This window comes from Schistocerca piceifrons, chromosome 7, assembly GCF_021461385.2.
Source record: "Schistocerca piceifrons isolate TAMUIC-IGC-003096 chromosome 7, iqSchPice1.1, whole genome shotgun sequence".
NCBI classification, from domain to species: Eukaryota; Metazoa; Arthropoda; class Insecta; order Orthoptera; family Acrididae; genus Schistocerca; species Schistocerca piceifrons.
Window position 1 is genome coordinate 352,919,819 of NC_060144.1, and position 144,179 is coordinate 353,063,997.

General features: G+C 42.8%; 1 protein-coding gene across 1 annotated transcript; it reads right to left on the minus strand.

Annotated features, from left to right (window-relative positions):
• Window positions 1–15,404: 15,404 nt before the first annotated feature.
• Window positions 15,405–109,964, minus strand: LOC124805144 (glutathione S-transferase D7-like). Its single transcript, XM_047265611.1, has 6 exons — window positions 109,858–109,964; window positions 67,205–67,360; window positions 57,259–57,317; window positions 24,609–24,750; window positions 17,878–18,045; window positions 15,405–15,653 (listed from the first exon to the last, which is right to left on the minus strand). Exons 2-6 carry the CDS (start codon window positions 67,343–67,345, stop codon window positions 15,495–15,497), a joined length of 669 nt encoding a protein of 222 aa, XP_047121567.1. The 5' UTR covers window positions 67,346–67,360; window positions 109,858–109,964; the 3' UTR covers window positions 15,405–15,494.
• Window positions 109,965–144,179: the final 34,215 nt, after the last annotated feature.

Here is a 144,179-nt window from a genome sequence, read left to right on the forward strand (position 1 = left end):
AAATATAGTTTGCATTAATAATTCGTTATTTACTATGTAAAGATGCGTAGACGTTATTTATTCTGTTCTGTGTTAATGCTCATGTGTGAAGTTAATGTTTCGAAAGCTTTTCTCTTTTTTTATTTATTTACTTATGTCATAATTCCTGTAGCACTGATGTATATCTTTCTTTCAATTCTCTTGTAAGACCCATATTACTACCAATGTTATCTGTGTTATTATGTTCTTTAATGATGTTTTCTGTACCTTTGTAATTGTAGGCTCATGTTGTAAATTTCTGATTGTATAGACACCAGTTCTTCAAATTAAGTTTCATTTCACTGCATACGTTTCTGTTAGTCATAGTATATGCACAATATGTAATATGTGAGAAGTTATAAAAAAAAGGGGGGGGACTGTTAGTGCTCACACTAACAAGGGACTGGTTAACAGCACTGCTGGTTCTAAGGACAATCCAAAAAGTTTGTGAGTGCACAAGTGGTGGTTCACGGACTTGCTATATTATCCACAAGACTCTTTGATGGCGATTGTGCACCCACACAGTCGTAACAGATGACTGCTGGCCATCTCTACAAGAACTACTGTTGCCCTGCACCTTTGGTGGGCCACCAATACCATTATCCCTATAAGCACTACAGTGGGTCTGAACCTTTGTTGGCCCACCAATACCATTATTTCTACAAGGACTGCAGTGGGTCTGCACCTCTGGTGGCGCACCAATACCATAATCTCTACAAGAAATACTGTGGGTCTGCTCTGTGATGACCTACCTACCAAATTCCTCAAAACTTCGACTGACTCTGCTGTGGGTTTGCTCTGTTGTGGCCCATTACCTGTCTGCATGTCAAGAGTCAGCTTTGTCTTTCCAGTGGAAGAAGAACACTACTTCTTCAAGACTGCTTGGAAATCCACTACTTCTGTGTGCATTCTCTTTTACTGCTCAGACTTTGAAAAAAAAACTGCAATTACTACGGTGATGAATGATCAGGACAATTTTTGCTTTTGACCAACATTGTATCAATAAGTGTGTGCATTTGATATCTTTGTTATTGTAATTATGAAAAATTTATTCGAATCAGTATTGGGCACTGTCCAAAATAATTTGCAAAATTTTTTATGGGGAGCGTGGGGGCTATCTAAGTAGGCTGTTTAGGTTTTTGTGTTGGTAACGGCATGTGGCGCTCTGTATGAAAATCACTGACTGTGCTGTGTGCAGTCTGTGGCTAGTTTGACTCATTGTTGGTATATTCGCTTGTGCAGTGTTGGTCAGTTGGATGTGAACAGCACGTAGTGTTGTGCAGTTGGAGGTGAGCTGCCAGCAGTGGTGGATGTGGAGAGAGAGATGCCAGAGTTTTAAGAGGTTGGTATAAGCAAACGACCTGGAATTGTGTCCGCCAGAAAAAGGAAAATTGTAAAGCTGGATGTCATGATTTCATAGATGTTTATACACACACACACACACACACACACACACATATATATATATATATATATATATATATATATATATATATATATATATATATATATATACACATTGTGAATGACTGTGCTGAGCAAAACTGAACATACTCAGACATTTCTCTCTTTACTTATTCTGATCATCACTAAACAGACACACAATATTTTTTTAGTGCAATGCAATCTGACTTTCAACAATCCCTACAAAAGAATGGCCCTGACTAACAATAACCTATACCTTTCATGAATCACTTACCTCACAAAAATCTTCGTTACTCGAACTGCTCCAATTCAGCAAGCGCCAATACTGCTAGCTAAATAAAAGATTCTAACTACTGAAGACACTACTACTGATACTCATAGTTAGCAAATGAAAGATTTTGATAGAGAACAAATAATCTGTTGAACATTATTAAGCTAAACAGATTATTTGTTCTCTATCAAAATCTTTCATTTGCTAACTATGGGTATCAGTAGTAGTGTCTTCAGTAGTTAGAATCTTTTATTTAGCTAGCAGTATTGGCGCTCGCTGAATTGCAGCAGTTCGAGTAATGAAGATTTTTGTGAGGTAAGTGATTCATGAAAGGTATAGGTTATTGTTAGTCAGGGCCATTCTTTTGTAGGGATTGTTGAAAGTCAGATTGAGTTGCACTAAAAAAATATTGTGTGTCTGTTTAGTGATGATCAGAATAAGTAAAGAGAGAAATGTCTGAGTACGTTCAGTTTTCAGTTTTGCTCAGCACAGTCATTCACAATTTTTCTAAGGGGACGTTTCACAGCTTTCTCAAGAGCAACTTTCATATTTTCCTGTCCTAAGCCTTCAACAGCAAAGCATATTGCAATGATGTATTTGTCAAATTTTAGGGGCAGAGCAAGGAGGTTAATCACATCATATAAAATAGCACCTGCATCCCTGCCCTGTCTAAAATTTACAGACGCGCGAAATTTGGCACGGACTTCAATGCGAGATGCCTTTAATAGGTTCCACAACGAAACATTGTCTCGAAATAACGCAGTTTTCCGAAATTCCTTCACCAGGGAAGACGAATGGAATATTCCAGAATTTGAAACACGAACAGCTGCTAGCATGAGTTTCTTAAAAGTAGATACATTAGGGTTTGCGAAGCAACTCAAATCGCTTGATACGGGCAAGTCTTCAGGTCCAGATTGTATACCGATTAGGTTCCTTTCAGATTACACTGATATAATAGCTCCCTACTTAGGAATCATATACAACCGCTCGCTCACCGATAGATCTGTACCAACAGATTGGAAAATTGCGCAGGTCGCACTAGTGTTTAATAAGGGTAGTAGGAGTAATCCATCGAACTACAGACCTATATCATTGACGTCGGTTTGCAGTAGGGTTTTGGAGCATATACTGTATTCAAATATTATGAATCACCTCGAAGGGAACGATCTGTTGATACGTAATCAGCATGGTTTCAGAAAACATCGTTCTTGTGCAACACAGCTAGCTCTTTATTCGCAAGAATTAATGGCCGCTATCGACAGAGGATCTCAAGTTCATTCCGTATTTCTAGATTTCCGGAAAGCTTTTGACACCGTTCCTCACAAGCGACTTCTAATCACGCTGCAGGCCTATGGGGTATCGTCTCAGTTGTGCGACTGGATTCGTGATTTCCTGTCAGGAAGGTCGCAGTTCGTAGTAATAGATGGCAAATCATCGAGTAAAACTGAAGTGATATCAGGTGTTCCCCAGGGAAGCGTTCTGGGACCTCTGCTGTTCCTGATCTATAAGTAACCTGGGTGACAATCTGAGCTGTTCTCTTAGGTAGTTCGCAAATGATGCTGTAATTTACCGTCTAGTAAGGTCATCCGAAGACCAGTATCAGTTGCAAACTGATTTAGAAAAGATTTCTGTATGGTGTGGCAGATGGCAGTTGACGCTAAATAACGAAAAGTGTGAGGTGATCCACATGAGTTCCAAAAGAAATCCGTTGGAATTCGATTACTCGATAAATAGTACAATTCTCAAGGCTGTCAATTCAACTAAGTACCTGGGTGTTAAAGTTACGAACATATTCAGTTGGAAAGACCACATAGATAATACTGTGGGAAAGTCGAGCCAAAGGTTGCGTTTCATTTGCAGAACACTTAGAAGACGCAAAAAGTCCACTAAAGAGACAGCTTACACTACACTCGTTCGTCCTCTGTTAGAATATTGCTGCACGGTGTGGGATCCTTACCAGGTGGGATTGACGGAGGACATCGAAAGGGTGCAGAAAAAGTGCAGCTCGTTTCGTATTATCACGTAATAGAGGAGAGAGTGTGGCAGATATGATATTCGAGTTGGGATGGAAGTCATTAAAGCAAAGACGTTTTTCGTCGCGGCGAGATCTATTTACGAAATGCCGGCCGAAGTGGCCGTGCGGTTAAGGGCGCTGCAGCCTGGAACCGCAAGACCGCTACGGTCGCAGGTTCGAATCCTGCCTCGGGCATGGATGTGTGTGATGTCCTTAGGTTAGTTAGGTTTAACTAGTTCTAAGTTCTAGGGGACTAATGACCTCAGCAGTTGAGTCCCATAGTGCTCAGAGCCATTTGAACCATTTTATTTACGAAATTTCAGTCACCAACTTTCTCTTCCGAATGCGAAAATATTTTGTTGAGCCCAACCTACATAGGTAGGAATGATCATCAAAATAAAATAAGAGAAATCAGAGCTCGAACAGAAAGGTTTAGGTGTTCGTTTTTCCGGCGCACTGTTCGGGAGTGGAATGGTAGAGAGATAGTATGATTGTGGTTCGATGAACCCTCTGCTAAGCACTTAAATGTGAATTGCAGAGTAATCATGTAGATGTAGATGTAGACATATAGACAATAATCCATATATTAGACTAATGTCTACCTTATTGTTTACCTGTAAACTGCAGTAACATATGAGGAATTGAGTAAAAAATAACACTGTGTTTGTAATAATTGCAGACCAACTGTAGTTCATGATCAAGTCCTACATGTAAGCTTGTTTTCAGTGAAACACAACATTTTCCACATTGTTTGCGACAGTAATTTTATGTATCTGTTACTTTAATAATGCGCTATGTTATTTGGATATCTTATTGTGTAGTATGATTGAGAGAGAGGATGTATGTGTTGTGTATGTGCCAGTTGCACTTAACAATTGTATACAATATTTTGATAAAAAATCTAGTTAGTAGGAGACAACAGTGTTTCGTACAATCACTAGCATACTGTTCTATGCGATTCACTTTTTTACAAGGGTGGACTAGTTGCAGTGGGATTTACTTCAATTGGCAAAATTGGATTGTATAGTGATACTGCAAAGCAGTTCACAAGGCGCACATTGCATGTGCAGTGAGGCCAATGTACCAACAGACGTGGTGTGCACCGTGAGTACACTTGGCCATCAGACTGGGAGGAAGGGCAAGCTCAGTAAGGTAGTGTATGGTTGCGAGCAGTTCAGCAGGAGCCGGCCGCGGTGGCCGTGCGGTTCTGGCGCTGCAGTCCGGAACCGCGAGGCTGCTACGGTCGCAGGTTCGAATCCTGCCTCGAGCACGGGTGTGTGTGATGTCCTTAGGTTAGTTAGGTTTAAGTAGTTCTAAGTTCTAGGGGACTTATGACCTAACATGTTGAGTCCCATAGTTCTCAGAGCCATTTGAACCATTTAGTTCAGCAGGAAGTTTGTAACGGAGGCACAACTAAGCGAGCCTCGGTGTGCCTATGTAACGTTAAGCATGAAACACGATTTGCTTTGAAACTTCATTAACTGTGGATTTGTCAAGAGGGCTAATGTAACAGCACTAACTCTAAGCAAATGTAGCAGTGGAAGAGATTGCTGACGACTAGGGAGATTTGGTCATTATGAATGACTAGTAATAGCGAAACCGCTTCCCCAACTGAAAAAAATACGCCAGCTGACAGGCCAGTACACACTCAATGAGAAGGATCAATGGTGTTCACCTCATTCACACTTGACACTCTGATTGCTGTTAGATAACAGTTTGCGTAGGATTGTTCCAGTTCTCTGGTATATCCCCATTGGGGCATCTCATTCACACTTGACACTCTGATTGCTGTTAGATAACAGTTTGTGTAGGATTGTTCCAGTTCTCTGGTACATCCCCATTGGGGCATGAGGTGCTCTAACATTGCAGCCTCCAACCCAGCATTGCCTTTCTGAAGGGTGTGTCAGATCAGCAAACAGTACAACATCACTAAAATGCAGTCACCTAATGGGCAGCAGTGACAGCCACCATGATAAGCGACAACATGGCAACATGCAGTGCCTGGTAGGGCACTTGCGTCAGGCATCACGGCACCTGATAACTCCACAATGCGGTAGGGGAAGGGGAGAGGAGTCCTGGGAAGGGCCAAGCAGTCCCAATCCTCTCGTAGGCCTGGTGAGAGGACCACAGCAGTAGATAGACGTGACGACCTATCCCCATGGCCTAGCAGAGAGCAGAAGACACCGTCTGTATTGTAACATTATTGAATAGTGGTGCCTTATAATTGATTCTTCTGTTACTGAGTGTGCAGATGTGTCTGTGGACCTACCACGAGAATCCTGAACACAATAGGGGCACCAGCGAGGCATGCTGGCCCCTATAGTTTGTGAAGTGCTGACATCAGCTGTTTCCAACGTTCGAAAACCTAGCCTGGAACAGCGCACCAGCAGCAAACGCCTGCAGCAGTTGCTAGGTGAGTGAGCGACAATCACTAGTGCTTATTGGGAGGCGTGTTTGTATATCATGTCTAGGACAAGGCTTAGAGGTTGGAAAGTTTCATTAGAGAGAACAAATGAGGCAGTAGACCTATCTCAGTTTAGGGAAAACGGATATCGAGATTATTTGTTACCAAATAGATGCGTGGTTTGTAATTTGACAGGTCACACTGCTCCCTATGATAAGTTCATTTCTCCTACGTGTATCGTCTGTAGGGTATATGGCCTTGTAGCATAAGACTATTCAGATTGTCGGTGGGCTATGATTAGATGGCATAATTCAATTAGATCCTATTTGTGATTCGCTGTTAATGGATAGCTGCATGGGAAAGATGCCGGAAACACGCTCATCCAGAACTAGCCAAGAAATTAGCGTCTTGACAGCAGAAAATGAGCATCAGAAAGCATTTATTTCACATGTCTAGCAGCAACTGAAGTCGTTACAGCAACTGGGGTCAAGAGATGACGAAGGGAAATCTGAGGTAACTATCCATCTGGATCCCTCTGCCACAAATCTGATTTCTCCTTTCTCTTGTAAAACACCAATGGACGTGAATGCTTTTACATTTGTTGTCCAGGCCATTGTAAAGTTTTGTAATCGGTCAGAGGAGGTGTGTTTGCGGATGGCCAAGCTATGTCTCATGAGTGATGCGAAAACTTAAGATTTGTATTATGAGTGTTTAAGCAAAGTGTTCACATTTTCGGAACTACCTTAGGGGCTACAGCAGAGATCAAGAAGACAGAATGGTTCCTGATTCCTTAACGAGAAGAGGAACAGGTTGATGCAGAAAGCAAATGAAATAGTAAGGGCGTTTTCTGACAGAATTCGGAAGATATACATACAGACTTACGAATTACCTCGAAATCCAGCGGCGGAGAGGAGATAGAGAGCAGAGCTTTGTATGTGTTCCTGCGTGGAGCCCCGTCTGATATTTCGTGACAGGTGCGAACTGAAAACCGTGAGGATCTAGTCCCAGCACTTCAGGCTGTGACACACTTACAAGAAATAGACAGTGTGATTAGGACACGAAGGGATGGGAAAGTATTCGCATCAGGTAAGAAGTGCTACCGATGTGTGAAACAGGGGCATCTAAAGGTACAGTGTCGCCAACCACAGTATTTTAATTGCCAGCACTTAAAGGTCATAAGGTTCAGGAGCATAGGGTTAAAATACAGGAGAAATGAGTAGATAGGAAGAAAACGTTAAACGGTAAAGGGGATATTACTGTCATCGGGAGGCATTCCCAGAAAATAATGTTGCTGAAGTAGTGCATGTAGAGGTGTGTTGTAGCTTGATGGTTTGGACAAAAAATAAGAAATTCAGACTATTTGTAAACACTGAAGGACATGTATTGATTGAAACTTCCTGGCAGATTAAAACTGTGTGCCGGACCGAGACTCGAACTCGGGACCTATGCCTTTCGCGGGCAAGTGCTAAGCCATGTCTCCACAATATCCATTCTTTCAGGAGTGCTAGTTCTGCAAGGTTTGTAGGAGAGCTTTTGTAAAGTTTGGAAGGTAGGAGACGAGGTACTGGTGGAAGTAAAGCTGTGAGGACGGGGCGTGAGTCGTGCCTGAGTAGCTCGGTTGGTAGAGTACTTGCCCGCGAAAGACATAGGTCCCGAGTTCGAGTCTCGGTCCGACACAGAGTTTTAATCTGCCAGGAAGTTTCATATCAGCACACACGCAACTGCAGAGTGAAAATCTCATTCTGGATGTACTGGTTGTCAGTCGGAGCTTCGTTCAAAAGAAGGGACTGCTAACTGTGATGTATAGCTTGCATTCAATAAGGAATAACAAGTTAGGTTTAGTAAGGACAATATAGCTCAAGTTTAATATAGATTGTATGATTCTGCAAGTAGCTGGAAGTGCTGCAGATTGTGGGGCAAAGATTTTATGCAGTACTTGGGTTAGGCTTTCACGTTAGGCACGAGTGACACTTTGCAACACTCGCTTGAGCTCAATGGGAACTATTTCATGACGGCTGCAGCATTTGCAAAGGTACACCAATTGCTAAGGTAGTGACAGTTAAAAGCATACAAATACGTTAAAGACGGTTTTGCATGACAGAGCACCGGCAGGTACACGAAAGTTGATCAAAATACAGGTGAGTACTGACTTCCCACAACAGCCTTTATCGTTGGTAGAGCCATTGCTAAGTAACAATGTATTAGATAAAACAAATAAATGCTGTGTGACTAGTGCCTTCCGTCGGGAATACCGTTCGCTAGATGCAAGTCTTTCGATTTGACTCCATTTTGGCGACTTAAGCGTCGATGGGGATGAAATGATGATGATTAAGACAACACAACACCCAGTCCCTGAGCGGGGAAAATCTCCGACCTAGCCGGGAATCGGATCTGGGCTATTAGGTGTGACATTCCATCGCGCTGACCACTCAGCTACCAGGGGCGGACACTACTGCAGTGAAGTTGGTGATGACACTGGTTTGGGATATGAAAGGTCCACTGCTGGTTCATTAGACTCCAGGGTCAAACAGCGAATAGTGACTGCTACTATGAGCTATTGCAAGATATGAAACTGGGAATCGAACTCAGGCCTTTAGGATTGACGTTCTGTCGCACTGACCACTCAGCTACCAGGGGCGGACAATGTATTAGATGAGAAACATTGCTTTATTCGGGTAGTATAGTAAATGTGACGAATATAAATGGGCAAGCAATGGTACAGATAAGCTTGAACACCTTTGGGCAGGAGAAAGTGGCTCTTCCAAGGGGAGTCGTAGTCTCCATAGCAGAGGTTACAGATGAGGAAGAAATCACTGGAAGAATCAGGAAGTACCGTTTTTGTTGTGATTACAGGTATTTGAATGTATGGACAGTGGCAGATGCATTATTCATTTCCGAATATAACAGAAACGTTGGAGAACTTGGGGCAGTGTAGGTTTTTCTCAATGGTGGATTTGAAGAGTGGGTACCATCAGATTGAGATACATCCAGAAGATAAACCAAAGAATGCATTTACGACCAATTCGGATCACTATCAGTAGTATATGGGCATTTGAGTGCACTAGGAGGGTTTTCCGTGAACAAGCATTTGACGACTTAATTTAATATTATGTACTCACTTATTGTTTTGTTTAGCATTTTTTCTCATCACACTGAATGCAGTTGAACTAATTTAAAAAATCTGTATTTTTCCAGGAATGGTCTTCATGTAAATATAGGTAGGTAAAAACTTACCCATCTGACAATCTAGGCAATTTGCGACCAATCAAATTAATTCCAAGCTAAGATAAATCAATTAAACTCGAAATGGAGAAGACTAGATGAAATTTTAAATAGAGGTCATTCACATTAGGAGTTCCAAATCATGAAATTCATTATCGTTACTTTTAAGTCTCTTCATACCCTCATATCTTAGTTTAATGTTACCTTTTTCCAAAATAATGAAAATCCCATTTGCTAATTACTTTGGAGTTTCTGTGTGGAAAAATAATCTTAATCTCATTGTTAACATCCATACAAACTTTTTCACTACATCTTGTATGTAAATATTCACAATCAGTAATAATATATTAGGCAGATACTTTTAACTCACTAATCTTCTTAAATGAATTAGATTATTAATGTTGTTGAGACTCTTCAAAAATCCCTCGATTTATATAGAATTAAAGTTTATTAATGATTTTAAAAATGTTATGGTATTGTATCATAATTTCCTAAATCAATTTTTTTATCATATTGAAATCATAATTATTTCTTAGCTTCCTCACTGACTAAATTTTTAGTATTCACAGATCTAACTATTTGACTGTATTCTAATTTTATTTTTGCCTTTACCTCATCTTTAGTTAATTTCATCAACGAGTTACCATTCAGCTTTCGAATTTTGTAATAATTTAACATGATTCCCTTTACCTCCATTTCTGTTTTTTATCATTTTTCTCACAATAATAACTTTTTAGTGCAGACAAAGTCCAATTTTTAATCCATTTATTATCTTCTAATATCTCAGTTGATTCACCTCACATACAACCAGTTTCTATGGTATTTTGCCATTATCAGTATGCACTACTTTATCTATAATATCACATAAACTGAGTCTCCTATTTGATGTAATAAATGAGGCAGTAAAAATATTAGTGCATGTATCATTTTCAATATAATAATCCTTCGAATTGTACTTCATTTTAACCATTGGTTCACTAATAAAGTCTATGTCAATATTATTTAATCGATCATCCAACAGTATTTCATAAAATCTTTGTAAATTTGTTACATACTCAGTTTTACTCATATTTTCACATTGTCCAAATTTCGCTCATAATGAATTCTGACATATCTTTGCAACAGCTCGTTTTCCCGGACTTACTTTGCTTTGGTCACCATCCAAGTCAATACCTACTTTTTCTTTGATATATTTTTTTATCTTGCTCATAATTTTTAAACAACATTTCATTTTTTCCTCAAAATTCCTCTCTATTTAGGTATTCCTATAGTTCTTTCTATAGCTTTCAAGATGTCATAAGTTGGCCAAATTTCAATAAAACTTCTTTTTTCAATGCTATGAAACATTTTTATTTTTTTCTTCTCCACACTTCAGACACATTGGAAACAACAGTTTTTCATTTTTATCCATCTTTATTTACACTGCTAAAACTTCGATGATACAAGCACTTAGGTGCTAATACTTCAATGTTATTAAACTATACCATTCACTGTTATAACAATCTAGTTTATGTATTTTATTGGTGCATGTATAGGCTACACATTATAACATTGTATACTAGGATAAAGACTTCATACATTGATATATTTTATTTTTGGGTTAACACGATCTGCTTTAGCTCTGAATTTTATTGTATTTGCATGACCACTGCAAAAAGCATCTCTTGGATCCAATGGTCCAACAGTTTCAGGTAACTGGTTTAGTTCCTTAAGTTTTTATACATAGGTAAGTTAATCCAACCACAATCCCACATTTCAGTCAAATCATATCCAGCATTTCGTATTTCTGCACTTCTTCTTAATGTCTTTACACATAAATCATCCACTGTTTCTTTAATTTTGTTGTTAATCATTTCAGTTTTAAAACATCTTTCACAACCATGTCAGAAACATACCATAGTATTGATAAACAGTATTTGTTTCTTTATCAAACCCATTTACTTTTGTTCTATTTATTTTTATTTCTCCACCATTAAGTGCACATTGAAGGTTTTTATTGTTTCAACTATTTAACCAATGTATAGATTCTTTACAGGAATTTTCATTTTGTTCTTTGTCCAATACAATAGTTGTGTTTCCAAGTAAATATTTAGATCAGTAAATAGCCATACAAACTCCAGAAATTGTTAAATAACAGAATGGATCGATATTACCTATTTCTAGAAATTATTTTCTCAGTTCTAAACGACCTCTTCTCAAAATATCTACCTCAGAATTACAATATTCACCAATTTCTTTTTTCATATTGAATATATAATTTTCTTTAACTTTTTCACTATGCCATATGAGAAATTCTTCTCTTGCTTTTGGTATCATACTGTCAACACACTAACATTTGATATCAGGAGTTGGTCATACGTAATTTTCATTTCCACATTTTTTGAATAAACGTGCAGAATATTCTTTCTCCAAAATATCTTTCAAGACAAGTGGTGCTTGTACAAAACTGATAGTGTCTATCATTTTGAGACCAATCTGTTTTCTATCTCCAGTAACATTAATTTAGTTCCTGAGTAGGTAATATACAGTTTTATTGCATATTCAGCACAATACTTAAGAACAAATTTTGAATCAGAACCATGACCTATGAATGTATAATTTTTGTTTTCTTTAGATATCGCCAGTGAAGAATTCCTCTTAAATCTGTAAACAGTACCTCCACTAAAATAGCAAACAATTATAAGATTTGGAATATGTATTCCTGTTCCTGTTGAGTTTCATAATCAAAAAACATGTATTTTTCAGTATATGTACATTAAATTTTCTTTGGCTTTCCATCTTTACAACACATAGTTTTGTTTCGCCCAGTTATATTACTGCTTTCAGAACATTCAAGAACATAGTGAATTTTAAATCCTTCATTGACATGACAAGCATTTTTACTCCATTTTGGACAACCTTTGACCTTACATTCTTCAATTTTTTTCACAAACTCCACCTGTTTGTAACTTGTATTGCATGTACCATTGATTATTAATAATTTCTGCTTCTTGTTTACAGTTTCTGCATAGCTTGAAGCCACATTTATGTTCTTCTGACCTCAAACAAATCATTCTTAACATTCGTAAGCTGAATCACAAACTTCTTGATGATTCTTTAAACATTCTTCATTATAACAGTATCTATCACACTTTTTGCAATGTGTTTTATTTACTGCAGTTTTGTGCTGAGGTCATTTGCATAATATCCATATGTCTCTTCTATTTTACATTTATGTTTGTTTTTGTTGTTACATGGTTTGTTACATATATTACAGAAATATGATGAGCCTAAAATGCTTTCATACAGTTAATTACATCGAAATGGTTGTGATTTTTATACAGGATCATTATAGTAACCGATTTAAAATTTTCAACACTTACGACATTTATTTGAATATCCAATAATTTTGCAACATTTTTAATATCGTCTAGAGTAAACCCTTCATCGTTCTATTCACCTAACTGGTTACATAAAAGCGTTGTTAGGCCTTTTTGTAATTTGTATTTTTCACCTTCTCTGGTTTTCTTAACTTCAGCATCCGTTAGTTCTCTGATTAAGACAATATTTGTGTGAAATGTTAATTCAACTATAACAGCACAGATTATCATGATTATTAAATCTTGTAGTAAACCTTTTGATGTCTTTATCCACAGTTAAATTTATAAATTTATTTTTTGGGCCACCTCGCCAAATTGCCAGCATTTGAATATTAAATGAATTGTTTCCTAAATCAATAGATTCAACAGGTGTTAATAGATCTCTAAGTTTAGTACACAAAACTTGAACATATTGTTTAGTATTATTTGTTGCTTTATAGCCTGTTGTAATCGGATAATTTGAAATTGTTGTATTTATCATAGCTCTTTTTCTGAAGTTAGTTCTTTGTTTAGTTACTTATACCATAGAGTTAAGTGCTTTCGTTATATAATCTATTTCTCAGTAGCTGTATCGAGTGTACTAATACTGTCATCGAAAAAAACAATTTTATAGTCAACAAATCAAGCTTGAAACTTCTTCATTAAATCTAGCTCTCATTTCCTTAATATCAAATAAATCATTCTTCAGTGGTTTCTTCTCTTCTTCATCTTCAAATAATTGATTATTCAATAGATAAGTTTGATCTATTCTCACTATATTGTATTCTCTTGGTAGTCGATTTTTTCAAAGATGTCAATGTCAAATCCATAAAAATAATTTATATTTGGCGCATGCTTACAGCCTTGATCTAGTCTTTTTGAATAATTCTTGATAAAAAGGAAAATCTTGAGAAATAATTAAAGTAATTAATTCTGTGTTCTTTAATTTTCTGTATTCTTGAATACCAAGATTTCTTAACTCATTTAATTTCTGATACATTCAAATTATCGATATTTCTTGTAGTAATAGGTAAATTACATGAAGTTATTAAATTAATTCAATCAAATCTTTTCAGTCTCTTGCAGTTTAACTAATTCTTCTACAAATAACATACCGTTAGGCAGCTGTAAAATTTCTCAATATCTTCTACATTTTGATCTTGTATTCAAACAGATATTAAAATCAGGGTTTTGAAAAATGAGAAAAATTTAACTTTTGACAAATGAGATACATAATACTTTTTAATCCATCTGTGTTTATGAAAGTCCTTAAGACAACTCCTGCATCTGCTTGAGTGCTTGTCTCTAGATTTCAGTAAATCCTATCAAAAGCTTTAACTTCTTGACACTCAATACATTTTTTGAGGAAGCTTCAGTCTGTTGGTCTTCAAAATTTCTATTGACAATAATATTTTCGAATAATCTTCACTCGAAATTCGTTTCAAATGATTCATATAATTGGATACAGAATATTCAAAACGAGGTTATTTTATTGTTTTTTTTTGCAATTTCCATTATCATCTCTTCGAATATACAAATGTACATTCTTTGTATGTTTAAGTTAGTTAAAGTTGTCAATCCACTACTCTACTTCATATTCTGTACACTTCTTGACTTCAATTTACAAAGACAATTTTTGCTGTACCTTAATAAAATTATTTTGACCCCTAAGGTGACATTGATTGTTTTCTATAGATTTCATAGACAATAAAAATTTCATTTCCATTGAGCCTGAATAAAACTTCACGTTTTAGTTGTTGTTGTTGTTGTTGTGGTCTTCAGTCCCGAGACTCGTTTGATGCAGCTCTCCATGCTACTCTATCTTGTGCAAGCTTCTTCATCTCCCAGTACCTACTTCAACCTACATCCTTTTGAAACTGCTTAGTGTATTCATCTCTTACCCTCCACACTGCCCTCCAATACTAAATTGGTGATCCCTTGATGCCTCAGAACATGTCCTACGAACCTATCCCTTCTTCTATTCAAGTTGTGCCGCAAAGTTCTCTTCTCCGCAATCCTACTCGATATAGAGTCTAAAACCCAAAAAGTACATAGTCTGTTTCCAAGATACAGTATTTTCTAAAGACTGGATTAAGGATGCAGAATCGCTAGAAAAAGCGTTTGACAGGTTAAAAGCTGCATGCCTCACACTTAGCATCAACAGGTGTCATTTTGCTCACACACAGTTGAATTGCATGGAGCATATTATCTGCCAGGAGAGATTGAGGACCAATCACCATCTCACTTCTGCTGTACATGACTTTGCAGCTCCACAGACAGTTAAACAATTGCACTCATTAATTGGGTTGGTTAATTATTACCAAAAATTTGTCCAGGGGTTTGTGGATAGTGAAAACCCACTGACTGCATAATTAAAGAAAGGTGTAACTTAGAGAAATTATTCAGCGACTGAGAAGGAATTACTATCAGAAAATACCCCATTAAATGAGCTTATACATCCAATGATTACTAATAACAATAATAAATTCAGCATTATCAGCTTCATATGTCATCACAGCCTTTTTTGTATAGTATGGTAAGAATGATAAATCTACTTTTTATTCATCATACATAGATTTTAGTGTCACAGAGTTTCATTAAAAATATGTTGATGCTAATCATTTAGGTCCCAGTGATTTGTTTTCTTTTAATAAGCATGATAAGATGGAACAATGAAAACAAAACTTGGAAGCAAGAAAATATACTCTAGAAAAAGGCAGTAAGCAATTTATAATCAAAGAAATACACCAGTTATACAGTTAAGTAATTGATTTTCAAATTCTGATATTTGAAGCCTCATGGTTATGGGGCATATATGTTATGAGTCACTTTGCTTTTAATGGCTTCAGCGATTTCCTTCAATCCTTCCTTATTTGCCTCTTCAAAGTGGGGTATGTTACTGTTACATCGTTGCAACCACTCCCTTATCTTTGGGTATGCATCAAGTACTACTCCCATTGCCTGAAAAACAGAAAGTAGCTATGTCACTATGCCTTAACAACCAACATATTGTTATAATATTTGTAAAATTGAAACAAAAATGTTACAGTGGTTTTTTGTTGCAGAAAATCTTTACAATATATTTCCAAGCTGTTGCAATGGTTTATTAATTCCGATGCACTGACTGATAATTCATTTGGAGAAGAAACTAAAATTTCATTTTCTTCCTAACTGAATTAGATTTACTAAATGAAATCAATGGAGATGAAATCAGTGAATTGTGAGTACATGAGACGATAGCAGTGAAATAGATTCAGAAATCTTTCAGTAATTAATAGTAAATTGCTTTCCTTTTTCCAAATTTTGCTTTATGTTACACTGAGGTTGCTGAAAGTCATTTCTTAAATAACCAAGTTTCATTTACAGCCAGTCATTTGTTTAACTAGCAACTTAATTTAAATTTAATTTCGAAATTTTGTATTTCAGATTTTCTTGTCATGAACTGTAGTGTTGTGGAAAATCATGAATACCTTTGGCTGCCACATGAGTGATTATTTGCTTGAAGGACATTTTTGTAAAACATTTGGTTGACAGGTTGTCCTGGAGGAACGAATTATGTATGCACGATACCCCTACAGTCAAAACAGTAAATGAATATTTGCTTTGATCTTTGATTTGCTCATTCGAGCAAATCCTCAATTCACCACTTTGTCTCAGGATCGTGTTCAAAAATCCAGGTTTCATCACTTCTGATCACACGACTGAAGCATTCATGGCCATTGGTAATCCTCTCAAGAAGATCAACGTACACATTTCTTCAACTGTCCATCTGCTCAGTGAGGTTTTACGGCAGCTTTTTGGCATAAACCTTTCGTATGTGCGAAACTTCCATCAAAATTTGATGTACGGCGAAAGTGTTAAACTGGTCACCCATCATCCTTTTTCTTAAACGTCGGTCTGATCCCACAAGAGCTCGCATACATTCGACGTTTTCGTCGCTTTTTGAAGTTGAAGGTCTCCCTGAGAGAGGTTCATCTTCATCGTGTTCTCGGCCTTCCAAATTGATTTCAAAGGTCGCACTCGCGGATTCCCCAAGTTTAACACAAAACTTGATAGCATAACGTTGCTCTAAATTCCGCTGTCCCTTTTTCGTAACACACAACAAAAACACAGCTTCCCTGATGGCGCTCTCAAAAATCACGTGATGGCTATACAGAGCTGAAACGCGGACTGAACATTTAGAAGGGATGAACACACAGATGTAAGCAAGTTGATCAACATAGTGTTGCCAGATCGCTGGCAGTGGTTCTGAATCTCATTACGTCTCTCACACACCTCTTATTTTGTATCATTATACGAGGGTTGCCCTGAAAGTAAGGCATTGCATTTTTTTCTCAGCTGAAAACAATGCTACGAATGCGAAACATCACGTAGGTATCATTTGAAGTCTCCTGAGAGAGCGCGCCAAGTTTCCGTCACTTCCGACAGATAAGGTAGCTGCAGGACAGTTTCAAAATGGTGTCTGTAGGTGATGTACGTTACAAGCAACGTGCCATCATTGAATCTCTCACTGCAGAGAAAGAAACTGTGGGGAATATTCACAAACGCTGGTGCAAAGTCTATGGAGCGTCTGCTGTCGACAGAAGTACAGTTAGTCGCTGGTCACGGCGGGTGAGATCATCAGAAGGCGGTTCGGCGGACCTCCACGGTTTGCAGCACTCGGGGAGACCATCCGGGGCTCTTGCACCTGATATGTTGCAGCGAGATGATGTTGTCATTCGCCATTAAGGGACGCCATTCCTTGAAGACATCTTGAGGACGATGAGGAGGTGATTCACTCAGTGAAGCACTGGCTCCGCCACTAGGACAAGGGTTGGCACCGTCAGGGCATACACGCCCTTGTTTCGCGCTGGAGGAAGGCCATAGGGTGTGTAGACAAAGCATAATTTTTTCGTGTGTATAATTCCCATTATGTTCAATAAAGATTGTTGAAGGAAAAACATGCGGTGCATTACTTACTGGGCGACCCTCGTACTTGCAAAAGAAATAAATGCAAGCTCACTGATAATGCTACTACAGTGGTGAAACATATTTGGGTTCCAACAAACAAAATTGTGTTCTTTCAAAAGAACGGTCCCTCCAAATCATTAGTTATCTTTCTCCGCTAGTGTGTCGACTCTCCAGGCGCACCGCCATGGTTTTATCACCACGGATCAACGCCCGTAGGAAACCAGAATCAGCTCACCTGCAGAGTGGCCGTAGTCACAGCGCAGGCGATGTCGGCCACCGTGACGTGATCTCCAGCCACCCATCCAGTGGGCTCCAGGTACTTCTCCAGGATACCCAGTGCCTCGTATATTGCAGCTTTCTTGTCCGGTTCCACGTCAGTTTTTCCCAGGAACATCAAAGGGGCCTGCAAAACACGACATGATGACATTTGAGGAAATCTTGTTAACTGCAAGATGCGTTAAGAAATACAGAATACTGCGTTTGGCAAAACGGGGGAACAGTTAGTAAGTTCTTTGCCGTAACATCAAAAATCTACCGACAGGTTATTGTGAATCCGTTTCTGACAACTGAACTACTGACTTGATAACTATGATGTCTGGTGATACGTTTGCACGGTAAATCATTTTGAATTAACGTGTCTTAAAAACTTCGCGCATCAAACGACTAGTTATGTCATTCCACTTGAAGTTATCTTATTTATGTAACAGCTATATGTGTAAACTAAAACTGAGTGCTCGAATGCTACGCTGTTTACAGCGTAACACTGTGCTTTTACGTCATCGTGCAATTTCTCTAATTGCGTGTGTAACTTTTCTGTGTACGTCTATTATGACGAAGGTTCCCAACAATATATTTAAACTGGTTCAGTTCGTATTGTATCAGTTTCTTCTTCTCCTGTTTTCGCAGTTCTTGCGTTGTAGTGGAACACACTCCTGTTCCCAAAAGTTACAGTTCCAAACATTTCCTCCAAAATTCTGGAGAAATTTTTGTCATCAGTGGATTTTTTTAGTTAAAAAATTCATGAGGGTGTCTCTATACCCGTACACGTCCATCCGCCCGATACAATTTAAAAAGACTCGTCCGACCAGGCAAGATGGTTCCAGTCATCAACAGTCCAATATCGGTGTTGACGGGTCCAGGCGGGGCGTAAAGCTTTGTGTCGCGCAGTCATCAAGAGTACACGAGTGGGCCTCCGGCTCCAAAAGACTATATCGATGATGTTTCGTTGAATGGCTCGCACGCTGACAAAAAAAAAAGGGTTCAAATGGTTCTGAGCACTATGTGACTTAACATCTGAGGTCATCAGTCCCCTAGAACTTAGAACTACGTAAACCTAACTAACCTAAGGACATCACACACATCATGCCCGAGGCAGGATTCGAACCTGCGACAGTAGCGGTCGCGCGGTTCCAGACTGAAGCGCCTAGAACCGCTCAGCCACCACGGCAGGCCGCACTTTGACACTTGTTGATGGCCCAGCATTGAAATCTGCAGCAATTTGCGGAAGGGTTGCACTTCTCTCACGTTGAATGACTCTCTTCAGTCGTCGTTGGTCCCGTTCTTGCAAAATCTTTTTCTGGCAGCAGCGACGTCGGAGATTGGACATTTTACCGGATTCCTGATATTAACAGTACACTCGTGAAATGGTCGCACAGGAAAATCTCCACTTCATCACTACCTCGGAGATGGTGTAACCTGTCGCTCGTGCGCCGACTATAACACCACGTTCAAACTCACTTAAATCTTGAAAACCTGCCATTGTAGCAGCAGTAACCGATCTAACAACCGAGCCAAACACTTTTTGTCTCATATAGGCGCTGCCAATCTCAGGGCCGTGTTCTGCTTGTTTACATAGCGCTGTATTTGAATACCCATGCCTATTCCAGTTTCTTTGGCGCTTCAGTGTATACTGGACCAAAGTTATTTGACATAAATGGTGAGGAATTTCGCCTTGGCAGTTATTTACCGTAAGGGTAGAGTGATATAATATACGTTTTTTCTTGTCACACTGATCTTCGCTCTCTCCAGTACTTAGAGGCTACGGTTGCATATTTTCTGGAGCAATTTCTTTGTGAATGAGTCATATACATTCTCTTCCTGCTTTTTATTATCCCTGATACCTTTCGGAGTCGAGTAATGCTCTTTTCACAACAATTACCGCAAACTTTATGTCACTTTGGCGTCACGTACAATACTGACGACCGCATGATCAGCTGTTGACTTTGTTACAAGGACGAATATGAATATTATTGCTCCTGCATTCATTCGCAGCAATTCAATCTGTCCTCTTAGGTTCTTGCCTAACCGCACACTCGGAAGACGGCACATATTCCGAAATGTCCGCAGCTCGTTGTCTAGTGGCTAGCGTTGCTGCCTCTGCATCACGAGGTCCCGGGTTCGGGATTTTCTCTGCCCGGGGAATGGGTGTTTGTGTTGTCCTCATCATTTCATCATCATTTGAAACGTGGCGAGATTGGACTGTGTAGAGATTGGGAGTTTGTACGGGCGCTGATAACCGCGCAGTTGAGCGCCCCACAAATCAAACGTCATCATCATAGTCGGAAATATATAGCCAAATATTTCTGGAAGGAAGAACATGAATTACGTTGTTGCTCTATTCAGTCGCAGCAATTTAAGCTGTCCTCTTAGGTTCCCGCCTAACCAAATGCTCGGAAATCGCTAAATATTTATTTCATCCTTCGTTCTCAGACCAGACTGAATGTAAATAACATCCAACATTGCAGAACATACTTGTATTACATTCATAAGAAAGTAGCAGAGCATGTTGAGAACGCTAACATGAAAAAAAAAGAAATGAATGCATGCAATGGGATGCGAACCAACAACTTTCGATTCCAGCAACCACAACGGTATTCGTTCCCCTTGCACTTAACCACGCGATGTTTATCCCCGTCTTGGTCATCATATTTTATCTTGAAGGCTTGTATCGTTGATACGTTATAAAGTGACATTTAATGATGTTGTGTTTCCGATAAATTTTCACTGCTCCGTTACATTGAAACGGCATACTGCAAATTATAAAACAGGTGTGTTTCATTATTAATTTGTGAATTATTGATGACAATAACTCACTCCTAAGAGAGCACTCTTATATGAAGGCGTTAATCGTCGGTAAATCATTACGTGACATTTTATTGTAGCAATAATTGTATGATATCGTTCCAAGGATGACGTGTTTTTATAAATCTCCGGTACGCGCGCAAGAGACCTTGAGAAAGGTGGGTATCGAATGATAAGGAAAGCAGATAGTCGATCATGCCGTCGTCGATATTGTGTGTGCCGTCAAAATGACGTCACATTTGCGGGAATTGTTGCGAAAGGAGTGTTACCCTTCAGAGTCGTTAATGGTGCTCATTATTTTGTTACCTAGAATCGTGAACGGCTGAAACATGGAGGTAAAATAGGAAGGATGTCCGTACGTCACGAGCTTGAAGCTGATGTCCAGTATCTTAACTAGCCCAAAACATCAGGTTCACCGCGGTGAACCTTCTCCGTGACGTCACTGAGACGTGCCCATGCGAAGTTTCGACAGTGTTGGGTGCATTGATTGTGTGGGGACGTGGCTGTTTCATCAAAAATGCCAGCTTGCGTTGTTTACGCGTGTACCAATCGATTCTATCGTAATCTAAAGCTTAAAGGAATCACATTTCACTCTTAAGTGGAGCAATTCAAGCAATGTTTTCTTTTGTGTACATGAATTATTGTTTAACTATTTACTTTTATTGTAGTGGTTTTATTTCTGACATCTGACTTTAGATTTGCCTTACTTTACACAGTGTCCATTCTTTTCTTTCCTGAGTTTTTATTTGCCTTCCAAATCACAAATGCTCCTACATCCGAGCCACACAGTATCAACCGCCCCGTCCCCGCAAAACACAGGGCTACGTAACCCCGGATTGTTGGGGCACCATCTGCTGCCCTAAATCCCTGTCGCCTATAATTATTCAAATTGTTCACATTTCCTCTCCTTTCAAAAAGGATTCTGACTAGAACAGCCGGAAACAGCTGTCATGTGTGCGTGAGTTTTTTCACAGGTTATTTATTTACTCATGAAGGTTGCTGTAAATCTACTGCACTTCAACAGGAACAATGATGTAAATAATTACAATACTAGAAGAAAAAATGACATTCATTACGCCACATTAAGGTAGTGTGTAGCACGAACAGGGATTCACAATGATTCAACCAAAAGTTTTGATTACTGACCCACTGATATAACACGCCTGATACATAGCAGAGTAGCATGAGACATACTTACAAAAAAATTTATGTCAATATAATTATAATGACTCGTTCCATATAATTATGATTTATCGTGAAAATGATACATGGAACATAAAACAAAGTAACTAACGATTTGTATATCACAAAGCATGTATAGACACATATTCTTTGAAAACCACAAAATGAAATTCAAAAGTAAAATCGAGCAGTTGATCAAAGTAGATGTACATTCAAATTGTGCTATGTCTGGTTAGTCCTGAAAACCTGACAGTTACTGGCGAGAAATATTCTGGGAGAAGCAAATAGGCTACTGTTGGAAAGGTAGGCCTACGTCTTATACAGGTTAGGCTATCATTACTAATGATGTCACATACATGTTAAAGCAATATATCTATTTTAAGAGGTCTTAAGCATTTATGGTCTTTATACGACCCATCGTCCACAAAATGGAAACCACTGAAAATCAAAAATGTTTTATTTGCAACAGTTAGCTACAACTTCCAGCTCTTATCTACATAGTCGCCGCTCCGAGTTAGATATCTGTCGTTGCGTTGTAGGAACTTTCCAATACCATCATCATACAAGGCAACAGCTAGTGCTGTCCACCAATTCTCTACACTGGTCTGCAGCTCGTTGTCTGTGCCTAAATGTTGTCTTCACAGCCAGCGGTTTATGTGAGCAGTGATGAAACTCAGAGAGAGCCAATTAAAGGATGTATTGTGGTGATCAAACACTTCCCATCAGAAACGCTGCAAGAGCATCTTCAATGCCCCTGCAGTATGCGGCTGAAAACTGTCTTGAAGAAGAAAATGCAAGACAGTTATGTTACGTGGGCTGCATAGCTTCAGGCAAAAATTCTCTCTGGGCCCTCGTATGACACAATTTTCTAGGCACCTTTATGTGCTCAGAAATGAAAAGAGCGACGCAACGCGATCGGCGGGCGTACTAGAGACACTGTCCAACACATCTGTGAAAAGCATTGTGTTTTCACAGTGGTTTCCATTTCACGACCGATCGGAAATTACTTTCCTAATAGCCCTCTTCAAAAAAACATGCAGCATGCAAAAGGCGTTTTTCTTTTGAACTACTGTAATTTACTTTACTGTGTTTCTTAATAAGTGCACCTTAGTGGCATTCTGAGACTTATATTTCAAATAGATTGGCTACTCGCACTTCGTCTTATAATCAGAGGTTGCCTGTTTTCGTCTTCCAAAAATATAATGTGCAGCTTGAACAGCTTCGAGGGACACGTTAACGAGAGAATCACAGAAACAAGTTCGAGGAAATCCCACTTGCCGCGCATTAAAATAACCCAGGAAGGGATTAAATTGCACAATTTTGAGTGATATGGCATGACCAATTATACAGTACGTCACCTATACCGTTTTGTAAGGACTCGTCGCTAAAATGAGAAACTTTCACGGAGATTTTGCACCACGAGGGTATCTTTGCAGGATTCTAATCACCAGTGAGGGGTTTCAGATGGATATGGCACACCATAAGAAACTTGTGGGTTCTCTTCGTCTCCGAAATGAGGCAGCTATCAAGGCTAGAGGTGGTGGTGCGAGGTATTAGCATCGTGACTCAGAGGATGTCCGCTATGCACGAAGGTAAAGATCAGTTAAATGTTGCTCGTAATCGAGACTGAGAGAGTCTTATAAATAATTATCCTAACTGCAGCAACTACGTCAAAACAGTAACAAAGCTGACAAAAATATCTACTTCACGCAGTACTGTCGGCTAATTAACGAACGATTTCAGCCAATTCACGTTTAGACAGCCCATGAACTAACTTATAGTTAACTCAGTGTAATGTCCCATGCATCAGTTGACAGTGATGAGCTTGCGAGGAAATTCTCAGGAAGAGCGCATGTTGTTAATGTTGTGGTCGACTGCCACGCCAACGGCCAAAAGAAGGTCTGACAACATTCCATTTATGTCCCACGCCCAACAGTTCCAGTCTCTCTACTCAGCCTTCCATCCCCCCCCCCCTCCGCCCCCAGCTAATTCTATTGCTCACGATGTATAATCAGTTATTACAGTCATACAATGTAGGCTTTGACGGCCGGTACTGGCTACACTTGAAACTTCCGGGCCGTGGTCGATGTACAAAACTTTCGCCTAACGTTTCATCTCCAACAGCGGGAGACGTCTTCAGACGTAAAGCGGCGAATTCTGCGACCAGAATTCGAGGGAGCACCGAATATATACGCTGTGTAGAGGGCACCACAGTCCATCACATGACGTCGGCTAAGACATTATATCTGGTATTGCCAACTTTTTCGATTGAAAGTAATCGATCGTCCTTCTTACAGTTGTAGCGTTGACATCCAAATTTTATTTAATTTATCGCTTTCCTCTTTTCTGTTAAAATTATTACAGCGTTTATAAATATCTATAGCTCTTCTAGAAATGTGTGCATGATAATGCGATGTTTTCTATATGACGCTCGTCTCAAAGAATTATATGTCATGATCACCCTCTTGGTAAACATGTTTCGCTACGGCTGATTTATCCGTATCTCCCAGGCGGCAATTTCTTTTGTGTTCAATCAGACTGGAGTTAACACTTCTTTTCATGATACCAAAATAAGCCAGTCCACAAGTACGTCGACCAAGGCCTATAAGCCGGAAAGTTTCAAGTGGAGTTGTTACAATGACATAATTCGAAACGTTTGTAGTTGTGTAATTGCGTGTTGGAAGTGGTTGCAAAGATACTCACAGTAGTGGCTCTCAGACGAGGGAAAAGCGTGGTCGCGTCGAAGTAAAGTCGTTGGTCCACCAACACCCTCTTGGCAGGATCCTTCGGGTACAGAGAGTCGTCCTTCCCGTACTTGGACACAAGGTACGTGGCGATTGCGTGGCTGCCGCAAGTAAAGGCGTCATCAGCACCATGAGATTAAAAGTGGCAAATAGGAATGCATTGCGGTTCGGGATAGAGTATGAATGTTGGGAACATTTTGGAACTGTCCCTAAGCTGATACAGAAGGATACTTTTTTTTAAATTTAATTTAATCAGGTATAGCTTAAGCACATACTATTCTATCATTGATGAAATTTTTAAATGTCTTGCCAATTTAAGCACATATATGTATTTTTCTTGCTTTATTTAGAATACATTAATAAAACGTCATTACAGTAATTCATTTCTGACAGCTAGTGTGGCAGTGTGTTAGTTGACAGCAACGTTACACTCATACTGCCTAAAAACAAAAAGGAACGTGACGTGATGCTAAGTGAATACCATTTTTACGCGAATATGATGTGTATGGGTCTTTGTCCTTCGGCACAAGCAGAACAAATTTTTATTATTTTGAGCGAAATCTAATGGAGTCCCCCAGTGGTAATGCCAGCAGAATTCCGATTTTATCTTGTATGTGCTTTGAAGGATAGTGATGGAGCTCCATTGGCGGTCAGGTCACCGACACTGCATCTTGCACAAGAACTGAGGTGAGTGGATGAGTTAGTTTGCCTACTCAAGAGCACTGGGGTCCATTTTTCTGGTGCGCATCGCCACTGCAAGCAAAATTACCACCTGCCAGGAACGTCAAAAACCACATTACATACTGCAATATATGTCCTACCATAAATGACTTTGGGTTAAACGTCTCTCCATGTCACATTTGCACTTCACCGGGAGTGTAGATGTGTAGAAAGCCGACAGACGTAAGGGTTGGTATGTATTCTAAAGTTACTACTTAGGTGGGAAATTAACTAACAGAACTGTGTTGTAGTGTTCATTGCGGAAGAAAAATTATTGGTTAATCTTAATAATGTGAATTACAACAACACGAAATGGCTATATGAAACATTGTAAAAGGAGAAGATGAAAAATTAAAATCTATAGTATTAAAAGACCTCCAGTCAAAAAATTGAGATGTTCTGGAATGCACGTATTACTTGAGTAGAAATGGCATACATACTGCGTGCGTGCGTCTGTGTGTGTGTGTGTGTGTGTGTGTGTAGGGCGCCCTTTCCAAATTAACCCGAGAGGAACGTAATTGAAAATCATTTAGGTAGTATGGCTAGCTGATCAAAAAAGATGAGCCAGCCACTCTGATAACACATTAAAAACCACGCCCTAATTTTGCAAAAAAAAAAAAAAAAAAAATTTGGTTCAGATGGCTCTAAGCACTATGGGACTTAACATCTGAGGTCATCAGTCCCCTAGACTTAGAACTACGTAAACCTAACTAACCTAACGACATCATACACATCCATGCCCGAGGCAGGATTCGAACCTGCGACCGTAGCAGCAGCACGGTTTATGACTGAAGCGCCTAGAACCGCTCGGCCACAGCGGCAGGCCTAATTTTGCAGGGAAAAAGTCAGACATTCCAGGGAGTCTTAAAAGTCGTATAACATACATCTCATCGTCTGCTGAAATAGAGGGTGGATTAGCTGGTCAACTAATTTCTGCCCTCTTGTCAGAATATAAAATACACTCTAAAACGAAGAAGAAGCCACACCACAAAGGAATTACCCGAATGGGACGGAAACTGGTAGATGTAATGTACATGTACAGAGAAACAAACGTTTAAAATTTCAGAAAAGTTCGATGATATATTGAAGAATAAGAGCTTCCCTAACTGATTAAGTCAGTAATGCGTTGGTCCTCCTTTGGCCGTTATGCAAGCAGTTATTCGGCTTGGTATTGATTGACAGAGTTGTTGGATGTCCTCCTGTTGGATATCGTGCAAAATTCCGTTAAACTGACGCGTTAGAGAGTAGAAACCCTCACCGTTTATGGACGTACATTATCTTGCTGAAATGGTAAGCCCAGGATGACTTGCGATGAATGACGTAGCGTCATGCTGTGATGGTGCCGCGGATGACAACGAGAGGAGTACTGGTTGTCAGACCGTATGGTGGACAACAGTCAGGTTATTCCACCACTGTCCAGGAGCGTCTCGAGAAATATGTTCGGCCTGAAATCTCATTGCCGGCCGAAGTGGCCGTGCGGTTAAAGGCGCTGCAGTCTGGAACCGCGAGACCGCTACGGTCGCAGGTTCGAATCCTGCCTCGGGCATGGATGTTTGTGATGTCCTTAGGTTAGTTAGGTTTAACTAGTTCTAAGTTCTAGGGGACTAATGACCTTAGCAGTTGAGTCCCATAGTGCTCAGAGCCATTTGAACCATTTTGAAATCTCATTGACTGGAATATAATTGTCTTCAGTGATGAGCCGCTCTTCGAACTGTGCCCCAGCGATGACGCGCCTGGAGACGGACAGCGGAGAGAAGCGGGATACCAACCTAGCTGTGGTGCGCCATACGGTCTGATAACTAGGAGTGGTTGTTTCAGGGGTCATAGCAGGACCCCTCCGTCATCCGCGGCACCGTTACAGCACAGCGATACGTCGATGATGTTCTACGTCTCTTTCTGCTGCCCTTCATGGCTAGCGGACCTGGGCTTACATTCCAACAAAATAATGCATGGCCACATACGGTGAGAGTTTCTGCTGCTAGTCTTCATGCTTGCCAAATCCTACCTTCGCCAGCAAGTTTAACTGGGAATGTTTGGAGAATTATGGGCAAGTCCTCCAACCATCTCGGGATTCTGACGATATAACGTGCCAACTGGACAGAATTTGGAACGATATCCCTGCGGAGGACTTCCAAAATCTCTACCAATCAATGCCAGATCGAATAACTGCCTGCTCGGAATGTTGACGACCTAACGCGCAACTTGGACGGAATTTGGCACGATATCCCTCAGGAGGACATCCAACAACTCTACTAATCAATGCCAGGCCGAATAACTGCTTGCATAAGGGCCTGGAATGGACTAACGCGTTGTTGATCTGCTCAATTTGAGAAGCTCTGTCTCTTGAATAAATCAACCAATTTTTCAGAAATTGTAATCATTTGTTTGCTGCGCATGACCATCACATCTACCAGTTTCCTTTCCATTCGGATAATTCCTTCGTGGTAAGTACTTTTTCTTTGCCTGAGAGTGTACGTTTATCTATAATGTGTACTGAAATCTGTACGTCACCATCAACGCATGTTGGAGAGTTCTCCGTCCGGAACAGGAATCCATATGTCATCAGACTATGCCCTATCCGAAGTGGAGTGAGAAGTATTTCATGTCCCCTTAGTGGCCGGAAGGAGTTACTCCACAGGCTAGTAGTTGGTTTCACCAGTCGCAAATTATTGTCCCACACTTCCAGTCACTCTTCTTCGCATGGATACATACCTCTGCTTAAAATACGAGGGCATAGCACGTAGGGGGCAGCACAATGATCCACTTGATTTAGATTGGACGTGTCCATGGATGCAACATCCGCCAGTTCATTTTTGTCAATCTGCTTGTGCTCTGCTACCCGTGAGAATGACAGCCCCGTCCTTTGCAGGCGATGAACAGACCTGGGTGTTATGGACTTATTTGTCTCCTGAGTACATTCGTTAAATACATTTAAGGGCACTCGGGGAGTCGGAACAAACTTGAAATTGGCTGGTATTAACACATTCCTCTTGATCCAGTAGGCTTAAGATTGCATGTAACTCTGCGTTAAAGTGGTAAATTGTTTTGGGAAGCGAATCTCGAGGACGTGATAAGGGTAAATCGTTGAACAGCCAAGAGGATCCCCTGTCTAGTCCTGTCTCTGAATACAGGTACGTGGTTATGGACTTCCCTTAAAATTTAATCAAGAATTGAATTAAAAACGTAAGCAGTAGTGCAGTCTCTCCTCTACTCCCTCCTTTTCTTTTTGAGTCATCACCTTCTGACTGGCTTGATGCGCCGGCCACGAATTCCTTTCCTGTGCCAACCTTTTCATCTCAGAGCAGCACTCGCAACCTACGTCCTCAATAATTTGCTGGATGTAGTCTAATCTGTCTTTTTCTACAGATTTTACCCTCTACAGCTCCTTCTGATACCGTGGAAGTGATGTCTTAACAGATGTCTTATCTTCCTATCCCTTCTTCTTCTCGGTGACCTCCATATATTCTTTTCCTCGCAGATTATCAGGAGAACCTTTACATTCTTTATCTTATCAGTCCATAATTTCCATCACCCGCTAGCGGCTCCGTACCACGAATGCTCTCTGTCACTGCGGTACAGCAGGGCCGACGGCAGCAACTCAACGCACTTGCAGTTGGAGCCCCTTCGCTAATTCAGCATAGTCCCTGTTTAGTACAGCGGGTCTCAGATATTCTACACACCAACATAAGTTGTTGTTTTGTTGCCGCTTCCCCCAACTATTTTAGTAATTCTGATGGGATGTTATCTATCCCTTCTGCATTATTTGATCTTAAGTCTTCTAAAGTTCTTTCAAATACTGATTCTAATACTGGATCCCCTGCCTGTTTCCTGTCGACTCCTGTTTCTTCTTCTTCACGTCACCAGACAAGGCTTCCTCTCGTAGAGGCCTTCAATATGCCGTTTCTATCTCTCCGCTCTCTCCTCTGTATTTAACTGTGGAATTCCTATTGCGCTCCTTTGATTTACTAAGCTTAAAACCAGTTTCTTGCAGACACATGCACAGGGGTCCGCCCTGTGTCAAAACTCAATTCCTTCACATGAATCCTGAATCCTTTACGATACCACTGCAGTGTGAGAGCTATTTTATCCTGTCTTTTTACGTCTGCCTTTATTCTCGTTGCCAGGATTTCAGACGCAACAGTGGAGAGGAGGGACTCATTGATTCCCACCGACAAGATGGTTCCTCATTGGAATCATCAATCAACACTCGTATCAGATATTCTGGTGGCTTTTCATTTATCGTTTTAAGTATTTGTTCATTCTTATTGCGTTTGGCTTTCAGCGGTGATGTTGGTAGTGAGAGGAATTTGGCATGCTGGCTGTTGTATGTTGTGACATTTTTTGTTTCTCAGTGCTTTAGTGGTCATATGGCAGACTATGGAACCAAAGGCCTCCTATTCGATTTGCAGTCAGTCACAGGATTTTCATCTAACGCGTATCTATCCTTGTTTTGTGATCTGGCAATGTTTGCTAATGTGAAAAATGGCGAGTTGCACTGTTTTCCAGAATAAACGTTAAGCTTTAGGTCCCCCTACAATCGGTTTGATAAGTCACTTGAAAGGCCTGAATAAAGGCAAACCTTACCACTTCCAATAGGACCACGCTCAGTAAAGCACTATGGTATTCGTACCAGCCTTCGGTTGATAATGCCTTTACTTTCTTCTACTTTTCTTGTGGTGGAGGTATGTTTTGATGGCCTCTGTATTTTTCGTAACTTTTTTCCTTTTTACCTGAGAGGAAGTAGTGGTTGATGTTTTGTATGACTTTATACACAACGGTATGGAGATGTAGGCTACAGAATGTTGTGGCAACTGTTGTCGTAGGAAAGCTGGACAGAAGTACAAATAATTAGCGAACAAGTTAACACGACAAACAGAAGATTTACTTTTATTTCTTCAAGTGTACAAGGACTCATTACAAATAATGTAGCAAGAAATAGAGTCTACCTATCACAATGTCAACAAGGAGGAGACTCGCTATACTAACCGTAGATGATGGTATCATAGTGATGAGGCTCCAACAGCAAGTGGGGAGAGTTGCTGGCTGTCCTACAACCCAGTGACAGAGAGCACTCGTGAGATGGAGCCGCTAACGGCGTAGCGCAGCGGGCGTGCGCCATTGGGTCTGTCAGATTCTGCCTGGCCTCTATCAGCATCAAACGGAAATTTGCAATTCCATTGCAAACTGATGGCCGTGGGGTGGTACCGATGCATGATACCACAGTTGTCTTGCAAGTACACTCATAGGGGCATGTATCTATGCTTATGCTGCTGATCTGTCTGAGTGAGCATGGAGACCGTGACAACTTGCTTATTTATATATGTACTGTCTGTTATTTTGAACATGTCCAAAAGAACAAACACCAGATAAATAATTAAGACGCAGACGACCATTGATCACTTCCGTGCAGATGTACACCACTCTCTAACTCTTATGGGAATCGGAGTAATGTTGTGACTAATGAGGATAATGAGCAAGGGCCACTACATCTGTAGTTTGTGAATAAGCTGAGAATTTTGGCCTGACGGGAGACGTGCTAGCGTAGTCCGTTGAGGTGTAGTGACCCCCGTGTCCGAATATGCCTGAGTATATTAAGACAGAATTCTTAATTAATGCCATTAAGTTCTTTATGTCTTGAATTGGTTTATTAACCACAGAGGCAAAGAATTTCGCCAGTGTAGGCAGCTTCAGCGACTTGTACAACTTTTATACCGCAGCACAATGTACTATTTATTTTTATCGCTTGTAGTTTCTTCTTCTCATTAATTATTGTGCAGTATCGATTCCATGATGCATGATCACCAGAGCAACTGTTGCAGAATTCTGGAAGGGAGCAAGTGACTCTGGCTTCATTGGTTGCTTTGTCACATTTGCCACACCTTGCCTGCCCACTGCATGGCAACAGTTGTGTGCCCATATCGTTGACACTTAAAACAACATACGGGTTATAAAATATGGCCCCACTTTCAGTCGAAAGAATTCTGCCTTAATATACTCAGGCATATTCGGCGAGTAAAAAATTGTAATACAACCATCATGCTTTGGAACGTCGCCATTGATGTGGTTAACCATATTTTGTTTATCTGTTACTCCCCATACAATTCCACCAACATTTCCTTCATCGTTATTTTCTTAATATCATGGAAGGAGACAAACCTTTCCTTCGGTGAAGGGAAGCATACTGTTCTGTCACAACAGAGAATCCATTTGATAGATTCCATAACGAAAGTTTGTCCCGAAATGCGGCAAAAAATCCAGAGTCTGTAACACCAATACTCGATAGATTTATGTGTATTCCGTGTAAGTTCCCTGCTGACGTTGTACACTAGTGTATCTGCATAGTCAAGATCTTTCCTTATGTAATATGTAATAATTATGTTATTATTTTACCGTTTTAAGAATTGTATTGTAACTGTACCTCCAATTTTGTATATAATACTCTGTGAATGAGGTAATTTTTAAAAACTGTTTATTATACTGGACCATACGCAGGGCAGCTGCATGTAAAACCTTTAGTAAAGCCCCGCCGTTACAGTAGTAGTTTGGCTGGACTGGGGGGCAATTCTAGTGTCCGATTCCGCCCGTCGTCTTTGACCAATGATGTAATGTGTGATGTTATTTTGTTTGTGCCATCGACTGTAGTTACGAACGTTAAATGCTTTCTCTGGATTTCCTCGTTACGTGCGTATATTAAAAATTCGATGTATATTGTTTTGTTTTCATATAGTAATTTGTTTTCAGTATCTTTTGTTGATGAAAGTAGTCGTGATTTATAAGATCTGGATTTCCCATGCAACTGATATTCATTATGGATGAGTCAGTTGTGTTTATAGCGAAAATTCTCCTTGAGGAAACGACTAAACGTAGCTCAACTACAAGATTTTTGCAATCATTGGACATTATTGCAGAATTCTGCAAGTGCAGTGTTTGTGGAAATTATATGGTTTTGACAAAGGTTCCATCATCACGAACTTCCGACGAATACATGTGGAGGTGGAGAAAAAATAATACATAGAGATTTAACGCAGGGGGACCTGGTTCGAAAGATCGAGGTTGAATTTAGAAGTAATAGAGTCATGTTAACCTACTATTTTTGCTATCAATACTCTTGAAAATCTGTCATCCACGAAGCAGGGGTTTCGTGTGGCACTGTGGTTGACTGGTTTTCATTTTGTAGAGAAGTCTGCGGAGAATTTATAAGGTATAGGGGATCATTGATGGCTGGGGGGGGGGGGGGGATGGGGAGGGGGCGGGGGGGGGGCAGGGGTTACAGTTGAAGTAGACGAGTCACATTTTGGACAGAGAAAGTACGAAAGGGGGAATAAGGCTGCTGCGCTTTGGGTTTTTGGAGTAGTAGTTTCTGGAGGGGACTGTCCTGATGTAGTAAATGTCGTACCAAATCGTACAAAGGAAGTTTTGACATCTTTAATAGAAGAATATGTTGAAGTAGCTTCCGTAGTCATGTCGGGTGGGTTTGCTTCGTACAAGGGGTTGGGTGAAAGGGGTTGTCATCAATTGGTCCGAATCATAACATTCAGTTTAAGGAGTACAAGACGGGGGCATGTACCAATTCTATTGAGGGGGCATTGAGGGGCTATAAAATCTGTTGTCGGGCGGGGAAAGAGAAAGATTTCAGTGTTGCAAAGCCATTTGGATGAATACTGTTGGAGGAAGAGTATTCCTAAAGGTTGCTGTGTCTTGTGCCGGTGGTCTCATGTGATTGACTTGTAATATCATTTTTTTTATTATTATTTTAAAATTTTGCTTATGGGTGAGGGCGCGTGGTAGGGGAGAACTGATTTGGGTGGTGTCTCTTTCGTGCAGGGTAGTTTGTGTTTCTTATTAATTTTTTGATTGGATTTTGCGTATTTCGTTATAGTTTCACCTCCTAACATTATTATTTCTCGTTATGTCCTTATTCTCTGTTTTTGGCAGCCTCGATTTCTCACTGCTTTGGAAGTTCATATATGGTAAGTTTAGTTTAATGTAGCCACTTTTATGTTTTCATTTTCGATGCTTTTGCTATACTGTTCTTAATTTTACTTTCATTCCTCATGTATCAGTTTCACTGAGTGTTGTTTTGGAGCTACTGCAGCTGATGTGACTTTCGTGTAATAAAGTTATCAGTTCCAAGGTTTGCTCATTTTTGCGTTTTATTTTATTTTATTTTATTTTTTGAGTGTGCAGTAATGTTTGTAAAGATTTTTATTTTTTCAAAGTCTAGCCGTATTCTGTAGTTCTCTAACAAGATCGTTTTTTAAGCAGGTTTCTCATATGTTATAAGAGTCTTGCGCTTGTAATTGCTCTTTGTACTACCGCGAAACAGCAATATTTGAATCGGTAACTGGAAGTGACCTCCTCTATAGGTTACTTCTAGTTACCGATTCCAACTATTCGATGGTTCATTTCTTAGATCCTTTTTTCTGCACTCGTAATTGCTCTCTGAAGTTGTGCGCAAAACTTAGTAATATTAGAATCGGTAACTAGAATTGACCTGTATATGAGGTCCATTCCATTTACCGATTCAAACTATTCGATAGTTCATTCATTAGATATTTTTTTTCTATTGGATGGTTCATAAACTGGATCGTTTTTTTTTTTTTTTTTGGTCTAGTGAAGCAAGCGATACAATCCGTCGGCTTTGACCAATGACGTCATACATTACTCATAGATAATGATGTCTTCACTTTCAGCCACAGATAATAAAACAGTTCTGTGTTCCGGATAAGCGCTATCATAGTACATCAAAATACTTGAATGTGATTTTAAAAGAGATCGCTACATGTTGCTCAAAATATTCTTCGTGAGAATTTATTTAAATAATTGGTTGTTTGCAATTCATTCGGTACTTAATTCCATTCTTAGCGATATTGAGGTAATTTGGACTATTAGTGTCTTAATTTAGGACAATTTTTAGCATCTCATTTTCGTTTGTGGGTATGGATTTATCTGTTGCGATGAACCTAGATGATATGAAAGAGGCTATGGGCGTAGACATGTTGGCAATGATTTGTTTTTCTTAAATGTGTCGTCTCGTTGCTGAGTATGTTCGATGTCGTGAGTGCGGCGGACATATGCGCCTCACAAGTGTATCTCGTGGCTGTACTCAACACTTATTCGTATGGCGCTGCAGCAAAGATCGGTTGTGGCGGTCCATTAGACGAGGGACGTGGTTCGAAAAATCTAAGCTCGCCTTGAGAGACACTATGAAAATCACGTACTGTTGGTGTTTGAGATATCCTGTGTGGCTGTGTGTCCATGAGTGTCTTTCGAGTAAGCTTACAGTTGTGGAGTGGTACTCTTTTTGTAGGGAAGTTTGTGGGGAAGACATGAAATATAGGGGGCCGTTGGGGGAGGGGGGGGGGGAGCTGTTGTGGTGGAAATTGACGAGCCGCATTTTGGCAAAAGGAAGTACAACAGGGGGGAACCTCCGGCGGGATTATGGATTTGGGGGGGGGGGGGGGCTGTAGTTTCAGGTCAAGAGTATGACTATGTAGTATTTAAAGTCGTACCCAATCGAAGGAAGGAAGTTTTGGTCAGCTTAATTGGAGATCGCGTTGGAGAGGGCTCCATTGTAATTTCAGATGGTTTTTCTTCATATAGGGATTTAGGGGAAATGGGTTATTAGCATCTCGTAGTTAATCACAATATTGAGTTCAGATCATTATCCACAGGGGCTTGCACCAGTAGCATAGAGGGTTATTGGTCAGCTGTGAAATCTCTTGTAGGGAAGGGGAAACGCCGGATTTCCACACTTCAAAGTCACTTAGACGAATATTCATGGAGGCGTGGTATTCCCCAAACATATTGCCCGTTTAAATGTTTTGTTAAACGTGTTGGGCAAATGTACCGTCCGAAATATGTTAGCTAATTTCACATTAGGATGGAGGTGCGGGGGGGGGGGGGTGAATGTGTGTGTCTCTGCCTGTATGTGTGTCTGTGTGTATGTGTGTGTGTGTGTGTCTGTGTGTTTGTGTTTTCGTAATGTTTTGTTTGTTGTGTATGTGGTTATGTGATTTTTGTTGATGTCTTTCTAGGCGAGCTTCGTTTCTTTTAAGATGTTCCCGTGTGTTATTAGCATCTCGTAGTTAATCACAATATTGAGTTCAGATCATTATCCACAGGGGCTTACACCAGTAGCATAGAGGGTTATTGGTCAGCTGTGAAATCTCTTGTAGGGAAGGGGTTTTACTGCATTTGACTATTTTGGCGTATTTTATTGTTGTATTACTCCATTACGTATGTTTTCGTGTACTCCAGTACGTTATAGAAATTTCGCAGCTGTCCTTCTTCTTTCGTTTCCCAGCACTAGTACCAGTAAATTTTTTCCAATCTGTACTAGCAATATTATAGGCAAAACGCCCGACACAACTAAAATTTGTATCCCGTCCTTCAGCTGACCTTTACACTGCCTCTACCTACTCGAAAAGAACGACATACGTAACATTGATGAGATTTACCTATATATGTCAACTGGAGAGCAGAATACAAATGTTGTGTATAGCTATATAGCTCAACTAAGGAATGGGATACTATTGTCACTGCTGTGATCAAAACTATAACTTTCAGTCGATACTATTAGCATCGAAGGCGAAAAAAAACTTTAACCCATAGTGAAGTACGAGATACAAATTTTATATGAGTTGTCTTATTGGCTCTTCGCGTAGTTCAACTGAGGTACAGATTGCAAATGTAACGTACGTCTATTTCCACGTTTTCGTTAGCAGTGTACATATATATATATATATAGGTCAACGGAAGTATGGGATACAATATTTTGTACGTAGCTCCTTCTGCCATCGGCAGTACTACTATCTACGTAAGAACAGACTATTAGTGGTAGCGTAGGCGAAAGAAACAACACATGTAAAATCTTCATCCCGTGCTTCAGTTGACCTACAGCGGCACAGCGGACACACCAGGAACCGCGGTGTTGGCCGTCGAATGGCGCTAGCTGCGCAGCATTTGTGCACCGCCGCCGTCAGTGTCAGCCAGTTTGCCGTGGCATACGGAGCTCCATCGCAGTCTTTAACACTGGTAGCATGCCGCGACAGCGTGGACGTGAACCGTATGTGCAGTTGACGGACTTTGAGCGAGGGCATATAGTGGGCATGCGGGAGGCCGGGTGGACGTACCGCCGAATTGCTCAACACGTGGGGCGTGAGGTCTCCACAGTACATCGATGTTGTCGCCAGTGGTCGGCGGAAGGTGCACGTGCCCGTCGACCTGGGACCGGACCGCAGCGACGCACGGATGCACGCCAAGACCGTAGGATACTACGCAGTGCCGTAGGGGACCGCACCGCCACTTCCCAGCAAATTAGGGACACTGTTGCTCCTGGGGTATCGGCGAGGACCATTCGCAACCGTCTCCATGAAGCTGGGCTACGGTCCCGCACACCGTTAGGCCGTCTTCCGCTCACGCCCCAACATCGTGCAGCCCGCCTCCAGTGGTGTCGCGACAGGCGTGAATGGAGGGACGAATGGAGACGTGTCGTCTTCAGCGATGAGAGTCGCTTCTGCCTTGGTGCCAATGATGGTCGTATGCGTGTTTGGCGCCGTGCAGGTGAGCGCCACAATCAGGACTGCATACGACCGAGGCACACAGGGCCAACACCCGGCATCATGGTGTGGGGAGCGATCTCCTACACTGGCCGTACACCACTGGTGATCGTCGAGGGGACACTGAATAGTGCACGGTACATCCAAACCGTCATCGAACCCATCGTTCTACCATTCCTAGACCGGCAAGGGAACTTGCTGTTCCAACAGGACAATGCACGTCCGCATGTATCCCGTGCCACCCAACGTGCTCTAGAAGGTGTACGTCAATTACCCTGGCCAGCAAGATCTCCGGATCTGTCCCCCATTGAGCATGTTTGGGACTGGATGAAGCGTCGTCTCACGCGGTCTGCACGTCCAGCACGAACGCTGGCCCAACTGAGGCGCCAGGTGGAAATGACATGGCAAGCTGTTCCACAGGACTACATCCAGCATCTCTACGATCGTCTCCATGGGAGAATAGCAGCCTGCATTGCTGCGAAAGGTGGATATACACTGTACTAGTGCCGACATTGTGCATGCTCTGTTGCCTGTGTCTATGTGCCTGTGGTTCTGTCAGTGTGATCATGTGATGTATCTGACCCCAGGAATGTGTCAATAAAGTTTCCCCTTCCTGGGACAATGAACTCACGGTGTTCTTATTTCAATTTCCAGGAGTGTAGTTCAACTGAACAACAGGATATTAATGCTAACGAAAACGAAGAAATCGACGAACGCTAAACTTGTATCCCGTACTGCAGTCAACCAATGAAGTTCGAATGAGGTTCGAGATACAGTCCATGTATATGTGACGTGAGGTATTCTATGCTATCAACATTTCCATCCATTTCTTCCCCCTCATTTTCCACAAAAAAAAAATGGCTCTGAGCACTATGGGACTCAACTGCTGAGGTTATTAGTCCCCTAGAACTTAGAACTAGTTAAACCTAACTAACCTAAGGACATCACAAACATCCATGCCCGAGGCAGGATTCGAACCTGCGACCGTAGCGGTCTTGCGGTTCCAGACTGCAGCGCCTTTAACCGCACGGCCACTTCGGCCGGCTTCATTTTCCACAGAAATAATACGATACAAACACGCGATATCCTTAACGTGAAAATACTACTTGCCTAGATATATGTCAACTATCTTTTTCGTCTCTCGTATTTCTTTGTTTCCGTTACTGGTCAAAGCCGACGATTTGTATCCCGTGCTTCAGTAGACCCGTTTTTTTCTAGCAGGTGTATCAAATGTAATAAGATTTTTCCGCTAGTAGTTGTTCTCTGATTTACTGCAAAACAGTTACAAACGTTCAACCTATCGCGGTTTCATTAATTAGATCGTTTTTCCAGGTTCTGTGTTAAATATAATACCATTTCTGCACTCGCAATTACTCTCTGAACTCCTACAGTAAAGTTAACAGTATTGGAATCGGTAACTAGAATATCCTCTTATATAGGTTTAATTTCTCCCCGCCTGAAACCCCAACTTCGCTGCGCTTCTCCCGTTTGAATCAATAATCAATAATAAAATTAACGTAATTTTGCAATAGGATGACTTCACCATCCTCTATACTGTAATACAGTTGTAGTGACCTATTTCTGACAATCGATCCCTACAAGTGTACAGTGCTTCATAAGCATTCCCTGAAGTGTTAATTTACGTGCAGTGATATAGTTATTCTTTGACTTAACTTTTGTTAGTTATTCCGTGCTGTTCATGTCTACACAACTCATTCATGTGTGTAGTGTTAAGTTACTGCTAAATATATGTGGGAATAAAGGAATTGTTTTCTCCAACACCCACATTTGGTGACCCCGAGGAACTACGTTAACATCCGCGTCGGCTTCAGCGTTTAACGAAGTTCCGCAATGTTCACATTTGTAGCTTCCACGCCAGCCGCGTCGCGCTCGTTTCAGATAATGACCGATTCGCCAGTCTCAATTCAACCTGAAGCCAGCAGTGCAATTAACAGGGTGACGATAAAATCTCCACCATTCTGGTTACATAAGCCAAGAGCTCAGATGGCAACCCAGTTCTAAGCAAAGAAGGGAAGGCAGAAAGGTGGAAGGAGTATATAGAGGATCTATACTAGGGCGATGTACTTGAGGACAATAAGACCTGAGTCGAAACAAGGCCCCGGGAGTAGACAACATTCCATTAGAACTACTGATGGCTTTGGGAGAGCCATTCATGACAAAACTCTACCATCTGGTGAGGAAGATGTATGAGACAGGCGAAATACCCTCAGACTTCAAGAAGAATATAATAATTCCAATCCCAAAGAAAGCAGGCGTTGACAGATGTGAAAATTACCGAACTATCAGTTTAATAAGTCACAGCTGCAAAATACTAACGCGAATTCTTTACAGACGAATGGAAAAACTGGTAGAAGCGGACCTCGGGGAAGATCAGTTTGGATTCCGTAGAAATGTTGGAACACGTGAGGCAATACTAACCTTAAGACTTATCTTAGAAGAAAGATTAAGAAAAGGCAAACCTACGTTTCTAGCATTTGTAGACTTAGAGAAAGCTTTTGACAATGTTAACTGGAATACTCTCTTTCAAATTCTGAAGGTGGCAGGGGTAAAATACAGGGAGCGAAAGGCTATTTACAATTTGTACAGAAACCAGATGGCAGTTACAAGAGTCGAGGGGCATGAAAGGGAAGCAGTGGTTGGGAAAGGAGTGAGACAGGGTTGTAGCCTCTCCCCGATGTTATTCAATCTGTATATTGAGCAAGCAGTAGAGGAAACAAAAGAAAAATTCGGAGTAGGTAGTAAAATTCATGGAGAAGAAGTAAACACGTTGAGGTTCGCCGATGACATTGTAATTCTGTCAGAGACAGCAAAGGACTTGGAAGAGCAGTTGAACGGAATGGACAGTGTCTTGAAAGGAGGATATAAGATGAACATCATCAAAAGCAAAACGAGGATAATTGAATGTAGTCCAACTAAATCAGGTGATGCTGAGGGAATTAGATTAGGAAATGAGACACTTAAAGTAGTAAAGGAGTTTTGCTATTTAGGGAGCAAAATAACTGATGATGGTCGAAGTAGAGAGGATATAAAATGTAGACTGGCAATGGGAAGGAAAGCGTTTCTGAAGCAGAGAAATTTGTTAACATCGAGTATAGATTTAAGTGTCAGGAAGTCGTTTCTGAAAGTATTTGTATGAAGTGTAGCCATGTATGGAAGTGAAACATGGACGATAACTAGTAGAGTAGAGGGAGAACAAGAGATGAATACACTAAGCAGATTCAGAAGGATGTAGGTTGCAGTAGGTACTGGGAGATGAAGGAGCTTGCACAGGATAGAGTAGCATGGAGAGCTGCATCAAACCAGTCTCAGGGCTGAAGACCACAACAACAATCCTCTATTGTGGTTTGCCCAGTTAGAATGCCAGTTCGTCCACGCACAAATATCGGCGGACGAAACTAAGTACAGCTATGTGGTTGCAGCACTTACAGAAGATCTAGCAGCAGAAATACAAGATATCCTAGCCGCACCACCGGAAACCGATCGTTATGCATCCATTAAAAACGCATTAATAACGAATTTGTCACAATCAGAGGAAAAACAGCTAGAGAAGCTACTGCGCACTGAAGAACTCGGAGATCGCACTCCATCACAAGTCTTACGACGTTTGCGCACACTGGCAAGTAACACTGTAACTGATGATGTGCTACGAAATATATGGTTGTCTCGGTTGCCGTCAGATACTCAAAAAATTCTCACGGTATGTGCAGGCGATTTAAACGCACTGGCACAAACGGCGACAGGTTAATTGAAATGTATCCCACATCAAGTGTCTCAACATTAACGCCACAACAAGAAAATTCGCCCACTGTGACGCTAGTCTCCCTACAATCACAACTGGCAGAGTTAACCGCACAGGTAGCTGCATTACAAACAACGCACAACCGCCAACGGCCACGCCGCCGACGGTCACGAAGTCGCAATCGATCACCATCACTACAGAACTTATGCTGGTACCACAAGACATTTGGTAATGATGCACGAAAGTGTACGCCACCTTGCAAGTGGAAACACGAAGCAGACACCGTAGCAGCGATAACTTCCAGTGCAAACACTCGCCGACTTTTTGTGACAGACCGCGAAACAAAACTACAGTTTCTCGTCGATACAGACGCAGAAGTGTCCGTATATCCAGCAAACCGCCTATCACGCCGGAGCTGCGACGACTTATCTATTCGCCGCCAATGACTCCAAAATTAGAACATACGGTCGAGTAACATTATTCCTTAGTTTGGGGCTACACCGTGTGTTTGAAAGGCAATTTACAGTGGTAGATATATCACAGCCTATTATCGGAGCAGATTTTTTGTCCTTCTACGACTTACTGCCAGATCTGCGACGTCAGCGACTAATAGATTTGACTACTAGTCTGCATACAACAGGAAAAGTCCGTTGTATCACACCACTAGAGGTACGCACAGTCACAGGCGACACACCATATACAGGGTGTTACAAAAAGGTACGGCCAAACTTTCAGGAAACATTCCTCACACACAAATAAAGAAAAGATGTTATGTGGACATGTGTCCGGAAACGCTTAATTTCCATGTTAGAGTCATTTTAGTTTCGTCAGTATGTGCTGTACTTCCTCGATTCATCGCCAGTTGGCCCAATTGAAGGAAGGCAAAGTTGACTTCGGTGCTTGTGTTGACATGCGACTCATTGCTCTACAGTACTAGCATCAAGCACATCAGTACGTAGCATCAACAGGTTAGTGTTCATCACGAACGAATGTTTACAAATGTGGAGTTGGCAGATGCCCATTTGATGTATGGATTAGCAAGGGGCAATAGCCGTGGCGCGGTACGTTTGTATCGAGACAGATTTCCAGAACGAAGGTGTCCGACAGGAAGACGTTCGAAGCAATTGATCGGCGTCTTAGGGAGCACGGAACATTCCAGCCTATGACTCGCGACTGGGGAAGACCTAGAACGACGAGGACACCTGCAATGGACGAGGCAATTCTTCGTGGGGTTGACGATTACCCTAATGTCAGCGTCAGAGAAGATGCTGCTGTACAGGGTAACGTTGACCACGTCACTGTATGGAGAGTGCTATGGGAGAACCAGTTGCTTCCGTACCACGTACAGCGTGTGCAGGCACTATCAGCAGCTGATTGGCCTCCACGGGTACATTTCTGCGAATGGTTCATCCGACAATGTGTCAATCCTCATTTCAGTGCAAATGTTCTCTTTACGGATGAGGCTTCATTCCAACGAGATCAAATTTTACGTTTTCACAATCGACATGTGTGGGCTGACGAGAATCCGCACGCAGTTGTGCAATCACGTCATCAACACAGATTTTCTGTGAACGTTTTGGCAGGCATTGTTGGTGACGTCTTGATTGGGCCCCATGTTCTTCCACCTACCCTCAATGGAGCACGTTATCATGATTTCATACGGGATACTCCACCTGTGTTGCTGGAACATGTGCCTTTACAAGTTCGACACAACATGTGGTTCATGCACGATGGAGCTCCTGCACATTTCAGTCGAAGTGTTCGTACGCGTCTCAACAACAGATTCGGTGACCGATGGATTGGTAGAGACGGACCAATTCCATGGCCTCCACGCTCTGCTGACCTCAACCCTCTTGACTTTCATTTATGGGGGCATTTGAAAGCTCTTGTCTACGCAACCCCGGTACCAAATGTAGAGACTCTTCGTGCTCGTATTGTGGACGGCTGTGATACAATACGCCACTCTCCAGGGCTGCATCAGCGCATCAGGGATTCCATGCGACGGTGGGTGGATGGATGTATCCTCGCTAACGGAGATCATTTTGAACGTTTCCTGTAACAAAGTGTTTGAAGTCACGCTGGTACGTTCTGTTGCTGTGTGTTTCCATTCCATGATTAATGTGATTTGAAGAGAAGTTATAAAATGAGATCTAACGTGGAAAGTAAACGTTTCCGGACACATGTCCACATAACATATTTTCTTTCTTTGTGTGTGAGGAATGTTTCCTGAAAGTTTGGCCGTACCTTTTTGTAACACCCTGTATACGATTACTGAAAGGATACCCCGAGATCACACAGCAATCGCCTACTATCCCACCAGTCAAGCATACAGCCGTCCACCACATTTTGACCACGCCAGGGCCGCCAACTCACGCTCGGCCTAGACGTTTAACGGCCGAAAAGCTAAAGGTGGTAAAGCAGGAATTTCGCAGCATGCTGTCACAAGGTACCTGCAGAGTTTCTAGTAGCAGTTGGACATCCTCAGTTCACATCGTGCCTAAATAGAAGAATGGATGGCGCCCCTGCGGTGACTACCGCCAACTCAATGCAAGGACCATTCCAGACCGGTACCCAGTTCCACTTATAGAAGACTTTTCTGCAAATGTTCATGGTAAGACTATATTTTCTACCATTGATCTAGTTTGAGCTTACTATCAGATCCCTATAGCTGTAGAAGACATTCCTAAAACAGCAGTGACAACACCATTCGGTCTATTTGAATTCACCCGAATGCTATTCGGACTATGTAATGCCACCCAGACCTTCCAACGTGTTATGGATGAGGTTACAAGAGATTTAGATTTTTGTTATGTGTATATAGATGATTTATTGGTTATGTGTGCATCGGAAGAGGAGCACTTACAGCATTTGGCACAAGTGTTTGACCGCCTACGCACCCATGGACTAGTAATTAATCCTGTCAAGTGTGTTTTTGGTGAGAAAGAGGTCCACTTTCTAGGATATTTGGTGAATGCACAGGGTATTCGACCGCCACACAGTAAAGTAGAGGCCATAAACAAATACCCCCGCCCTGTCACAGTCAGAGAATTACGACGATTCATTGGAGTAGTGAATTTCTACCAACGCTTCATTCGCAATCATGCACTGATAACAGCACCATTGAATGAACTACTTAAAGGCGCACCTAAACCTAACCACAGTGTGCACTGTACTATCGAGGCGGACACCGCGTTTCACGCTATAAAAAAAGCTATAGCAGAGGCCTCGCAGTTAGCACACTCGGTCGCGCATGCTCCACTCGCTCTCATGGTTGATGCTTCGGCCACTGCCATTGGTGCCGTACTTCAGCAACAACTTGATCAGTTATGGCAGCCCATTGCATTCTATAGTCATAAGTTATCACCATCTCAGCAACGTTGGGCAACATATGACCGTGAGCTGTACGCCACTTATGCGGCAGTAAAAAATTTCAGACACGCATTAGAAGGGCGACAGTTCACGATTTACACAGATCATAAACCGCTTACCTATGCCTTTAAGGTAAAGCCAGAGAAAGCATCGCCCAGGCAGCTGCGACACTTAGATTATATCAGGCAGTTCACGACCACCATTGTGTATGTGGATGGGAAGCTAAATGTTCCAGCTGATGCACATTCTCGCATAGAAGCAGTGTCCACAGTAGCAGATGACATCGCACAGGTGGAAGCAGTGACAAAGGCCATTGATTACGACGCCCTCGCGCATGCGCAACAATGTGATAGTGAGTTGCGTGATCTATTGCAACAAGAGAAAGGATTGAAGCTACAGCTCGTGACGTTTCCTGAAGCAAGCATTGAGTTGTACTGTGACGCAGCAAGAGGAAAGATACGTCCATTTGTGCCACAACAATTCAGAACACAGGCAATTGCATCAGTGCACAATCTGTCACACCCAGGAGTAAGAGCCAAACTCAGATTGGTCAAACAAAAATTTGTATGGCCATGTATGCACACAGACTGTAAAACATTTGTGAAGCAATGCTTGGCGTGCCAGAGGAATAAAATCACACAGCACGTCAGGGCACCATTAGGCACATTTCTTCCACCAAATCAGCGTTTTGACCATGTGCATGTTGACATCATCGACCCACTCTCGACATCGGAAGGCTACAGTTATTGCCTCACGGTGATTGACAGATTTACTAGGTGGCGTGAGGCATTTCCAATGAAGGACATCACTGCAGAAACTATAGCTCAAACATTTTTTCGTGGTTGGATTGCCCGGTTTGGAGTTCCACTGAGAATTACAACTGATCAAGGACGTCAATTTGAAGCCTACGTTTTCAAAGCATTGGCTACGTTATTAGGTACGAAACGCATACGCACCACGGCATACCACCCCGCATCAAATGGCATGGTTGAGCGTCTTCATCGACAGTTAAAGGCAGCACTGAGATGTCACGCAACACCGAATTGGACAGAGACACTACCTATCGTACTTTTGGGTCTGCGAACGTCATTCAAAAGTGATCTGAAAGCAGCAGTAGCAGAACTGGTGTATGGACAAACGTTACGCCTACCTGGAGAATTTCTGCACAGCATGGCAGATGATACAAACACAGCCCCAGAATTCGCCACAAGATTAAGAGAGCATATACGCCAATTGAGACCAACAATGCCTAGAAACCAGCTTGGAAGACACTTGTTCGTTTTTGCGGAGCTAGACAATTGCACGCATATATTCTTACGCAATGATACTGTGCGTAAACCACTGCAGCCACCATATGACGGACCATATCTGGTAGTCAGTAGGGATACCAATACTTTCCGCATAATGATTAACGGTACACCCACCACAGTTGCAGTGGACCGTATCAAGCCTGCATTTCTGGACGCAACAGACACCACACCTACCACTGAACACAAACCAGAGAAGACAGGAGAAACTACAAGATGTGTTTCCTGTACCCCATGAACACCACAACGCTCAGCGAATACCAGTCACTGCAACACCAAGACCGACGTCGAGGACTACTACACCACTCCCTGACACAACAACTGACACACGTGACGCACCGCCCGGTTTCAAGAAAGAAGTAGTTACAAGAGCTGGACGGCGTGTGAAATTTAATCTGCGGTATGGTTAGCATTAAAGGGGGGAGTCATGTAGTGACCTATTTCTGACAATCGATCCCTACAAGTGTACAGTGCTTCATAAACATTCCGTGAAGTGTTAATTTACGTGCAGTGATATAGTTATTCTTTGACTTAACTTTTGTTAGTTATTCCATGCTGTTCATGTCTACACAATTCATTCATGTGTGTAGTGTTAAGTTATTGCTAAAAATATGTGGGAATAAAGGAATTGTTTTCTCTAACACCCACACAGTTTATGGTTCTCTGTGCCCCTCCACTTGCTTAAATTATGATAATAATTCTAATTAGACACAAATTTTTTACACTCCTATTATTTATTTCGGTTATTTTCAACTCGTTTGCATGTAATTCGTGCGTAAATAATAATCGCGTTAAATGTATTATTTTATCGCATGCTATATTTGTTTGTTTACGAGTATGATCCGTTCCCTTCATAGATTGCGGGTATGCAGCATCTTTGACTTACATATGACGTCATTGGTCAAAGCCGACGAGTTGAATCGGACACTAGAGTTCATCCGTGGTTAATTTGGATGTATAAATTGAGACAAGCAGAGCTTGCGAATATGAAAATTAGCCTCGGATGGGATGTAAAGTGGCCTATCGATCATGGTATCATTATTGGCCCTGTTTGGTTAAATTTACGTCGCCAAGAAGAGTTATATCAGAGTGTGGCTAACATCAAGAACCATAGTGGCTTTACCATAAATTTTATAGCCATGGTAATTTGGCACAAGCAGAATTGTTATCTAAATGGACCAGGTATGTATTCAATAGCGAGTTTACGTGAAACTTCTAAATTACGTGTACACACCCGTGATTAACCCCAGTCACATTCTCAGACAGAGTGCTTTCCAAGTGTTAATTCCGGGTACCCTTTTTTTTATTAAACTGAAACCTTTTTTAGTTTTATGTGCTTAGTTTTCTGTATAGTAGTAAATGATTCACTCCACATAATTTTTCATCTTAAAGTTTCCCAAAGTGTGTTCATAGAGAAAGCTTTTCACTAAATAAAAAGCTGCCATCAAAATAATCAATGCCAAAAATGTGAAGTACTTATAGCTGTTTGCAGGTGAAAGTCATAAAAAGACAGCAGTATTATTTCACTTTGAATAGGTTTGTAAATTTGTAATAGTTTGTTTCTTTGTATGTATCGTTTCAAAGTAGTTTTTCAAGTTGTGTAGACATTTACAAAGCCAGTTTGACTTGGAGTCGAGTGAGTCAGTAGTCGCTATGTCCCTTTCCAACTAATGTTGCATTATTCATTGTATTAACGTTGTTACTAAAGATGTTCACCATTTTCTTAATTTTGTGTGTTACCATTTACAGTTGATGGTAGTTCTTCAAACCATACAATTTTAAGGGACCTCATAAGCTACTTAACTTATGTGTTGAATTGAAGTAAAGGCTCTTTCTGAGCAAGTGCAGCAACCAGCACAATCATTTATTCTACACCAAAACATTTTTAAAAAAATAATAACAGTACTCCCTATTTGTATAGAGGAGATTCATGTGCAAATTTCTTAAGCCCCCAGTAATCAGCGCTGTTCCAAAATCATTATCTTATTTGTGATAAATTAATTAAAAGAGTAGTAGTTCATGCCATTGCTCGTCAGACTATGTTAGTAGGTTCATATGCCCTTCTGCATGTATTCATTACGCTGCATAGTAATTTTTGCCAATAGCAAGTGTTATTGTGAGATAGTGAGTACTGCTGCATTTGTTAGCCACTCTGTGTTCTGCGTATGGGTTAGCTCTTGTGTTGTTCCCTAGGGCAAGTTGCAGTATGATATTGACAGTAACTGTGTTAGAAGAGATTGGTATCAAGTACGGTTAGTTTTCTTAGGTGAAGTTTATTTCCGCTTTGCCATAAAACTTGACACCGTATTGCCTAATTAGGCTAATTATATGTATACACGTTCACAGTTTACCTTAGAATTAGTAAAACGTCAGTTCAAAACCCTTTAGCTTTGCAGATTCTACTGTTTTACTTACGTCTCCATTTCGAAATTTTAGTCTGGTTCCTTGTCATTAGGTACCCTTCAAATGGTTCAAATGGTTCTAAGCACTATGGAACTTAACTTCTGAGATCATCAGTCCCCGAGAACTTAGAACTATCCGGCCGGAGTGGCCGTGCGGTTCTAGGCGCTACAATCTGGAACCGAGCGACCGCTACGGTCGCAGATTCGAATCCTGCCTCGGGCATAGATGTGTGTGACGTCCTTAGGTTAGTTTGGTTTAATTAGTTCTAAGTTCTTGGCGACGACCTCAGACGTTAAGTCGCATAGTGCTCAGAGCCATTTGAACCATTTTGAACTTAGAACTACTTAAACCTAATTAATCTAAGGACATCACGCAGGTCCATGCCCGAGGCAGGATTCGAACCTGCGACCGAAGCGGTCGCGCGGTTCCAGACTGTAGCGCCTAGAACCGCTCGGCCACCACGGCCGGCAGGTACCCTTCACAGAAGGTTACTTGATCAGCAATTACCAATTTGGTAAGGGCCGTCTGGTCGTGTATAAAGTACACAAGTGGCATGACACAATCAGTACCTTTACGCTAGTCAGGATTGGTAATACACTACTGGCCATTAAAATTGCTGATGTGTTGGCAAATGTGCCAACACCTTGTAGATAGAGGAGGCCGAAATGCACGCTATCTAACGCAGACGGGCGTGAATTCTGGAACAGGATAAGTAGTGAATTCTAATAAGAAAAGTATGCAGCTCCTCGAATACTTAACTTTTATCTATCCTTGTTGGTTTACAACGTTCTTGATGAGACATTTCATACGATAACTATCAAACTATGTAAGGCTAATGGCGCCTTGCTAGGTCGTAGCCATGGACTTAGCTGAAGGCTATTCTAACTGTCTCTCGGCAAATGAGAGAAAGGCTTCGTCAGTATAGTCGCTAGCAAAGTCGTCGTACAACTGGGGCGAGTGCTAGTCCGTATCTCGAGACCTGCCTTGTGGTGGCGCTCGGTCTGCGATCACACAGTGGGGACACGCGGGTCCTGCATGTACTAAATGGACCGCGGCCGATTTAAGCTACCACCTAGCAAGTGTGGTGTCTGGCGGTGACACCACAATTGCTACACCAAGAAGAAATGCAGATGATAAACGGGTATTCATTGGACAAATATATTATACTAGAACTGACATGTGATTACATTTTCACGCACTTCGGGTTCATAGATCCTGAGAAATCAGTACCCAGAACAACCGCCTCTGGCCGTAATAACGGCCTCGATACGCCTGGGCATTGAGTCAAACAGAGCTTGGATGACGTGTACAGGTACAGCTGCCCATGCAGCTTCAACACGATACCACAGTTCATCAAGAGTAGTGACTGGTGTATTGTGACGAGCCAGTTGTTCGGCCACCATTGACCAGACGTTTTCAGTTGGTGAGAGATCTGGAGAATGCGCTGGCCAGGGCAGCAGTCGAACATTTTCTGTATCCAGAAAGGCCCGTACAGGACCTGCAACATGCGGTCGTGCATTATCCTGCTGAAATGTAGGTTCCCGCAGGGACCGAATGAAGGGTAGAGCCACGGGTCGTAACATATCTGAAATGTAACGTCCACTGTTCAAAGTGTCGTCAATGCGAACAAGAGGTGACCGAGACGTGTAACCAATGGCACCCCGTACCATCACGCCGGGTGATACGCTAGTACGAATACACGCTTCCAATGTGCGTTCACCGCGATATCGCCAAATACGGATGCGACCATCGTGATGCAGTAAACAGAACCTGGATTCATCTGAAAAAATGACGTTTTGCCATTCGTGCACCCAGGTTCGTCGTTGAGTACACCATCGCAGGCGCTCCTGTCTGTGATGCAGCGTCAAGGGTAACCACAGCCATGGTCTCCGAGCTGATAGTCCATGCTGCTGCAAACGTCGTCGAACCGATCGTGCAGATGGTTGTTGTCTTGCAAACGTCCCCATCTGTTGCCTCAGGGATCGAGACGTGGCTGCACGATCCGTTACAGCCATGCGGACAAGATGCCTGTCATCTCGACTGCTAGTGATACGAGGCCGTTGGGATCCATCACGGCATTCCGTATTACCCTCCTCGACCTACCGATTCCATATTCTGCTGACAGCCATTGGATCTCGACCAACGCGAGCAGCAATATCGCGATACGATAAACCGCAATGGCGGTAGGCTACAATCCGACGTTTATCAAAGTCGGAAACGTGATGGCACGCATTTCTCCTCCTTGGTGTAGCAATTTTAAAGGCCAGTAGTGTATTATCGATGACAGTACCACGAAAGTGGAGTTAAAGAAGCACAGGTTTCCGAAATACCATCACTAAAAAATACGAAGTAAATATTTTAATATCAGAATGAAGAACAGCTACCAACATATGTAACTTAGAAGTGGATATCCTCGGTGTAGCGAAGCAGCTTAAATCACTTAATAAAGGCAGGTCTTTCGGCACAGCCAGCATAGCAATTAAGTCAGAGGAGCGCTACCGACAGGGGACCTCACATTCAGTGCATATTTCTAGATTTCCAAAACAGTTTTGACACAGTTCCTCACAGGACGCTTCTAATCAGATCACCTAGCTGTGGAGTATGGTAGTTGCGCGACTGAATTCGTGATTTCCTGTCAAAAATGTCCCAGTTTGTAATACATCTACATCTATATCGACACTCTGCAAATCATACTTAAGTGCCTGGCAGAGAGTTCATCGAACCACCATCACAATAATTCTCAGTTATTCCACTCTCGAACAGCCCGCGGAAAAAACGAATACCTATATCTTTCCATGCAAGATCTAATTTCCCTTATTTTATTATGATGATCGTCTCTCCCTGCGAAGGTCGGTGGCAACAAAATATTTTTGCACTCAGAGGAAAAAGCTGGAGATAGAAATTTCGTGAGAAGATACCATGGCAACGAGTAGCACCTTTGTTTTAATGGGGTCCACCCTAAATCATGTGTCATGGCCATGACATTCTCTCCCCTATTCTCGATAATACAAAACATGGTGCTCTTCTTTGAACTTTCTCGATATACTCCGTTAGTCCCACCTGGTAAGGATCCCACACTGCGCAGCAGTATTCTAAAAGAGAAAGGACAAGTGTAGTGCAGGCAGTCTCTTTAGCAGATCTGTGGCATCTTCTAAGTGTTCTGAAAAGACAATGCAGTCATTGGTTCACTTTGTCGACAGTATTTTCTGTCTTCTTTCCAATTTAAGTTATTCGTAATTGTAATTCCTAGGTATTTAGCAGAATTTACGGCATTTGTATGTGATTGATTTATCGTGTAACCGAAGTTAAACGGATTACTTTTATCACTCATGTGTATGGCCTCACACTTTCCATTATTTAGGGTCAATTGCCTATTTTCGCACTATACAGATATCTTATCTAAATCGCTCTGCAATTCGTTTTGATCTCCTGATGACTCTACTAGACGATAGACGGCAGCATCATCTGCAAGCAACCTAAGACGGCTGCTCAGATTCTCCTAAATCGTTTATGTAGATAAGGAACAGCAGAAGGCCTATAGTGCTACCTTGGGGAACACCAGAAATCACTTTTTTTACCCGATGACTTTCCGTCAATTACTTCGGACTGTGATCTCTCTGACAGGAAATCACGAATCCGGTCGCATACCTGACACCATATTACATAAACGTGAAACGTCCCCTTTGAACAATTATACACGACTGTGCTTAAACTGACACACAATGTTTTTAGCGCAACGCAATCTGACTTTCAAAATTCCCTACTAAAGAATGGCCCTGACTAACATTAAACTATACCTTTCACAAATCACTTGCCTCACAAAAATCTTCGCTGCTCAAGCTACTGCAATACAGCGAGCGCCACTACTGCCAGCTAAATAAAAGATTCAAACTATGGAAGGCACTAACTACTGATAGGGATAGTTAGCAAATAAAAGATATTAATAGAGAACAAACAATGTATTTACCTTGATATCATCATATATAAATATAGCAGTTCATGACAAATTACAAAACTCCGCCATCTCTCTCCCCACATCCACCACTGCTGGCGGCTCACCTCCAACTGCGCAACGCTACGCGCTGTTCACATCCAGCTGCCGCTGCCCAACACTACAATGGCAGACAACAATGCAAACTAGCCACAGACTGCACACAGCACAGCCAGTGATTTTCATATTGAGCGCTACGTAACGTTGCCAATAAGAAAACATAAACAGCCTACTTACATAGAGAAAACATAAACAGCCTACTTACAAACGTGTAATTTGATTACAAGCCGCTTGAGAGGTACGTTGTCAAAAGCCTCCTGGGAATCTATAAATACGGATCAACTTGAAATCCCTTGTCTATAGAACTCAACACTTGGTGTGAGTAAAGAGCTAGTTGTCTTGTGTTTTCAAAATCCGTGTTAACAATGTGCCAGTAGACCGTTCTCTTCAATTAATTCATAATGTTCGAACACAATATATATTCCAGAATCGTGCTGCATGTTGACGTTTATGATATGGGCCTGTAATTTAGTGGATTACTGCTATTGCCTTTCCTAAATATTGGTGTGACCTGTGCGGCTTTCCAGTATGGATGAAGTACAGAGCTATTGCATCAGCATACTCTGAAAGGAACCTAATTGGTATATAATCTGGACCGGAAGGTTTGCCTTTATTAAGTTATTTATGTTGCTTCACTACTCTGAGGATATCTGCTTCTAAGCTACTGATGTTGGCAGATACTCTTGATTCGAATTCTGCAAAATCTACTTCGTCTTCTTTGGTGAAGGAATTTTGGAAGACAGTGTTTAATAACTCTGTTTTAGTAGCACTGTCGTTATATTTTTTTCCATTGCTATCGCGCAGAGAAGGCATTGTGTCTTGTCCCTTGTATACTTTACATACGGCCAGAGTCTCTTCGAATTTTCTGCCAGGTTTCGAGACGAAGTTTCATTGTAGAAACTATTGTAAGCATCTCGCATTGAAGTCCGCGCTAAATATCGAGCTTGCGTGAAAGATCACCAATCTTGGTGATTTTGCGTTCATTTAAATTTGACATGCTTTTTTGTTTGTTTCTGCAACAGTGTTCTTACTTGTTATCTGTACCATGACGGATCAACTCCGTCATCTGTTAATTTATTCGGTATAAATCTCTCAATTGCTGTCGACACTATTTCTCTGAATTCAAACCACATCTGGTCTACATTGACATTGGTAATTTTGAGGGTGTGGAGATTGCCCCTCAGGAAGGCGCCAAGGTAATTTTTATCCGCTTTGTACAATAGATATATTTTTAGTTTATTTTTGGAGAGTTTGAGAGTAGCGGTATTTAGTCTCGTTACGACACTGTGTGTTCACTAATTCCTATATCCGTTTTGATGCTCGTTATTAGCTCAGGATGAAGCAATAAGTGCTGTCGAAAAGGGACCACAGATCGATTCCATATTCCTAGATTTCCAGAAGGCTTTTGATACCGTTCCTCACAAGCGACTATTAATCAAATTGCATGCATATGAAGTATCGTCTCAGTTGTGTGGCTGGATACGTGATTTCCTCTCAGAGAGGTCACAGTTCGTAGTGATATAAGGTAAATCACAGAGTAGAACGGAAGTGATATCTGGCGTTCTGCAAGTTAGTGTCATAGGCCCTCTGCTGTTCCTGATTTGCATAAATGCTCTAGGTGATAATCTGAGCACCCCCTTAAATTGTTTGCAGATAACGCTGCAATTTACCGTCTAGTAAAATCATCAGACGACAAATACAATTAAAAAACCCACTAAGGAGACAGCCTACATTACACTCGTCCGTCCTCTGTTCGAATATTGCTGCACGGGGTGGAATCCTTACCGGGTAGGATTGACGGAGGACATCGAAAAATTGCAAAGAAGGACAGCCCGTTACGTGTTATCGCGCAATAGGGGTGAGTGTGTCTCTGATATAAGCGAGTTGGGATGGCAGTCACTTAAACAAAGGCGGTTTTCTTTGCGGCGAGATCTATTTACAAGATTTCAATCACCAACTTTCTCTTTCGAATGCGAAAATATTTTGTTGACACCTACGTAGGGAGAAATGATCATCATAATAAAATAAGAGAAATCAGAGCTCGAGCGGAAATATTTAGGTGTTCCTTTTTCCCACGCGCCATTCGAGAGTGGAATGGTAGAGAAGTAGTATGAAAATGGTTCGATGAACCTGCTGCCAGGCGCTTAAGTGTGAATTGCAGAGTAACTATGTAGATGTTGATGTAGATTATTTGTTGCTAAGGAGCCAAGTGTGTTTTCTCAACTATTTACTATTTGAGAGGGCTCATGAACTAATGGTTCGAAATAATTGTAAGAGAATAAGTTTAGTACAATTTTGGATGCTGTTTGATGCGTACCTCCGGATTTAAACATGTATTTTGGCCAACATATCAATGGTAAATTGACGTCACCGCCAATTGTATGAGTCGGGTAGGTGTTTGAAATAAGATACATACTTTATTTCAATATTTCAGCAATTGAATCATCTGAGTTAGGATTTCGGTAAAAGGATCCAATTATTATTTTTTTCCGGTTGCCAAGAATGGCTTATAACTCACAGGAACTATCTACTTAAATTTCGTTACAAGATAAGCTACTACTAATATCAGCAAGGACGCCATCGCCAACTGTGTTTAGTCTACCTTTCCGAACACCGTTAGATCCAACGCAAAAATTTCGGCTGAACTTGTCTCCAGATTTGAGCATCAGTGCTTTCTACCAACGCTTGGAGCTCTAGTACTTTGCCAACACAACTATGACAATTTACAACTGTTATACCGGTGGTTCCTAGATCTACGTTCTTACTGAGTTCTACTTGCTCCGTTTGAGATTGAAGCCCTTGTTGAGTTTCGCGAGACCCTCTAACCTAACAAACCGCCTAGTCCACACCACACAGCTCTCGCTAGCCGCCTCCTGCGTATAATGGACTCATGACCTCTTTAGCGGTACTCGAAACCCCACCACCCTATGTCGCAAGTCGCGGAATCTGCAGCCTACGCGGTCGCAGAACTGTCTGAGCCTCTGATTCAGACCGTCCATTCGGCTCTGTACCAGAGGTCCGCATTCGGTCCTGTCCATCTCGGAAGCAAGACTGGCAGCCTTTATCACTTCTGGATAGCCGCTCAAAACCAGAGAGTATCTCTTCCGATCCAAAGCGACACACGTCATTGGTACCAAAGTCAGCCACCACCTGCAGATGGCTGCAGCTTGTGCATTTCCTGGCATCTAGGAGGATTCGTTCCACGTCTGGAATGACTCCACCCGGCATGCACATTGGCTTTCTTCTTCTTCCCCTCCTCGGCAGAGACGTCCCTAAGGGGCCCCATAATGCACATAAAATTGGACCTCCCAACTACGAAAAATCGCACCCTCTGTGACCGCCCGGATGTTGCATTCTGAGAAGTTTACTCTCAAACAAGACAAGCGACTGCATCTGGCTGGGGGACAGAAGCAGCCACAGTAAGTGACGGAAAATCATCGGGTAAAACAGAAGCAATATTTGGCGTTCTCAAATGACGTGTTATAGGCCTTTCCTGTTCCTAATCCACATAAACGATTTACGAGACAATCTCAGCAGCACTCAAATTGTTTGCAGATGATTCTGTCGTTTAGGGTCGAGTAAAGTCATGAGAAGATGAAAACCAATTGCAAAATGATTTAGACTAGATATCTGCATGGTGCGAAAAGTGCCAACTGACCCTAAACACCAAAAAGTGTTATAAAGAAGCATCGTAATAAAATAAGAGAAATCATTGCTCTCGCGAAACGCTTTAAGTATTTGTTTTTCCCCTGTGCAGTTTTGAGAGTGGAACAGTAGAAGAATAGTATTAAACTGATTCGATAAACCCTCTGCCGAGCTCTTAAGTATGAACCATTTGGGTGTAGACGTAGGTTTAGATGTAGATGTTTCATATAAGCAGCTGGTCGGATTGTAAGCCGTTTCACTGATTTTAGCGGTGCAGTTATACATTCTAGAGCTTTCTGAATATATTGACACACAATTTCGAATATCCCTTCTTCTTTTCCAGAACTGTAAATAGATTTTGATATAAATGAATCCTGTCATTGAGCATATTTTTTGTAATTATTGTTGGCTGGTCTGGATGACTACCCTGCCGCGCTGTCTTTGGTGGCTGGGTGGTAGATACAACCAGTGGATGTGACACTAGCAGCCATGGAAATAGGTGTCCACCAAGACAAAGCCCCGTTTTGCTGTATAAGCCTTATATAACTGAGGTGCGGCAGGTTAATTACAGGATGCCCACTAACTGCTCTTTCGTCTCAGCAGCCATCCACCACATCGACACGTAGCACACCCAGAGGTTGAGGAGTTTCTTCTAGAAATCTGTACTATCTTCGCGATACAGGTGGTTAAGCCAAGGTTTCCGTCCTCTGTGACACGCAACGTTCCACTGTCGCGTCTCAGAGTGCTCGCTGAAGCCTGCCCAGAATGTACGGTTATAAAGGACTGGCAGCGCTCGCCAGTCCACTGCTAAACTCCAGATTTTCCAAACCCGCAACCAGCAACGTAACCGAGCTTCCTAATTTGATCATTTGGCGTGATTCACAATACACGTATGACTTGTCGAATACCATAGACGCAATGAGCAACCTCCATTTCCCCTACGAACATGTGCAAGAACCGATAATCATATTATTAGATGGCATTTTACCACTTACATTACACAAGCCCTTACGTAACGGAGGAAATATCACCCCACTGGACTATGTACAGGAACTGATGATATTCCACACTGTCTGAGGAGGTAGGTCCCAGCTTGATAAAGGGATATTGCGGCATTAAGGGAAACTGCTCTTTTAGTTGATATTTTCTGATATTTTAGTTGAGTTCGTTAGCGTCGATAATGAAAAAAGGCTACACCGCAATTTCAGTTATTTTTTACGAAGGGAAGCTTAAGCACAAATATACGCTTTGCTTGCAGCGTGACACTGCTATGACAGTTTTTCATCTTCCACGAGTTTTTGAAATACGTTTGAGCATTCGTGGCGGCTTCCATAAACATCTGACGACAATGACGACGACGACGACAACGACGACGATAGTGAAGAATTAAACAGTTTAACCAGGATATCGGAATTGCTAATGAAGAAAGACACGGACTGGGTCACTTGATATATTTTATTCAGTTTAACTGAATCTTTGCCACGTCCACTAGCTGAGCTTCGCTGTACGGACCTGAGGAAGACCTGCAACGAAGGCCGAAACCGTTTAGCATGATACACCACACCAAATGACGAAGACTGTGTCTTTATTCATATGCATTTCAGTAGGTGTGTGGAACACAGCAGAAAGCATGGCTGCAGATAGTGTCGAGGCCTAACTACTCAAGACTGAGCACGTCTGCTTCATATCCCTTCACTAGCTGACTGTTATAATAATGCGACTCGGCATTATAGTTTCAGAATAGAAAGAATCTTATTCACTATAGAAATTATCATTGAACAAAATATGCTTACCTATGCCATATGATTAAACCATTGTCGTCCAGAGACGGTATTATGTGCTCTGGATTCATCTGAAACGAAGGGATTTGGTCACAACTCGCAGTCACAGTTACTCTTAAATAATACGAAATTAGATATTTCATCCGTGCAGTAGGAGATACAGATTATACCAAAAAAAATTTAAATTAGTCATTCCTGAACATATATTATTCGTAACATTATAAAATTTACTCATTCTCAGAGCTCTGAGCTACCAGTGGTTTGTTCGTGTGAGTAATCTCTGCAATGCATGGAAAAATTACTCGGAGACAGAATATATACGCTCACATTTTAACAGACATAAAGACAAATGTAAATATCAAGACACATGATGGTTATGTCAATTTGGAATGACATAACCAACTTAAGTAGCAATATATGGCAAATCATTTCTCGCCTGGATAGAGTTTTGTCCCGCTTACTAGTTCCTGAATTCTGTAGAGTTGTTCTAACATTCAGAATCAAACTGTTGCTTGTAATAAGGCAAGGTGGAATTATCCGCGTCGTTCTTGTACCACTCTTGAACCCAATATTATAGTTTTCTTTTCTTATCTTTTTTTCCAATAGTAGTACACGTGCAATAGTTACACGAAGTAATTTCCTATTCAAGCGACATTTCATTTTTCACTGTGTGATTAGTCTACTGCTGATGACCATAACATATTTAATTCATCTGGAAATATTTTATTTAAATAAATATTCATAATTTAAAATAACTAGGGACCATGTGCACTTCAAAATTCATTGATGCTAGAGTTATTTTATTTAAGCCCTTATTCCGCACTTTGCATCATAGGTTATACTTTTTCCAAAACTTTGTTTCAGAAATTCTTTATGTTGAAAATTTCCGTGTTCCAGAATATTCCAATCTTAATGTGAAATTCTTTCCAAAATCTAGTGCCAAAGTTTTGTAGCACCAAATTTTGTGTTTCCAAGAATGTATACTTTCACCAAGATAACATATTAGTTCGTTAATTATTCAGATTAAGAGAGTACATTTTTAGACACTTTTTGGCGAACTTTGGCGATCCCTGTGCACATTAAAATTTCTCACCCGCAAAATAGTACCGATAATTTTTGCTGTTCGTTAGTCAAAAAGCTCTTGGTTAAACAAACTTGCACTGAGGTTACAAAACTCAAGGATACCTCCTGATTTCATGTCGGAACTCCTTTTGTCCGGCATAGTGCAGCAGCTCGAAGTGGCGTGGACACAACAAGTCGTTGGAAGCTCTGCAGAGCTGCCTCTATAACCGTCCATAATTGCGAAATTGTTGCCGGTGCAGCATGTCGCGCTTGAAGTGGCCTCTCCGTTGTGTCCCATAAATGTCCGATGCGATCCATGTCGGGCGATCTGGATTGCGAAATCATTCCCTCGAATTGTCCACAATCTTCTTCAGACCAATTGTGAACATCTGTGGCCCGATGATATGGAGCATTGTCATCCATAAAATCACATCGTTGTTTTGGAACACGGCATCCATGAATGACTGCGAATGGCCTCCAAGTAGCTGAACCTCCAGACGTGTAACGTTGCAGAGTGATATGAAATGGAACGAGCATGTGAGGATTTTGGTAGGAAAGGCGAGTGGTCGATTTCTGTTTCCTGGAGAATTATAGGGAAGTGTGATTCATCTGTAAAGTAGACAGATATAGGTCTCTAGTGCGACCTATTCTTGAGTACTGCTCGAGTGTTTAGGATCAGTACCAGATCGGCTTAAAGATAGACACTGAAGCAATTCAGAGGCTGGCTGCTACTTTTGTTACTAGTTACGGAGATGCTTCAGGAACTCAAAAGGGAATCTCTGGAGGGAAGGCGACGTTCTTTTCGGGGAACACCACTGAGAAAATTTAGAGAACCGGCATTTAAGCTCACTGCAGAGCAGATCTGTCGCCTCCAGCATACACCATGCCTAAGGACCACTGAGAAAGATAGGCGAAATTAGGGCTCATACGGAGGCATACAGGCAGTCGTTCTTCCCTCGCTCTATCTGGGGGAGGAAATGACTAAAAGTGGTACGGGATAGCCTCCACTACTAGCCGTAAAGTGGAGTGAGGAGTATCTATGTATGTGTACACGCTGGCCCAGTCCGTTCCACGTAAACACAGCCCATACTACCATGGAGCCACTACCAGCTTGCACTGTGCCCTGTTGACGAATATCCGGCCAGAGTGGCCGAGCGGTTCTAGGCGCTACAGTCTGGGACCGCGCGAACACTACGGTCACAGGTTCGAATCCTGCCTCGGGCATTGATGTGTGTAATGCCCTTAGGTTAGCTAGGTTTAAGTAGTTCTAAGGGACTGATGACCTCAGAAGTTAAGTCTCATAGTGCTCAGAGCCATTTGAACCATTTTCTGTTGACATCTTGGATCCATAACATCGTGGGGTCTGCGCTACACTCGAACCTTAGCTTCAGCTCTTATCAACTTAAAACGGGACTCATCTGACCAGGCCACGGTTTTCCAGTCATCTAGGGTCCAATCGATATGGTCACTAGCCCAGGAGAGGCACTGCAGGCGATGTAGGCAGACACTTGCATCGGTCGTCTGCTACCATGGACCATTAACGCCAAATTTCGCCGCACTGTCCTAACGGATACATTCTTCGTACAGTACGTTCAAATTCGCCTCTGCGGCGATTTCATGTAGTGTTGCTTGTCTGTTAACACTGACAACTCTATGCAAACACCACTGTTGTCAGCCGTTAAGTAAAGGCCGTCGGCCACTGCGTTGTAAGTAAGTAAATGGAAGTAGTGACTGAAATTTAGTATTCGCGGCACATTCTTGACACCGTAGACCTCGGAATACTGAATTCCCTAACAATTTGCGAAATGAATGTCCCATGCGTCTAGCTCTGACCACAATTCTGCGTTCAGAGTCTGTTAATTCCTGTCGTGCTGTCTCAATCACTTCGTAAACCTTTTTACATGAATCACCCAAGTGCAAACGACAGCTCCGCCAATGCACTGTCCTTTTATAGCTCGTATACGCGATACTACCGACGGTTGTACATGTGCATGTCGCTATCAAATGGCTCTGAGCACTATGGGACTTAACTTCTGAGGTCATCAGTCCCCTAGAACTTAGAACTACTTAAACCCAACTAACCTAAGGACATCACACACATCCATGCCCGGGGCAGGATTCGAACCTGCGACCGTAGCGGTCGCGCGGATCCGGGCTGTAGCGCCTAGAACCACTCGGCCACCCCGGCCGGCCATGTCGCTATCCCATGTCTTGTCACCTCAGTATACGGGGTGATCAAAAAGTCAGTATAAATTTGAAACCTTAATAAACCACGGAATAATGTAGATAGAGAGGTAAAAACGAGGTTCACAAAATGTCCGACAGATGTCTTGCGAGCGTCGTTTGGTGATGATCGTGTACTCAGCCGCCACTTTCGTCATGCTTGGCCTCCCAGGTTCCCAGACCTCAGTCCGTGCGATTATTGACTTTGGGGTTACCTGAAGTCGCAAGTGTATCGTGATCGACCGACATCTCTAGGGATGCTGAAAGACAACATCCGACGCCAATGCCTCACCATAACTCCGAACATGCTTTATAGTGCTGTGAATAACATTATGATGTTGGACATATTGAGCATTTCCTGTAAAGAACATCATCTTTGCTTTGTCTTACTTTGTTATGCTAATTATTGATATTCTGATAAGATGAAGCGCCATCTGTCGGACACATTTTATGAACTTTTGTATTTTTTTGGTTCTAATAAAACCCCATGTCATTCCAAGCATGTGTGTCAATTTGTACCTCTCTATCTACATTATTCCGTGATTTATTCAGTTTTCAAATTTAAACTGACTTTTTCATCACCCGGTTCTTCTGTACCTATTGTACCTTTGACCCTTTTAATTTTTATGTTTCTTACGTTAATATTCAAAATGTAATGACTTCGTATTTCACTAATTATTAATTTCTGTAATAATACGCGCGTCTATAAATTGGCGTCGCGCAGAAAGTGTATATCAGTTCATGTACACTGGTCAAAAGATGAATGTCTGGTGACGTCCGTGTTTAAAATGCATTGCTACTATATGTCAGTTTGGTACATTTCAGAGTGAGTATCCAACGTGTACACTTATTCTGTTGATGTTGCTGTGCCACCTCTGAAAGGACTCAACATTTTTCGAGTTTGTGTAACTTCACATAAAAGTTTTCCGTGTATCGTACCGCGTCATAATGAAAGAAACTACAGTGAAGAAACCGATGTGCTTTAGCCGTGAAGAGGCGCTTATACTTTGTCATTGCCGCTCTCTGAGCATGACGTTACGTCATAGCTTTAAAAGGTGGTAGTTACATTGGTCATTTGAGGCGGAAGGAGCAGGAACTTAGGTTGCTATTGTGGAGGGAATGGAATAAGTTATCTGTTGCTTTTTGCATTGTTTGCTGTGACTGGTGCTCATTGGCGAATGAGGCGAGGCCCCGTGTATTCCTTCTGTTGGCCGCAAGAGGAAGTCACTCGCCGGTAGCGCTAGCGTCACGTGGTGTTGGTGCGGCCTTGTGGATGCCTAGGGTTGGCAGCCAGGATGGGGCAAGCCTGTATCCGTCCTCTCTTTTCATGCTGTTGGATACAAGCTCGCTCCATCCTGGCTGCCAGCCTTCAGTGTCCTAGAGACCGCACAAACAACACGTGACGCGAGGGCTACCGGCGAGTAACTGCCTCCTGCGTCCAGCAGAAGGAAAACACGAGACCTCGCTGATGAGCACCAGACATAGCAAACAATGCAAGAAGCAATTGACATCAGCTAATCCCCACTCCCCCCACCGTGGCACGTTCCCATTTCTTCTGCCTCAAATGACCAATGATAATAACGATCTTCTAGAGATTGGAATGTCATTTTGATTTTTGTAAGTTATCGATGTGAACGTCAGAGAAAGAGAGCTAGTTATATTACTGTTAAACAATCTTTGGTCTTGTTGTGGCACAGGCTTTGCCTCTGCGCAGCTTGACTCGGTCTTAGTTGAAGTGTTGTAGACGATGCACGTTGGTTGGTTGATTGGTTTGGGGGAGGGGACCAAACAGCGTGGTCATCGGTCCCATCGAATTAGGGGAGGATGAGAAAGGAAGTCGGCCGTGTCCTTTCAAAGGAATCATCCCGGCATTTGCCTGAAGCGATTTAGGGAAATCACGGAAAACCTAAATCAGGATGGTCGGAAGCGGGTTTGAACCGTCGTCCTCCCAAATGCGAGTTGGAGGTATTCAGACGTATTGTTACCTTGTGATGGTATCTGCTAGATGAAGAAAGTTTTATTGTAAAGGACAACAAGAATGAATATGAAGTATATATTAGCAACAATTAATCCTGATTTAATAACGAGCATCAAAACCGATCAGCGATTAGTGAACACAGGGTTGTCGTAGCGAGACTGAATATTATAATCCCCAAATCCTCCAAAAATAAGCGAAAAATATGCCTATTCAAAAAAGCAGATAAAAATCCAGTTGACGTCTTCCTGAGAGTCAATCTACACTCATTACAAATTAATAATATAAGTGTAGACCAGATGCGCCTTGAATTCAGAGAAATAGTATCGGCAGCAATTGAGAGATTTACACTAAATAAATTAACAAACGTCGGAGCTGATCCTCCTTAGTACACAAAACTGGTTAGAACACTGTTGCAGAAACAACGAAACAAACATGCCAAATTTAAACAGACGCAAAATCACCAAGGTTGGCGATCTTTCACAGAAGCTCGAAATTTAGCGCGGACTTCAATGCGAGATGCTTATAACAGTTTCCACAACGAAACTTTGTCTCGAAACCTGGCAGAAAATCCAAAGAGATTCTGGTCGTATGTGAAGTATGTTAGTGGCAAGAAACAATCAATGCCTTCTCTGCGCGATAGCAATGGAGATACTATTGAATACAGTGCTGCCAAAGCAGAGTTACTAAATACAGCCTTCCGAAATGCATTCACAAAAGAACACGAAGTAAATATTCCAATATTCCAGAATTCGAATCAAGAACAGAAGTAAATATCCTCAGAGTAGTGAAGCAACTTAAATCACTTAATAAAGGCAAGTCTTCTGGTCCAGACTGTATACCAATTAGGTTCCTTTCGGAGTATGCTGATGCATTAGCTCCATACTTAACGACCATGTACAACCGTTCGCTCGACGGAAGACCCGTACCCAAAGACTCGAACGTTGCATAGGTTACACCAATATTCAAGAAAGGTAGTAGGAGTAATCCACTAAATTACAGGCCCATATCGTTAACGTCAATATTCAGCATGATTTTGGAACATATATTGTGTTCAAATATTATTAATTACCTCGAAGAAAACGGTCTATTGACACACAATCAACATGGGTTAAGAAAACGTCGTTCCTGTGAAACACAACTGGCTCTTTATTCACATGAAGTGTTGAGTGTTACTGACAAGGGATTTCTGGATTTCCGGAAGGCTTTTGGCACCGTACCACACAAGCGGCTTGTAGTGAAATTGCATGCTTATGGAATATCGTCTCAGTTATCTGACTGGATTTGTGATTTCCTGTCAGAGAAGTCACAGTTCGTAGTAACTGACGGTAAGTCATCGAGTAAAACGGAAGTGATTTCTGGCGTTCCCCAAGGTAGTGTTATATGCCCTTTGCTGTTCTTTATCTATATAAACGATTTGGGAGACACTATGAGCAGCCGTCTTAGGTTGTTTGCAGATGACGCTGTCGTTTATCGACTAATAAAGTCATCAGAAGATCAAAACAAATTGCAAAACGATTTAGATAAGGTATGTGAATGGTGCGAAAATTGGCAGTTGACCCTAAATAACGAAAAGTGTGAGGTCATCCACATGAGTGCTAAACGGAACTTGTTAAACTTCGGTTACACGATAAATCAGTCAAATCTAAAGGCCGTAAAGTCAATTAAATAATTATGAATTACAATTACGAACAACTTAAATTGGAGGGAACGCATAGAAATTGTCGTGGGGAAGGCTAACCAAAGACTGCGTTTCATTGGCAGGACACTTAGAAAATGTAACAGATCTACTAAGGAGACTGCTGCGCTACGCTTGTCCGTCCTCTTTTAGAATACTGCTGCGCGGTGTGGGATCCTTACCATATAGGACTGACGGAGTACATCGAAAAAGTTCAAATAAAGTTTTTTATTAGTGCGAAATATGAGAGAGTGTCACAGGAATGATACAGGATTTGGGCTAGACATCATTAAAAGAAAAGCGTTTTTCGTTGCGACGGAATCTTCACACGAAATTCCAATCACCTCTGAACCCTCTGCAACATACATGCATCCACCATCGCCGAAGAGGCATGCACGCGAGCTATTAGGTGTTGTACATCTATGGGTGGAGTACTATAAACGTGTTCCCTTGACTTTCCCCACAAATGAAAATCTAGTAGATTAAGGTCTGGGGAACATGGTGGCCAGAACATTGGACCTCCATCACCAATAAATTTCCCTGGTAACGCTTCATTTAATTAGTTATGCATGTCCATTCCAAAGTGTGGTGCTGCACCATCATGCTGAAACTATAGCTATCGGCTAATGCCACGTGGAACGTTTGCTAATGTGTCAGGCAAAGTATTGCAAAGAAACGTACGATACAGGGTCCATTCAACTTTTCCATCATTAGGTGAGGACCCAAAAGCACGCCTCCTAAGATTCCAGTCCACAGGTTTATGCCAAAGTGTGTTTGAAAGCCACGCTCACAGGTGGCATTTGGGTTTTGTTCCAACCAATAACGGCTCTTATGAATGTTGAAAATATCTTCAAGAGTGAAGCTAGTTTTGTCAATCCAAATTACGTCATTTATAAAATGTTCATTATCTTCCACTTGGTGCAAGAGCCGTTCACAAAACTACTCCTCGAATGTGATCTTTTGGCCACTGATGTTGAGTTAACGTGTAATAATACGAATGCAGTTCTTCGTCGCGTATCACTTCAAGGACCAGTCTTTGAGATATCCGGAACTGTCTTGCAGTACGATGTGTGCTTCGCCGAGGTGACTGGTGAACTGTGTCAAGAATCGCGTCCTCTGTTCGTGAAATACGACTAGTACTTGGACTACCTCTGTCCATTATTTATGGATGAAGATTACCAGTTCACCGAAGGTGTTGCTCCAGGTCACGAAAAATTTACGTAGCAGGAAAGCGCCTTTTAGGGTACTGTGCAGCGTACACTCGAGCAGCAGAAGTAGCAGTTTGGTTATCAGATGCATTCAGCATTAAAGCTTATTGACTTATTCATCGTTTGTGTACTCCATTTGGAATCCGCTATATGAACTTGGCGGCACCACTTATGTTTGTGCACTGCGCGGTTAGTACACACATACATGCAGTTTAATGGATCCCACTGTCATTTGATAGGCTATTGTCATGAGACAAAATGATGACCTGCTTATAAACTACGAGACCTAGTGATCAGGTGTCTAAAAATAAAAAAGGAACCTGACCAGGATTCGAACCAAAACTCCATTGTAGATGTATGTAGGATGTCCCAACAGTCTACTGTATGAGCTAATGTGACCAGTAAGGCAATGTGCAGTGATACAGGTTCCTCTGCACATTAAAATGTGCTGCACGATGTGACACGGTTGCAAGTTCCTCGTTTACATAAATGTGTTTTCAAAATGCACCTGATCTTCTTTTGCTAGATAAATTTTTGTTTTCAGTGTGTTTGAGGAATCGTAAGCCGACCTCCAGGTGCGGCATTTTTTTTCTTCACCGTATATAAAGGTCTCATCTCACAACTGGCACAAATAATAGCTATGTTGCGGGAAGTCCAACAGATTTTATTTTCAAGTCAACAGAACCTCCATAAGGATTACAACACAAACGGTTCTTGACACAAATCCCGAAATTAGAAAATTCCGCTAAAACTGATTGTTGATTAGAAGCATCATCTGTAACTTCACTTACATTGTTTGATTACTTTTTTATGCACTAGAGGGTGTGTCCATTTCACTCTTTCCAACACTACAAATGTCAGAACTTTCACTGTCAGCAGCTGATGAAACGGAACCACTTACACAAAAGGTGTCTGTAAACTGATTCCCAGCGAACTTACGCTCTTTAACTAATGCTGCACACCTAGGCATCGTAAGAACTATGACACTCAGCACTAAAAGTAACAAGACAGATAAACTCCGAATAAGGCACAAACGATACTCAAGACTCAAAACACTAACTCACAGATCAAAAACTGAACTGTAAACACAGCTGGTTGCTATGACAATGATACCAAGCGAAAGGTAAGAGTTTCTACAACAGAAGAGTGAAATCCACAGCCTCCTATATGTAACGTTTCCAAAAATTGGAAGGGTTGAATATGAACACACCATAAGTTGAGTAGTTTTCCTGAGCACACACACAATTTTCAGAAATTAAATAAAAATATTTCGAACTAGAATTTCTTAACAAATTTTGCAGTATTTTAACTAGAAAATTTAAAATTATTTTATAGGTTTAACAACTGTAAATGCGATTTTTTACCATTTTTGCGACATTGACTCCTCTGAAGTACATACATAACATTTGTCCCCACGTATAGCAAAGATACTACCAACAACTTTATTACACTACCCATTTATATTGGTAATGTATACATTATAGCAATGTGAACCTCACAGCTGGCATGCATCAGATATACTTCTCTGTTCATGGGGTAAGGAACAGGAATACCCACATGCTTCATTTCCGAAGTCTAATACATGTTATATTTTTTGCACAGCTTAGTTGCGTATGCCTAATAACAGTAATGTCAACAATTTCATATTGCGTATCGCAAGAGATATAGAATCCACATTTAAAACCTTGCTTGTAGCTTCATATTGTACAATTATAGAACTGCATAAAACGTGTCTAAAAAATACTTAAGCGTGCATCTGCGTTACAAACATGAAAGTGAACCCAGTCCAGGTTATACTGGCCGCCACCTTACCTTAACAAAGTCTTCACTGAGGTGTTCCTTCGCGAAGAGGTTGACGATTTTGATGGTGACGTCAAGCCCAAGAGCCTTAGCGGTGCACAGAGCTGTTCTGCAAGGTGGGCTGACAGGAAAATGGTACAGAACTATCGGCATCTTCTCAAGCTGCGTCTGAAAACAGATGTAAGAAGTAACACCATTATTTTAAAGATTAATTACTGTAGAAAGATGTACTCCTCCAACTGAACGGGGTATCCTCCAGTATTATCCTCACTCACTGACTCTAAACATCCTTCCTATCTTCGTAATTTTGGTATTGTTCTGAAACATTAAATGTGAAACAGCCATTTCATCTTTTCTTTCGAACCAAAATAGCGAGACACTGCTAATAAGCCGTTTCTAAAATTTCTGTCTTAATCGTAGTGGTAGACCTGGGGATTTTTTATGTTGAGAAAAGACTAATTCACGTGAGCAATCTTGCTTCGACTTTGCAGATTTCTAGAATTCTCGGCGCCATCTAATCCACAGAAGTGTACCCGAAAACTTACATTACTCTCAACACTCTCTGCGTAAAACAAATAAAAATAATCGCATATCGTTCTGCTACTCATTTGACAACTTTCATTAGTGTCATTTAGGGACGATACAGCTATATTAGCCCTTTTCATAGATTTTCTGGCGAATTTGATGAACAATAACCTATTAACAAATTTGATTTCTGGGGGTCAGACAATGAGAGAATGCACAGTCAGGAAAGGAGGAGACGTGAGATTCTCAAGGCGACGACACACGGGACGCGACAGCTATAGATGACATACAGGCAAGCGGGGTATCCAACGTTACGAGACACCGCGCCGTCGGCATACGGTTTGTAGCTGGTTAACGTGATATTTATAGTTTCATTTAAACTAGTTGTCACTTGACCTTTAAGCTCCGAAGCCGGCCGGAGTGGCCGAGCGGTTCTAGGCGCTACTGTCTGGAACCTGCGACCGCTACGGTCGCAGGTTCGAATCCTGCCTCGGGCATGGATGTGTGTGATGTCCTTAGGTTATTTAGGTTTAAGTAGTTCTAAGTTCTAGGGGACTGATGACCTTAGAAGTTAAGTCCCATAGTGCTCAGAGCCATTTTTTAAGCTCCGAAGTTGCGGCGTTGTCTCGTCGAGTAGACGCTGCAGGCAGGCGCCACAGCGCACCACTCTCCGCGGCGATGGTAAAAGTCTCTACCTTCCACAAAAATCAAGTAAAAAATTAATTTCGGTTAGAGAAAGAGTTACATTAATTAGGTACAATTTTCGCATTAGTAAACAGCTTCAAATGTGTCACGTCATATCTCAAAAACTAATGCTCTCACAGCAATACTTTTTTCCTTTTTACCAAAATATCTCCCTTGGCAATAATTTTTTAAAATTTTCGAACAGCACTGCCTCTCCTTTATACAAGGTGACTCAAAAAGGACTTTATAGCTTTGGAATGATACAGAAATTTATTGAGAACTTGCAGAATCGGTGGATGTGTCATTTTGTAGCAAACAGCCTCAGCTGTCATATAAGTATCAAGTGTCATTCGATGTGACTAGCATCTGTGATGCAGCGATATTCCACCGGTTATCTGCTTCTCCCCCACATTCGTTGTATCAAATGGGTGTAACTTGTGCAATAGCAGCATACATTCGATTTTTCATTTTGGCTAAATTGTCTGATGGATGGTGGGTGGGTGGAGGGGGGGGGGGAGACATATACACGGTCTTTAATGAAACCTCAAAGAAAGCACACAGCGAGCGCTCTCGTCACCAGTGGAAGCAGACATTTTAACGGTGCCCTGCGCTGCCGCTACTGGTGGAGGAATGGGGCACTGATGAGCTACGTGAATCAAACTTGAGGTTGAGATTTTCAGTCTGCAGCGGAGTGTGCGCTGATGTGAAACTTCCTGGCAGATTAAAACTGTGTGCCGGACCTAGACTCGAACTCGGGACCTTTGCGTTTCGCGGGCAAGTGCTCTACCAACTGAGCTACCCAAGCACGACTCACGACCCGTCCTCACAGCTTTACTTCTACCAGTCCCGAGTTCGAGTCTCGGTCCGGCAAACAGTTTTAATCTGCCAGGACGTTTCAAACTTGAGGTTGTTTGCTACAAAATGACACGTCTATTGTGAGGACATAATAACGTGGCAGTTTTAAATATGGAGTGTTTTGAACTATGTTTGCGTAAGATACCGGTAGAGGTCGGGTCTGAATCACCACTGCCAACCGCAGCAAACATTTGTGCTATAGCCACTTCCAAATGCATTGTGTACTCCAATTTGCTTTCTGCTGTGGATTGCTTTTTGTTTCAAGTGAAAAGAATTATCCCGGTGCATAAAGCGATTCGAATGCGACTCTCACGACAGCAAAAGGAATCAGAGCAATCCGTATGAACTTTGTCAGTTTTGATTTCGTGTAAGCACGGAATGCGGACGTAGGATGGCAGCTCTTCGAGAGGGGGCGGGGCTTATTCCCCCACACCGCTCCTCTCCCCTTGGACAACTAAGTTCACGTTTGTTTCCTGCCGCGACCGGATGCCACGATATACTGTCCGCGTAATACCGATTCTGTAAGTTATCTCAATATGTTTCTGTATCATTCCAAAGTTTCAAAGTCTTCTAGACTCACCCTGTCTATTAACCTTCTGAAAATAGCGTTTTCTTGGAACTGTGTCGGTATTTAACTTATAACACGTATGAAGTTTAAAGTCTCTATCTCCTAAAAAAATAATGTAAAAACTTTGAAGTTTACATATAGTATCGCTTTCAGTAGTATCTCTATGCACATCCAAAATCTTTTCTTTATTTTAATTACGGAGGGTGTTACGTTGATTATTGAAATAGTTTTCGCGTCAAGGAAGGTTCCCTTCTTATCTCTGCAATCTCGGTAACTATTTCACAGATGAAATAACGTTTAGTGTCTAGACAAAATGAAATATATTTAAAATGCAGTATAACTACCATAAGGAGGTGATGGGAGGTGGTTGAACAGTATCGCTTAAAAGGGAAACTCCGCATCGCATCCCCGTCAGATATGGTGGCAAGGCGACCCATTGGATGGCCCGTCAAAAACTGGACGCAGATCAAGCACGAAAACAGGAAGAAGGTGAACCGAACTGAAAAAAGAAGCAAAATCGAAACGGTGAACGGTCCAAGCTCAAGATCTGCAACATTGAGCGCACTTAAATGGCCACGGTGTCATACTTATGTGGCCACGGTGTTGGACCGCGCCGGGGGAGCTCCGCGTTCACATCTCAGTCATGCCACATATTTTTTTTCACAACATTATGAACTGTCCGTCCGGTCGTTGACGTGTCTGTTCGCTGTATTTAAATTCGTGTTTGTGTCGTGGTGCAGTGTCCATTTGCCACAGCTACTGGTAAGGAAATGACCTCCAGAGGTACGGACCTCCTATTTGTTCTGCACAAGTTATGATGCTTGCATTCCGTCTGGAAGTTTAGAGTCCTGAATTCCTTTCGTGTAACATATCACACCATTTTATTTGTTGTTTCCATTGCTGTGAGGTCTATTCGGCATCTCGCCAGCTCTCACTATTCACACACTTACTTGCGACGATAATACATTCTTATCACATGACTCGTATTCTACACTGAAGAGCCAAAGAAACTGGTACACCTGCCTAACATCGTGTTCGGTCCCCGCGAGCACGCAGAAGTGCCGCAGCAGGTCGTGGCATGGACTCAACTAATGTCTGAAGTAGTGCTGAGGAAATAGACACCGTGAATCCCGCAGGGCTGTCCCTAAATCCGTAAGAGTACGAGGAGGTTGAAATCTCTTCTGAAAAACACGTTGTAAGGCATCCCAGATATGCTCAATAATGTTCATGTCTGGGGAGTTTGGTGGCCAGCGGGTGTTTAAACTCAGAAGAGTGTTCCTGAGGTCAGTCTGTAGCAATTCTGGACCTACTGGGATGCCGTATTGTCCTGCTGGAATTGCCCGAATCCGTCGTAATGCAAAATGGACATGAATGGATGCAGGTGATCAAGCAGGATGCTTACATACGTGTCACCTGTCAGAGTCGTATCTGGACATATCAGGAGTACCATATCTCTCCAATTGTACACGCCCAACACCATTACACTACCTCCATCAGCTTGAACAGTCCACTGCTGTCATACAGGGTCTATGGATTCATGAGGTTGTCTCCATAACCATATACCCCCATCCGCTCGATACAATTTGAAGCGAGACTAGTCCGACCAGGCAACATGTTTCCAGTCAGCAATAGTCCTATGTCGGTCTTGGCAGGCCCAGGCGAGGTGTAAAGCTGTGTGTCGTGCAGTCATCAAGGGTACACGAGTGGGCCTTCGGCTCCGAAAGCCCATATCGGTGATGTTTCGTTGAATGGTTCCCACGTTGACACTTTTTGATGGCCCAGCATTGAAATCTGTAACAATTTGCGGAAGGGTTGCACTTCTGACACACTGTAAGATTCTCTTCAGGCGTCGTTGGTCCCGTTTATTGTAGGATCCTTTTCCGATCGTAGCGGTGTCGGAGATTTAATGTTTTCCCGGATTCCTAATATTCACGGTACACTCGTGAAATGGTCGTTCGGGAAAATCCCCACTTCACCGCTACCTCGGAGATACTGTCTCCCATCGCTCGTGCGCCGACTGTAATACCATGTCCAAACTCTGTTAAATCTGATGCCGGCCGGGGTGGCCGAGCGGTTCTAGGCGTTACAGTCTGGAACCGCGCGACCGCTACGGTCGCAGGTTCGAATCCTGTCTCGGGCATGGATGTGTGTGATGTCCTTAGGTTAGTTAGGTTTAAGTAGTTCTCAGTTCTATGGGACTGGTGACCTTAGAAGTTAAGGCCCATAGTGCTCAGAGCCATTTGAACCATTTTAAATCTTGATAACCTGCCATTGTAGCAGCAGTATCCGATCTAACAACTGCGCCAGACAATTGTCTTGTATAGCCGTTGCCGACCGCAGCGCCGTGCTCTGCCTGTTTACATATCTCTGTATGTGAATACACATGCCTCTTCCAGTTTCTTTGATGCTTGAGGGTATAACCACTGTATGTACTGCCACTGCCAAGACTACAGTAGGAGAACAGACACGTCAATGATCAAACGAAAATTAAATAATTTTTTGAAATAAAGCTGGTGCACGAGGGAGATTTGAACCCGTATCTTCCTCTTGGAGGGCCAACGCCATGACCATACAACCACGACTCCGTGATGCGAGCAATTCACTCGATATGGCACATCTTAGACTTGGACCGCTCGCTTTCTATTTTACTTCTTTTTTCACAGTTCGGTATACCTTCATCCTGTTTTAACTATGATCCGTGTTCAGTTTTTGATGGGGACTTTCCCTTGTTAGTCTCACAATAGCAAATAGAAACTGTTGGAAAAAGTCACAAACACAAATACAGGGTGATTCAAAAAGAATACCACAACTTTAGGAATTTAAAACTCTGCAACGACAAAAGGCAGAGCTAAGCACTATCTGTCGGCGAATTAAGGGAGCTGTAAAGTTTCATTTAGTTGTACATTTGTTCGCCATTTCAACCAATAAAGTTTTTGGTCCCTTTTTCTTCGAAGGTGCTACTGTAACTGGACTACAGTATCTGGAGATGTTAGAGAATTGGCTGTTCCCTCAGCTCGAACAAGAAGCACAACAATTCATATTTCAGCAGGATGGAGCGCCACCACATTGGCACTTATCTGTCCGTAACTACCTGAACGTCAACTACCCGAGGCGATGGATCGGCCGCCAGGCAGCCCGTGACAGAGCACTTCATCACTGGCCTCCAAGAAGCCCTATCTTACCCCCTGAGATTTTTTCTTATGGGGGTATGTTAAGGATATGGTGTTTCGGTCACCTCTCCCAGCCACCATTGATGATTTGAAACGAGAAATAACAGCTGCTATCCAAACTGTTACGCCTGATATGCTACAGAGAGTGTGGAACGAGTTGGAGTATCGGGTTGATATTGCTCGAGTGTCTGGAGGGGGCCATATTGAACATCTCTGAACTTGTTTTTGAGTGAAAAAAAACCTTTTTAAATACTCTTTGTAATGATGTATGACAGAAGGTTATATTAGGTTTCTTTCATTAAATACACATTTTTAAAGTTGTGGTATTCTTTTTGAATCACCCTGTATAACGGAATTAAGACGTTCTTTAAAGTACGCTTTACCTCATATATTATCAGACAATGGGAAGACACTGCTTCATTCAGTCATATTCAGCAGAACTGTGTCGCTGCTCCTAGTGGCAGATATTATTAGGTCTTCGACGCACGCTCTGTATCATACGTTTCACATGATCCACTACCTTTCGCCAGTCGTCTAGTGTCACTTTTTCAATTGTCTCCTTCAACAGGCGTTCCATTTTGGTCACCGTAATTTTTATGTTCTGCAGCAGTACGACAGAGCCCACAGTAGTTCTATTGCGCCGAAATGTGATGTAAGATGGCTTCCTTTCCTTATGTGACACAGGTTCTAATAATTCTGCCCTTATCAAGTTACTGTCAAGCTGTAACTTACGTTTCTCGAGCCAACAAACGAACTCATTTTTCTTCGTTGACTACGTGGGCGCCATATCTTCTACAAGCGTATGAAATGGAGCGTACTGAGTTTTTCGTTAGGTTTCGAAACTCAGTGTCCTCAAACCATTTCACAACACTATTGTGGTTCATTTCTTTGTGGTAGTCGGAGGTCTTTGAAATGAACAACAGCAGACAATTAGAAGTGAAACGTTTTGAATTTTCGGCATGCGCTAAAATTATAATTTTGCCTCTGCCGATCGTAGCTGCCTTACTACCGCTGATGGTATCATCTGTCCAACCTTTTTTAAACTATGTCCCACATTCATACGTGTTTCATCAAGTCAAACGATATCTTCAAAATTTTTCCCACTAATTCTCTATGAAAGCATCATCGCCACGTGCAACATCTTGGCGTTCCATTAATACCTTACCGAGCGAGGTGGCGCAGTGGTTAGCACACTGGACTCACATTCGGGAGGACGACGGTTCAATCCCGTCTCCGGCCATCCTGATTTAGGTTTTCCGTGATTTCCCTAAATCGTTTCAGGCAAATGCCGGGATGGTTCCTTTGAAAGGGCACGGCCGATTTCCTTCCCAATCCTTCCCTAACCCGAGCTTGCGCTCCGTCTCTAATGACCTCGATGTCGACGGGACGTTAAACACTAACCACCACCACCATTAATACCTTGTGGCCAGAAATGGATTTATAGCGTAATCCTAACTTTTTCACGACTTGTAACAAGGAACATTTCCTACCTTGAAATAGGTCTGCTACTACAACGGTAGCATGCAACTTCTTGAGGGTCGGATCCTCCTTACTTGAATAATATGCGTAAATCTGATTATGAACCGCATCTTGCTGAAAAAGACTCGGCAGACATCTTGCTGAAAAAGATTCGCCAGACTCTTCTTTCGCGAATTTCTCCTTGCGCATTCTTATCACTGATCGTTCGCTTTCTAGAGCAGCTGCAGTTTGCTCCACCACTTTATCCAAAAGAAGTAGAGGCGATCCTGCATCCCTCTGTCTGAAAGTACTCTCTCAATAAACACACGAATTCACACGACTGACCGACATAATTACACCATGTCCGACATTTACTGAAAGTTTTCTAGGCGTGCGCTGCCTCCGTCTACCCCTCTTTGGACTACATTCGTCACACATCGCAAGGCACGAAAGGGGACGAGAGCGACCGCGGGGCAGAAGCCTCACCGGCAGGGACGCTACATCCTAGATAAACAACTACAGGGGAACTGACACAGCACTTCTGCCCACATCAGGAAGAAAATATGCTTACTAGAAGCCAAGCGCTGATTTGCAGACTGTCGCCAATCACTGCAAGCTGGCTAGCCCATCAATAGCTCCCCCCCCCCCTTTTCCCCCTGCGGGCCCAGGGGTTACAATAGGCCTGAGGTGTTCCTGTCTGTCGTAAGAGGTGACTAAAAGGAGTCTCACAGCTTTCGGCCTTTATGTGATGGTCCCTTGTAGCGTTTGACCTCCATTTCTAAAATTTCCCGAAGAGCGAGCCTATTGGGGAAGGGCGCCTTACGTGGTGCATCGTGTCCATCGTGCAATGAGATATTTAGCCCACTTTCACGTCGTGCCATTGCAGTCCCGCTCATCCTCCATCTCTCGAGCGAGGACACCTTCCTGGGTGCGTTTTCCCCCGCCCACTATGCTGTGTCGTTTTCTGTGCCGACGAGGACCGTGGAATTCTTTGCACCTCGTACACAGCACGGTAGCCAGTCCATTGTGGTGTGGCCATCATGTACCCTGTTGGTTGTAGCCCCCTGACTACACAGGGATCGCTCTGCTGAAGCCTGCACCCTTAACTCCCCATGTATGCCAAGGAGTAGACGCCCGTCACCCTGGGGCATCGGGACTCCCGGCAATGGCCATCCTGCCAGATGGCCTTTCCTATGGCTGGGTGGCGCCCCTGGTCGGAGTGGATGGTATCAGGGCGGATGATGTGCGATGAAGCGAATCACGTCATCACTTGATGGTGATCCAACGCCACCAGTCTCTAAGAGATCCAAGTCTCAGTACAATGCAAGGAAGTATGAGCCTAAATCATTGCCCACCCTGGCCACACCACCAGAGGAACGCCTGGATAAGGATGGCAGCGAACCTTATTCATCCCGGTACCTCTAATGTACGAGAGCTGATGGTGACTCCTCTGTCTTGATGAAGCCTCAGTTTTTTGTAGAGCATTTAGAGGACAAGTTAGGGGAGGCGGAGGGCTTGTCCCAAATGCGGTCAGGGTCATTCTTGATAAAAATGGCATCCTCTGCCCAGTCACGGGCATTACTCGCTTGTGACAAGCTGAGGGATGTTTCCATTACCATCACGCCTCATAATGGCTTAAATACGTTCCAGGGTATTATATTCCACAGGGACCTTATTTTGCAGCGAGCTGCACGCCAACTTAGAGCGACAAGGAGTTCATTTCGTCTACCGCATCCATCGGGGCCCGAGGGATAATAAGGTTGCCACCGGTGCCTTCATCTTGGCCTTCAAGGCTGACGCATTACCGAGAAGGCCAAGGTGACAGTCTATTGCTGTGATGTCAAGCCATATATACCTCCCTCAATGCACTGCTTTAAGTGCTGGAAGTTCAGCCATATGTCATCCAGCATCACATGTCGTGATTGTGGATGTCCATCCCATCCCAGTACCCCATGTGCCCCGCCTCCCATCTGTGTCAACTGTGGAGAGCATCATTCCCCTTGCTCACCAGACTGCAGGATTTTACAGCGAGAAAGGAAAATCATGGAATACAAGACCCTGGACCAACTAACCTACACTGAGGGCAAGAGGAAATTTGAGTGGCTATGATCTCCTATTATGCCGCTGCTATGAGATCAGTTGTAGCCCCATCAGTTCCATGAGTTCCAGTCAGCTCTGAACCAGAAGACTACACCTTCCCCCTTGATGGTAGGGGCACTTGCCTCCCTGTTGCTCCTACACTACCTACCTCAGCAGCATTGTCCCCCCAACCATCGTGGACACCAGTCCCCACTTCTCAGCCGGAGAAGCATAAATCTTCTTCGGTTCCTCTCTCTAGGAAGGCGAACACTTGGGTCACTCCCTTCTCAGGTTTCTGCTAGTGGGAAAGATGACACCCGCCAGTGACTGAAGTGCCCAAAAGCAGCTGGTCATAGAGCTTTACGATCATCCTCAGTCACGGAGACTGAATCAGTGAAGCTCTTCCAGCCAGAGAAACCCAAGGATAGAAAGAGAAATCCAGAAAGAAGATCCCCAAGACCAAGGGAATTGCGGTGGCACCCACACCACCACTGCCTACAAGCTCTGTGTCTGAGAATGAGGTGAAGATTCTGGCGTCTGCTGAGGATCAAGATCGCGCCAGACTCTCAGACACAAAGGATATAGATTGTTCAGGAAACAAGTCAGTGGCAGCAGGTGACCCTGAGGCGTAGATTACCTCACTGAGTGTTTCATGCCTTCCTAGTCTCACGATGACGTCATCCTCAAGCGGAATTTCAGCGGTTTTTTCCACCACCTGGCTGAGGTACGCCAACTGTTAAGCTTTACACCTGCTTTCTGCATTGCCCTGCAGGACACCTGGTTCCTGGCAATGTGGACCCCTGCCGTTCACAGCTACAGGGGATATTACAAGAACCATAGCGAATATAATAGTGTGTCAGGTAGAGTTTGAGTTTATGTCCTGAACTTAGTATGTATTGAACCTGGCCCCCGTCAAACTCCTCTTGAAGCTGTGGCAGTCAGGATACGGATGACACAGGAAATAACTGCCTGCAACATATACCTCCTTCCAGATGGTGCGGTACCCCTGAGCGTATTGGCTGCACTGATTGATCATCTCCCTAAATCTTTCCTACTTTTGGGAGATTTTGACGCCAGTAACCCCTTGTGGGGTAGCACCATGCTTACTGGTTGTGGCAGAGATGTCGAAAATTTAATGTCCCAACTTGACCTCTGCCTCTTAAATGATGGGCCACCATGCATTTCAGTGTGGCTCATGGTAGTTATTCGGCCACTGATTTATCAATTTGCAGCCCAGGACTCCTCCCATCTATCCAATGCAGAGCACATGACGACCTGCATGGTAGTGACCTCTTCCCCATCTTATTGCCACTCCCCTGGCGTCAGGCCCACGGAGGCCTACCCAGATGGGCTTCAAACAAGGCAGCCTGGGTAGCCTTCACCTCTGCTGTCACCATTGAATCCCCCCACGTGGTGCCATCGATGTTGTGATTGAGCAGGCCACTACAACGATAATTTCTGCAGCATCCCTCGTTCTCTAGGGTACCCCTGGCGAAAGGCAGTCCCTTGGTGGTCGCTGGAAGTCGCTGAGGCAATTAAAGAGCGTCGGCGAGCTGTTGAGTGACATAAGCAGCACCCTTACCTAGAGCACCTAATAGCCTTTAAGCAGCTCTGTGCCCGTGTTCACCTGCTTATAAAACGACGGAAACAGGAGTGTTGGGAGAGGTATTTGTCGACCATTGGGTGTCATACGTCACCTTCCCAAATCTGGACGAAGATCAGACATCTTTTTGGGTACCTGACCCAACAGGTCTCCCTGGTGTTAACATCAATGGCGTGCTCTCTAACGACGCAAACGCGATTGCCCATCACTTTGCTGAGCACCACACTCGAGCCTCTGTGTCAGAGAACTACCCCTCAGCCTTTCGCACCCTCAAACGGCGGATGGAAAGGAAAGTCCTCTCGTTCACTACACACCACAATGAACCCTATAACGCCCCATTTACAGAGTAGGAGCTCCTCAGCACACTTGCACATGCCCCGACACAGCTCCTTGACCAGATCGGATCCACAGTCAGATGATTAAACATCTCTCGTCTGATTACAAGCCATCTCTCCTCGTCATCTTCAACCGGATCTGGTGCGATGGCGTCTTTCCATCGCAATGGCGCGAGAGCACCATCACTTCAGTCCTCAAACCCGCTAAAAATCCGCTTGATGTGGATAGCTATCAGCCCATCAGCCTCACCATCGTTCTCTGTAAGCTGCTGGAATGTATGGTGTGTTGGTGGTTGGGTTGGGTTCTGCAGTCACGAGGCCCACTGGCTCCATGTCAGGGTGGCTTCCACCAGGGTCGCTCAACCACTGATAATCTTGTGTCCCTCAAGTCTGCCATCCAACGTCAACATCTGGTTTCTGTATTTTTGACTTATGTGAAGCATACGACACGACCTGGTGAAATATCCTTGCCACATTGTATGAATGGGGTCTCTAAGGCCCACTCCCGATTTTTATCCAAAACTTCCTGTCACTCTGTACTTTCCATGTCCAAATTTGTGCCTCCCATGGTTCCCTCCATATTCAGGAAAATGGCGTTCCATAGGGTTCCATATTGAGTGTATCTCTAAATTTTGTAGCCATCAACGGCCTAGCAGCAGCTGTAGAGCCGTCGGTCTCCCCTTCTCTGTTTGCGGATGACTTCTGCATTTCGTATTGCTCCTCCAGTACTGGTGTTGCTGAGCACCACCTACAGGGAGCCATTCACAAGGTGCAGTCATGGGCTCTAGCCCACAGCTTGCAGTTCCAAGCCATGAATTCACGTGTCATGCGTTTCTGTCAGCATCGTATCGTTGATCTGGAACCTGAACTTTATCTTAATCACGATACACTCACTGTAGTGGAGCTTATAGATTCTTGGGACTGGTTTTCGCTGCCTGATCGACTTGGCTACCTCTTCTTCGTCAGCTTAAGCGGGAGTGCTGGCAGCAACTCAATGCTCTGCTGCCTGAGCAACACCAACTGAGATGCAGATCGGTCTGCGCTGCTGCAGCTCTACAGATCCCTTGTTCATTGCCAGCTTGACTATGGGAGTCTGGTTTACGTTCGGCGGCGTCCTCAGCATTGTGTTTCCTCGATCCAGTGCACCACTGCGGCGTTCGCCTATTGATGGGAGCTTTTAGAACGAGTCCAGTGGCCAATGTCCTGGTGGAAGCCAGAGTCACTCCATTGCGGATCTAACGTGCACAACTGCTCTTCAATTATGTTGCATACATTCATAATTCTTCTGAGCATCCGAATTACCATCTCCTTTTCCCACCCATGGCAGTTTATCTCCCCCATCGGCAGCCCAGGTCAGGGTTCACGATTGCAGTTCGTGTGTGATCCCTTCTCTCCGAACTGGAACTGGACTCCTTCCCTTTACTACCTCTACTTGAGGTCCATTCACGTACACCTCCATGTTGTACACCTCGGCTGAAGCTTCGTCTGGACCTTCTGCATGGAACTAAAGACTCCATTAACCTCCATGCTTTCCGCTGTCACTTCCTCTCGATTCTTGACGTGTCCCAAGGCTCTGAAGGTGTTTACACCGACGGCTTGATGGCCTATGTCCACAAACGCCATATTGAATAGCATCTCCTGCCAACTGGCTGCAGTGTATTCACTGCAGAGCTTGTGGCCATATCTCGTGCACTTTATCTTAATGTATTGGAAACATACCGATTCTTAGGAATGGTTTTCGATGCCCGATTGACTTGGCTACCTCACCTTCGTTAGCTTAAGCGGGAGTGCTGGCAGCACCTCAATGCTCTGCTGCCTGAGCAACACCAACTGGGGTGCAGATCGTTCTACGTTGCTGCAGCTCTACAGAGCCCTCATTCAATCCTGCCTTGACTATGGGAGTCTGGTTTACGGTTCAACGGCGCCCTCAGCGTTGCATTTCCTCGACTCAGTGCACCACTGTGGCATTCGCCTAGTGACAGGAGCTTTTAGTACGAGTCTGGTGACCAGTGTCCTGGAGGAAGCCAGAGTCCCTCCATTGTGGATCCGATGTGCACAACTGCTCCTGTTCTGGTGAGTCGTTTCTTCTCTGTTCTGACTCACTGAGCAGCTTACAAACTATCGACCAGTGCTACCCTCGACATCCCTTGGTAGCGAACATCCAGGAGTTCATCTCTGCCCTGGAACATTCCAGTCGTTCAATGGTGTTTGTGTGGACCCCAGGACACGTCGTAATCGCAGGCAACGAACTTGCTGACAGGATGGCCAAACAGGCTATGCGGAAACCGCTCCAGGAGATGGGCATCTCTGAAACTGACTTGTGTTCTGTCTTACGCAGCAAGGTTTTTCGGGTTTGGGAGACGGAGTGGCATAACAGTATGCACAACTAACTGCATGTCATTAAGGAGACTGCGAACGTGTGGAAGCCTTCCCTGCAGGCTTCTCACAGGGAATCAGTTGTCCTTTGTCGACTCTGCGTTGGCCATACGTGGCTCACACATAGTTACCTCCTCCGTCGCGAGGACCCACGTCAGTATCGCTGTGGCTCCCAAGTGACAGTGGTCCGCCTCTTGCTGGACTGCCCACTTTTAGCCACTCTGAGGCGGACTTTTAACGTTCGCAGCACTCTACCTTCGGTGTTGGGCGACAACGCCTCAACAGCAGCTTTAGTTTTACGTTTTATTCGTGAGGATGGGTTTTTTATCATTTTAGCTGAGTTTTAGCGCATGTCCTTTGTTCTCTGTGTCCTCCACCCTAGAGCTTTTAAGCTGGCAGTTTTAATGTGTTGCAGAGTGGCTGGCTTCTGCTTTTTTTTTGCCATGGTCAGCCAGCCATGGTAATCTGGTTTCTTGTTTTTAATCTCCTCTCCCTGTTTCTTTTGTATCTCTGTGGTTTTCTTGTCCTGTTTTGTCCATTGTAGTGTTTGTTCTCCTTCTGTCGTTCTTCTTATTCTTTCTTTCTCCTGTTATTGTGCCATACCTCTTCTTTGTTTTCTTCTTTCCCTTGGATAATTGTTCTACTGGGAACAAGGGAAGAATGACCTCACAGTTTAATCCTTCCCCCCCCCCCCCCTTTCTAACCATCCAACCAAACATCAATAGCTTCCTTTTTAACGCTCTTGTCTTTCGTCATGACTAGCCTATTACGATATATTCTAGGACCAATAAATTTCACAGATATCATGTGCTGACACCTATCATCTGCGATGGAACAACCTTTCTTCCAAGAAAACCGGTCTTGCCGTGAGGGAGACTGTTGTTTTTACAGTTTATAATGAAAGTATTTTACACAGTGACGTGGCACAGTAACCACAAGAATTCTAATCATCACGACACCGGCTGTGGAAGCCTACGTAGTAATGACTATGAATAATACGAGGGTTGGAACTTAAATAGTGGCAACTATTTATTCACAACCGATACAAAAGAGTTACACGTTTGCACCTCTTACTGTCCTCCGAAGTAATCACCAGCGTTGTGTAGAACCCGTTGCCAGCGATATGGAAGGCGTAGTATACCGTTAGCAGAGCCTCTTCTGTTGGTGGTGCGAGTGGAACGTCTTTTTGTGATAAAAATCTGGTGCACGAGGGAGACTATGAATAATACGAGGATTGGAACTTAAACAGTGGCAACTATTTATTCACGACCGATACAAAGAGTTAAATGTTTGCACCTGTTACTAACCACCAAAGTAGTCAACAGCGTTGCGTAGATACCGTTGCCAGCGATGTGGAAGGCGTAGCAGAGACTGTTCTGTTGATGGTGGAAATGGAGCAGTCTACTGCCTGTCTAATCTCTGGAACAGTTCTGCAGCGAATTCCACGAAGTGTTTCCTTCATCTTTGGAATCAAGTCAAACACCACTGTACACTTTCGCGGCGACCTATAATGACCCCATTCGTTGGATTGGCGTTTCAGTTTTGGCTCGTACGATGTGGCCCATGACTCACCCAGTGTTACGATATGGCCTAACGAGGGAGCCTCCCCATCGCACCCCTCTCAGATTTAGTTATAAGTTGGCACAGTGGATAGGCCTTGAAAAACTGAACACAGATCAATCGAGAAAACGGGAAGAATTTGTGTGGAACTATGAAGAAAATAAGCAAAATATACAAACTGAGTAGTCCATGGTCAGATAGGCAACATCAAGGACAAATTGGGATAAGGAGCGCCGTGGTCACATGGTTAGCGTGAGCAGCTACGAAACGAGAGGTCCTTGGTTCAAGTCTTCCCTCGAGTGAAAGTTTAATTTTTTATTTTCAATTATTATATGACAAACTCTTATGTTTTAATCACTTTTTTGGGAGTGATTATCACATTCACAAGAAAACCTAAATCAGACAAGGTAGAAGAATCTTTTTACCCATTCGCCAAGTGTACAAGTTTGATGGGTCGACAACATATTCCTGGCATGTGACGCACATGCCGTCACCAATGTCACATAGAATATATCAGACGTGTTTACTTGTGGAGGAATCGGTTGACCTATGACCTTGCGATCAAATATTTTCGGTTCCACGTCCTTTCGTCTATTAATCGCACGGTTTTGCGGTGCGGTCGCAAAACACAGACACTAAACGTATTACAGTGAACAGAGACGTCAATGAACGAACGGACAGATCATAACTTTGCGAAAATAAAAAAAAGTAAACTTCTCACTCGAGGGAACACTTGAACCAAGGACCTCTCGTTCCGTAGCTGCTCACGCTAACCACGGGACCACGGCGCTCCTTACCTCATTTTGTCCTTGATGTTGCCTATTTGGCCACGGACTACTCAGTTTGTATATTTTGCTTATTTTTTTCATAGTTCCACACAACTTCTTCCTGTTTTCTCGATTTTTCTTTGTCCAGTTTTTCAAGGCCTATCCACTGAGCCAACTTATAACTAAATCTGAGGGGGGTGCGATGGGGAGGTTCCCTTGTAAGAAAGCCTCTCCTTCGCGCTCACAGCGGTCCAAGTGCGTCTGAGTAGCGTCGTAACGCATCCATTTCTTCCGTCAATCGTGATGCAAATTTTCGCATGCCCAGGCGATCCTTCAGGATGCGAAGCACAGTCGTAGTGCTAATCTGGTTTCGTGGGCGAGCTCACGAATCGTATAGCGCCGATCAATGTCCACTAATGCGGCAAAAGCATGCACTTCTTCTTCATACATGCTAGGACGACCTGCCCGATTCATGTCTGCCACAGTTTGCCGACCTTCGTTGAATCTTTACCCAACGTGCCACTGTTCTGTACGGCAATGTTGATTCCCCGCACGCCTCATGAAGACCTTGATGACACTGTCGTGCTGTACGACCTCTGGCACATTCAATCCTGATCCAACTCCGTTGTTTCTGTTTCGAAAACATGGTGACACCATTACGTTAGACAGCTTGCTCACAAGTGACTGTGTTTCCCTCGATTGTGCGCACGCCGATGAAATGGAACGGGAGAGTCCATTTTCTCGGAGGTTAGGTAGGTATGTCAACAACGTGTGCTATAAGCGGCAATAGTAGATCCCATTGCATAGTGTCTCCACAGTAGGGTTCCAACCTACGTATATTGTGTTTCAATATTATCAATTACCTCGAGGAAGTCTGTTGACACACAGTCGACACAGATTTAGGAATCATCGTTCTTGTGAATCACCATTACTGTAGCTCTTTACTCACACGAAGTGTTGAGTGCTACCCAAAGGGATTTCAAATTGATTCCGTATTTCCAACTTTACGGAAGGCTTTGACATCGTACCTCACAAGCAGCTTGTAATCACACCGCCTGCTTTTGGAATATCGTCTCAGTTATGGGACTGAATTCGTGATTACCTGTCAGAGAGGTCACAGTTCTTAGTAACTGACGGAAAGTCATAGAGCAAAACACAAGTGATTTCTGGTGTTCCCCAAGGTAGTGTTATAGTCCCTCTGCTGTTCCTTATCAATATAAACGATTTAGGAGACAATCTGAACAGCCGCCTTAGGTTGTTTGCAGATGGTGACGTCGTCTGTCGTCAAATAAAGTCATCAGAAGATCAGAACCAATTCTAAAACGATTTAGATAAGACATTAGCGTGGTGCGAAGAATGGTTAATTTCTTCACAAATTCATCCCCAGTATGTACACTAGCTACGCCGTTAATCAGTTCCATAGGAAAAGTGAAATTTTTTGCTGGTCTGAAAGCTAACAGGCGCCGTTTGATGCTTTAAAGCTGATTTTAACTAACACACCTGTTCTAGCCATCTCAGATTTTGGGAGTATAATGCTGGGGTCACAGCAGTTTTGTTTCATGAGCAAGAGGGATAGCAGCGGCTTATTGGTTAAACCTCTTGGTCTTCATCTGTTCTTGAAATGAAACTAACTGTAGACTCTCGCTGCGTTATTTGGCTTAATGAAGTTTCGATTGTATCGCGAACATAAATGTTTCATATTGAAGACCGATAACCAAGCCCACAGCTGGGTTTTGACGAGACCCCAAAAACCGGGAGGATAGCCCTTTGGGCATCCTACATATCTGCATTTAAGTTTCCAATGAGGCATGTAAAAGACTCTGATAATCAAGTGGCGGATACCTCAAAGTCGTATTTTAGAGTCTGAGCAAACGGTCACCGGCCGCTGTGGCCGAGCTGTTCTAGGCGCTTCAGCCCGGAGCCGCGCTGCTGCTACGGTCGCAGGTACGAATCCTGCCTCGGGCATTGCTGTGTGTGATGTCCTTAGGTTAGTTAGCTTTTAAGTAGTTCTAAGTCTAGGCGACTGATGACCACAGATGTTAAGTCCCATAATGCTTAGATCCATTTGCATTTTAGCAAAGTGTCGCTGAGGTACAAGGAACCGGAGAACAGGTTTTATCGAATGCTGCAATTTAACAGAGAGCCTTTCTCCATTCGAAAATTTACAGGAAGAGCAGGATGGGGATGAGATCTTATGGGGTATTAAGAGGCAGTTTAGGGAAGGAGACTCAATAAGTGAGTCATACAATGAAAATCCAGGCCAGAGTTGCAATTTTTGATTTTTTTATTCATTCGATGACTAACTTTGGGCCGCAACCCATTTTCAAATCATTGTAACATAGTCAAAGATGGTATTTCCGAAATTGTGAAAACCATGTCGAAAATGTGCAACGCACATTTACACAGCAGCGCAGCAGTATGCTGGAAGTTCGTCAATAAGTGGATTCCAAATCATTAAAAGATTCTTGTGCTATTGTACCCGCCATGACGGGAGACCAAAGAATTGTTTACCCATGCAGCTTGCAATGTCCATTAGACATTGTGTGGGGGGACACTGAGGGACCTACAAAACTCTTCCAAGAATTAAGGAGCATCCGGCATTGCCCACGTTGGATTTTGACATGATAAGGTAACAATGTCCGGAAAGTACAGAGCCGAAGTGGAATCCGAATAACCGTAGAGATATTTTTAGTTCTAAGTGAAAACAGAAGCACATGAAAAATTTGTTCGTCGGCTATATGGGGCGACTTTCTTGGATCTTTAGCCGTTTCCTCTGCTTGTCCCCTAGCAGGTGAATGACCACTAGTATCTCCATTAAACATCTGGGAGGTCTATTTTCTTGCTTTGGTCCACTGAAGGTGCTGGTGAGTGATAACGGCTCATCTTACATCTAGGGAGTTTCGCAGCTTTATTTTGGCAATGCGATATCTCATGTCACCATCGTTCCCTGTTATCTGCAGTCCTCATTTATTCAGATGATCAACCGTAATTCAAAATCTGCCCTAATAATATTTCATGACAAATTGCAAACTGCTTGGGAAAGACCTCAGTGCTGGCTCAACTTTTCCCTGAATGCGGCGGTCGCATAAGACCATGCCAGCAAGGTTGATGTTCACATATCTGCTTAATTCACCATTAGGAAATTAGTGGAATACGATTATTAGCTGCTGGAGAAAACTAAGGGGAGGTGCCCTGCCTCAGTGAAAGTTGGGGTTTTAGGTAGAGTCAAAAATCTTCATCCCAAAATTAAGGATGCCGAAAAAATTACTGAGAATCTATTGCGGCATTCTGTCGGTCCCTATGAAGTTGTAGAGGTCCTTGGACTAGTCACGTTTTGGGTACTAAGTACAACAATAAGCAAGTTAGCAAGGAATCATTTAAGCCAGATGAAAGACGTAAAGAGCTCAGACCCAGAAGGCCCCCCCCCCCCCCACCACCACCAGCCATCGGATTAGGGCTGGAAGGTTGAACCGTGCACCTACTCTTTATCTATACCTGATGAGAAAGGTCAAAGGCAGTGTTGCTGCACTGCGTCGCAATGGTCTTCGGCGCGGGCAGGTAGGAGGCATACAACAGAGGAAAGTGAGGATTTTACGCCGCTTGGTGGAAGAAGAAAGACAAGAGGTCGTGCGCTAAAGCTTTTGTTTCGTGCGTGACCTGACGTGGAAGAGTGCAGAGGAAACATACGTTGCAATGTACAGGTTGTACCCGCTGTTTACAAGAATACGGTGTACCATGATGGAGAGTTTTGTCGATCAGTGTCGTCTGTCAGCGTGTTTGCCACTTGCACTGGATATTTCTGCCAGATAAGGTTTAAACTTGGCTCAGGGTGACTGAAGCATAGTTACTGCTGATTTACTGCAATCTTATCTGCACAACACGATTGTATTTCACTTGATGAGGCTTCATTCGATATCTGATCCAGTGCATCTAGTTCTGTGTGTGACCTGTTTTGGCGATATTAGAAGTATTTCTGTAGAACATTGTTGGTGGTTCCAACCAGGTGCAATCCATTTTATTTAACGTGTCTTTGGCGTCTAGACTATCAACGTCACTGTCTACGAGAGGAAAGTTAATTTCGCAGCTCTTCAGCGAACCGCTGTTCTGAGATAAGAAAGATGCACGTTTTTCTTCGATTAATACACATAGTCAAATGTTTTCACTTTTGGTAATCGTTCCCTGCAAAGTGGATGTACAAAATACTCCATATGGTACACCAAACAATCTTGAACATGGCTGCTAACGGCAACTGTCAGTAATAATGGATCAGTGAAGGAAACAGCCAATCAGCCACCGTAAGTTTGTTTATTTAAACTTTACCTATGCTTCGATGTTACTATGCATATCTTCTTCAGAATTACATGTTACTGGTTACATTGATTAAAACATGTTACATAGATCACGAGCTAACCAGCTCAAGTCACTTCCAGTATTTCAAATTAAATGTCCTGTAACACTACATTGTCCATTGTTGAACAACAATCTTTTCCCAGCCACCATAAATATTTTTTACGTCAATTTGATTGATCTGATGGGACCCGAATCTACACTGAAGAGTGAAAGAATCTGGTACACCTGCCTAATATCGTGTACAGCCCCCACGAACACGCAGAAGCGTTGTGACACAACGTGACATGGACTCGACTAATGTCTGAAGTAATGCTGGAGGGAACTGACACCATGAATCCTACAGGACTGTCCATCAACCCGTAAGAGTACAAGGAGGTGGAGATCTCTTCTGAAGTGCACGTTGCAATGCATCCCAGATACGCTCAGTAATGTTCATGTCTTTGGAGTTTGATGACCAGCGGAAGTGCTTAAACTCAGAAGAGTGTTCCTGGAGCCGCTCTGTAGCAATGCTGGATTTGTGGGGTGTCGCATTGTCCTGCTGGAATCGTCACAGTCTTTCGGAATGCACAACAGACATGAATGGATGCAGGTGATCAGACAGGATGCTTACGTACGTGTCACCTGTCAGAGTAGTATGTAGACGTATCAGGGTCTCATATCACTCCAGCTGCACACGCCCCATGCCAATATAGAGCCTCCACCAGCTTGAACAGTTCCCTGCTGACGTGCGGGATCCACTGATTCTCCATACCCCTACACGTCCATCCGCTCGATACGATTTGCGAGACTCCTCCGACCAGGCAACATGTTTACAGTTATGAACAGTCCAATGTGGTTGTTGACGGGCCCAGATGAGGCATAATGCTTTGTGTCGTGCAGTCATGAAGGACACACGAGTGGGCCTGCGGCTCTGGAAGCCCATATCGATGATGTTTCGTTGAATGGTTCGCACGCTGACACTTGTTGATGACCCAGCATTGAAATCTGCAATTTGCGGATGGGTTGCACTTCTGTCACGTTGAACGATTCTCTTCAGTCTTCGTTGGTCCCGTTCTTGCAGGATCTTTTTCCGGCCGCAGTGATGTCGGAGATTTTATGCTTTACCGGATTCCTGATATTCACGGTACAGTCGTGAAATGGTCGTACGGGAAAATCCCCATTTCATCGCTACCTCGCAGATGTTGTGTCCCATCGCTCGTGCGCCGTCTATAACACCACGTTCAAACTCATTTAAATCTTGATAACCTGTCTCTGTATTTTAAGACGCATGCCTATACCAGTTTCTTTGGAGCTTCAGTGTATTTGCATCCTGTGTCAATCTGTTCGTTTTACAAGGAAATGCTCTAATCCGGCATGTTGAAAAATGCCCTGAAATTTTTTATGTGAGAAGAATACACTGAAGGAATGACGGTGTCAGAATTTTAGCTGCTAAGTACTTTAGAAAATGTTGAGAATTGCCATATCCATAGCTCGCCCGGCGGCTGGAGAAATGTACTCCCGCTACTGGAGTTGTAGCGGCCAGCGCCTGCGCGATATGACAGGCGCATATCCTTGGCTAATGGCGAACGGTAAGCAGATAACACGACACGGAGAGACTTATTTGTAAAGCAAATTTGTTTCCCTTGGCATATCCTCGGCTAATGGCGAACGGTAAGCAGATAACACGACACGGAGAGACTTATTTGTAAAGCAAATTTGTTTCCCTTGATGGTTGCTCTGAATCAATTGGCCACAGTCAATGTTCATTCAAATTTGCGCATCATTTAATATCTATAATAATTACCAGCTGTGTTTGTGGTATCGTAGGTGTTAACAATGGAAATAAACTGAATTAATATTGATCTGATGTAATTACATTTTCCTGGAGACGTATTGATTCTCAGCTTTATCTTACTTTGAGTGTCTTCTTCAGAAGTACATAACGTTACTTGGTTACATCAATTACAAAATGTTACATTAATCATGAGCTAACCTGTCCAACTCTCAGGCAGTAATTAACTTAAATATGCATTAACACGACGAGGGTAAAATACATATGACTGTTGAACTAACATTATTGAATCAATATTAATTGTGATAATGCTTAATGTTAAGCAGTGTGCCAACTTTTGCTTCGTAAAATCTGACTGAAAACAGTGTAAATGGAAGAAAAGTTACACGAAGTTAAAATATGCGCCAAAATGAAATTCGCGGAAGTGTGAGAGAAAAAACAACAATATTCGTAAGATTTACTGTAGAACTGCTCGTGAGAGGCAGTGCATCACTACTGATGGAGAATTGCGAGACCAAGTCCTCCGAATCGCAAGTGAAATGAATATTGCTGATTTCAAGGCTTATTCGAACTAGTTACGCAGACTCAAGAAATCATACAGTATGGCAGGTCCCAAAACTATTAATTTTAGTTAAAATAAACGTGTAGAGGAAATGGCATTAATTCGTAGCTGAGGGGAAGATGAAGTGTGCGTATCTCCACGTTTCCAGGTTTCGTGAAAGAACTGTGAGCAAACCGCACTTTATCATCTCGAGCCGAAAAAGTCTGTCGTGCAACTGGTTAATCCTCTGACACATTCGTGTACAACAATGCCAGTGATAAGTAAGAGTGGATTACTGTTTATGCGGTTCTGGCGCTGCAGTCCGAAACCGCGGGACTGCTACGGTCGCAGGTTCGAATCCTGCCTCGGGCATGGGTGTGTGTGATGTCCTTAGGTTAGTTAGGTTTAAGTAGTTCTAAGTTCTAGGGGACTTATGACCTAAGATGTTGAGTCCCATAGTGCTCAGAGCCATTTGAACCATTTGAACTGTTTATGCAGCTTTATATCCGTCTTCAGAGCCCCAACGCAAGCTAGGACCAAAGATAAGACTGTTTAGTGGCAAAAATATTTTCGTCTGAACATTGTTTTTGACGAAATTGTTGGATAAAATAACTTAGGATAGGTTCGTGTCATTTGAGGTTTAGTAGGGAACAATATTCTTAAATTTCAGTTATTTGTTCATAAGCAGTTTACATTGGCACATTTTACAAATTTCGTATACTTGTCATGCAACACAATAAGCGGAGCAACGACCAGAACCATTTCTTACTCCGCCACAATTCTGTCTAAATAAGATTAGCAAGTATTTGAGGTGCCTGGATGCATTGATTTTCTTTCGTCAGGTGTGCCTGGTGTAAGGAAACTGTTTGTGAGGACTACGGGTGATAAAGAAGGAAGGTGTGCCTGGTGTAAGGAAACTGTTTTCATCATTCAAATGGCACTTCGTTTTTTTGTGACGACTCCGGTTAATAAAGAAGGAATTGTTTCGCTGTTGGCAAACTGTACATTATTCAAAAATTATCATACGAATTAAGCTACAGGAAATATTATAAAACTATGTGTCTTTAAGAAATCTTTCAAATTTCCCGTTGATGGACGTCTGTAACGTAACATCAAACTGCCACGATTTATCTTCGTCTGTTAGATACCTTCGTGAGAATTACATCTGCAACAGTTTAGCTGGCAGTATGAACAGCCTCTTACTCAAAAAATGACACGTAGCATTTTTTGTATGGTTTAGATGCATCAAAGTCGCGTGTGTCACCTTGGATATTTGAGCTGCGCTCTAGTTGCGGCCAATCGTGCGGGAAGGACTGTACAAACCGCTGTCAAAAGCAGTTCCTCATGCAGCAAAAACGAGTAGCTTTTACTATTTTTAAAAATACTTGCAGTGCGTATTAGCAGCTAAAATGTTGACCGGGCATTTCATTCGTTGTATTCTTTCGGCATAAAAAGATCAGGGTTCGTTTCGAGGTGTCGGATTAGACAATTCCCTTGTTAGTATAGCGCTTACTCAGGATCCTCGGCTATTTAGTGTATAAACTATAATTTGTCTTCCCTACAATTTTTTCCTTCTACGGCTCCATCTTGTGGCAAGAAAGTTATTGTTAACGTCTTAAAAATGTCCTTTTATCCTATACCTTCTTCTAGTTAGGGTTTTTCACACCGTTTTTGTCGCAGTTTCCGCGGAGAACTTCATTTCTCATCGGTTCAATTAATTTTCAGCATACTTTTGCAACATCACATCTCAAGCACTTTGACATGCCCCTGGTCCGTTTCTTTACATGTAGGTGTGAGAACAAGTAGAAGTCAGGGAGTGTTAAATCAGCTCGGCTGCTCCACCATGTGTATTTCAAATCCCTCTCTTCCCATCGTAACAAATTAGCTTTATTATGCAGGCGCACTGTCCAGAAGAAAGACAGTTCTAATCTTCTGCAGACTAGATCTCATCTGAATAAGTTTTTCATACAGTTAAAACAAAAAACTTGGGTGCTGCACCGTTCTGTTTTCGTTCCTCTATCGGTGTGCTAACGTACTGCGGCGCGGCCATTTCAGTGTGTACCAGGACTGCAGATTGCAAAACAAAAAATGTATTTTTTCGAGATAACAATAAATACTTCATTACAGTTCCTCGCATTTTCTCCAAATTTCTGCGCGTGACTACATTTTGGGTTGCCCTTTATGTTATTTTAAACAAAAATGCCGACACGTTTTGGTTCGCCTTCCCATTTCTCAACTACTGAAAATGAAGAAGCATATTCTTTATGAACCCTCACCGTTTTTGGATGAATTCCCATTGGTTGTAAATGTCTGACACACAGTACTTTATGCCAGTAGATATTCCTGTTCATTAATTCCAATTACACACACACACACACACACACACACACACACACACACACAGAAAAGCGCCGTAGACAAAACTTCTTCACATATTAATTTGATACCTACATTATTGGGTAACATGCGCCAGTACAAGGTTAAAATGTCCCCGATGAACACCTTCTCTATATTTTTCGTCTTGCTCTTACTTACGCAACCGGTTTCTCATTTTCAGTCTGCGACCCTCCCACCGCCACAAGAACCTGTGGTTGTCATTGAGACTCGAACTTGATACGTCCGCAGCTGAGATCTCGAACCCGGAGGCGTTGTGTTGGCAAGTGAACACGAATGCAAAGGGGGGAAAAAACAAGTATCAAATACAAGGCCTTTGAGATTACATCTCAAGTCAGATGAAACGTGAATGACGGCCCGCTAACTCAGTATTCGGCCACCACACTGCCTTTAAATCGCACTTTCTCTGGCCAAACGGCTAAAAATGACTGCTTTAGCTAACGGGAGAAAATATTTTGTTGGTGCATAACTTCTTTGCGTTATGTTTTGTATGCTAGTATTCCGGTTGCTATGGCTTTATTTATCGACTGTAATTTTTTGTTTGTAATTACTGTTGCTGTTTGAATTTACGTATTATCATGTGCCATTTTAAGACAGTGCATAGAGCTGTGGACGCAAGAAAATGGAGTGGCAAGTGGAGAAATAGGAACATTTCCGACGTATTCTTCTGTTTGAATTCAGCAGATGGTTGACAGCAGCGGAGGCAGCAAGAAAAGTTTCTGTCGTGAATGGGGTAATGCCATTGGGCAGAGCACAGCAAGAAAATGGTTTTCCAGTTTCAAGGAGGATCGTTTTGATATTGGTGACTCCACATTCAAGATGATCTTGAGGGTTTAATGAAGAGCGTTTAAATGCATTAATCCACAGCAATCCACGCCAGTGTATTCGAGAACTGACAGATGTTATGAACTGCGATCATTCCACCACCTTTGCACGCAATGGGGAAGGTTCAGAAATCTGGTTTATTGATATCGCATGCTCTAAGCCCAAATCACAAAAATAAGAGGTTCAAAATGGTTCAAAAGGCTCTGAGCACTGTGGGACTTAACATCTTAGGTCATCAGTCCCCTAGAACTTAGAACTACTTAAACCTAACTAACCTAAGAACATCACACACATCCATTCCCGAGGCAGGATTCGAACCTGCGACTGTAGCAGTCCCGCAGTTCCGGACTGCAGCGCCTAGAACCGCTACGGCCATCACGGCCGGCAAAAATAAGAGGGTGGGCATAATTTTGGAAGCTCTATTGATGCATGATCAGGATCCAGAACCTGAATATTTCGTTTAAAAGTTTTCAGAAATGCATTTTATATCTTTCACTTACTTCGTCATTAAAGTTTACTAAGTCTAATTGTCTTGAGAAACATTAGTAGTAAAAGTCGTTATAGTACTATTGAAGTAGACTTCATTACTTTTAAAAAATATAACAAAAACTTGAGGTAATATACAAAGAGCTTAGGTACATAACATAGTTATGTGAGAAAGATTATTCACTACTTTCTTCGGAATCCTTCACACTTGGAACATATAACAGTTCTTTTGCTGTGTTTACCACATGTGTATCTCTTAAAATTGTTGCAGTTTATCATTGTTTTGTTCTCTTTGTTGTACTTTTCTCCTTTTGAACGGCTTTCACTAACACAAAATGACATCTATCTTTACCTCCACGAGCTTCCTTTGTACCTTAGTTCTGCTTGATTTTCCGTCCGAGAATACCCTCCATACTTGAAACTACAGGCTTTGGCAGTCCTGCAATATTTGTAGCCCTTTCTTCAATGTATGGTTTCGTGGCAGTAGCCCCAGTTATTGAAGAAAAAGTCGTCGCTCATTAGGTTTTTTCTTATCCCAATCCGGGAAGTTTAACAAAAATAGTGTATAACTATTTACCAAATGGCTCTGAGCACTATGGGACTGAACTTCTGAGGTCATCAGTCCCGTAGAACTTAGAATTACTTAAACCTAACCAACCTAAGGACATCACACACATCCATGCCCGAGGCAGGATTCGAACCTATGACCGTAGCGGTCGCGCGGTTCCAGACTGTAGCGCCTAGAACCGCTCGGCCACTCCGGCCGGCTAACTATTTACCGCTGCTATGTCCACAAGAGTATAGAAAACAAACAGCGGCCACCTTCTTGCAGCCCTCTTAGTTGAATGTTTCCTCACCATTTGACCTATCGTGTCAACGTCACCTTTAGTCTCATTATAATATTAATTTATAACTCTTTTCCTCTTAGTGTCAATAGGTGAACCAATAACGGCGTCATAATGTTGAGATGATAAAACAGCAGATTTCTTTTGGGTTTTTCACAGGGATATCAAAAACAATTGTGATTGGTATATTTCCAGTACTAGTACCACTGAAACCGAATTTACTAGATTATAATTCTCGTCTTGAGATATCTTTCAGTTCTTGAGGCATATGTTTCCTATTAGCTTGTAATGTTCCCACGAGAGTTAGCTTGTGATTCCTCCATAGATCTTCGGCCTTCCCAACTGAAGTGTAACATCTGTCTATGGTGACATTCAGCCCTGGATTATGTATAGGAACCACCAAGCGTTTGACCACAGCTGCAGCGGAATTTGATTGTTGTGTAACATCATTTCTTTTCCCAGCATAAGGCTCCATACTGATAACATATCTGGTTTTAGCGTCTGTGAGTATGCGTATAATTATACCGTATTTACCAGGTTTTTCCTTCATGAAGAGTGGCCGAGCGTTTCTAGGCGCTACAGTCTGGAACCGCGCGACCGCTACGGTCGCAGGTTCGAATCCTGCCTCGGGCATGGATGTGTGTGATGTCCTTAGGTTAGTTAGGTTTAAGTAGTTCTAAGTTCTAGGGGACTGATAACCTCAGAAGTTAAGTCCCATAGTGCTCAGAGCCATTTGAACCATTTGAACCTTCATGAAGACTTGGAAGGGACACCTGCCACGGAACAATGACAACATTTCATCAAAAACAGTGTGCATCCCAACAGAATAATATTTTAGCAGTAATTCATTCATCTTATCAAAAACTTCTGGTATTGCAGCAAACTTATGAAGTTTCCTGCGATCGCTTCGCAACCCTCTGTCACCAAATCTTACTATCTTAGTAAGCTGCTGGAATCTGGTTCGGCTCATGGTAGCAGCGTAAATAAATTTCCTTAAGTATAGGACCAAAAATCTGTGAAAGATGACTCACTATCGTTTTCCTTCCCCATAATAATAAGTAGCCCTATATATGCCATGAAATCAAGTCTGTCTTGGATATTTTCTGCCTCAATGCCTCTTCATTCGTATGCTTTATTATGATGTTGACAATTTTTGGAAACAAAAACTTTTCAAATGATTCTCTTATTGTTTTTACTTTGGCTTCGTCTCTTATGCCTTCTCTTTATGTCACTATGTTTTGTGCTGCTCGTCTTCTAATGTGAGGAGGTTTGGAGCTATAAATTTTTCCAGTGCTTGTAATATTCTTGTCACTAACCTCAGAGGCTGCGTCGTCATCAGTTTCAGGCGCCCAGAGGTCATCTTCAGTGTCTGTATGTACTCTGTCATTGTCCACATCCTCGCGCACAACGCATTCCTCTTCACGTTCACTCTCTACATCGTCAGTTTCATCAAATTCTATTTGAGAATCTGTAGATTCTTCTAAAATATGTGACAGTTCTCTGTCAGTAAGTGACTGTCGATACATTATCAATCACAGTTGTGTCTAACACTGGACTAAGTGCCACTGAACGGGAAGCAAAAAAGAACCAAAGGGAAATGAATCATTGTTGAGTCCACTGTTGCTCCCAACTCAGATAAATATAATGTCCATGTGTTCTAAGTTCTAAGGTCACGTAATGCTATTATTTATGGAGTAAGACGACAGTTGTGGAAAGTCGCATCTACCACCAAGGGGGGTGGGGGAAGACTTTATGACCACCTCCCATAAAATTAAATTTTCCGATTAAGCTTAAACGAAAAATGTAAAACAATCATAGCATTTGAAAGAAGACTTCATTAAAGACAATAAACATTTTTTACAAAATTTTGAAAAGTAAAGTACCTGAGTAGATTCAATATTTTCAGAAGGTAGGGATAAAGTACTCCCCCCCCCCCCCCCCCCCGAGTGTTAAAGACAAGGTGTACAGAAATAACCTCAAAACCATAGAAACCATTGGTGAGCTGAAAACAGCCATGCTGGAGGTCATCGACACCATCGACACTTCAGCGGGCCATGCAGAATTTCGGTGTTGATCTGCGACACATCATCACGAATGATGGCAGGCATATCGAACGTGTCATAACATAAATCCGAGTAACTGTACTGACGTTTACATGTTGAATAAAATGTGTGCATGACATAGTTTGTAACTAATTTACGTTTTCTTCATATATTTCAATAATTGTCGCCCTGTAGCTACAGTATGCCATTTCTTCCTTTTCACTAGTTAGCAAAAGCCGAACTATGCTCTCCTATTCGTTGCGAGAGCTAACTTCGTTGTTAGAACCACGTTCCAGTTCAATACAGTGTTGCATGCTTCAAGCAACCAGTTATCTGGCGGCACTAAAGTACGCTGGTATCGCACATAGCTTGTCTGTGCTAATGACGGTTCGTATGAGGTCTGACGAAATGCAGGTTACGTGACACGACGGTGTGTCGATCAGTAGAACAGTAAAACGTAAATGTCGTATCACGCCAAGAAAATGAGAGTCCTGCCTTCCAAAAACGAGAGGAATTTTGAAGTTGCTTTTTTTTTTTGTCCAGATTTCTGAATGGGAATTCAGTCGTGATGAAAAGAAAACCACCGATATTTCGGACTTTTTTCTATTTCTTCTTTCGCATTCCAGCGAAACTATTAATCGAAAGGAAAATTTGGTAATTTGTGGTAAGTTCCTATGGGACCAAACTGCTGAATTCATTGGTTCCCAGGCTTACTCACTACTTAATCTAACTTAAACTAACTTACACTAAGGACAAAACACACACACACACACACACACACACACACGCGCGCGCGCGCGCGCGCGCGCCCGAGGGAGTACCCGAAACTCCTGTAGAAAGTTACGACAGAAAAAAAGTAATTTTTCTCGTTTTTCGAAAAACAGTCGTTTTGTCGTTATAAAACATGCAGCATCTGAGAACTGGCAAATTTGACGCAATATTCTATTCCTTTCTCCTTCACTGTTATGACGTCCACCTCATCCACAACGCTTCATCCAGACATTGCACTGACCTCCATTAACAAACGTAACTAATTAAATGAATGCGTGGTGTCTGTTCTTTCGGACACGTCCGACTGATTGGCCTCGATGGGCAATGAATCCACCACACACCGTGCTGTTGCCCAATTACTTTCGACGTACTGCGGGAATTTCAAACCGCGAGCATGGAAGACATGGCGGGGACTGCGGATAGGTGGCATTGGTGGGAGTGTAGGCCGGCTGAGAGGTGCGCCAAGGTAGTCTGAGCAACTGCGATGGACACTGTGTCCGAGTGGCGCAGTGGTTAACGCGACTGCCTAGTAAGCAGGAGATCCTGGATTTGAATCCTGGTCAGACATACAGTTTCACTCGTCGCCGCTAATTCTGCACGAAGTCCCGATACTGCTGACATCAGTAGTTCCTTCCCTTCCATTTCCTTTCCACCCCTCCGCCTTCACTTTACATAAAAAGAACGAAACAATGGTCAGCTGACTATTGGTGCCTGCAAGGAGCATCAACAATACGCTTCCCGGCAAAAGTACGCCGCGCGGGATTAGCCGAGCGATTTAAGGCGCTGCAGTCATGGACTGTGCAGCTGGTCCTGGCGGAGCTTCGAGTCCTACTCGGGCATGGCTGTGTGTGTTCGTCCTTATGATAATTTAGGTTAAGTAGTGTGTAAGCTTAGGGACTGATGATCTTGGCAGTTAAGTCCCGTAAGACTTCACACACATTTGAACATTTTGCAAAAGTACGTGTTTGCGACACTAATGGAGCAACAAATTGTAGAGAATGAGTATCTGATACGTAAATGAAAAACAGTGAACACTGGAAGAAATCACTGAACTGAAAAAAAAAAAAAAAAAAAAAAAAAAAAAAAAAAAAGATATTTGTCGTTAACTACGTGATTAACGTAAATAATTGAATAATGGTGATATTTACTTACTAGTTAGGTTTTATGTTAGTTTCTTTGATTTATTGGAAACATAATTCGATGCTCCACATGTTTTCTCCTATAAAATTTTGCGTCAAACTGGCTAGTTCTCAGGTGTCGCACATTTTATTGCAGCAAACGACTGTCTTTCGAAAACTGAAAATAACAGTTTCCTCACGAAGCTTTTGTAACTAGCCTCAGTCGATGCAGAATTTATTGCTCTTCAGTCTTAGTAACCTTGGAATTTCCGATTTAGCGTTTAGTTTCGCAGGAATTTTAAAAAATTTTCCTAAATTTTGGTGGTTTTCTTTCAATCATGGCTGAAGTTCCGATCAGAAATCGAGGCAAACTCAGATTACTCATATCAGAAGCCTACCTGAGTGATTAAAACAGTTTCTAGGATTCCAGTATCTTTTGGAACGCAACTCCATTTTTCGAGGTAATTGTACTAACTTATATGGCATTGTTGACTGTAATAGACCCTCACCCCCCCCACCCCCTCCCCCACCCCCCGCCATCCCCAAGGGTCGGTTCAGCTGCCTGTAAGGTGTTTTTCCTTCGCACACATTGGCCCCTTTCTTTTTCGAAAACGAGATATGTGAGAGTTGTGTTATATGCGTATTCTGTGGTGGGTAAAATAAATGTAATGGGTGCGTATGCAGGGTGTCCCAGAAATGTTGCAACAAACTTCGAGAGGTTGTAGAGTGTATCTTGAGGAACAAATCGAGGATAGGAACTCGTGACTGGAAACGTCGTCCAGCTACGCTACAGGGTGTCGAAATTACAGGCGCCGGCGCTCCACTGGGCAACCTCTTCGGTAATAAACGTGGCTTTGTACACTGACGGACAATAGGGGATACGTCTCGCAATGTTGTTTGGTATTCAGTGATCGCAACTAATTGCTACGGTCACCAATGGAGAAGATGGAGCGAGCTGCTGTGTACAAAGGCCTTATCTTCTGTGAATGAGATACTCTGTTGCTTCTGTGGATGACGTTCTCGGCCTTGGGATTCCACCTGCAGTTTATTTTCTCCTGAAACACTCTAAAATCTACATTCATAGGAGATGAGGCCTATCTATGCAGCAGCTAGCTCCATCTTCTCCACTGGCGATCACGGCAATCTGTCACGATCATTGCAAAACAACATTGCGAGACGTCCCGCCTACGGTTCGTCATCGTACAAGCTCACGTTTGCTGCCGTAGGGGAGACCTACAGGCATGTGTCGCCGCCAATAACTTCGACGATAATTCCACAGTTAATAATTGTCCTATAAAGCAACAATGACCTAGTCGTCAATTTTGGTCTGTTTTGCATTTTTTATTTGCTCAGTAGTATACTCTTTCGACAATTGTTGGCCGGCCGCTGTCGCCAAGCGTTTCCTAGGCGCTTCAGTCTGGAACCGCCCGACCGCAACGTTTTAAGTAGTTCTAAATTCTAGGGGACTGATGACCTCAGATGTTAAGTCCCATAATGCTTAGAGCCATTTGAACCATTTTTCGACAATTGTTGCGAATGATTTCTAGTATCTAATAAAGCCACAGAGCGAAGTAACAAAGTTTTATGTGACCGCACTCGTGTTAGGGCAGGAGCAGGGTTCAAATTCAACGTCTCGGAACACTAGTTTATATTCTACAGCTACATCTACAACCTGCAAACCAATGTGAAGTGCATAGCGGAGGGTACATTCCATTCTACTAGTTAGGGTTTCTTCCCGTTCATTCACGTATCGAGCACGGAAAGAATGATCGTTTAAATTTCTCTTAGTGTGATGTAATTAATCTTGTTCCTCACGATCCCCATGTGATCGATAAGTAGGAGGCTGCAGTGAATCATCCCCCATAGCACTTCTTGATGCTTTCAGGTAGGCTTTCTCGACATAATTTATGTTTATCTTCAAGAGTCTGTCAGTTCTGTTTCTTCAGCATCTCTGCGAACACTCCCACGAGGGTCAAACAAACCTATGTCCGTAATATGAGAAAAAGTAGCACCGTAGCTGCATCTTGAGAATATCTTCATCCTATCAGACGACTAGTTTCGGCGGCACATTACCACCGTCCTCAGGCCCACCACTGCCAAAAAAGTACTTGATTTCCTTGGCGCACAAGGAAAACAAATACTCTTTTGGCAGTTGTAAGATGTGAGGATGGCGGTAATGTGACGCTGAAACTATTCGTGTGACAGAATAAAGACATTCTCAAGATACAGCTGTGGTGGTACTTTTTCTCATATAAGTCATTAGCTGATGTCCCTCCTCCATGCAAAAAGATGGACATCCATAAATTAAACCTACGACCGTTTGAGCTACCCTTCTCTGGATATGTTCAGTATCCCCCATTAGTCACAACTGGTGCATGTCCCAACACACTTGAGCAATATGGGTCGCACGAGCGATTCGTAAGCAATTGCCTTTGTAGACTGACTGCATTTTCCCAGTATTCTACCAATAAACCGAAGTCTACCACCTCCTTTACCCATGACTGTGCCTATGTGATCATTGCTTTTCATATATGTACAAACTCTTACACCCAGGTATTTGTATGAGTTGGCCAATTCCGACTGTGACTCACTGATTATATAGGATACAACGATTTTTCGTTTTGTGGAGTGAACAGTTTTAGTTTTGGATTTCTTGAGGGTATTTTCGTTCTGTGGTTGCAAATACAAAAAATATGAGACTTCAATAATTCACTGTCGCCTTGAAAGAATTATAATGATTTTTTCTTAAACGTTTTGAAAACACTGCCAACCTAATCTTCTTCCGAACTGTTTTCGAGGCCGTTCGCAGTTTGAACTGAAAGGCTCCTGTGCATCTCTCGATGGAACTGAATGACCTGCAATGTTATTCCCTTTTTAAAGCCAAAGCTTTTACATTAAAACTGTTCAGGACATCTACATTGTTCCTGTAGGTAGAGTTCCTACGTCTCTATAATTAGGTTGCAAAAGTACTTCAATATTTTGATCAACTCAATTGTTTGAAAAAGCTTTTATGATTATGGAACTAAATAAATCACAAGTTACATGGTAACCTGAGTGCGCAAATCTGTTGAACTGTCTGCGTCTGTCCATATGCGGACTGTTTGTACCACATAAAAATTAAGTCTTCACCATGCAAATAACAAATAACACTGAAAATACACTCATGCTCATAAATTAAGTATAATGCTGATACGTGGTGAAACAACGCTGTGGTGAGCGGTTTTGCGTCTTTAAATCACCTCGGGGTTTGACCATGCGGTGAATTTGACCTGCGGTCGTCGCCCGGTGGCGCTGGCAGCAGTCTACATATGCAGAGGTGTATTGGTGAGTGTCAGAGTACGGTGCAGCGAGTAAGTGCGCAGACATTTTCAGACGTGCTAATGGTGACTGTGTGTTGGAAATGGCTCAAAGAACACATATTGATGACGTTATGAGGGGTAGAATACCAGAGCGACTGGAGGCTGGTCAAACACAGCAGGTTGTAGCAAAGGCCCACCGTGTGCCACAAAGTGTGATCTCAAGATTATGGTAACGATTCCAGCAGACAGGAAATGTGTCCAGACGCTACAGTACGGGACGTCCACAGTGTACAACACCACAAGAAGACCGATATCTCACCATCAGTGCTCGCAGACGGCCATGAAGTACTGCAGGTAGCTTTGTTCGGGACCTTACCGCAGCCACTGGAACAGTTGTCTCCAGACACACTCTACAGACGACTGAACAGACATGGTTTATTCGCCCGGAGACCTGCAAGGTGCATTCCACTGACCCCTGGTCACAGGAGAGCCCATAAAGCCTGTGTCATGAACACAGTACATGGGCATTGGAACAGTGGTCCCAGGTTATGTTCATGGACGAGTCCAGATATAGTCTGAACAGTGATTCTCGCCGGGTTTTCATCTGGCGTGAACCAGGAACCAGACACCAAGCCCTTAATGTCGTTGAAATGGACCTGTATGGAGGTCATGGTTTGATGGTGTGGGGTGGGATTATCATTGGTGCACGTACACCCCTGCACGTCTTTGACAGAGAAACTGTAACAGGTCAGGTGTGTCGAGACATTTTGCACCAGTATGTCCGCGTTTTCAGGAGTGCAGTGGGTCCCACCTTCTTCCTGATGGATGATAACACACGGCGCCACCGAGCTGCCATCGTGGAGGAGTACCTTGAAACAGAAGATAACAGACGAATGGAGGGGCCTGCCCCTTCTCCAAACTTAAACCCCAACGAGCACGTCTGGGATGCTCTCGATTGACGTATCGCTGCACGTCTTCACATCCATAGAACACTTCAGGAGCTCCAACAGGCACTGGTGCAAGAATGGGAGGCTATACCCCAGAAGCTGCTCAACCACCTGGTCCAGAGTATGCCAACCCGTTTTGCGGCCTGTGTACGTGTGCGTGGTGATCATGTCCCATATTGATGTCGGGGGTACATGCGCAGGAAACAGTGGTATTTTGTAGCACATGTGTTTCGGGACGGTTTTCTCAACTTATCACCAATACCGTGGACTTACAGATCTGTGTCGTGTGTGTTCCCTATGTTCCTTTGCTATTAGCGCCAGTTTTGTGTAGTGCCACGTTGTGTGACACCACATTACGCCGGCCGCGGTGGCCGTGCGGTTCTAGGCGCTGCAGTCCGGAACCGTGGGACTGCTATGGTCGCAGGTTCGAATCCTACCTCGGGCATGGATGTGTGTGATGTCCTTAGGTTAGTTAGGTTTAAGTAGTTCTAAGTTCTAGGCGACTGATGACCTAAGATGTTAAGTCCCATAGTGCTCAGAGCCATTTGAACCTTTTTTTTTTGTGGCACCACATTCTGCAATTATTTTTAATTTATGAGCATGAGTATAATTAGCTTCGTTTGTGCTCTATATTGTTGACAAATAAAGTATAAAATTAAGTCTTATGCATTGTGACTGTATTGCAGTCTAGATATCGCTCAGACATCATGGTGTGGAGGTGGGGGGGGAGGGGGGGGAAGTGTGCAGACAGGCTGAGCGCTGTGGCACACAAGCCAGGGTATGACTTGTGAACTGAATTCTTGGCCGCCTCTGCAACAGGTGATTTCGGTCTGCTTGCTAACTTTTTAGAATTTTTAATCATATGGTTTGGTGAAATTTAACTTTGAAATTCATTAACTGCATGTCACTTTGCTCTCTCATCCTCACTTTGCTCTCTCATCTTCATTTTTACTTCACTCAGCCCTTGTGCCAAAGTTAAAAATTGGTACTTCAGAAACAACTTGAGCAAATACAGCTTTCACTGGGAAAAAAACACAAGGAAAGCTAAATGCGCCAGATAAGATATGACATACGGTTTTATTCTTCTTAAGTTGAAATGGGGATAAGTTTTGGTAAAAGCTTTCCAGATAGTGAAAATCCTGTATCTTAGTGTTGCTTTCAGTGATACCTTTCGGTAGGGGATAGGTATTGTATGAGAGGGCCGCTTCAGTTGCATACAGACATCGTATAAAACATTTCCCATCCCTAAATCAGTAACACGTGCCTTTCTAGTAATCACACATCTGTCTTGTGATCGGTATTGTAGCATCATAGAAAGGGCCAAAGAATCGTGATACAAAAAAAAGGTTCACATGTTAAAAAAATATCTGTAACAAGATACTTCATTACAGTGAATAGTATAGTTTGAAGCAGTTATGACAGTACACCAGACGAAAGGTTTCAGAAGAAGCTAAAGCAGAATGATCGAAAGTCAGGCGATAGAGATTTAATCATCATAATCCTTCAGCTGAATACGCGTATAATAACACAAATTGAATAAGTGCATTCATCTTGCTGGATACTTTAATAAATGACAAAAACTACACTACTGGCCATTTAAATTGCTACACCACGAAGATTATGTGCTACAGACGCGAAATTTAACCGACAGGAAGAAGATGCTGTGATACGCAAATGATTAACTTTTCAGAGCATTCACACAAGGTTGGCGCCGGTGGCGACACCTACAACGTGCTGACATGAGGAAAGTTTCCAACCGATTCCTCATACACAAACAGCAGTTGACCGGCGTTGCCTGGTGAAAAGTTGTTGTGATGCCTCGTGTAAGGAGGAGAAATGCGAACCATCACGTTTCCGACTTTGATAAAGGGCGGATTGTAGCCTGTCGCGATTGCGGTTTATCGTATCGCGACATTGCTGCTCGCGTTGGTCGAGATCCAATGCCTGTTAGCAGAATATGGCATTCCAACGGCCTCGTATCACTAGCAGTCGAGATGACAGGCATCTTATCCGCATGGCTGTAACGGATCGTGCAGCCACGTCTCGATCCCTGAGTCAACAGATGGGGACGTTTGCAAGGCAACAACCATCTGCACGAACAGTTCGACGACGTTTGCAGCAGCATGGACTATCAGCTCGGAGACCATGGCTGCGGTTAGCCTTGACTCTGCGTCACAGACAGGAGCGCCTGCGATGGTGTACTCAACGACGAACCCGCGTGCACAAATGGCAATACGTCATTTTTTCGGATGAATCCAGGTTCTGTTTATAGCATCATGATGGTCGCATCCGTGTTTGGCGACATCGCAGTGAACGCACGTTGGAAGCGTGTATTCGTCATCGTCACACTGGAGTATCACCCGGCGTGATTGTATGGGGTGCCATAGGTCACACGTCTCGGTCACCTCTTGTTCGTATTGGCGGCACTTTGAAGAGTGGACGTTACATTTCAGATGTGTTACGACCCGTGGCTCTACCATTCATTCGATCCCTGAGAAACCCTACATTTCAGCAGGATAATGCACGACCGCATGTTGCAGGTCCTGTACGGGCCTTTCTGGATACAGAAAATGTTCGACTGCTGCCCTGGCCAGCAGATTCTCCAGATCTCTCACCAATTGGAAACGTCTGGTCAGTGGTGGCCGAGCAACTGGCTCGTCACAATACGCCAGTCACTACTCTTGATGAACTGTGGTATCGTGTTGAAGCTGCATGGGCAGCTGTACCTGTACACGCCATCCAAGCCCTGTTTCACTCAATGCCCTGGCGTATCAAGGTCGTTATTACAGCCAGAGGTTAGTTCTAGTATAATATATTTGTCAAACGAATACCCGTTTATGATCTGCATTTCTTCTTTAATGGCCAGTAGTGTAAATCGTGTTAATAGTTATGAGGGTTCATCTAAGCAGTGTGTATTGGTAACATCGGCTACAAGCGGTCAGGGGAAGCTAAGATGCTACAGTAACAGCGGTTGAGAAGCCAAGTACTTAACGATGAGATGATTCTTCTCGATCGCAGCAAATACAGGTTGCTTTTAAGCAAACTAACTTCAAATAACAGAGGCCAGAGTGCTAGTAAGTCTTATTTACGGTCAGCTGGGGAAAATAGATAAACTCGCAGTAATCGCTGCTAACCACAACCTTGAAACGAGATCAAGTCTTCCCCATTAAAATCCTTCTGGGCATTCTACATCTACATCTACGTGATTACTCTGCTATTCACAATCAAGTGCCTGGCAGAGGGCTCAATGAACCACCTTCAAGCTGTCTCTCTACCGTTCCACTCTCGAACGGCACGCGGGAAAAACGAGCACTTAAATGTTTCTGTGCGTGCCCTGATTTCTCTTATTTTATCGTGATGATCATTTCTCCCTTTGTAGGTGGGTGCCAACAAAATGTTTTCGCAATCGAAGGAGAAAACTGGTGATTGAAATTTCATGAGAAGATCCCGTCGCAACGAAAAACGCCTTTGTTTTAATGATTGCCACTCCGTTTCAAGTCTGTGGCACTATCGCCCCTATTTCGCGATAATACAAAACGAGCTGCCCTTCTTTGTACTTTTTCGATGTCATCGGTCAGTCCCACCTGATGCGTGCCCCACACCGCACAGCAATACTCCAGAATAGGGCGGACAAGCGTGGTGTAAGCAGTCTCTTTAGTAGACCTGTTGCACCTTCTAAGCGTTCTGCCAGTGAATCGCAGTCTTTGGTTTGCTCTACCCACAATATTATCTATGTGATCGTTGCAATTTAGGTTATTTGTAATTGTAATGCCTAAGTACACTCCTGGAAATGGAAATAAGAACACCGTGAATTCATTGTCCCAGGAAGGGGAAACTTTATGGACACATTCCTGGGGTCAGATACATCACATGATCACACTGACAGAACCACAGGCACATAGACACAGGCAACAGAGCATGCACAATTTCAGCACTAGTACAGTGTATATCCACCTCTCGCAGCAATGCAGGCTGCTATTCTCCCATGGAGACGATCGTAGAGATGCTGGATGTAGTCCTGTGGAACGGCTTGCCATGCCATTTCCACCTGGCGCCTCAGTTGGACCAGCGTTCGTGCTGGACGTGCAGACCGCGTGAGACGACGCTTCATCCAGTCCCAAACATGCTCAATGGGGGACAGATCCGGAGATCTTGCTGGCCAGGGTAGTTGACTTACACCTTCTAGAGCACGTTGGGTGGCACGGGATACATGCGGACGTGCATTGTCCTGTTGGAACAGCAAGTTCCCTTGCCGGTCTAGGAATGGTAGAACGATGGGTTCGATGACGGTTTGGATGTACCGTGCACTATTCAGTGTCCCCTCGACGATCACCAGTGGTGTACGGCCAGTGTAGGAGATCGCTCCCCACACCATGATGCCGGGTGTTGGCCCTGTGTGCCTCGGTCGTATGCAGTCCTGATTGTGGCGCTCACCTGCACGGCGCCAAACACGCATACGACCATCATTGGCACCAAGTCAGAAGCGACTCTCATTGCTGAAGACGACACGTCTCCATTCGTCCCTCCATTCACGCCTGTCGCGACACCACTGGAGGCGGGCTGCACGATGTTGGGGCGTGAGCGGAAGACGGCCTAACGGTGTGCGGGACCGTAGCCCAGCTTCATGGAGACGGTTGCGAATGGTCCTCGCCGATACCCCAGGAGCAACAGTGTCCCTAATTTGCTGGGAAGTGGCGGTGCGGTCCCCTACGGCACTGCGTAGGATCCTACGGTCTTGGCGTGCATCCGTGCGCCGCTGCGGTCCGGTCCCAGGTCGACGGGCACGTGCACCTTCCGCCGACCACTGGCGACAACATCGATGTACTGTGGAGACCTCACGCCCCACGTGTTGAGCAATTCGGCGGTACGTCCACCCGGCCTCCCGCATGCCCACTATACGCCCTCGCTCAAAGTCCGTCAACTGCACATACGGTTCACGTCCACGCTGTCGCGGCATGCTACCAGTGTTAAAGACTGCGATGGAGCTCCGTATGCCACAGCAAACTGGCTGACACTGACGGCGGCGGTGCACAAATGCTGCGCAGCTAGCGCCATTCGACGGCCAACACCGCGGTTCCTGGTGTGTCCGCTGTGCCGTGCGTGTGATCATTGCTTGTACAGCCCTCTCGCAGTGTCCGGAGCAAGTATGGTGGGTCTGACACACCGGTATCAATGTGTTCTTTTTTCCATTTCCAGGAGTGTATTTAGCTGAATTTACAGCGTTCTGATCCGTCATGTTATAAAACACTAAAATAAATCAAATTTTCGCTAGAGCTACAGCGGTCCTCTGAGTGCAAGGATTTTAACGACCTTTACACCGGACTTGGAAGCCTACATATTAATAAGCGCAAGTCTGCTGTCAGCTTGATCGCACCGCTCGACCCGCTAGCTTAAAACGGAGCAATCATATCCTAACGTCGGCACAATCAATAAATAATCTTATCACAATTACAGCAGTCCAGATTTTCTGTTTATCAGCAGTCGGTTTGCTCGTTGGAAACACGCTGTAGCTCGTACTCTCCTACCATTTTTTGTTTCCTCCAAACTGACGCTATGCATACAGCTGGTATCAGCTTCAAGCGTTTGGTGTAGATGACCTCTGCAAACTTTAGCACTGAAGATAATATTACATATTCTATCATTCTGAAACGAGTACTATACCCAAGATATTCCTGTTGAATTGTTCGATCCATAAGACAAGAGTAGTTGTGACCGGAAATTTACAATAGTATCTGAATTCGTGTTTGTTTATATCACGTTTAAAACTAACACGTTGTGACAGAAAGGAAATTCAAAAAATATTATAATGTTAATATAACAAGTTTTGTACGATGACATTTTACAATATCTCGTGGTTTTTCCGCAGTCTCCCTCATCAATGTAGGGAAATTCTGGGCAATTCCACATGCCCAGCTTTCGATACGCGCCACGCAAACATTTGTAACATTTGAACATGAGAGTCCTCTAGACACAGGCAGATGGGGTACACAGATTTCGTCCCGGGGAGAGTGGTGGTGTCATCAATATCAATTTATACTATGAAAGTAAGTATACGTTGTGCGTGCCGCAAAAACTCAGAAATGAGGCCCGGTACGATCAAGGGAGTTATATGGTGTGCTAGCCCGTTTTTACCTGAATGACGTGCTTTTGAAGACATAAGGGGTGGGAAGTTTCCCCTCTAGAAATTTCTAGAACATCCGGTACATTCGAGGGTATTCTAGAGCATTCCACAACACTCCAGCATGTTCCAGAGTGTTTGGAAACATCCCAGATCATTGTGGAACATTCCAGAACACTCTAGAATTTTGTGGAATGTTCTGGAACATTATGGACCATTCGAAGCCTTTTTGGTACATTCTGTAATTCACCACTTGTGTGGCTACCCTTTGGTGTTGATACATAAAGCAAGACCCATCGTGGGTTCGAACGTCAGTTTCTTATCAGTGAAGAAGGGAGGAACCAAAAACGTAGTGCAGTGAGTGAATGGCAACGCCCAAACGTAAAAGAGATCTTGCCTGGTCTGGAGCAAAACGGCGAAAACAAAAAGAACAGCGAAAAAACGAAACAGACGAAGACTGCGAAGCACATTTAAGTTCCCAACGAACGAGAATGAGCACTGTGAGAAGCACAGAAACCTAAGGACAACGAAATGAAAGACTGAAGAATCAAGAACCACGACACAATCTTATAATAAGACTTTGAACTCAAGCCACCCATAAAAATATCACCCTATGAGAAGCGTGGACGCGGACAAGTAATTGAACAACGATGATTGTCAGAAGCCGAACTTATAACTGGAAAGTACAAAGGACACACACTATTTACACCCAGAATACCACTGATCTCTACTGAGCTGCCATTCTAATTTAAAAGACTGCAATTTCCAGTCAAATTATCCTACACTTTTACAATTAACAAATAAGAACGACAAACTGTAAAATATTGCGGCACAACCTGAAAGACTCTTGCATCTCTCACGGCCAACTATTCGTAACTTCCTCTCGAGTAGGAAATTCGAAAAACTTGTACATACATTCCCAGGGTAACAAAATGAAAAATGTTGTTTATAAACAAGAATCCGAAATAGCTAGAATACGTTTCCAATAATTTTTTTACCTCTTATACTTTAAAGTTTATCTTTTTATTCCAACTAATCTGATATCACATCCCTGAGCGAAGCCGGGTACCCCAACTGGTATAATTATACAACAATGCCGCTCCGAAAGAGAAACGGGTAAAGGCAAAAAATAAGAAGAAGAGTATTCCACATTAATAGAAAGCGTACAAATGACTTACGTGACACGTAAATAACTCCGAAGGATGTAACAGCGCGGAGGTGTCCAAGCGGCCGTCTGGCAGCAGCGGCGAAGGAGCCGGGAAGGTCTGTGGTCCGCCTGGCGGAAACTCCCGTGTCTTGCCGACCTAACACGAACAGCGCCTGCGCTGGCGACCACCCTTTGGACAAATTGCCCCGGCTCCAACGCTCCAACGAACTCGTTGTCACTGTCTGCTATCCCTACTGCCAAGGCCCTCGTAAATTACGGTAAGTTAATCGTCTAATGTTACTTGTGTAAGCGTACAAAGTACACTAGACACTGAGTCGTGGGTGTCCGCAATTTTTCAAATAATGGATAAGATTCTGAAATTCAATTTTTGGTGTTACTCATTTTGTGAGCTTCAAAATATGTCGTGCGCCAAAAACAAAATTCGAAAGCAGCATACAACAGCTGTTGCATCTCAGTCGTTGATACTTACCCACTTATTGTGTTGAAGGTAGATTACGTTGATACCTAAACGATGAAAGGCAGAATGTTGCTGTGCGGGTCGTGGGACATTCAAAGCTGTTTGAGATCCAAAGGTTTAGAATTAACAAGCGCAAGAGCATTTGTTCGCGGGATGCATACTTTGCATTGCTTTGTTAATTGTATGTAATGGGTGTCAGTGCGTTCAACGTGATACTTGATAAATAGTTAAAGTTGCCAAAAAAGGGCTATCGACAAGTAATAATAAGTTAACGGATAAAAATTTTGCTGTTTGTTTATTACAGAAACATACTCTCTGTTGTAACACAATACAAATAGTTTTTAAAATAAGGCACTGTACCTTTTAACGTCATTCAGTTCATCTTGAAATGAGCACAGTTACTATCAAATGCTTAAGACTTTAAGACCTCGCTGTATTACTTTGGAGGCACCATGGCAACACTTTAACTTATGAGTTACGCACAACAGCCAGCGTTTCAGAGAAACAGACATAGAATGCCCGAGCCGGTTCTCGAATAAAGGACGCCGCCATACCCTCCCCCTCTCCTATGAAATCGTCGACGACGTCATCGCATCTCCCTCCCCTATGACGTCATTGACGACATTATTGCATTCCGCCTCCCAGCCTCCCTTGATATCACGTGCTATTGTCAGATTTCTCATAATAGGCCAATTTCCCTATGTAAAAAATGGCGGGAGAATCTAAAAATGGTGGGAAATTCAAAACTCCTATGATTTTTCTATTTAAGTAGGTTCTCGTCCTAAGTATAAATTAAATTGATGTGAAATGCAAGAAGTTTGACAGCTGACCAAGCATAGAGCTGTGACACCAGAATCCTAGATGGCGACCTCTGCGTGTTAGTCAAAGCAGAAGCAACCTCTCTGAGCTTGCCTGCTATTTACAGCTGACCTACTTTCAGCGGCTTGAAAAACCACTTAACATGGTTTCCTCATGCAGGTACCAGGTGATTAAATTAGGCTGGTACATAAAGTCGTAGCGTTTTTACTCTGCGTGTTGACATTCACGTTGCTATGGTTTTATTAATCGAATGTTATTTTTATTTGTATTGTTGCTGTATCAGTTAACAAACTGTTATTTTGTCATTTGGAGATAGAAAGTGAAGTACCAAGAGGAGAAACTGGAACACTTCAAACATATTCTGCTGTTTGGATTCAGTATAAGGGTAACAGCAGCAGAGGTAGCCAGAAGAATTTGCGTCAAGTATGAGGGTAATGCCACTGGACACGGCACAGCAAGAAATGGTTTTCTCGTTTTAAGGACACATTAGTGACCACGTTCGGGAACACGTTTGGGTTTTGATGAAGATCGCTTAAACGCATTAATCCACAGCAATCCACATCAGTATACTCGAGAATTGGCAAATGAGGTGACGTGAGATCATTCCATCATCGTGCGACATTTGCACGCCATGCGAAGGTCAAAAAATCGGTTGTATGAGTATCGCATGCTGTTAAGTCAAACTCACAAAAATCAGCAGTGTGGCCATATGTGCATCTCTTCTTGCTCGTCATCAGCTGGCTCGTGAACAACACCGACCATTCCTACCCCGTATCAGTGCTGGTGACGAGAAATGGTGTCTTTGTGCTAACACAAGGAAAATAAAGGAACTGTTGAGCGCAAACAAAGCAACAACTCCCTGTAAAAAGACCTGCGCGCACCCACAAAAGATAATGTTATGCACCTGGTGGAACAGCGACGGTGTTGTGTCCTACGAATTCTTCCCCGAGGTGTAACCATCACTGGAGACGTTTATTGTCAGAACCTGAGACGCCTTGTTGAAGCAGTCCGAGAACAACGACCAGGAAGACTGCGTGAATAGACACTATTTCACGATGACACCCACTCCCATTCTACTAGTCTGACAAAAAAATACGTGCTATACAAGAGTTGGGTTGTGTAGTCATTCTGCACCCAGCGAGTCACCTGATGTTGCCGACTCAAATTGTCACCTTTTGCTCTCCCTATCCAACTGCCTTTCCAGATGAAAATAATCTCCGAACGTGGCTCTACGCGTTCTTCGCCTCAAAACCATGTGATTCCTACAGTCGCGGAATCGAAAGGTTACCCCAGCGTTGGCAGACTTGTAAATGGTGAAGGAGTATATACCGGGTGATCAAAAAGTCAGTATAAATTTGAAAACTGAATAAATCGCGGAATAATGTAGATAGAGAGGTACAAATTGACACACATGCTTGGAATGACATGGGGTTTTATTAGAACCAAAAAATACAAAGTTCAAAAAATGTCCGACAGATGTCGCTTCATCTGATCAGAATAGCAATAATTAGCATAACAAAGTAAGACAAAGCAAAGATGATGTTCTTTACAGGAAATGCTCAATATGTCCACCATCGTTCTCCAACAATAGCTGTAGTCGAGGAATAATGTTGTGAACAGCACTGTAAAGCATGTGCGGAGTTATGGTGAGGCATTGGCGTCGGATGTTGTCTTTCAGCATCCCTAGAGATGTCGGTCGATCACGATATACTTGCGACTTCAGGTAACCCCAAAGCCAGTAATCGCACGGACTGAGGTCCGGGGACCTGGGAGGCCAAGTATGACGAAAGTGGCGGCTGAGCACACGATCATCACCAAACGACGCGCGCAAGATATCTTTCACGCGTCATCCTGCATAAACATCGTACGTTCCAGCAGGTGTTTATCGGCGAGGCTGGGGATGATACGACTCTGTAACATATCGGCGTACCTCTCACCCGTCACGGTAGCAGTTACAAAACCAGAATCACGCATTTCCTTGAAGAAAAAACGCCCGATAACTGTGGATGTGGTAAATTCAACCCATACCGTGACTTTCTCGTCGTGGAATGGAGTTTTCACGACAGTTCTAGGATTTTCGGTAGCCCAAATTCTGCAGTTGTGGGCGTTGACAGACCCTCGGAGCGTGAAATGAGCTTCGTCGGTCCACAACACGTTACTCAACCAATCGTCATTTTCCGTCATCGTTTGAAACGCCCACACCGCAAATGCCCTCCGCTTCACTAAATCGCCAGGAAACAGTTCATGATGCCGATGGATTTTGTACGGATAGCATCGGAGGGTACGCCGAAGTGCCAACCAAACAGCAGTGTATTGAATGCCGGTGCGACGTGCGACTGCACGAGCGCTGACTTCCCCGTGCATAGACGAACCCGCTACAGTCTCCATTTCTTCCTGAACTGTCTCAGCAGCATTATACCTTGTGCTCCGTCGGCCACTACGGGGTCTATCGTCTAAACAACCCGTGGCTTCGAACTTCGAAATCATTCTCGCCACAGCTGCATTTGTCAACGGACCTTTACCTGTTCGAATCCCCTTCCTATGGCGATAGGATCGTAACGCTGTACTAGCACATTCCCCAATCTGATAATACAGCTTCACTAAAAGGTAACGTCAACATGCTGCGACTGCTGGCGCAACTGATCCTCTCTCTCATTACAGCTCCCTTTGTACATGATTATCATGCGCAGCCACTGAAGTTTTGCTGTCCAGCGCCATATGTCGGACATTTTGTGAACTTTGTTTTTTTTTGTTCTAATAAAACCCCATGTCATTCCAAGCTTGTGTGTCAATTTTTACCTCTCTGTCTACATTATTCCATGGTTTATTAAGTTTTCAAATTTATACTGACTTTTTGATCACCCGGGATTATTATGTACTAAAGTCTCTGTCATGTGTATCTGTTATGTTTATTAAACTTAGGGACGCTGCGAACTTATGAACTAACCTAACAATTAAAGTGCAGTTACTCACAGAACTACAGTATGTGCTGTAATAATCGTATGGCAGCGAAACTTTATAGATACGCCGGTGCATTAACGCGCAACCGATTTCTGCTCGAGAAAAGTTAGTTCCAATTTTGGCCAACAGCATCAAATCTAGCACTGTGCACTGTTCGTATGACAGCACGACATCCACACAGCCATCTGACAGGCCATAACATGACTGAACAGTATGACTATCACGAAGAAAGACGGTGTGCTGTTAGTGGAACTGTTTTATGTGGACGGCAACAAGTACAGTGCCGCATTGAGAGAGTATCGCCGACTGAAAGGTCTGTTGAGAGGCCTGATGTCATCAAATGGTTTAAAGAAAATTGTAATTAAATTCTAAATCATTGGTGAGCTTCACGTGACACCTGGTAGAGGAAGGATCCTATCCTGGCGGACGTTACTGCCGGGGTTGCTGCTGTAACTGACTTATGCAGCGTGTGCCCCAGGTAATGCTAGTGCTCGAGCAGTTTCAGGAGAACTGTCCATCCCATGGTCAACGGTACAGAAAGCTTTGCGGTCTATATTACACTGGGACCTGCACAAAATGCACACAGTGCAGCAACTGAAACCTTACGGCCCGCAGCAACATTCTGTATTTGCTCTTCGTTTTCTGGCACGGATCAACCTTGATGAAATGTGACCGGGCAGTATTCTAAGGGGTGACGAGGCACAGTTTACACTACAGAATGCAGCGAACACGCAGAACTGCCGAATTTAGGGTAATGTTAAACCGCGTGTTCTGTACAAAGAGCAACTGTACTCGTCATATGTGACTGTGTGGAGTGAATTCACATGCATCCTTATTCTCGTTCCATTCTTCTTTGAAGAGAATACACTGAAAGGGCCTGTCAGGTGTACCATGATGTTTGCACATCACTGAGTCCTCTTTGTACATGACGTGATTTCTGCTTTGGAAGAGCACAACTGCGAGGAAACCATTGTGCTCAAGCAAAATGAAGCAACATCTTTTGTCACTCGCGCAGTGAAAGATATGCTTAATGCATCCTTCTCCAGATGCTTTCCAGATGCGTAGCCAGCGGGATCACCTGATCTGAGGGCTATGGGGGATATTTACCAGGGACTCTTTCAGCGTCTAACTGATCTGATGACCACTATACAGCAACATATTGCTCAGATTCCACCGGAGCTGCTGCGAGGAACTGTTCATCACGTCGTTTTATGGATGCAGTATATCGTCGACGTCGCTGGTGCTCATACTGAACAAACTGTGTAAGCGGCAGTTAATAATAAAATCAATATAATACGTTTCTCACTTGTTTCACCTTTTATACCCATATCTCGTTCCTAATTCATCACATATAGAAAAATTCCGTTCTAATTCGTCACATAGATAAACATTTCGATACGTTTTTCTGGCAGTTACAGCGCCAGATTAGCACCTAATGGCCAAAATTGGAAGTAATTTTTTCCAGCGTGAATCGGTTCCGCAATAAAACGTCAGCGTATCTTCCAAATTTCTCTGTCGTACGATAACTACTGCCCACGCTGGACTTCTGCGGGAAGTCGCACTTCAATTATAACTACTTGGTAGAAAGCTATTATTTACGCAGATACGTAGAAACCTGCAAAACTATTTACAGCAGTCACGACTGTCAGTTCACTTGTTCTAAGTACAGAATTCAAGATGGTCTCTGGTTTTCTCCTGACCTCACACACACCACTTGTTGCAAGTTACAGTCCATTAGTGCTATGTGTAAACACTTCTCATCTGATTCACAGTTTAAACGATTTTCATCGACAGTTTTGATCTTACTTGTCCAAACCCCACTTGTACTACGCTTAAACAGCTGCTGAGAAAGGATAGGCACCTTTATGTCTTTATTTGAACAACAATCCAGGAGGTGGACCCACTGCTGACAAGCCGCCCGGTGTGACCGAGCGGTTCTAGACGCTTCAGTCCGATACCGCGCGACAGTTACGGTGGCAGGTTCGAATCCTGCCTCGGGCATGGATATGTGTGATGTCCTTAGGTTAGTTAGGTTTAAGTAGTTCTGAGTTCTAGGGGACTGATGACGTCAGATGTTAAGTCCCAAAGTGCTCAAAGCCATTTGAACCAGTGCTGACATTAGAATTCACTTGACCTAAATGCAAATATTGCTAGCCCACTTGTCAACTGTTTAAACAATTGCTCCTATTAGATCACAATTTAAACAGATTAGCGCATCCCAGATACATTAAATTTGAAATATAAGAGCTCACTTCACCTAAATTTAAAATGATAAGAAAAATTTAAAAAAATCACTGGAATCAAGTTTAAAATGGTGAGATATTCAGTCATCCTAAGTTAATAATGGATGGAAGCCTGCTGGTTGTCAGAACTAGACCATTTGTGCTAACGTTAAAACTATGCACCATGCATGGTTGTCACTATTATGTGCAGTAGAAAAATGATAGGAAGACTTACGTCTTTATTTAAACAAACATATCCCTGCTGCAGTTTCCGGATGCATCAATACAAACCATAGTGCTACTGCTGCTGCTGAGTCTCCAGCCGCCAACTGGACAGGACTTCGACTGTTGCACTTCGCTCCGGGTGGCGGCCGCAGGATGCTATGCTGTTGTGCATGCTCCACAGGTGTCAGCCCAGGTGGGCGCCCACATCTGACTCAGCGCCAATATGCTTGGAGCTCTCTGCACACTGAATGGCCTGACGCATTCCCACGTCAGCGACGGCTTAGTATCCCAGACTGGCCGCTTTCTCCTACAGAGTACAAATCTGAAAAGGTTGGTACCGTGTCATCAGTTTATATGATTAGATGTATGTCAGTCTCCTGTTCTTCGATCATAGCTGTATACCTCGACGCAACCAGTTATGTGAGACCGCACTCTAATTTTATAACTGATTAATTCAAATGTTCAAATGTGTGTGAAATCTTATGGGACTTAACTGCTAAGCTCATCAGTCCCTAAGCTTGCACACTACTTAACCTAAACTATCCTAAGGACAAACATACACATCCATGCCCGAGGGAGGACTCGAACCTCCGCCGGGACCAGCCGCACAGACAACGACTGCAGCGCCTAAGACCGCTAGGCTAATCCCGCGTGGCCATTCATTTCCTTCACATCTATTTCCATTTCTTCCAGTGTAATTTGTCTTAATTCTGCTTCCCAACTTCTCTCAAGTTTAAAATGGTGAGAAATTCTGCTGGTTGTCAGAACTAGAGCATTTGTGCTAACCTTAAAACTATGCAACGAGTATGGTTGTCACTATTATGTGCAGTATAAATATGATAGGAACACTTACGTCTTTATTCAAACAAACATCTCCCTTCTGCAGTCTTTAGATGCATCAATAACAAGCATAGTGCTGCTGAGTCTCCAGCCGCCAGATGGATAGGGATTCGACTGCAGCACTTCGCTCAGCCGTGTAGCCGCCACAAGATGGTATAATGTTGTGCATGCTCCACACGTGTCAGCCCAGGTAGGCTGCCCTCATATAACTCAGTGCCAATATGCTTCGAGCACGCTGCACCACACTGAATGGCTTGACGCAGTCCCACGTCACCGACGGCTTCATGTCCCAGACTGGCCGCTTCCTCCTACATGGTACAAATTTGAAATGGTTGGTACTGTGTCATCAGTTTATGATAGGATTAGATGTGTTCTCCGATCATGGCTGTATACCTCGTCGTAACCAGTTATGTAAGTCTGCACTCTAATTTTAGAACTCTAAATTTAGAGTTTGGCTTGATGGGTGTCCACACAGAGAACTGAGACAGGAGCCGGCACTACCAAGCACAATCGGTACAGTGCCGTCGCAATGTCTTCCTCTGGCGTGTTGGGGTATACAGGGTCGTACAGAAGTACACCTAAGGGGAGACAGCAGAACGATATACCGCTGTGAACGTACACTCTGTGACATAAAACTCGACCGGCGGCCGGCCGCTTCAGAGGCTAAGTCCGCGCCGATCGCGACATGGGACAATAAAACTGGGCAACTCGCTAATTCTCTAAGTCCGGTTATCTGCACAATCTGGCAACACTGCAGACTGCGGCACTTCCTGGAGGAAAACTTGTCCCATGATAGAGAAACACTAGGCTGATTACGCCTGTGGTCTAGCGGTAGCGTGCGTTGTTTCTGTTCGTAGTGTCAGTGGATCGAGAGCAGCTGGCATAAAATATTTTTATAGCCTCTTCTGTCTGAATGCTGAAGACGTGAATGTAATGGTAGCGCAGATTCAATCTATTTCGCTTTCTGACACACCGATATCAAAATTTTATCCAGTAACGATTTTGCGGCACATTCCCTGCAGACTGTCCTCCTCTGGACGCCGTATGCGGCAAAGCTCCGGGATCCATTTGCTGGCTACCGGCAGCGGCCGTGGCGACAGCAGCGGCGCTGCACTCCCCCGTTCTTTATCGAAAGCGCCTGCTCCCGCTCATCGCTTTTGATGATTTAAAACGCTTTATTATTAAATGTTGCTCCACAGAAAATTTCTACGATTTCCATTCACGCTCAAAAGCAACGGAGACAGACGCCCTGATTAGTAGGCGGGTATTATATTACATTAATCGGCAAGAGCTGAGTATGGCCCGAAATTAATTTTATAGACTGCGACGAAATTAAACCACCTCGCTACATTCGATGAATTTATAAATGCTTCATACCTCGTTTCTTTTCCTTTCAAACTCAATTATTTGTGCAACTTTTGGTCAATGTTCGGATGTTTTCGTCAAGCCGGGGTGAGCGTCTGTGGTGTAAAGTGTATTACAGTTCTTGTTTCATTCCTTCTGGTAAGTGTATGCGATAAACTGTGTGAATACCTTGCAATGCATGCTCTGTAGCAGTGCAGGAACACTGCACATTTGGAGTTCCATGTATGGGTTCATGAAGTATTTAATGTTGATCGGAAGTGATAGTTAAGGTCATCAGATTTAGACCAGAAAAATTTGTCGTTTTGGAGGTTTCAGAGAACGGAGAGGAATTGCTAACGCCGGTGTTAGAAAACGTCTACAGTTAAATGCTATTGCAAAAATTTAGAAGAGGGGAACTATATTAATCAACATGTGCACTTCATAAACAACCTTCTGACATGTTAGACCTATATGACGAACAAAACTCAAATTTATATCGTTGACAGTCGCTTTGAATCTTTTCAGGATCTATTTTACAGTGAAGCACCTTGGCATTTGCAAAGCAGACATCCATGATAATAACTTAATTTACTAAGTCGAATCGGACGAAGATTGATGTTTAAAGGCATTCTTCAGATTTCGTATAAAGAATTTTTACTAGCCGTTTGCAACTCCATTAATTAAAATGGAAAATAAAAGGTTGTAGTCAGCGGCTTCCACCGAGATTGGAACTGCTATGTCATACAGTACGACCACCGCAATGCACAAGGGAACCTCTTTTTTTTTAATTTTGCTATTTTTTCTTTTACTTTTTTTGACGATTACCCCTTTTTTCTCTCTTATTTTAAAGCCCCTTAGGAAAATGGCAATAAAAAAAGAAACTAAGTGCCACCGCAACCTTTCATCCTATAACAAAAAAAAAAAAAAAATCTGGTCCACTTCAGGTGTTGGCTCCTGACTAAACCTATCCCAAGACCTGCCTATATACCAGGGGAAATATGGGAATTCAAGGTTAGGGCTATCATTACAAACAAAACAAAATCTTCCTTTTTCTGAATTTTATTTTTATTTTGATTTTTATTTTGTTTATTTTTGTTGTGTAATTGATCAGACGCCTTCTGCGCCCCGCTGGTAATATGTTGAGTCACGTCTTGTCGAAATTGGTGTGTTCCGTTCAGTAGTTCAGAAATGTTCATTGGTTCAAACTGGAAACCTTCTTCACTCTTGTCTTAACACATTCCAGCTGCGAGGCGGGTCGTGGAAAGCACTCCCAAGGAAGTTCGAGAAAAATTGTCTGTATTTTGGGTGGCGGACAACGACATAATGACGGTCGTTGAGGTATGTCCAAAAATCGAGTACAGAGTCTACAGTTTGTCCAACTAGGTAGTGAATGGCATGTCCGCGAATCCAATTCACAGCATTGGTCTTTGTCCGAGGAAAATAGTCACGTCCCGGAACTTATAATGAAAGGGGAGTATTCCGATTCAGAATGTCCCGCGTTAGAAAAGCCACAATATGACGAATAACCTCTGAGCTAACGACACACTGGCGACCACAGACGGACTATAGTCACTGCGATGTTGCCTGAGCCTCAAAACGCAACCTTAAAACACACAAACAGGTGTTACTTATGTGAAGAACGCCGTTCTTGGAGTCCAGAAATTAATTATACTTTCTAAGTGTCTCATCTTACAGTGAATTCTATCGTACAAGTCTTCGATGTGGAAAACGAATGTCAAGTGAATTTAGCGAGGTAACGCCGGCCTACACCCGGAAGTAAATGCACTATCAGAGTGTTGACAAATACTTGCTACGACGCTGCCATTTCTCGGTTCTCTTACGAGGCAGCTCTTCAGCGAAATGCTTGCCGTGATTCTGCGATACGGTCCTTCAAAGTGGAACACAACAGGTAACGCCTCTTTCCGCTGCTGACAAGCGAATTTTGGGTTTCTAGGAATACGTAACTATATTTATGAAATGCCACATTTGCATACCTCTTGAGTACGACACAGCATACCAATGAAACACAGACCCAATCAAAATCTAAGTGAGTAGTATTTTACTAATTCGTGTCGATAGAGGCACATTTGTGTACAGATACTCGGTTTTATTAAAACATACTTTCGTCGTAAGGTTATCGTGGTTAGTTTTATTTCATTTCTTATAATACAGTGCACAATTTTCATAAGGTTTCCTTTAGTGTTGTTAAAACAATAGTTAACATGAGAGAGAAATTAATCATCAACGATATATGCGAATTCTCTGATGTTATCTATGACAGTATGACAATGCACGTGCAGTTTATTGATTACATGCATGTAGAAAACTTGTTCTGAAAAAAAATGGCCCTGAGCACTATGCGACTCAACTGCTGAGGTCATTAGTCGCCTAGAACTTAGAACTAATTAAACCTAACTAACCTAAGGACAGCACACAACACCCAGCCATCACGAGGCAGAGAAAATCCCTGACCCCGCCGGGAATCGAACCCGGGAACCCGGGCGTGGGAATCGAGAACGCTACCGCACGACCACGAGATGCGGGCAAACTTGTTCTGAGTTAAAGCTGTCGAACATAGTTTGAAGAAGAATAAAATCTCACTACCACACGACAGCTAATGTAGAAAATACTTTTCTGACATATTATGGCATGATGCGCTCTCCCTACACATCTTCGAGATGCATCTGCTGCCTGCTGTCTGTTAAACCTGAACAGAACAAAATGTCACAGTAGTTAGCCCTTTTTCCACATGCGACTACTTTGGGTTGAGAAGTGAAGGGAAGTATGTTCAAAGTTCCATTATATTGACAACTTCAGCAGACAGCAGAATTGCGTTTAAAAAAATGTAGCACTGAATGTATTCGAACTCGCGACATCTTGTCTACGCTACTAGCTGACACGTAGCTACAACAGCTCCAGAGCTCGACAACTATTCCTCCAGAACTTTTTGATTCCACAGCACTGTGAGATTATGCATATGGCCAGGTCTTGACTTCTGAGAGACAAACAGTTACAGCTTTTCTTTTCTTTTTACTGAACGACGTTTTCTACAAACAGATAGCGCAATAGAATAGCTCAAGTGGAAAGGAACACTTCCTATTTAAACTTCTGCATACTACACTGTTGGCAGTTCTGTGTAGGTGGCAGTTACGTGATTTTATTTCGGTGATTACAAAATATAGAGTGGAATGTATACACTGGGTAGCCGAGGCAGCTAGTTCATGGTGATTCGGTCAATCAAGTAAATGAATTTACTGAACATGGTGCAAATTACTACAGGACGCCTGTGTGTCCGAATTCTCATCCAGTGTGGCGCAACGGCGTTACGATAGAAAAATGAGAGAAGAGGATTTCGTGGTCTGTTGGACGGATGGTAGGTTGTTATACCTATGGTCTGGGTTGGATTCCCACTTCTGTTAAAGATTTTAGATAGGGAGAGACAGAGTCCATTCTCTCCTGGCTACACCAAGTGAAGAAGGTGTAATGGCAGTGTGGTCTGAAATTTCACATTAAAGATGATTTTCCTTCTCTACCAAGTAGACGGTAGGTTGAACCACAATTAAGTTTGGAGTGGCGACATGTAGAAACTCTATCACCAGTAAGCTTTCTTATACTAGTTATTTATTTCAAGTGACGAAACAAACGCTATGTATGGTCACAGGACACTTATTCCATCTTTTATCTGACCTTCTGTATGTCGATAAGATTGGTTCTGAACTGGGAATGCAACTCAGACCGCCCTTAACGCGGAATTTGATCCCTTCGTGACAATACAGCTCGGCTACAATTTGTTGTTTGTTCAAAACTGCAGATTCCTCAACATCTCCACATATTACGCGTGAGTGGTATCGAATCCTGGCCCGGCACTAAAGATTTAATTATGTATTATCAAGCTCTAGCATGAGAACACCTATCTGCTGGTGGATAAGAATTTTGATTTTTAATGTATTTTCATTCGTTGTCAACACTAACGATATCTGACGTTTTTAACTCCCAGTGAGACACAGAACTATTTGCGAGATGACTGTAAGTTCAAGATGTTATTCTGAGCAGCTGGTGGAGAAAAATTCGACGTCTCTTTGTGTCTAGTCAACAACGATATATGTGGGGCTCTATTCCCAGTGAGCGCTGAACTCTTCGTCATATTATTTCTAGTTCAAACATGCTCACATATCACTGCTGGCGCAACAAACCCATATTTAACGTTCGTTTTCTCTAGAATATAACAGCGATAGGTGCCGGGTAGGAGTCCTGGGAAGGAAAAAATTAATGTTTTGTCTCGTCATTTCAGTTAAAACATCTAGCTACTGCCGCGAAAATCCGATATGTCACATTTGACTGTGCTTCGATAGCTGGGTTCAAATCCGTGTCCAACACAAAGCTTTACCTCACGGCATTTCAAGTAAGTTACTTGTGAAGAAGCAATATTTAACATCTCTCGTAGTTCGTTAACAGGGACAATAGATGATGGGTAGGAATTCGCGTCTGTTAAACATGTTTGCGTTATGCAATTTAAAGTTGATATTTGCTAACTGATACTGTCTAAAATCGAGGTATATCACTCTCTGTATGCTTAATCAGGAATGGCTGTTAGTTTCCGTCAGTAACGAAATCTTTGCTTAGTCTGCATGAGCTGGGTTTGAATCCATATGCGGAACAAGACGGTTCGTCGTGTCATTTGAAGTTCATACATATTCTCAACTAGCTGCTCGTGAATAACTTAAATTTTTAATGTCATTTTGTGTTAAATAATAAGTACGGTATGTTACTTTGAAGAGGAAATCATGAATACGACGAACTTACTACGTGCATTACCAATCTGACGTAATAATGAGAGTGGTAACATTTCAGGTATGTCATTTATTGTAATAAATGTGAGCCTACAAGCCTTAAGGACAGTCTTATCTGTGATAAGGTCTTCCCTGATATTTGTAGTATCGTGGTATTACTTTACATCTTGAGTTATTGCGGTACAGAGCAGTGTTTTCTAGTGGTGACCTGTTGGAACCATTTTCAATAGTCAAACGACTGTATCAAGGAGCGATTAGAGGACCTGGTGGACAGCTTTTTTTGAATAGGACAATGTTCCTGTCCAATAATTTTTAGATTAGTTACAATAAGCTTACGCTGCAAGAGAACTCGCTTGTATTTTGCAATATGTGGTCTGTTGTCGGTTTGAAGGCCTTACATTGCATCGGCAACTTAGTGCAACTCCACCGAGGGCTGTCTGGAGTAGGGTGGAGATAGCAATGTGAAAGTTGCGAGCTGTCGAAGACGATCTTCATATTCCTAATGCGATTAGCACATCGTATACTCTTGACGACGTTTAGCACCTGTGCGGTCAGTCAACCAATTTCAGAATTCATGTTCAGTAATCCTGCTAAATTCCCATAATATTGTCTTTTTATATTGATGAGTAATATGGATAGTCGTCACGTTCATGTGCCGTCTACAACGCAAATTTAATGTTACTATCCTAGGAACTAACCTGCAATACGTTTTGTATTTCAAAATCGGAACTATCTGCATTAACCGTCATCAGAGCAATGTCAGGGAACAGAATGCAGCAGTGCCTTGGTACCTACTTGGGGACCTGCTTGAGTCGTGTTCTAAGGAAAGGGTAGTTGCTGGTTCACATTATATTACACTAGCTAGAAGTACCGACTTTTCCTTTTCTCTGCAAACATCCCGAACTAAATTCAGTAACTAAATGCTAAGAATATATTTGCATTGTGCCAACTCAAAGATCAATAGATATGGATATAGATATAGATTTTTATATTTAAAGCAATTCTCGTTCTGCGTTGGAATAAACATCATTCATTATTTGATTGTTCTTGTTACGATTGTTATTGTCATTCTCTCACTCGCAAGAGTTTTCATATTCCTATTTGGTATCGATGCACATGAAGAGTGGCTATGAAAGAAGGGAATACTGAATGTTACGTCATGCAGGATACACTCATTTACTTCTGCTCCTCGTGATCAACGCTGCAGGAGAAGTGAGATACATAAATTTGGCAGTGTGAGGACAGACATGCTGGCACAACTCTGCAACTACACAGTGTTACCAGATAAAATGGTGCTGCGGAATCGAAAGTGTAGTACGGACTTTGCCACAGTAGCAGACAGCTGCTAATTTCGGACCATGACCGTGGATTACACTTCGGTCAGTGCTGGTTAGAGTGTTGCAGCTGTAAATGGAAGGCTTTGTTTGACAGTCTTGTGCTGATGCTGTCTGAATAAATTATGCCATTGGATAAAAAGCGGTTTAGTTTTGAGACCTAACCCACAAGGGGAGAAGGCACAGTGGTCTGCTTCAGGAATTCCAAGCAATAAAACACAAAAAGCAACCCAGGAAGGGTTCGAACAGCTACTTTCATGCAGAGACATGCATTTGGAATCTGTTCATCGTTACGGGGTCGAACAAGAGGGTAACATTACTGAAACAATGATCAGGCTACTTAGTATATAAGAGAGCATACAGATTTCAAGGAGGAAACGTATGAAGACGCAGACTTCCTCGTTATCAATATGTGCGGCATCTCTTTCGTGTTAACGAAAGTAATATCCCGCTTTAACTCTTCTTACGTCTCAAATGAAATGAATGCCATGAGGAATCGAATATTTGTTGACTGCGTCTCTCCTTGCTTCCATCCGTACCAACATATTTCTTCATTCTCGTGGTAATCATGACATTCTTTTTGTATGCTGCAAAAGATTGCACGTGGACATATTCGACATCGAGGTGTAAAGCGTTTGGTATCTTACATTATATTCAATTCGAATAAGCTTCAGCTGTATTTTTACTTCGTTTGTATTTTTAGATGATTATGAACGTTACGGAAAATTATCTCACATGCTTTATGTTGAATGAGAAACATTGAATGACCCGTTTTGCTTTCCCTACGTTGAAATGATATAATGTCGGCCTCAACAGCCTTCTTCCACGCCGGAAGCTGAAACTTGTATCATTCTGGATTAATGATAATTGAATGTCTCAAATGTAGACATAGCCCACAAGGCGACGTCAGAAACCATCAGGGGAGAACGCCGCATAAAAACCAAATGTGCGCGCGCGTTTCCACTCTGAAGGACCGTATCGGAGAATCACGGCAAGCATTTCGCTGAAGAGCTGCCTCGTAAGAGAACCGAGAAATGGCAGCGTCGTAGCAAGTATTTGTCAACACTCTGATAGTGCATTTACTTCCGGGTGTAGGCCGGCGTTACCTCGCTAAATTCACTTGACATTCGTTTTCCACATCGAAGACTTGTACGATAGAATTCACTGTAAGATGAGACACTTAGAAAGTATAATTAATTTCTGGACTCCAAGAACGGCGTTCTTCACATAAGTAACACCTGTTTGTGTGTTTTAAGGTTGCGTTTTGAGGCTCAGGCAACATCGCAGTGACTATAGTCCGTCTGTGGTCGCCAGTGTGTCGTTAGCTCAGAGGTTATTCGTCATATTGTGGCTTTTCTAACGCGGGACATTCTGAATCGGAATACTCCCCTTTCATTATAAGTTCCGGGACGTGACTATTTTCCTCGGACAAAGACCAATGCTGTGAATTGGATTCGCGGACATGCCATTCACTACCTAGTTGGACAAACTGTAGACTCTGTACTCGATTTTTGGACATACCTCAACGACCGTCATTATGTCGTTGTCCGCCACCCAAAATACAGACAATTTTTCTCGAACTTCCTTGGGAGTGCTTTCCACGACCCGCCTCGCAGCTGGAATGTGTTAAGACAAGAGTGAAGAAGGTTTCCAGTTTGAACCAATGAACATTTCTGAACTACTGAACGGAACACACCAATTTCGACAAGACGTGACTCAACATATTACCAGCGGGGCGCAGAAGGCGTCTGATCAATTACACAACAAAAATAAACAAAATAAAAATCAAAATAAAAATAAAATTCAGAAAAAGGAAGATTTTGTTTTGTTTGTAATGATAGCCCTAACCTTGAATTCCCATATTTCCCCTGGTATATAGGCAGCTCTTGGGGTAGGTTTAGTCAGGAGCCAACACCTGAAGTGGACCAGATTTTTTTTTTTTTTTTTTTTTTGTTATAGGATGAAAAGTTGCGGTGGCACTTAGTTTCTTTTTTTATTGCCATTTTCCTAAGGGGCTTTAAAATAAGAGAGAAAAAAGGGGTAATCGTCAAAAAAAGTAAAAGAAAAAAAAGCAAAATTAAAAAAAAAAGAGGTTCCCTTGTGCATTGCGGTGGTCGTACTGTATGACATAGCAGTTCCAATCTCGGTGGAAGCCGCTGACTACAACCTTTTATTTTCCATTTTAATTAATGGAGTTGCAAACGGCTAGTAAAAATTCTTTATACGAAATCTGAAGAATGCCTTTAAACATCAATCTTCGTCCGATTCGACTTAGTAAATTAAGTTATTATCATGGATGTCTGCTTTGCAAATGCCAAGGTTCTTCACTGTAAAATAGAGCCTGAAAAGATTCAAAGCGACTGTCAACGATATAAATTTGAGTTTTGTTCGTCATATAGGTCTAACATGTCAGAAGGTTGTTTATGAAGTGCACATGTTGATTAATATAGTTCCCCTCTTCTAAATTTTTGCAATAGCATTTAACTGTAGACGTTTTCTAACACCGGCGTTAGCAATTCCTCTCCGTTCTCTGAAACCTCCAAAACGACAAATTTTTCTGGTCTAAATCTGATGACCTTAACTATCACTTCCGATCAACATTAAATACTTCATGAACCCATACATGGAACTCCAAATGTGCAGTGTTCCTGCACTGCTACAGAGCATGCATTGCAAGGTATTCACACAGTTTATCGCATACACTTACCAGAAGGAATGAAACAAGAACTGTAATACACTTTACACCACAGACGCTCACCCCGGCTTGACGAAAACATCCGAACATTGACCAAAAGTTGCACAAATAATTGAGTTTGAAAGGAAAAGAAACGAGGTATGAAGCATTTATAAATTCATCGAATGTAGCGAGGTGGTTTAATTTCGTCGCAGTCTATAAAATTAATTTCGGGCCATACTCAGCTCTTGCCGATTAATGTAATATAATACCCGCCTACTAATCAGGGCGTCTGTCTCCGTTGCTTTTGAGCGTGAATGGAAATCGTAGAAATTTTCTGTGGAGCAACATTTAATAATAAAGCGTTTTAAATCATCAAAAGCGATGAGCGGGAGCAGGCGCTTTCGATAAAGAACGGGGGAGTGCAGCGCCGCTGCTGTCGCCACGGCCGCTGCCGGTAGCCAGCAAATGGATCCCGGAGCTTTGCCGCATACGGCGTCCAGAGGAGGACAGTCTGCAGGGAATGTGCCGCAAAATCGTTACTGGATAAAATTTTGATATCGGTGTGTCAGAAAGCGAAATAGATTGAATCTGCGCTACCATTACATTCACGTCTTCAGCATTCAGACAGAAGAGGCTATAAAAATATTTTATGCCAGCTGCTCTCGATCCACTGACACTACGAACAGAAACAACGCACGCTACCGCTAGACCACAGGCGTAATCAGCCTAGTGTTTCTCTATCATGAGACAAGTTTTCCACCAGGAAGTGCCGCAGTCTGCAGTGTTGCCAGATTGTGCAGATAACCAGACTTAGAGAATTAGCGAGTTGGCCAGTTTTATTGTCCCATGTCGCGATCGGCGCGGACTTAGCCTCTGAAGCGGCCGGCCGCCGGTCTAGTTTTATGTCAAAGAGTGTACATTTCGCCTAAGGCAAGTGAAGACCCATTTATGAGTGGAGTAGAACCGACAACACTGAATTTTGTGTTGAAATCATTGAACATAGTACCGAAATCAATTTTTTATTTTAAGTAAACCAGAGATTTCCTGCTTCAGATCTACTCTCTTATCAGTGAACATGTATACTGAAGAGTCAAATATAGTTATTCGCTAGGCAAACGCCAAGTAACAACCATATCACAGAACTTTTACATCCCTAAGTTGCTGCTTCAACAAGTGTTTTCTTTCTTTCTTTTTTTTTTTCACGCATACCATCAGTCGCCTCCACAGGATTTGTAAAGAGAAACAACCGACATATATACAACAAATCATCTAATTTTCACGCCAGTTCTATGCTGATATCAACGAATATTGCTTCAAAACCATTGAAACTTATAGCTAAATAGGTGAATCGACACTGTTACAATTTCATCTGGGCGATGCATAGCTGTTAAGATCCTAGCAGAGCATTTCTGACGTTGTTCCATATCCGTTGTCATGCTTACTTCATAGGTACTCCAAACAAATCTCTTTATTTCATCTTAGTAGTGTCTCCTATGTCATTTCCTTTACGCTACATGATATTTTCCAATAACTGTTACAACAAATCTTAGTATTCCATCTCTCTCTCTTGCACTCTTCAAACTCAAAGAATGATTCCTCTGCAACTGCAGAAAGTTTTCAGGAACATAATCGTAACGGTTTAATATGTTTTATGCAATTTCATATGTTGGTGATACTGAATCTCTCAAGTACATTACGTTTATCTTTGTAACTGGTGATAAACCATTCAATTCTCTTGAAATCTCGAGAATGATCCTGTACACAGTGTATTTCAAACATGCTTTTGGTTTAAGCTATGCCTATGGTAAGCTGTCACCTTGTTATTTGTCACAGTTGATCATCGTTTGCAAGTACAAAAAATGTCTGTAACAGATATACGTCTCACTGGACAACGCAGTGAAAGCGAACTCCTTGATAGAAGTAGAGATGTGCAGGACAGCAGCATTTGAAACTTGAACATAACAGTATGTTACTGATATTTCACTAACATCGTGAACAGAAAAGAAAACTGAAGCACTCTGATCTCTCTCTCACTATAACTGTCAAGCACATGGTTACAGAAATTTGTGCATAGTGGTGCTAGAATTTCACTAATTCCTATCGTTGACTTAGAATCGCTACAGCCATGAAACTGAACGATTCTTACGTCCAAATACTTTTAGTCTGTGACAGATAATGTTGGTTATATTTAATTTGGTAGTATTCTTTTAGAGATTTGAGAAGTTGAAAGGTTTATTCATGAAGGAACTCCCCACCCCCCTATTATTTATTTTATGTTGACATGTGGTTTGAGTTGTGCTTAGTGCCACTACTGGCAATAGGTATAGTATGGCAGTGAAAAAAATTTTGGGGTTTTTAAAAAATAAAAAAATTTAAAAAGTCCTTGAGTGTTAACGTGTACGGAAGTACTACTCCGGTTGCTAGTCGTAATTACGCGCTGTTAGATGTTATATGCTGAGTATATTATTATTAAATTACATGTGAACTCATGGAGCACGTGACCATGCAGCGCCCCCTAGCGAGGGCGCTTCGCTGTTAGTTGACTAGTTTAGCGTCAGTATACGCTCTGCTTAAAGACTGCTTGTGTCGCAGTTAGTCATATGTTATTCGACACTTTCTTTGAATTGTCAAGGCTGTACGCCTGGTTGGCTAGGAAGGAGTTGAAGTCTGTGGTATGTAACTCATATGACCAGATCTCATTTTCTGTAACGTTGAGACGTGTTGTGTGCTGTTCACTTATGTTTTGTACTCTTTGGAACAGATGTCTGAAGATGGGTGTAATCCCGAGACGCGTAACATGTTCTAACTAATAAAAGAGTCAATTGAACATCTCATGACTTTATTGCGAGTGTACAGCATGGGTTGCCAATAATTAACATAAAAATGACCGCAGGCCTCAGACGGGATTTTATGTCCTGTATATGACAAATTATGTTAGGTCTGTTCTGTTGCTCGAGTGGCTGGGTGGTAGGCAGTTGGTGGCCAAAACCTGATGTCCAGTGTTGTATTCTGCTGGTGTTGAGCTGTGCCTCATTAGTGTGTCTGACGTCAAGGCTGCGCGGGGTGCAGACAGTTTTGTACCAGTTGTTATGGTGTGATAATCGTGTGATACACTTTTTTATATGTCTGTTGTTCACTTACGCTTTTGATCTCAAACGATGTCTGCCTGGGAAAAATAACGCTTCCAGCTCTTCAAGGATACACATTTTTCCACTCGTGAGCGTTGTCGAATACTCAAAATGTCATACTTTTCAAATGGATACGCACTTGGTGTTTTAGGACCAACAGCTGTTATAGCTTCCTAAAGTTCAATATTAGCCGCACCCCTTATTGTAACTAATACGTCTTTGTTCCTACATACAGCAATACAAAATAATTTTTTCATGAAATTTACTCCACATGTGGCATTCCTACAGTACATGTGTCAAAACACGGCTCTGGTCTTTGATATGTTTTCGGAAGAGAGTAAGGTCAAAGGCTGCCTGTTCCCATAGACCAGTACCAGCAGCACAATAGGCAAAATACCATGCAATTTTTCTGTGAGCTGCAATTCTCCGGATAGATGCATTATATTTTCTCATGCCAAAATGCGCCCTCTTTCAAGCTCACTGATTTGACGGTACGGTTCGCACATACGTCTGAGAGGCATCCTGCACATCTACTTAAAACACACTGTTGACCTTGTACCCGCCGTCCGACAAGCTTCAAATGCTTAAAATTTCTGCAAGACATACTAATGCACGTGTCCTGTAAATATGAATGTCATATCTTTAGTCGTTCAAGGTGTTCTGTTTTTTTCTGAACATGAGTGCACGTCACTTTTGTGTGTAAAACTTCTGTCATTGCGTAATATATAGTACTGCAATCGACAAATGACACAGTTATTTCCACAATGGTATTATCTAGAGAAAAATTAACAAAAACATAAACACAGGCGTCTGTGGCAAAAACGACTCAGTTTTCGCAGTTTTCTCTGTATCGCTGTTTTGGAACATTCATTGATTGATTGTTTGACTTGATATCATTATGTACACGTCGTTCCTCATTTATTAAATAAATTCATTAATAACCTGAGAGCATTATTAGCTAGAGTGCGGGCTACTACGATAGAAGAGAAAACTGAAAAGGTTTACATTTATGGAGAAAGTGGCATTAATGTCGATAATGTTGTAACCCTTTGTGCTCGTCACTTTCCAAACAGGGTGCCATCACGCACTTCTTTTTGTCGGGTTATTCGACAGTTCTCCACCGAGGGAAATGTTCAGCCATGGAAAAGGAACCGTCGGAGAACAGTTTCTCGAGAAAATAACGAAATTTCGATTTTAGCTGCAGTGACCCATAATTAAGACTCGGCAATTATGTCGCGAATCGGAAATTAGTCGGACTACTGTTTGCTGAATTTTGAACCGTAGAAATATCCGTTTCTTACTTCTCTCCATAAAGAAGTTTATGACAGTGATTTCCAAAACTGGGTAACATTTTGCCTTTGATCAGTTCAGCAAATATAGAGAGAGCCCAATTTCTTTGCTCGAGTATTGTTCTCCGACAAATCGACCTTCACAAACCATAGTACGATTATTCGATACAACATACATTAATAGAATGTGGAAAACCTACATTGAACATCAGGGTCCGTGGAATGTGAATGACTGGTGAGGAATAATTTGTGACAGACTCATTGGTCCATTCGTTATCGATGCACCTTAATTGTCGATAAATGTCGAACATTCTTGGAGGACGATCTTCGAGTATACCTGCAGACCTTACCTAGGACTTGCGACAGACAAACTGATTTCAACATGATGGCTGTCCAACGCAATATTCTGTAGCGGCTCGGGATGTATTAGATCGTGCGTGCGATGGTTGGCGGATCAGAAGAGACTATCCAGTGTTTTGACAGCAAGATCGCCAATCTTACTTCGCCTTACTTTTGTTTGTGGGGTTACCTGAAGAGTGAAATCATGACATGCCAACAATGCGTGAAAACGTCATTCAATGCGTGTTAGAAGATTACATTGGAAATACTTCTCAGTTGTATCAAATCATTCCATGTGCGGATAAATGAGTGCATAAAAGTGGGCAGTGATATTTTTAAGCCACTTGCTGTGAAATAATTGTTGCAAATAAGCACCTCGTTGGTGAAAGGTGAGAGGACAAACTTCAGGCAACTTTCTTCTCGCAATTAACTGAACAATTCTGGATTTCTTTTTTTATCTAATGCATTTTTTTCCAGTTGCAGCACTAGCTACCGCACACCGAAAACAGTGTTACATACAAAAGGTGAACCGTTCAAGACGTTTATGGAAGGGAGAGAGTCCTCCCTCTCTCCCATCGCGACTGAATTTTTCCACCTAATAAATTCAGTATCAGTGAATGCAACATCTGAACTGTTAAGTTTCATCTAGTGTAAAAACGTGCTACGTCTCTTCGACAAGGCAACAACTGGATTGTGAAGTCTCTCTGACATTGAAAATGTGTGGATTACTAAGGCAACCTCTCTGACAGCTGAACTGTTTTGTCTCACCGGATATATGTTTGCTGGAGTAAAACATGTTAATACTTGTAAAATATGTGATTTATTATTTTAAATATTTTGATAAAAGTTGTATACATTGTTAATATAGTTTTTTGTATTATGAGAACTGTGGAAAATAAACAACTTTTGTTAAAATTTTGTCAGTCTCTTTTTACTACATCAGCCCTATCCATGACTCGGCAATATTTTCCACGTAACTGTTCTTATATGCTTCGAATTCAACTTGCGTTGCACGCAGACCAACTGGAGCCCTAACAGATTCAGGTATGTCATGTGTAAACTCAGCTGTTATGGCATTTCTGTTTGCTGACATACTTGGCTACATCATCGTATAGAGGCTTAACGTACACTATGTAACCAAAAATATCCGGACACCCCCAAAAACATACGTTTTTCATATTGTGGCATTGTGCTGCCACTTGCTGCCAGGTAATCCATGTCAGCGACCTCAGTAGTCATTAAATATAGTGAGAGAGCAGAATGGGGCGCTCCGCGGAACTTACGGACTTCGAACGTGGTAAGGTGACTGGGTGTAACTTGTGCCATACGTCTGTACGCGAGATTTCCACACTCCTACAAGTCCCTAGGAACCCTGTTTCCGATGTGATAGTGAAGTGGAAAACGTGAAGGGACACGCACAGCAGCCGGCCGCTGTGGCCGAGCGGTTCTAGGGTCTTCAGTCCGGAACCGAGCTGCTGCTACGGTCGCAGGTTCGAATCCTGCTTCAGGCATGGATGTGTGTGATGTCCTTAGGGTGGTTACGTTTAAGTTGTTCTAAGTCTGAGGGACTGATGACCACAGATGTCAAGTCTCATAGTGCTTAGAGCCATTTGAACACGTACAGAACAAAAGTCTACAGGCCGACCTCGTCTGTTGAGTGACAGAGACCTCCGACAGTTGAAGAGGGTGTAAGTAGGCAATTTGGGTTTTCTTATTGGTAACGTTACGTAGCGCTCTGTATGAAAATCACTGGCTGTGCTGTGTGCAGTCTGTGGCTAGTTTGCATTGTTGTCTGCCATTGTAGTGTTGGGCAGCGGCAGCTGGATGTGAACAACGGGTAGCGTTGCGCAGTTGGAGGTGAGCCGCCAGCAGTAGTGGATGTGGGGAGAGAGATGGCGGAGTTTTGAAATTTGTAAGACTGGATGTCATGAACTGCTATATATATTATGACTATTAAGGTAAATACATTGTTTCTTCTCTATTAAAATCTTTCATTTGCTAACTATGCCTATCAGTAGTTAGTGCCTTCCGTAGTTTGAATCTTTTATTTAGCTGGCAGTAGTGGCGCTCGCTGTATTGCAGTAGTTCGAATAACGAAGATTTTTGTGAGGTAAGTGTTTTGTGAAAGGTATAGGTTAATGTTAGTCAGGGCCATTCTTTTGTAGGGATTTTTTGAAAGTCAGATTGCGTTGCGCTAAAAAATATTGTGTGTCAGTTTAAGCACAGTCATGTATAATTTTTCAAACGGGACGTTTCAAGGGTCGTAATGTGTAATAGGCTGACATCGATACAGACCATCACACAGGAATTCCAGACTGCATCAGGATCCACTGCAAGTACTATGACAGTTAGGCGGGAGGTGAGAAAATTTCATGATCGAGCGGCTGCTCATAAGCCACACATCACGCAAAACGACGCCTCGCTTGGTGTAAGGAGCGTAAACATTAGGCGATTGAACAGTGGAATAACGTTGTGTGGAGTGACGAATCACGGTACACAATGTGGCGATCCGATGGCAGGGTGTGGGTAAGGCGAATGCCCGGCGAACTCCCATCTGCCAGCGCGTGTAGTGCAAACAGTAAAATTCGGAGATGGTGGTATTATGGTGTGGTCGCGTTTTCAATGGAGGGGGCTTGCACCCCTCGTTGTTTTGCGTGGGACTATCACAGCACAGGCCTACACTGATGTTTTAAGCACCTTCTTGCTTCCCACTCTTGAAGAGCAATTCGGGGATGATGATTGCATCTTTCAACACCATCGAGCACCTGTTCATAATGCACGGGATGTGGCGTAGTGGTTACACGACATCTCTGTAATGGACTGGGCTGCACAGATTCCTGACCTGAATCCTACATAACACCTTTGGGATGTTTCGGAACGCCCACTTCGTGCCAGGCCTCACCGACTGACATCGATACCTCTCCTCAGTGCAGCACTCCATGAAGAATGGGCTGCCATTCCCCAAGAAACCTCCCAGCACCTGATTGAACGTATGCCTTTGAGAGTGGAAGCTGTCATCAAGGCTAATGGCCGGCAGATACCATATTGAATTTCAGCATTACCGACGAAGAGCGCCACGAACTTATAAGTCATTTTCAGCCAGGTGTTCGGATACTTTTGATCACATAGTGTACGTTCGCCATAGACTTAGTCTCTGTATAGCCATCCATACTGCAGCATACAAGCCACGCATCTGCGTGACACTTGGATGCTTTAAGGGGAGTTAGAGCGGAAATTTTTTTTCACAAAAAAATGGTTCAAATGGCTCTGAGCACTATGGGACTTAACATCTGAGGTCATCAGTCCCCTAGAACTTAGAACTACTTAAACCTAACTAACCTAAGGACATCACACACATCCATGCCCGAGGCAGGATTCGAACCTGAGGCCGTAGCGGTCGCGCAGTTCCAGACTGTAGCGCCTAGAACCGCTCGGCCACCCCGGCCGGCCTTTTTTTTCACATTTTCGTATTTTTATCTCATTATAAAATTTGCAATTTTCCGGTTAAAATTATATATATATATATATATATATATATATATATATATATATATATTTATATTTATATTTATATTTATATTTATATTACCTGTTTATATTGGTAACACTGTCAAAAACATTATCGTGTCGTTTCATAGGATAAACACGATTTGTATATCGAAGTGCTAACGTTTCTCCGAGGAAAACTGACGAATAGATTGGTAAATCTCTCAAAATTATGACGCCAAAACGAAATGTTTTTAAAAAACGTGGGTTTCATGATAGTAGATATTTGAATAAAGCAAAACTTTGTGTTCAACATGTGGCGTGTGAAGTTACAGACAATGAAATACAGGCAAACTCGTCAGTATCTAGAGAAACACTCATTAGTGCTTCGAAGATAAAAATAAAACGTGGTGATAAACAGTTTCCTCAAAACGAAAGTGATGTAAATGGCAGGTTATATTATATTCTGATAGACATACACATCCTCACAAGGTTGTTAGGTAAATCATGTGTGTTGTAAAGTATTTGGTGGGCCAGTTAGTTTACATGAAAACAGTGAAGTATCAAATGGACTAGCCAGAAAACTTATCATTAATTGTGCCAGTTGTAAATATACTCAATCATTTTGGAATTCTGATAATTGTAAGGATAATTATTTTGAACTAAATATTAGGTGGTTTTATGGATGGAGAGCTATTGGCAAACGACACACTGCTGCAGAAACAATGTGAGCCTTGATGAATATGCCACACCCTCCTTGTAAAATCAACAAGTATGCAGGATTTATGGGAGCTGCTGTGGAAACTGTTGCATGTGAGTCAATGACTTGTGCTGCAAACGAAGCAGTTGAAATAAATAATAGTATGACTGACATACCAGTAGCTTTCGATGGCACTTGGCAGAAGCGCAGCTACAGTTCTAAGAATTCTGTTGCAACAAGGACCAGTGTGGATACTGAAAAGGTAACAGATTTCCAGATTTTATCCAAACATTGATAAGTGTAAATCAGGAAATGAAGATGGGCATATCTGTGATAGAAATTATGAAGGAACAAGTGGTCGTATGGAGGCCTCTGCAGCTATTGAAATTTTTAGTCGATCTGTGAACGAAAAGGGAACGTGTTACACTAAGTTCTTAGGCGATGGAGACTCAAAAGCACGTAAGCCTAGTAGCCGCTCAACCTTATCTACATATACATACATACTCCGCTAGCCACCTAGCGGTGTGTGGCGGAGGACACTATTAGCACGGAAGTCATAATTCCCCCCTCCCCCTCTCCCCTCTCTGTTCCGCTAATGGACAGCGCGAGGGAAAAACGCCTCAGTGCAAGCTCTAATTTCCCTTATCTTTGAATGATGATCATTGCGCGATCTGAAAGTTGGTGGTAATAATATATGCTCTACATCCTCGGCGAAGATAGGATTTTGGAATTTAGTGAGCAGCCCCTTCGGTTTGGCGCGCCGTCTATCTGTAAGTGCGTCCCACTTCAAACTTTCTATGACCTTCTTTGGACCTTCTCAATCTCTTGAATGAGACCCAACTGGTAAGGGTCCCATAGAGACGAACAATGCTCTAAGACTGGACGAAATAAAATATTGTAAGCAATTTCCTGTGTTGAAGGACTGCATCGATCGCGATTCTACCAATAAACCGCAATCTAGAGTTCGCCTTACCCGTTACTTGCGTAATCTGATAGTTCTATATGAGATCAATTCGAATAGTCATACCCAGGTACTTGACGGATGTTACCGCTTCCAAAGACTGGGCATTTATATTGTACTCGTACATTAATGGGGGTTTTCGCCTTGTTATACGCAGTACGTTACACTTACTAATATTGAGAGATAACTTCCAGTCATTACACCACGCATTTATTTTCTGCAAATCCTCATTCATTTCTTCACAACTTTTCTGTGATACTAATTTCCTGCACACTACAGCATCATCGGCGAGCAGTCTAATGCCGTTGTCAATACCATCAACTAGATCCTTTATGTAAATCGTAAAAATCAGCAGACCTATTACGCTGCCCTGGGGCACACCTGATGTTACGCTTGTTTCTGTTGAAGTCTCCCCATTCAGGACGACATACTGCTGTCTGTTAGAAAACTTTGTATCCAACCACATATGTCATCGGACAGACCGTAAGCGCGCATTTTTAGGAGCAAGCGTCAGTGCGGAACTGAGTCGAACGCCTTTCGAAAGTCCAGGAATATGGCATCAACCTGGGAGCCGGCATCTAGAGCCCGTTTTAGATCATGCACAAAGATGGCCAGCTGTGTCTCCCATACCGCTGTTTCCTAAAACCGTGGTGGTTTCTGCAGATGCCCTCCTCAGACTCTAGAAAGGTCATTATGCCTGAACACAGAATGTGTTCCATGACTCTACAACAAATCGATGCCAATGAAATTGGCCAGTAATTATGTGCATCCGATTTCCTACCCTTTTTATAGATTGCTATGACCTGGGCCTTCTTTCAACCCCGTGGAACTTTCCGCTGTTCTAATGGTCTCTGATAAATGCTGGATAAGAATGGTGCTACATTTGTAGCCTAGTCAACATAAAATCTTATGGAGATACCGTCTGGGCAACATGCCTTCCTGGCGTCTCTTAACTGTTTTACAATCCTAGATACACTAAACACTGTGTCAGCCATCCTCGCGTTTGTTCGATAGTTGAAAGGGGGAATGGTGCTGCAGTCCTCTACCATAAACGAGTTTTTGAAAGCTAGGTTTAGAATTTCGGCCTTCTGTTTATCATCATAGGTTACATTATCCGTACTGTCAGCAAGAGAAGGTATTGAATTATTTGTAGCGTTAATAGATTTTACTTACGAGCAAAATTTTTAGGGTTATTTTCAGAATCTGCAGATAAAATACTGCTTTCAAATTTGTTAAAAGAATCTCTCATTGACCTTTTGACAGCTGCTTTCATTCTGCATAATTTCTGTTTGTCAGCGGGCAGTGGCTACCTTTAAAACGACTGTGCAAAATTCTCTGCTTTCTCAGTAACTTCCTAATATGTTTGTTGAACCAAGTTGGATTCTTTCCCTCCCCTATATTTTTGCTAGGCACATATTTCTCTAGCACGTGGTGGACAATACCTTTAAATTCCGACCAAAGATGCTCAATATCTTTGTGTCCCGCGGTGAATGCCTGGAGCTGACTATGAAGATATTCATTAATGACACTTTTATTTGCTTTCCCAAACAAGAAAACTCTACGCTGTTTCTTTGGCTTTTTTGCGACTTCCACTGACATAGAAGCCACAACAACATTATGGTCGCTAATACCTTCTTCTAGATTAACGTCCTCGAAAAGATCAGGTCTGTCTGACGCCAAGATATCTATTATGTTCCCATCTCGAGTTGGTTTTATAACCAATTGCTCAATGTTGTATGTTGAGAGAACTCCTAGAATAATTTCACGGGAGTCTTTGCTTCTGCCCCCTGTATAAACGTGTAATTTTCCCAGTCAATGGACGCCAGATTAAAGTCTTCACCTATAACTAATGGATAATTTGGATACTTATTTCCTATGTGCTCAAGACTTTCCCTGAAACGTTCTACGACGTTTGTTGCTGATCTGGTGGCTATAAAAAATAGTATTACAATCGTCACTCCTTATCTGATTTACAGCTTTATCCAGACTATTTCACAGTCCGACCCAGTATCGATCTCAGCTGCGTGAAAGCAGCTTTTAACTGCAATGAACACACCACCTCCCATAGCATCAGTCCTATCCTTCCTAAACATTGGCCAATCCGAGTTCAAAATTTCACTGCTGTTTATGTCTGGTTTCAACCAGTTTTCGGTACCTAATACAATATTGGGATTACTACTGTTTATTTCGGAGAGTAACTCGGGGATCTTACTACAGACACTTCGACAGTTTACTAACATGAGATTTAGCATATTTTAATCCTTTGGAATGACCTGGTGGGAAGATTATCACAAAACTGGAATGTGTTGGTCATGTCCAGAAGAGAGTGGGCACCAGGTTGAGGAAGTTGAAACAAAAGTTTGAGAGACAAGACGCTTTCTGATGGTAAAACAATAAGAGGCAGGCTGACAGACAAAATGATTGATGAACTACAGCAGTATTATGGCATGCTCATTAGAAACAATACTGAGGATTTGTTGAAAATGACGTAGGCAGTATGGGCTACCTTCTTCCACAGACCGTCAGCTGATGAAAAACCAGCACACCGCCTTTGGCCTCATGGACCTGATTCATGGTGCAATTACCGCAACGCCCAGTACTCAAACAGTTCATACAGCCAGCAGCAGCCATCAATATCATAAAACCCATTTACAGAGACCTGGCAAATCCTGAATTACTGAAGAAGTTTCTGCATTGTCAGACTCAAAATCCCAATGAGTCGTTCAATAATGTTACATCGACTCGCTTACCAAAAAATGTTTCTGTCGGAATGAAGACACTAAAGTGAGGGGGGGAGAGTGTCAGTGATGCTGTTATTGCTTTTAATGATGACAACATTGGTAGGGTGAAAGTGCTACAGCATATGGGAATTATCCTGGAGCAAACTGCAACAGAGAACTTGATCGGATGGACAAGGTTCGCATTGTTGAAGCAGAGTATCAAGAGGATGATATACAGTATGGTGCAGGGTGCTTCTGTGTGACTAAAAATAAAAAATTAAGTATATATTAAGTGAGTTACGGTCTTTAATGTGGTGTCACCGCCAGACACCACACTTGCTAGGTGGTAGCTTAAATCGGCCGCGGTCCATTTAGTACATGTCGGACCCGCGTGTCACCACTGTGTGATCGCAGACCGAGCGCCACCACAAGGCAGGTCTCGAGTTACGGAATAGCACTCGCCCCAGTTGTACAAATGACTTTGCTAGCGACTACACTGACGAAGCCTTTCTCTCATTTGCTGAGAGACAGTTAGAATAGCCTTCAGCTAAGTCCATGGCTACGACCTAGCAAGGCGCCATTAGCCTTACATAGTTTGATAGTTGTCGTATGAAATGTCTCATCAAGAACATTGTAAACCAATGACGATTAAAAGTTAAGTATTAAAACAGCTACGTACTTTTCTTGTTACCACTTATTACGTATCCTGTTTCAGACCTCTATCTAGCCTAAGTGAGATTACGCGTGCCTTTCGGCTACTTCAGTATGGCGTAGCTGTCTTGTTACGCTACAACAGTTGGCGACGAGACAACAAAAAGGGTCTTGTTCTTTCTAATTGCTTACATTTACTTGTGTCATGGCTTCACCACATTCTCCAGATGTACTGTCCGAATATTATCGCTTGCGGAATCAGCAGACGCAGGCGTTATTGGATGCCCTTGGACAGCTCGTCCAGGGTCAACGTGCCATTCAAACCGATGCGGCCGCCGCCGCTTCATCGCTGCCGCCGCCACAACATGCAGTTGCACCGCCGTTTCGCAATTTTGACGCGGCGCAGGAGTCCTGGACGGAATGGTCACGCCAGTTTGGATTTCATCTCGCCGCCTACAGAATTCAAGGTAACGAGTGGCAGCCTCATTTATTGGCGTGTGTAGGGGTGCAAACATACCGTGTGATAGTGAAATTATTTCCCCGCCGCGACGTAGCAACTCTGTCCTACGAGGATATTTTGTCGGCATTGGACGCCTATTTCAAAGAAACAGTTATATAGTTGCAAAAAGGTATACTTTCTTTCATACAAAACGTATGGCCAGTCAAACTAATAGGGAGTGGGTAGCAACATTGCAAGGCCTTACAAGAGATTGTGCTTTTAAGTGTGAATGTGGACTCCCTTATTCAGATACAATGGTACGTGATGCAATTGCACAGAACATTTCTGATGTTCGTATACAGGAGCAAATTTTGAAACTAGTCAATCCCTCCCTTCAACAAGTGATAGACATATTGGATAGACAGGACACGCTTGACTTTGCTCAGGACTCATTTGCATCTTCGCCAGCCGTGTGTAACATTAACCGGCCCGCCGGGCGCTCTGCGCGGCCCGGTAAACTGCCCTCGCGCACGTCCACGCAGCTGCCGCCACGCTCTAAACCAGGTGTGCTGCGCCAGCATTTAAATGCAGTGAAATCATGCCCGCGGTGTGCTACTAGACATTCGCGTGAACATTGCCCGTCACGCCAAGCTATTTGTTTTTACTGTAATAAAAAAGGACATGTTCAAAGTGTTTGCCAGAAAAAGCTCAGATCAGACACTCTTAATCATTCCAGGCCCTTTTCTTCGCGCCGGAATCGAACCAAGAATACTCAGGCTCGTGAACCTTCGCCCATGGACATTCATGCAGTTAATTCCACTTCGTCCAGTGCCACTGTCTCTAACAGTGACTGTGTTCGTCCCACAAAAAGTGTGCGTCGACGTCGCCGGAAATCACGTCAATTAGCAAGTGATTCTGTACCTGTATCAGTTCAAATTGCACGAGACAGTCGCTCTTGTCGTCAGCAGGACAATAAACTTTTTGTAGATTTGGACTTTAATGGCAAAGTGATCCCATTCCAGCTCGATACCAGAGCTGCAGTTTCATTGCTCACTCACGACACGTACAAACAACTGGGCAAACCTCCGTTGCGTTCCGCAAAGGTTAAGCTCACTACATATTCAGGACAGCAGATCCCTGTGTTAGGACAGTGCACTCTTCTTGCAACATACAAGGGACAAACAAAACTTGTGTCATTTTACGTTCTTCGTTCTTCTTCTACAGTGAACTTGTTTGGTTTAGATTTATTTCAGTTGTTTAACATGTCTATAGTAAATCAGGTCCTATCAGTGAATCAGACTGTGCCTTCAGACGGTGTTTCTAGTCTCTGTGAAGAATTTGCAGACATTTTTGCACCGGGCCTTGGTTGCGCTAAGAATTATGAAGCACATTTGGAACTGAAAGTAAACGTGCAACCAAAATTTTTCCGAGCACGCAATGTTCCCCGCGCATTGCGTGATGACGTCGCAAGAACATTAAACGATTTACAATCACAGGGTGTAATTGAACGTGTGCAAGCTTCTCTCTGGGCCTCACCCTTAGTAATTTTGCCAAAACCTTCCGGAAAACTGAGGCTTTGTGTGGACTTCAAGGCAACAGTGAATCCACAACTCATGATTGCAACTTTTCCCTTACCCCGCCCGGAAGATCTTTTTGATAAACTGTGCCCGGGTAAATACTTTTCGAAGTTGGACCTAGCAGATGCGTACTTGCAAATCCCAGTGGACGCCGAATCCCAGTGCGTCTTGGTGGTTAACACGCATCTTGGTTTGTACTGCTTCAAAAGACTGCCATTCTGGTGTGCATCCACCCTTGCATTGTTTCAGCAATATTTACAAACTGTTTGTGCGTCGGTCCCTACTGCTGCGAACTATCTGGACGATATTGTGATCTCCGGAAAGACAGCCGACGAGCATTTAGCACACCTACGAACATTATTTCAGGTGTTGCGACAAAATGGTCTTCGCTTGCGGAAGGACAAATGTGTGTTTTTTGCTCGTGACTTACCATATCTGGGACATGTCATAAATGCACAAGGCATACATCCCAGTCCAGAGCACCTCCGTGCCATACAGGATTTGCCTTCGCCACAGACTGTGAAGCAGCTACAGAGTGTGTTGGGTAAAATTAACTATTATCATCGCTTTCTGCGCAATGCCTCTTCCATTTCAGCTCCGCTTCATAGCTTACGCCGTCAGGGTGTTCCGTTTGTCTGGACGGCGGAATGCGAACGCGCCTTTCGCCAGTTGAAATCGGCGTTCCTTTCAAATACTTGCCTTACGCCATTCGATCCCCAGAAACCCCTTTTGTTGATGGTAGATGCATCGGATTTCGGGATCGGGGCTGTGCTTGCGCACAAAGATGGGTCGCATGATCGCCCTATTGCCTTTGCGTCCAAATTGCTCTCGTCTGCGCAAAGAAATTATTCACAGATAGAGAAAGAAGCTTTGGCTCTCGTGTTTGGTGTTACTAAGTTCCATGATTTCTTGTATGGTCGTCACTTTACCATCATCACAGACCACAAAACTTTGACATCGCTTTTTCATCCGAACAAGCCTGTAACTCCGCGTACAGCGCAGAAATTCATTCGCTGGTCTATTTTCCTCTCGCAGTACCGCTACGATATCTTGTATCGGTCCACTTCTAAGCACGGCAACGCCGATGCGTTGTCCCGTTTGCCTGTTGCTGAGGATACAGCATTCGATTCTTCTGAACTTGCTTGCATGTTCATTGATGCGGAAACCGATGAAGTGGTCGAATCGTTTCCGATTGATTTTCGTCGAGTAGCTACAGCCACAGCTGCTGACCCTGTCCTTGCTACCGTTTTGCGTTTTGTTGCTACGCAATGGCCTTTGTCAAAGTCTCGGATCGAGGATCCGTTGGTTCGCCGATTTTTTGCTCATAAGGAGAGACTTTATGTACAACGTGGTGTTTTGTTGTTGCGTTCTGA

What these genes read in the sequence shown, in the direction of transcription:
- LOC124805144 (XM_047265611.1), bottom strand. Translation starts at nt 67,345, where the DNA reads ATGCCGATAGTTCTGTACCATTTTCCTGTCAGCCCACCTTGCAGAACA. An exon ending in TCAGTGAAGACTTTGTTAAG is followed by an intron (nt 57,318 to 67,204) that starts GTAAGGTGGCGG and finishes CCTTCGTTTCAG; the next exon opens with ATGAATCCAGAGCACATAAT. An exon ending in CTCGTCTGAGAGCCACTACT is followed by an intron (nt 18,046 to 24,608) that starts GTGAGTATCTTT and finishes CGTGTTTTGCAG; the next exon opens with GCCCCTTTGATGTTCCTGGG.